This window comes from Lygodium microphyllum, chromosome 10 (assembly GCF_053477565.2).
Source record: "Lygodium microphyllum isolate KBCC chromosome 10, Lygodium_microphyllum_v1.1.10, whole genome shotgun sequence".
NCBI lineage: Eukaryota > Viridiplantae > Streptophyta > Polypodiopsida > Schizaeales > Lygodiaceae > Lygodium > Lygodium microphyllum.
Window position 1 is genome coordinate 115,009,072 of NC_141144.1, and position 144,179 is coordinate 115,153,250.

At 44.7% G+C, this 144,179-nt stretch overlaps 1 protein-coding gene across 5 annotated transcripts; it reads left to right on the top strand.

Annotated features, from left to right (window-relative positions):
- The first annotated feature begins 39,025 nt into the window (after positions 1–39,025).
- Positions 39,026–101,531, top strand: LOC148030464 (uncharacterized). 5 transcript variants are annotated; one of them, XM_087686790.1, is made up of 12 exons: positions 39,026–39,244; positions 55,420–55,484; positions 55,597–55,702; positions 87,668–87,883; positions 87,988–88,053; positions 88,164–88,280; positions 88,499–88,573; positions 88,787–88,857; positions 88,923–89,012; positions 90,688–90,790; positions 91,046–91,093; positions 100,392–100,480. In XM_087686790.1, the coding sequence occupies exons 1-10, from the start codon at positions 39,146–39,148 to the stop codon at positions 90,719–90,721; spliced, it is 939 nt and encodes a 312-aa protein (XP_087542916.1). In that variant the 5' UTR covers positions 39,026–39,145; the 3' UTR covers positions 90,722–90,790; positions 91,046–91,093; positions 100,392–100,480. The 5 variants fall into 5 exon arrangements, with proteins under 5 accessions (XP_087542916.1, XP_087542918.1, XP_087542917.1 ...); XM_087686788.1 differs by lacking the exons at positions 88,787–88,857; positions 88,923–89,012 and adding exons at positions 100,652–100,883; positions 100,988–101,531 and having other exon boundaries at positions 39,040–39,244; positions 100,392–100,513; XM_087686789.1 differs by lacking the exons at positions 88,787–88,857; positions 88,923–89,012 and adding exons at positions 100,652–100,883; positions 100,988–101,529 and having other exon boundaries at positions 39,043–39,244; positions 87,785–87,883; positions 100,392–100,513.
- Positions 101,532–144,179: the final 42,648 nt, after the last annotated feature.

Genomic DNA, 144,179 nt, shown 5'->3' on the forward strand with positions numbered 1-144,179 from the left:
GTATTGAAGACCCCAACGAAAGTTTCATGCACTCTTTATCGACACCCAACTCTGAATTCTTATCCTTTATCATCCTGCAAGCCCGCAAAGAATCATCATGTGTAGAATCCCCAACAAACCAACACTTATGCTGGCCATCAGTGCAATCCCCCACAAAGAACATCCCTACCACCAACTCCAACAACCCTTCCACCAGCCACCTAGGCCACCAACGTGCCCCCAAGGACCTTCCTCCACACCACCACCAACACTCCTCCATAGCAACCACAGGCATCCTTGCCACCCACATCTTCGGTGCATGCTAAAGCCTGCTACCTACAACGCTCAGTGCCATGGGACCGGCACTCATCTAGGGGGGGGGGGGGGGTAATGTTAACCCGCAGACGAACAAGGTGGAAAATCTGGAAAAACTAAAACAGAAGACAAAGGCCAAAGCAAAGTGAAATGGAAGACGAAGGCGCGCCAAGAAAAATCTAGAAACACAAGAAGCGCAGAAAAGTCCTAAATAAGGGAACAAGGCGCACAAGGAAAAGCGCAAGTCAGTACTTTTGTAAAAGAGCGCAAGCGCATCATGGTTTAATTCAAGGAGCTCCAAGCTCTCACCCGTGCAATTTGTAAATGTAGACAGCGGTGGAAAGGAAGCTAGGAAGATGGAAGGACAATGGGAAAAAGGGCTTAAGCCACGGTCGACCATGTAAAAAAGGGGATAAGGGGATGACCGCCCAAAAGGGATTTAGGATTATGTATATAAATTTCAAAAGTGAATGAGAAGCTCATTCTTGTGTGTGGCCAAAAGTGGCTCTCCTCTTCTTCTTCTTCTTCTTCTTCTTCTTGCTTGCTTGAGCTTGTGCTTGAGAGAGGGAGTGTGAGAGTGTGAGGGAGTGAGTGTGTGAGGGTGAGGGACTAGGGAAGAGAAGCTCTCCATCTTCTCCTCTCTTCTTCTCTTCTCTTCTCTTGCTCGCAGCAATGGAGCTTGGAGTGTGGAGCTTGAGAATGGAGCATGCTTGAAGCTTGCACTTGGATCGTGGAGCTATCGGAGTGCGTAGGAGAGAAGGTAACTCGATCGGCATGGAAGTAAGCTCACTACACCGTAGATATGGATGGTGCGTAGGCTATGTGAGAGGTAGCCATTAGTGCTCGGCTTGGAACGCTTGAAACAATAAGCGGTCCGTGAGTCTTGGTGGTTGAGCGAAAGCTCCCACACTTGTCATCTCCTATGCATTCTTTAATAGTCGCGCATAGAGAGGGCAATTCCAGTTCAACAAGGAATACAGCCTCAATGCCATAAACCAGTTGGAAAGGGGTCTGTGTCTTGTAGCAGCCTTGTAGTAGGTTTTGTATGCCTAGAGGGCCTTTGTAAGTGAATCATCCTAATCACAATAATATAGAACAATCATCCTTATCAGGATTGAGCAAAGGATGTGATTAGTAACTTCGACTTGGCCATTGGCTTTGGGTAGTAAGGCATGGATTTGGGATGGTGGATCTTATATAACTCTATCAATTCTTCCATAATTTTGTTGAGAAAGTAAGTGCCTCAAACACTGACTAGATCTAGAGGACATCCAAAATAGGTAATGATGTTCTTTTATAGGAATAGAGCCACGATGTTGCCATCATCCCACTTTAGAGCTTTATCTACTAACTACATTATTGCATCTCCTATTCTTACATCATCTTATTCTTAACCAACCATATCCTCAAGATTGGTTTTACCTTCGCCATGTGCATCCAATCTATACCAAAGGCCTTTGTAGCCCATGTTGCAATAGCTTACTTACACCAACCCACACCCCTGTTAACCCCAAGTCAAGAAGGTGGAAGAATGAATGAAAAAGTAGGAAGAAGATGGAAAAAGAGCAAAGACACGCAGGTGGCCTCTAAAGCTAAGCCGGGGCCAAAAGCGTAATTTTAAATGAAAGGTGCCTCAAAAACTCTAAAAACTCTTGTAAAAGAGCGTCAGGCTCCCTCATGTGCCACTTGTAAAAGAATAGACGGGTATAGGCTCAGGGCATGAAGCAATAAGAGGGAATTAGAAAAAGGGACCTTGCCACAATGGCTGATCATGTAAAAAGGGATGGGCGCCCATGGGGTTTTTAGGGTTTGTATATATAAAGTTCAAAAAGTAAATGGAAGCTCATTCTTTGGTGTGTGGCTAACAAGAGCACTTCTCTCCTTCTCTTCTTCTCCTCTCCTTGCTTGTGTGTGCTCTTGAGAGAGGGAGTGTGAGGGTGTGAGGGAGTGAGTGTGTGAGAGTGAGGGATCAAGAGGGTGAAGCTCTTCACCATGTCCTCTTTTCTTCTCTTCTCTTCTCTTCTCTTCTCTTGCACGTGCAGCTATGGTGGATGGAGCTTGGAGATGGAGGATGCTTGAGCTAGCATTGAGGATCATGGAGCTATCGGTGTGTGTGAGAGAGAAGGTGTTAACCGTCAAACAAACAAGGTGGAAAATCTGAAAAATCTAAAGTAGAGGACAAAGGCCAATGCAAAAGTGAAACGGAAGACGAAGGCGCACCAAGAAAAATATGGAAGCACAAGGAATGAAAAAAAGTCCTAAATAAAGGAAAAATGCGCACAAGGAAAAGTGCAAGTCAATACTTTTGTAAAAGAGCGCAAGCGCATCATGATTTAATTTAAGGAGCGTCGAGCTCTCACCCGTGCAATTTGTAAATGTAGACGGGCGGTGGAAAGGAAGCTAGAAAGATAGAAGGACAATGGGAAAAATGGCCTAGGCCATGGCCGGCCATGTAAAAAAAGGGGATAAGGGGATGACCGCCCAAAAGGGATTTAGGGTTTTGTATATAAAGTTGAAAAGTTAATGAGAAGCTCATTCTTGTGTGTGGCCAAAGCTTCTTCTTCTTCTTCTCTTGTTTCTTGCCTTCTTACTTGTGCTTGAGTGAGGGATTGAGGAAGTGTGAGGGAGTGAGGGATTGAGTGTGTGAGAGTGAGGGATCGTGAAGAAGAAGCTCCCCATCTTCTCTCTTCGTCTTCTCTTCTCTTTTCTTGCGCGGCTATTGAGGATGGAGCCTGATGAAGGTGGCTTGAGGTTGCTTGAGCTGGCCATAAGGATCATGGAGCTACCGGAGTGCAAAAGAGAGGAGGGAACTCAATCGAGCATCAAGGTAAGCTCACTACACCCGCAAGGTAGGCATTGTGCATTGGCTATGTGAGAGGTAGCCATGGCCCCTCGACTTGAAATGCTTGATCAATAAGCGATCCATAGGTCTCGGGATAGAGCTCCGTACCTCCCCTACATTTTGGTTACGTTGCTGAGACCAATGGATTCAAGCCTTGAGCACTTGCACACTTTAAATCGAGCATTGAAGTAGAGTTTTTCCCGAACTGGTGCTTGAGATAGATAGGTAAGAAGCGAGGGAGTTTGAAGAGGTATTCGATCTCCTTGGCAAGTAGGTTTTTGTTGTTTTGGACTTGGGAAAGCATGATGGAGTAGTGTAGGTATTTTTCTTATAATTTTTCTTGCATTTAGGAAGGATAGGAGCAAAACATTGGAGCAAATAGTAGGGTTTTCTGTTGCTATATAACAGGCTGAAACAGGAAAATAGGGGCACAAATTCAGATTTCTGGCTGGAAGAGTATGAGGGACTAACTTCTGAGGTCACAATAGGCTAGGATGGGGCAATAAGAGACCCATGGAACCACGAAAGACCACATTTGACATCCTGCCTTCTGAGAAGAGAGTGAGCTTGAGAGCCAGGGAGAGAGCGAGAGAGAGAGAGAGTTGCGGGGAGATCGTTGAAGTGCTGATCAATTCAAATGCCACATTGATTCCAGGTATGCCTGGCAATTGCTTCTATTGTGTTGCACCTATTTGGAAGGCACGTCTGTGGAGTAGGCGTTGACCTTGAGGCATGGCGCACAACCCGCGGGCCGTCGTCCACACCGTCGAACTAGTCCATCCGATTCCTAGAATCGGACCATTCAATTTTGGGGTCGGCGGACCGTCCGACTGCTAGAATCGGACCACCTGTCTGATCCGATTCCCAGAATCAGACCACTCCGAAAATCAGACCACTTCGTCCGACTACTATACTCGGACCATGAAAATCGGACTTCAAAATCGGACACATGAAAATCAGACGCAAGGAATCGGACGAGTTCAGAATCGGAAGCCTATTAAAATCGGACGTCCGATTCCAAAAATCGGACCTGGTCAAAATCTTGGACCACTGGATCGAGCGGACCAACCCGAAATCGAACGTCCGATTTTGATAATCAGACTCCTGAAAATCGGACATCTGAGAATCGGACAGAAAACTATCAAAATCGGACAGGTATCTAGAACACAAATTTTGACGTATCTAAACCCCGAAATTGACCCCAAAGGCTATGTAGAGCTAAAGGCACATCACAGATCCATCACTGGGCTGAAACTTAGAGCAAGTAGTTCAAAATTTGGCTATAAATAGTCCTCCAAATTGTGCATGGTGTTTACCGTAACGGCCATGCAGGCCGGGGGGACTTCCCCTCCAGGCCCCCACAAAGGGGGCTCTACCCCCTCCGCACCTCCCCCAAGTAGATTGGAGAGAAAACGCGCGCCATGACAGGTTCTCCAAATTAGACCCTAGTGTAGTAATGGCTCTACACGAGCATGGATTCTCACTTGCAAAAGAGCAACCAAAAGCCCATACCCGAACAAAGATAAACAAAGACCCTAGAACCTCAATGGGCCAATCTAGCCAACAAGGGCAACAAGGCCACACTGCAAAAACACATACGTGTTGCATTCAGACTGCATCTAGTCAAAGCAGAAAGCAACAACATCAAGCTACAATAGCAATAATAACTAGATATGATAGTCCTGACGAAAGATGCTCCTTGAATACCACTGCACTAACAATCCAAGACATCAATGGAGAATCCACATCTTGTCATGTAGTTGGGGACTCAAGGGCATTTGTAAGAAGGCTTAAATTTACAAGCCAAGACCTGGAAAACGAAGACATAGTACCACCTGCTTATCTTAGGGTCAAACTCACCGCGAAAAGAGAGCACACTATCGATGCTTTGATTGATTAGATTTTAATATCTTAACCTATGAATCATGGACCCTACTAGGCCAACCAAAGCTCACACCGATTAATGCAACTCTTAGCCCTTACGGGGGACACCCACAAGCGCTCATAGGGAAGTGCAAAATCCTTGCAACAATTGAAACTGAAAGCTTGCCTATCCTATTTCATGTTCCTCCAAATAGTGCTAATTATGGGAAGGAAACCCTCCTAGGAAGACCCTTCAAAAGGGCAACCAAGTGTGAGGCTAACTATGTAGCACAGAGAATACATCTGACACTACGGGTGTGAGGATAGTCACAACCTTTAGCAAGGGCGACCTCATCGAACCTCGAGGGAAAGGCAAGGAGGGTGCTGACATAATAGTCAAGCCTGCTAACGAGAACAAGGACTTGTTGGAAGAGTTGATACAAGCACAGTTCGAACAACGAGAACCAGTGAGTGAGGCCATGCCTGAAACAAGAAGGTCAAGAGACAATGCCAAGGACGGGCTTTGGACTTACAAATATCATAGAAGATCCCAAAAGAAGCCCAAGCCTTATAGATGAAGGCATCGATGGAGCGAAGGCATCGATGGAGGGTCAGCACAATGCCACGATGGATATCTAAAGCATTGCTACATGCTCAAGGGTACTACGCAGGTAACCGATGGATTTGGGTGCCAAAACCCCTTGCTAAACCTCCCTTGTCGACTGAAGGCCAAATCATATCAAGAGCAAAGAAGCGTAGGAGGAGATCTAAACAAAAAACCACAACAATAGTGGAGTAACCAAGCCCCTCATGGTCATAATCAAGAAACCAAACAGGACGAATCAGAGGGTAGACCCTCAGCCTAGCATGCTTGACAAGCAGATATCAGATGTAATCATTGAGGATACGCAAAAGCCACTAGTGCCCAAGGAGCCTTGGATTCCCCAAGAGGATAGCAGGCATCATAGGCTCAACATTGCTCATGGCAAGGTTAAATGCTCAACAAAGCAAATAGCAAAATCATCTAACAGCCACGGGCAAATCTCCCAGCCAGTGTCAAAGCCACTTAGGAGTCCCAAGTCTCCTACACCCTCTTCCCCTAAACGGACACAAGAAGCACAACAGTCATCAAGTGCGGCTACTCAATCCCAATCTCTACCTACATCAGAGCTTCCAAATGTCCAAGAGGTAGGACATGACACCACCCTTAGCTCTCAACCTAAGGATATGCCTGTGCGATCCACCGAAGCTAGCTCAATTGATACTCAATCTATGCAAGTGAATTCTCTAAGAGCAACAAAAGACACGACCACTTTCAATCGACCTAAGGACTTGACACTGCAATCCACCAATAGTAGCAAGTCCACTGAACTAGCTGCTACTACTTCCAATCAGGGATCACAATAGTCACAGCCCTTGACCGTGACAATGCCCCTTACCGAACATGTCCTTAGTAGTTTACCTGTGGAGAAGGTGTCGCAACCAATTAACAACTCCAACACTTCCAAAGTGCCTAAAGTCTAGGCTGGAGGAGTTAAACACAAGGGAAGAGCTAGACTCTCCAAAAAGGGAGGTAGTTGTACCCTCATAACCTAGCGAGGCTATTCAGCAGGCCACGGCTATGTCCCATAAGGACACACTAGAAAAAGAGAATGCTGAGGCCCAATCAAGCACGTTAACGGTTGACCTAATCCAGGGTCTTGAGTCATTGAGAGATGCACCTTCACTGACCTAATCCAAGGTCTTGAGTCATTGACCTAATCCAGGGTCTTAAGTTGTTGAGAGATGCACCTTCACTGACCAAGAAAAAGAGGAGAAAACATCAAAAACAATAGCAGTTACAGGTAGTTGTGAACCCCAAGAACATTGACACCAAGAGTGCTAGAGAGCTGAGGAATAAAGCATCGAGTCTATCCACCAATGACCCTAGTGATGCCTCTCCTAATAGCGGTGAAACCTCAGACACATCCTTGTGATCTGAAAAATCAAAGTAGTCGTTACCATCAACGATTGCTTGCAACACTCAATCCACCGACAATAGAACTCACATTGACCAATCAAGAGTGGATACAATGCCGTCACAATAGGGTGACAAATTTATACCAGTCACATCCAAGGAGAACCATGACGCAATAACAAAGCCTCAGGAGAAACATGGAAACCCCAAGAGAATAAGAAATCCTAGCGTTGACCAATCTTGCTTGTCTAGGCCTGAGCCCCCAACTATGCTAAAGCCTAGGCAAACTCCTAGAACCTTGCATGAGATAATAACCGAGCAAGCCCTCTTTGAACATAGAAGTGTCACAGAATGCTTAACCGAGTTGGACGCTAAGCTCAAAGTGTTCACACGTGTCTATGTCCTGGCAGACATGGGCACATTTCCTAAAGAGCAGCTTGAAGAATACTTGCCATTTCCCTTATCCTAGGAAGAGCAAGAACATCTTGACGAGCACTATAACAGGCTCCTGTATGAATGCATATAGCTCATCTCTGACGAGGAAGCCGACGAACTACGCTTAACTGTCACATTCAATGATGTGATTTGCCAACCAAATCTCTTAGAGATAGAGCAACTAAAGCCACTATCAGAGGGTCGAAGTCAATTTGAACAATGTTGGTGTGAAAACTGTGTTGCAATGGCCGAACTAAGAGCCTAGATCATGACAGTCTCAGAGGAGTGATTAGCCAAATGGCGGTCCAAAGGGACCCAACCTATGTGGCACCAACTTCCTTTCGAGTGCTAACTGCCATTTGGGGTACGGACTTAGCTGAAACTAGCCAAGAGAACTCTCTGTCTGATAAGGTTCTCACTAAGGAGGAGTTACATGTTGCCAGTAGACTCAGACAAGGCTCCATGCTACTCGATGTTGCAAAATATCTATCGGCATTAAGTAAGTTGCCACAAGTACTAGATGCGTGTACCACGCTCCAGTACAATTCAGAGTTCTACAATTGGCTTTTATCCTCGTGAAGTGACATGGATTCATAGATATGTATATAAATAAACAATGAATTTTTTGACCCTGTATAGACAATGTCAACACACACAAGTAATGATAGTCAAGCACAAGGAGAGGAGTTGGGTTCAACAAGCTAAGCTCCTCAGGTCCTCCTCTCACCACACATTTAGAAGTTGTGTGATTATTCCCGCCTCCAGGTGGAGGGCATGCAACCCTCATCACCACCATAAGAAGCTCTGACCAACATCTCTGAGGGTGTGGACAGGGTACTATCCCTTTCTATAAACCTTTCCCCCTTTCCAGTCTATCCTTCCGAGGATGAGCCCTGCCCCACTCCATGACAACCAATCCATGCAGCTTAGCATGAGCCAAGATATGCTAATGGCTAGAGACCAAATGAACATCATCATGGGGGCCATCCCTCTACAACAAACACTACATGCCTCACCTCTCCCCTTCTTGTCATGTGCACTTGATAACCCACTGTATAACCCCTTCCATGCAAATAGTCTTATCCTGTCTCAAGGCCTAATCCTTGGTTCGCATTTTTCAAGTCCCCCTATGATAGCCGACATGGAGCACCCAGTGTAGCTGGCTTGCAAGGATGCTATCCACTGTCGAAGGGAGCATGCAGCATAAGCTCCTCCACCAGGACGCTAGGTACCAAGCCAAGAGGACGAGAGCTCAAGGGAGCACACAGGGTGTGGCAACAGCAATTGTGTGGGCCCCCAACATACACTTAGGCACCAGATGCTCAAAGGAGGAGAGGGTAGCTCGGGACAAGTAGGAATCTGACGCATTGTTTAAAAGCATTCTGGAAATAGTTGCAGCCAAGGATTACACCATCCGAGTCCCAGCCAACATCTTCCCCGACCAGCCTCATAGGAGCCCCTCACCAGTCTACAGCAAAGCCTCAGTCGCTCGACCACCTAGACTAGCCCCACCTCGTACAAATAGAGTAGCCCCACGTTATGTAAAAGGCTTATCAAATGCTACCTGGCCATGAATTTTTGTCTTTAAATGGTTAAAGTGCCGACATGTTCCTCGATTGTACAAACTTTTTATATTTGCGTTTAATATATTTCACATCTTTAGCAAAAGAAAAAGCTAATCAAGCGCAGGCGATAAGTATCTAAAGTCAACACCATGGAATTCAGATAAGTGATGTCTCCCTGCGTTGCACTATTTTATTATAGTTGCGGCATATGTCGTGCATGTACTCGCATGAAGTGACAAGTGGATGTAGGATGACACAGGTCTTTGTGCGAAAGTGTTCAATGCCCAAGTCACCGCAAGACCACACAGGTCTTTATGCAAAAGTGTTCAATGCCCAAGTCACTGCAAGACCACCGACCCCACAAAGAGCTGCGACAAAGCCACGCTGCCGAAAGCAAAAAATCACCTGTACGAGTGCCCACATCGCATGGCCCAAAGCATGATCGTAACCACTTTCCCTTTCTGGGTTACACTCTGCATTGGGCACTCACGGCAGCTGTTACCCCAATTGTACCAACATCGCACATTCCAAAGAAGGTTGCAATATCTCAAGTGTATCTCCCCATCTCAACGATTGCTTCTCTAACAACGAGGCTAGGGCACAATCATCATTGTAATATCCATTTCCTGAGCCTTCGAAGCTTGACATTCCCCAAACCATTGAAAGGCTGATAGCCTCAACATATTGCAATGGTTGTACTCAGGCAAGTCCAAAAAAAAAAGCACAAGAAAAAGAAAATGGAAAAGGAAAAAAGAAAAGAAAAGAAAAGAAAAAAAAAATACGAAGCACCCACGATCACAGCACAGCACCTAGGGGTCCTTAAATTAGACACGTCCAGTGACCTTGGTCGGCTGGCTTCGTCCCTAGTCCCCTAGCCCTTTAGCATCACCCACAATTGTTCAGGGCACATCAAGGGTAGGACATACCTAGGGAGCTTGTCTCGCCTATGATTAGACCTGTCACCCTGACCCATTTGCACGATTTCCCCTTGAACTTTGCCTTAATACCATTGCATTCAATTGTGGTAAGCACCGCATGAATGGCCATGAAAAGTACACCGTCGTCATCAAGTAAGTCCACTAGCTCCCAGCTACTATCGAAAGTGCGGTGTCCCTGTGTCCAATTATGCTACGTCATGCAATCACAATGCAAATGATGTCTCATATACCTTCACGTGTACTTCTTCTCAACATGGACAACTTTGCTTCATCCACACATTGTTACGAGAGACCAGCCCGCGGTCTTCTAACTATGTAATATCTAAGTAAGCACGAGCACTCACATAATATCTGCACCAAAATATATACACAGTTTGGGTCCTCAAGTGCAAGACAATACTCTCAGCTCAACCTGTCTCCCAAACTAATTGAACTATGTCTTGTGCATGATAGAAAAACTAGCAGTACCCCTAGGGAGAGACCACCTACGAGAGGTTTTTCAATTGCAGGTATTGAAGACTCCAACGAAATTGTCGTTCGCTCTTCATCGACACCCAACTCTGAATTTTTATCCTTTATCCTCCTGCAAGCCCACCAAGAATCGTCATGTGCAGAATCCCCAACAAACCGCCACTTGCACTCCATCAGCGCAATCCCCACAAAGAACAACCCTACCACCAACTCCAATAGCCCTACCACCAGCCACCTAGGCCACCAACGTGCCCCCAACGACCTTCCTTCCCACCACTACCAACACTCCTCCATGGCAACCACAAACGTCCTTGCCACCCACGTCTTCGGTGCATGCTAAAGCCTGCTACCTACAACGGTGAGTGCCATGGGATTGGCACTCGTCTAGGAGGAGGGTAATGTTAACCGTCAGACAAACAAGGTGGAAAATCTGGAAAATCTAAAGCAGAGGACAAAGGCCAATGCAAAAGTGAAACGGAAAACGAAGGCGTGCCAAGAAAAGTATGGAAGCACAAGGAATGCACAAAAGTCCTAAATAAAGGAAAAAGGCGCACAAGAAAAAGCGCAAGTCAATACTTTTGTAAAAGAGCACAAGCGCATCATGACTTAATTTAAGGAGCGCCAAGCTCTCACCCGCAGTGCAATTTATAAATGTAGACAAGCGGTGGAAAGGAAGCTAGGAAGATAGAAGGACAATGGGAAAAGGGGCCAGGCCATGGCCGGCCATGTAAAAAAAGGGGATAAGGGGATGACCACCCAAAAGGGATTTAGGGTTTTGTATATAAAGTCGAAAAGTGAATGAGGAGCTCATCCTTGTGTGTGGCCAAAGCTTCTTCATCTTCTTCTCTTGTTTCTTGCCTTCTTGCTTGTGCTTGAGTGAGGGATTGAAGGAGTGTGAGGGAGTGAGGGAGTGAGTGTGTGAGAGTGAGGGATCGTGAAGAAAAAGCTCTCCATCTTCTCTCCTCGTCTTCTCTTCTATTTTCTTGCTTGGCTATGGAGGATGGCTTGACGGAGGGAGCTTGAGGTTGCTTGAGCTGGCCACAAGGATCGTGGAGCTACCGGAGTGCAAAAGAGAGGAGGGAACTCGATCGAGCATCAAGGTAAGCTCACTACACCCGCAAGGTAGGCATTGCATGTCGGCTATGTGAGAGGTAGCCATGGCCGCTCGGCTTGAAATGATTGATCAATAAGCAGTCCGTAGGTCTCGAGGTAGAGCTCCGTAGCTCCCCTACAAAAGGCAACTCATATCAGCATCAAGGTAAGCTCACTACACTCGTAGGATCAACGATGTGTTGGCTAGGTTAAAGATAGCCATTAGAGCTTGCTTGGAACGCTTGAAACAATAAGCGGTCCGTGTGTCTTGGCGGTTGAGCGAAAGCTCCCACATTTTGGTTCCATTGCCGGGACCAACGGATTCAAGCTTGAGTGCTTGCACGCCTCATATCAAGCATCGAAGTAAGGGATTCATCCCCGAAACGGAGCTTGAGATAGGTAGGAAGGTTGGGTATTTTGATCTTTGAAACAAGTAAGTATTTTGGGTTAGTTTGTTTGTTTGATGATTGGAAAACAGGGAGAAATCATTTCAATTTGTTGCTTTCGATTCTTGTTGCATTTAGTGTAGGATAGTATTAGGAAACCAAACCGGGAAAGGGTAGGGTTTATTGTTGCAAAACAAGGCATAAATCATGCAAAAAATGGCAAAAAGCTTGCTTGGGATGCTTAATGTTGAAAAGTGAGTGATTGGGAGCATCAAAGCCTTACTCGGGAGGGGGTTTAAGAGCCAAGAGGCCAAGGGAGAGCTCATTTGCAACCATTGCGGTGAGAGAGAGAGAAAGAGAGAGAGCCCCCGCAAAGATTCGATTTGATCTCGTCATCGGAGAGCCTACCGCTCACCCCAGGTATACCAATCACTTCCCTTGGTGCCTTAGTTGGGATCTGGAAGTTTGTACTCGAAGTCATTGCCTGAATCGTGAGATTTGATCGAAATCGTCATCGTGCGACATTCGTCACACTGCGTTCAGTATGTCCGAGCGGCCGTTGTTAGGCCGAGTCCTAAACTCGGCCCTCGCACCCTGCCATTCGGCCGACTCGACCAAAAAACCCTAATCGGCCCTCGGCCCATAGTCCACTCGGCCCGTTCAAGTGATGGCACTCGGCCCTTGGACCAACTCGACACTTGGCCCGAAGTCCACTCGGCCCCATTTACCAGTTTGACCCTCGGCCCAGGACTCGACTCGGCCCTCAGCCCAACACTTGACTCGACCCATCCGAGTGATGCCACTCGAATCTCAGCCCACGAAAATTTTTTTTGTACTCGGACCAGTGCAATTCGGCCCATCCGAGTCACCCACTCGACCCTTGTAATTCAAACCAATTGGGCCGAGTGCGCATTTGCCTCAACTTTTCAGAAATTTGACCTGACCTAGCTGGAGCTCAGCAGTGCAAACTGTCGCAAGCACTCCTGATGCTCAGAACCTGATTCTGGCGCATGGAATAGACAAAATCGTAAGGAGCAATTGCTTAGCAGTTTGAGTGGGCTATCGCGATACCTAGAAACGTAGAGACCTAGAGGCAACCCGCTGAGCCATAAAACCCCCAAAAACGGGCAAGGCAACATAACCGAAAAGCCCTAAATTCCATCAAGATGGCCAAAGAATTGATCAACAAAGCCTATCAGGCCCAAAATGAAGCAAGGGTGCGTAAGATGCTTAGAGGCTATTTGCTGCACTCACCTTGAATTTCTGCACTTGAAGTGCACTTAAGGAAAACTAAAAGCCTGATTGAGCACAAGTGCACTAGAACAAACACACGCACTGAGTGGAGATAAATTGAGGACTGTATTTAATAAGTCAAGGAACTCACTCAGATAAGCCACTCAAGGAACCCACGAATAGGAAAGAACCCACAGACGGAGACAAACCATCAACCGCAAAGTAGGACCAAGCAAGCGGCGCAAACGAAGTGGATTTGACTAACCTACTCAACATGATCAACAGCTTGGTGGAGCACGAGAACGCGACTATGGTAGAAGAAAGCTCAGACCGCAGGTCTAATAAGGAACTCAACTTAGGCGTCTTCCCAAAGGCTATTCAGCAACAACTGGTCAGCAACTACGATGCGCACGCCCGGTATGAGCACTGTGCTTGGACAGCAGATTCTATCATCACAAACTTAGAAGAAGAAAGAAAGCTAGCCCACAAGGCGTTGCACAGCATAGCCGCATACAATAGAGACCAGCAGGCCAGGAGTCAAAGGCAAAGCACGAAGTTGCGTAAGGTACAACGAGTGCTAAACATAGCCGATAGAAACTGAATGGATCACGAGAGAGGCCTAGAAGGAGACTTAACACTGAGCGAGCTTCTTATGAAGCAATTGCTAGACCACACCGCAGCAAAACAAAGTGCTGCAGCATTAGCGACCTCACTGCTGGCGCGATTAGGAGCGACTCAAGGCTCTAAGAGCCCGTCTAAAACCCCAATAGTCATAAAGCAGCTCGACAAGTACCAACCCCACGACGATCCATACAACTTTGTAGAGCAGTTCGAGCAAGTCTGCGAAGCCAACGGCCTCAATGACCTGACTCAGTGCTCTCAAGAGTTTGGGCTCTGCTTAGGTGACAAGGGCAGGACATGGTATACAAGCTTAGACGCCGCAGAGCAAGAAAATTTCAATAGCCTCAAGAATCTCTTCATCGAGAGATTTGTCAAGCAGAAAGAGAAGGAGGACATTCGAGATTACGTAACCCACGTGAGGAGCCTCTTCAAGAGAATCCCTACAGGTGAACGATCAACTGAAAGATCAGTTTCAACTATGTTCGTCAGCGGAATTCGAAATGAGGAACTGTATAAGGCTTTGGCAGCCAACTCGATCTTGCAACGAGATGCACTAGCTAGGGTTTTTGAGGAAGCCATCAGAGTTGATGATCAGCTAAAAGAGTGGAGCTCCAGGAGCTCCAACTCAGAAGAAGCCAACTCGCGAAGTTCAGAAAGAGCGTCAGCCTCTAGTAAACGACCAGCCCCATCATCCCAAGATAAGGGGAAAGCCACTGAGACAAACCAAGACTTGGCTAATGTTAAGATGGAGATAGCCAAGCTGCAAGACATGTGGAGATGACCAACACGCCCACATGTCCAATGTGTGTACTATGGCGAAAACCATTTGCCGGCCGAGTGTCAAGACCCTCGATCGAGACCTTGCACTAAGTGTGGCAGGTTCAGTCATGACATCGTGTATTGCAAATTACCCAGAAGGCTTTCGTACTCTAAACCATACAGTCAGCCGTACCTAGCGAATAGGCCGCATCCACTCTTCGAAAGGGGAGCCCCATTGGCCCTTCCTGTGCCTAACGACATTAAGTCGGTTGTCCCTAGGGTGGACATAAACCCTACAGGTCTACCTAGACTGCCTAGTCCCTATGTAATTCATCCATCGAGTGACGCTCCAATCCACTACGTGGAAGAGCCAAATGAGGAAGAGACTTACATATACCCTTATGTCTCATGACGATGAGGGCAACGCAATCCTTATGGATTATTGACCAGTACCGGTGATGGCGTTGGGGAGAGGACGAGATAGAGGCCTAGGAGGGTAGATGCAGGATCCAATCATCTGTTGGACTTGTGGTCACCCAGGTCATGTCTCATCACATTGCCCCGAGAGGGAGCAGGAGAACAGAGAGAAAGCTAACCTAAGGTGTGTTGAGTGCGGAATCACCCATCTCTTTATCAATTGCCCAAAGCAAAAATCTTCTGCAAGTTCAACCAACGTACCATCTGTTCCATTGGGGTTGTTTGGTATCAAGAACCTTGATGGGGAGGCCACACCCATCCCGTGTTGCGGGTCATGACCCGTGCCCAGATGAAGCAAGCCGGCATATCACTACCAGGACCTAGCAACCTCGATGCAACCTCGATAGGGAAGAAGAGCCATAGGCAAAGGAAGAATAGGTCGGAGGCTAAGATCGCACTAAAAACTCAGAGTGCTACAACTCTGCCTGTTGGCAAGAAGGTCACGGATGCAGAGGCAAAAACTTCAGTCCCCAAGACGGTCGAAAAGGGAAGTGCCAAGGTAGGGGAATACCTGCATCCAAAGCACCAACTCGAGGCCATAGAGAAAGTGAAGGATTGGGTGAAAGAGGCCCAAGAGCACTTAAGGGATGCTGAGCCCATCTTAGAGGACAAGATCAATGATCTCCCCAGCATAAGCACGGAGATCTCACCCCCTCGACCAAGGTCAGGAGATGCAACCGCACCACGCAGGCAGCACCACTTAGGCCAAGCCTTGATGTTGCAGGCCCACAAATTAGTCATGGCCGTTGTCCATGACAATCCGATTTAGGAGAGAGATGAGCAACCGATAGCCTCCTTACCATGCTAGTGACCACCCCTGTGACATTAAGCCTGGGAGACCTGCTTGAGCAACATCCCACCCTATGGCAAGACCTCAAGCAATGGGTTGAGGGGTCACGAGAACAAGCTGCAGATATGCACGATCATGATGCAGAAACACAAATACCGAGTCTAATGTTGCACTCTGTGCCAAAATCCTTGCATGTTAATGCTTTCTGGGAAGGCACCAAGATGCATGCAATGTTACCAGTCCTAGCCTTAGGCGACACAACGAGAAAGGGGATCGTAGACACAGGAGCCAGGGTTAGTGTGTTGAGCCATGCAGTACTACAGACCTGGGAAAACCCACCTGTCAAGACCGCTCAGTTTAATGCCACATTAGCAAACGGCATGAGAGTGAAGCCGTTCGGGGTACTTAAAAACTGGCCAGTGAAAATCACAAGTGTCCAGTTCTCTGTCCACTTTATAGTCATGAAGGGGGTGTCAAGATTGTGGGAGAGAAGGAAGGAGTCTCACTTGTAGCTTTCTTGCTTGCACAATGGGGGAATACACACAAGGGTGGAGGCTGAAAACAGTTTTTCTCTTCTTAGTTGTGTAAGCCAAAAAAACTCAAGTACATAGAAATAGAAGAACCCTATATATGGATCTCAAACCAAACTCAACTAACTAGGGTGGCATACTAACTGAGCCATGAACTAGAGTAGATAAGGATAGCTGTCATGTAGCTATTATTCATGGGCGGTGTACCAACCGCATCTGCAACTGACAAGTCGGTGACATAAATACACAACGGTCACCCTGGCGTATCACGAGTGGAGCTCGATATCTCAACAGGAGTACATACACAACTTGGCTGATTGCTCCAGCCCCTTGACTACTAATCTTGCCTTGTATCTGTTCACAGAACCATCTGCGTTGTGCTTCACCTTATAAACCAACTTACAGCCAATTGCATTTTTACCTTTAGGCAAAGGTACCAATTCCCATGTAGCATTTGTTTCCAAGGCATCCATTTCTTCATCCATGGCTTTCTCCCATTTTTCTTTTCCCATGGCTTGCTCAAAAGAAGTGGGTTATGGTTCCTGTATCACTTTGACCATATATGCATAGTGAATGGCTGTAAATCCATCATATTTCAGCCTATCCACTGGATACCTAGCTCTGGTAGACCTGTGCAAAGTAGATTCACTCCCAGGTGCTCTCAAAACATCCCTGGTCTTCCTTACTCCAGGTGTAACAATAGAAGGAATACCCAACTCATCATCAATGCTCTGTTCTGAGCCAGTGGATTCACCATCCACATAAGAGTGACCTGCATTCACATCAAACATGGGCTGATCTACCTTCTCTTTTCCTTTTCATGATACCTGAATACCACTATTTGCATTGCTTTGAGAAGATTCTCCTTATCTCAATCTGCCTGTCCATGGCGAAGAATGTGAACCACTGCTAGAGGACGCTCCAGGTCCACTAATATTTTGTGACTGCTGCTGTGAATTCTGTGCAGCATTACCATTTTGTGCATCTACATCATCAATCACATTTATTGGTTTATACCAGCTACTCATCTCATCAAAAACAACATCTCTGCTCACGGTAAACTTACGAGTAGAAGGGTTATAGCATCTATACCCTTTTTGCGGCAGAGAATAACTAATAAAGATGCACTTCTCAGCTTTTGGATCCAACTTGGATCTCAACTCATCTGGCACATGAACATAGGCAATGCAACCAAAAATTTTCAAATGAGAAATATCTGGTTTCCTACCAGTATACCTCTCCTCTGGAGTCATCCCATGTATTGCTGTAGTGGGAGTCCTGTTCATTATGTAGACTGCTGTAGCAACTGCTTCAGCCCAGTAAAAATCTAGCAAGTCTTTTTCGTTGAGCATGGCACGAGATACCTCTCCAATATGCCTGTTTTTCCTTTCTGCAATTCCATTTTGTTGTGAGGTATGACTGCATGAATATTGCTGCTTTACGCCATGCTCCTGCAGGAATCTTGCAAACTCATTTGAGAGGTACTCTCCCCCTCCATCTGACCTTAGGCATTTTATTTGCAAGCCTGTTTCCTTTTCAACCATAGCTTTAAGAGTTTTGAAATGCCCAAAAACTTCACTTTTCTTTTTCATAAAATACACCCAAACTTTTCTGCTATAGTCCTCAATAAAAGTGACAAAATAGTGACAGCCTCCAAGAGATGCAACTTTAGTAGTCCACACATCAGAGTGGATTAATTCCAATGGCTTCTTACTCTCTTGAACATGTCTAGAAAATGGTTTCCTTGCCTGTTTTCCAAATTGGCAGGCTTCACATACCTTATGCATTTCTGCAACCTTGAATTTAGGCAATCCTGCAACAATATTTTGGGCCTGTATTGATTTAAGTGGCTGTACATTAACATGACCAATGTGTTTATGCCAGATATCAATATCTGCAACTACACCGGTCCCATGTGCAAACATTGCTGCACTCAATTCAGACATGTCTGCATCCAACGTAAACATTCTGCCCTTCTTCTTTCCTTTTGCTATCAAGTGACCTTTATTTTTCATATCCTCAACAAAGCATCCATGAGGATTAAATCTGACCTGCAAGCCCTGTTCAACCATTTGACCAACAGAAACTAGATTCTTAGAGATATTCGGGACATGAAATACATCAGACAGGTATTTCTTTTTCCCATCCTGCATAGACAAAGGAATTTTTCCAATCTGCACAATAGGATGTGCAATATCATCACCAGTCTCCACAAATCCTGGTTTTTCCATTTTCCTTGCATCCTCCATCCATTCTGCATGACCTGTCATGTGGTTTGATGCACCTGAGTCAACATACCATACATCGTTGCTTTCTTCTGCACTTGTCACAGAATTGTTCATGTGCTACACCATAAACAAATGCTCATTTCTGTCATCACCCTGTCTACTAGAAGATGCATAATTCCCTTGTTGCAATTTACCATTCATGATGTCATTCTGCTTTTTATAGCAGTCTTTAGCCATATGACCCATTTTACCACAGTAGTAGCATTCAACATTGCTGTTTGCATTTTTGCCTCTTTGCCATCCACCACGACCTCTTTGGCTCCCCCTGCCTCTAGAGTTACCACCTCCTCCTCCATAGGACTGGTTTTCTTGAGTTTGCAGCATATTCTGATTTCTACCACGGCCTCCAAATCAGCCTCCTCTACCTCTTCCAGCATTTGAGTAGAAGACAGCTTCTTTTGAAGTTCCTCCTGAAGAAGATGCACCACCATTTCTTTGCTCCTCAAAAATTAGAAGAGCAATCAACTCCTCAAAATTAGGAAATCTTTCACGGACGGAAATGGATGTTCGGAACTGTGCATAATCCTTTCCTAGACCATTCAAGGTCACAGAAACTAAATCATCATCATCCACTGGCGACCCAATGGAAGCAAGTGCATCTGCAATCTTCTTCACCTTCATGTGGTAGTCATTGATGCTCATATTTTCTCTTTGCACATTATGCAACTCTTGCTTGAGCTACATTTTCCTGGCTTGCGTATTTGTGCTATACATTTTTGACAAAGTATCCCATGCCTCCTTTGGCGTACTTGTATCCTGGATATGCACAATCATAGAGTCTGAAATGCTGATAGACAGCCAATACATAACTTTCTTGGCTCTCTCATGCCATGCTTTAAATGCCTGCATTTGCTGTTGATTGGGAACATTAGGAAGAACTGGTTCTTCTTCATTTCCTGCAACAAATTCCCAATATTCTTTTCCCATAAGGAAATTTGTCATTCTAAACTTCCATGCTTGGAAGTTGTTCTTGTCAAGCTTTTCAGTGACAATCTATGAGAGAGAATCAGACGCCATTACAGAACACTGCAAAAATTCTGTCACTGCAAAGAACACAGCTTCAGCCTCACAAAGGCAAATCTGCAAAACTGACGAAAGTGGTATTTGACCACACAGTCACTTCCTAGTGACGATTTTGCATCAATAGGCAACAAGGATGATTCTGTAACTCCCAATGTCTCTGCGCACAGGCATACGATGCAATTTCTATAGTAACTTTTCACCGGGCTAATGCCCTCTCCCGCAGCATATACTGCCCTCTTGCTTCACCATGAAGGGCATCTCAACCTGAAACGATGCACTCTTGCAATTTCCGGCTGTGCTACCTGCAGAGATCTGCTCCCAAAACAGAAAATGAAAGCAACACTGCTCCTCTTACCAGAACACCGCGAGCTTGGCTTGCTTTCTTGAGCTCCTTACCACGAACAAGGCTCTGATACCATGTCAAGATTGTGGGAGAGAAGGAAGGAGTCTCACTTGTAGCTTTCTTGCTTGCACAATGGGGGAATACACACAAGGGTGGAGGCTGAAAACAGTTTTCCTCTTCTTAGTTGTGTAAGCAAAAAAAACTCAAGTACATAGAAATAGAAGAACCCTATATATGGGTCTCAAACCAAACTCAACTAACTAGGGTGGCATACTAACTGAGCCACGAACTAGAGTAGATAAGGATAGCTGTCATGTAGCTATTATTCATGGGTGGTGTACCAACTGCATCTGCAACTGACAAGTCGGTGACATAAATGCACAACGGTCACCCTGGCATATCATGAATGGAGCTCGATATCTCAACAGGGGGTGGACTATGATATCCTATTAGGTTGACCCTGGATGTGCAATGTTAGAGTTATCAAAGATTGGGGTAACGGCTTGATCTTCTTAGGCAATAGAACAGAAGCTGTGAGGTAGAGATGGACACTTGGAAGACCTCACCAGTCGAGTTGGATGCCATCTCTGCAATGCTCAAGGGTGACGCTCAAGTCAAGAAGTCTTATGGGCCCTTGACCAAGTATATCCCATGCCCAGAGGATGAGCGAGATTGGATGCATGTCCTTGCTACAGTTGACCTGCCATTCTCAGACCAAGAGGCATATGAGCAAGCCATCAAGATGATGGGCATGTCTGACGGCACGCCGTCCGTACCAGTTTGCATGATAAAACGAACCCTTCTTGGGAGACCTAAGCTTGTCACCTTCCAAGTGCCAAGCAACAAAAGAGAACTCCATGAGGCTCTGGAATACTTAACGGACAAGCTAGCTGACAATTCAGTAAACTTCAAACCACTCCAGGATTTCTTAGGCGAATCCAAGTGGCAATGGACCAGGGTGCATGATTTGAACCTTATGTACAACTGGGCCCTAGTCCCTGATCAACGATAAGAGATATACCAAGCCCTAGGAGACGATGAGCAGTCTAACGCAGAGGACTCTGATAATAAGTACGAAGACTGCCAATCCTTCAGTGATGGAAGTGAGTGCGAGATGGACATGGTAGAATATGACACTGAGGAACATGAAATAGAACAAATATGGGCGGACTCCAAGCCACAAAAGAGCAGTGTCTATAGGATAGAGAGAGGAATCATGCGCATGGATTGTGATCGCGCTTGGTTAGAACATGTAGGAGCCATAGACCTTGAGCAAGCAAGCCTAGCTCAACCAAGAGCGACACTGATGCTTAGAATAGAATCACTATCTGAACTGCGACCACTAGGGGACACCCCTTCTTCTAGCAAAGATGGTGAGTTCGACTCTAAGTCAGAGGTAAGCTCGAATAGCAACCCAGAAATACCTAGGCCACCCAAGACCCGACGCATCAATGGGGATCTACCCGTCCACCTGAGGCACAAATGATTGAAGTAGGAGAAACAGCAAACCAACCCAGGGACACACGAACAGATGAACAGTGAAAACCGCGGGACCTCCCTAAACAATTTACGAAATTCAAGAAAGGAGATAGGGTAGTGATCCTGTTGGGTGCCAAATGGCAAGGGCAAACGAGTGAACCAATCGAGGGACCAGCCAAGGTCAATGAGGTGAACTTAGCCTAGGAAGGGGAGACACCCCGACCAGCCTTCATTGCCGATGACTTGACTGAGGAAGAAGAAACGAGTCTTATCACTCTCTTGCGAGAGTACGTAGACGTATTCACTTGGTCCCTGGAAGAGTTTAAAGAGGTAGACCTGAGTGTAGTGACTCATAATATACCCATGACACCATACGCAGCACCGGTGAAGCAGTGACCATACCCAATGAATCCAAAGCACGCTCATGTTGTCAAAGAAGAGATTGATAAGCTTATGAGAGCACGATTCATTTACGAATTTGAGCACACGGACTAGCTATCACCCATAGTCATCATGATGAAGAAAAAAGAAAATATTAGAGTGTGCGTCAATTACAAGAAGGCGAACGCTGCTACTAAAAGGGATAATTATCCATTGCCATACACTCAAGGAGGCCTACAATTTTCTAGATGGCTTCTCAGGATACAATCAAGTGCAAGTGCATCCTGTCGACGGGCATAAAACTGCCTTCGCCACCGAGTGGGGCGACTTTGCTTACGTAGTCATGCCTTTTGGGTTGACTAATGCCCCTACTACCTTCGAACGTCTCATGTGCACCATATTTAAAGACATGCTTCACAAGGAGTTGGAAGTCTTTGTCGATGACCTCTACGTTCACTCAACCTAGATGGAACACTTAAACAAACTCCAAGTAGTCTTTGGGCGGTGTCGCCTATATCGTCTCTCCTTGAACCTCTTGAAATGCTAGTTTTGGGTTAAGCATGGATGCATCCTCGGCCACGTGGTGTCGAAGAACGGCATTGCCACTGACTTCTCGAAAGTCAAGGTTATTTTTGACCTTCCACCTCCAACAACCTACAAGGGAGTTCAAAGCTTCTTAGGCCATACGAGATACTATCGGCAGTTTGTGTTGAATTACGCATTGATAGCCAGACCTTTATACAAGCTGCTGATTGTCTTTGAATGGACTGAAGCATGCCAATGAGCATATGAAGAGTTGAGGAAGGCCCTAACCACAGCACCCATTCTACGAGCCCCAGATTAGACCATTACCTTCCACGTGCATATCGATACTTCTAAATTTGTTGTGGGGGCAGTGTTGTGGCAACCTGGCAAGCACAACCTAGACTATCCAGTGAGCTTTGCTAGCAGACAACTCACTGAGACGGAAATGAACTACTCAACGTCAAAAAGAGAGGGCTTGGCCATGGTGTTTTCTGTAAAGAAGTTCCGACATTATCTATTAGCTACACCATTTACCTTCTTTGTGGACCATCAAGACTTGCTATATCTAGTGAATAAACCTTGCGCTATAGAAGGCATAGCTTGGTGGCTCCTTTTGCTTTTGGAGTTTGACTTCTCCGTTGTTGTACGAAAGGGAAAACAGCACTACATGGCTGATCATATGTCACGCATCCCCATAGGAGAAGCCGTTGGAGAAGGCATTACCAATGAATTGCTAGACGCCCACCTCTTTAACCTCTCCAGCGAGAGAGATTTATTCAAGGCCGATCTAATGCCATATTGGGTAGATGACATTGTCCAAGTGCTTGAGCACGGACTGCCTGAATGATCGATAGAGAAGGCAAGGCTGAGGTGACTTATTCTCAAAATCCAACCCTACCAGTTGGTAGCAGGCTAGCTATATCGCTTAGGGCAAGATGGATTGCTATGCAGATGCGTGTGCAAGCATGAGATGCACGACATAATCTCAGAGGCACATAGCGGAATGACTGGTGTACACTTTAGCGGAGACACGATGGCCCGCAAGGTGTTGCAGTCTCAACTATGGTGGCCAACGTTGTTCCGTGATGCCACACGATTTGTTAAGCATTGTGACGAGTGTCAGCGAGGACGAAGGTCCTGATTCACAAGGATCAAATGGAGTTGACCCCAATCATTACACGGCAACCCTTCGAAAAATGGAGAATCGACTTCATAGGACCCATCAGTCCCACTGCACAGTATTCACATGCCAAATACATCATTATGGCCACAGACTACCTAACGAAGTGGGCAAAGGCAAGAGCAACACAAAAAAACGATGCTTGAACGACTATCAAGTTCTTATGGGAGCAGGTGATCTCACGATTCGGCTGCCCTATCAAACTAGTCAGTGGACTAGGGGACACACTTCATCAATGAAGTGATAGCGCATCTCCTATCCACCTTCCTAATTATCCATTGGAAATCCTCTCCATACTACCCTCAAGCAAACAGCCAGGCAGAATCCACGAATAAGATTCTTGTTAACATCCTAACCAAGGTGGTCTCTGCCTCGCGCAGCAACTGGGATAACAAACTGATGGCAACCTTGTGGGCTTACCACACGGCTTATAAAACGACTATCGGACAGACCCCCTTTAGGTTAACCTACGGAACCGAAGCAATTCTCCGTATAGAATTCTTCATGCCTAGCCTGTGAATCGCACTTCAAGAGCGGTGGGAAGGAAAGGAGGCATGGACGCAATACCTAGTTGAACTCGAACACCTCTCAGAGACTTGCCTTTTAGCCACTCATGCACTCATATGTGAGAAGGCATGACGCAAGAGCTGGTTTGACAAGCATGTCAAGCAACATGACTTTGAACAGGGCGACTTGGTGCTCATATACTCAGTTAAGGGGCATAAGCAAAAAATGAAGTTTAGGGGACTTGGACCTTTCAAAGTCCATGCAATCAGCCGAATGGGCAACGTCGAGCTCGAGACTCTAGATGGCGAGGGAATAGGATTCTTCAATGGCAGTTGTATCAAGAAGTACTATCCCCCCACACATCCTTTGCATGAGCCACCAATGTTGGAATCGCTTGTCAAGGTACGAGTAGCCACCATCACCAAAATCGATGATGAGAATGAGGAAACCGTAGAGCCTACGTACCTGCACATCACAGTCACTGCCAAGCACATGATCATTGGACCCAACTTGGCAAACCACCACTACAATCCACTAACGCCAAATTAAGCCCATATGGGGGCCGCTCATACGCACTTCTCGGCAAGTGCAGGGCCACCGTTTCTATCGAGTCTGAGACTGTACCAATGATCTTCTACGTGTTGTCGAATGCCAAAGACGCAGGCATGGAGACGCTACTAGGGCAAACCTTCAAAAAGCAAACTCATTGTAACGTTGATTATGAGTAGCAGCGCATTTACCTCGCCATAGGTAGCATCCGCATTGTTACAACTTTCAACCAAGGGCTGCGCGATCTCACCCCAATCCGCACTGCCACCGATAGAAACATTAGCAGCCAAATCTAAGGAGAAGGGTAGTGCTCGGCCACCACCCACCACCCCTCAAGGACCACCACCCCTCAAGGACCGGTGCTCTCGCAGAAAAAGCTAAGGCCTAATAGCCTAGTTTTCAACGGAGGCCTAAATAGCCGCAACCACCGCCTAGGAGTCACCGCACACAACCTCATAAGACCCAAAGCTCTAAACCTAGGAAACCAAGGTGTAGTTATAGAAATTGACGCATGATCAAGAAAAGGTGGGTCCCTAAGGCCCTCCTGCATGCGCAACAGTACTATGAGGGGAATGTCTGGATATGGATCCCTAAAGCCCACATGGCCAAGGGCACCACCCGTACGCCGCCTCCAAGCTTGATCACCCCAAGCCCCATCAAACCTCAAAACCATAAACCGCAGTGCTCCCCAGACCCACATCCATCAAGCTCATCCATGCACATGCCCAAGCAAGTCAAACAAGCCTATCGGCCCAAACGACAGACATCGTCGCATGAGCCATCACCCGCTAGAGCCCATTTGACTACAATGATCCATACTGAGGGCAGCAATTCATTAGAAGTAGTTGCTACTTCCCCGGCCCTAAGCCAACCTCAAATCTAGCCAAAGATACGGGGGATGACGTGGTTGATTGCATTAGATGGCTCGATGCCACCTTCAGAGAGCTAGCTCTGAGCTATGACCGCTTGGACTTAGGCTTGTTACCTGAGCCTTTTGCAACCGAAGTTCATACGATGCCTTGTTCTTAGGAGATGTTTGAACTTGCCTTCACAAAGGCAGCTAACTCCGCTGCCGTATTGCTCAATACCGATATCTCTAAAGAGCAAGCCCTCAAACAGCACCTCATCACTTCATATGATCAGCAAACCACTTTTGCCATCACTGACCAAGAAATTACAAAATTATCCAAACTTGTTGAGACTGAATCCCCATAGTTGAGGCACTAGTACACTTTTAGATTGCAATGGAAAGTAGAAGGATGCCGAGTCATGACAAATGCTGAGCAACGCCGCGCAATCAAAACAGTGGAGTACGACCCCACTTATGTCGCGCCAACCTCGTATAGAGTGTTAACCACTCTTCGTGCGACTGCCCCCTGGAAGAGCACATCAAGGGACACCGTTAACTCGATCGCCTAGTGACTGAGGAAGAGCTACATATTCCTAGCCACGTCACCTCCGGTGACTTTCTAATAAATGTTCTCACTTACATTACACACGTGGACACTCGACCTTTTGATCTAGACCGCGAATCTCAATAAGAGTACAACCCCAATTTCTACACATTTCCTATGCCAGTAACTCCTAGGCTCATTGCAGAATGTCCTCACCTCCAAAACCTTCAATCCTAGGAAGGATTCTTCTCAAGCTAGGAGGGGAGAGGAGTGAGATGAATCAAATCAAAACCAAGGAAAATCAAGCAAAACGTATAAACACGTAAACAACGAGCGAGGTAGGAAAATGCCAAGAGAACTTTGAAAGAAAGGGCAAAAAGTTAAAGTCTGAAGGGAAGATTCTACAATGGATGGGATTTTAATGCTTTCATTCAATAAACATATAGAGTCTTTCTTTTTAAACTATGACTTTTCTTGCGAATTGTTAATTTGGAAGCACTAATGGAAACTTGGGATTATGACAGGAACAAAAGATGTCGCAACAAGACCGCGCCCACCGGCTTCTGTTCACAAAAGAGGAAAGAGCACAGTACATCATCACTCTAGAAAGCCATGCCTAGAACCAGCTTAAGTTCCGAACCATTCACAACATAGAGGGTGTGGTGGCCAAGGAGGAAGCGGCCAAGAGAGTCATCGAACAATGCAACTTCACCAAGTACCTCGAAAAATTTACACAAAAACCTGACCACACAAAGTGTGTGGAGTTTCTTAGGACTTACGACCCTGACAATGAGTGCAGCACCGTCATGGTAGGAAGGGGAGAAAACCCCAAGGAATTGGTAGACATGTCTCCCTAAACATCACTTCATAGCACACCTCATCTCTCACTAATTGGGTCCTTAAGTGTGGGACGGACCTAGAAAGCCTTGGCTTCTCTTGTGCAGACCCATTTCCCAATTGCACCATTCACCAACCACATGTCCCTTGTAGGTACTTGAGGAGCAACGAAGACCCATCAACAACCTTCCTCCCTTCATCATCACATGACCTCTTACCCGCCCATCCATCATTCCACATAGGTTCCATGCACTTTGACCAATGCCATGGGACTGGCACATCAATAATGAGGGGGATTATGTTAATTGGTTTGGCAAAATGGAGTGAAAGTAGAGCAAGTGAGAAAAAATGACCAAGTAAGAAAAAGTGGAAAAAAGTGGAGTAGGTAAAAGATTTAAAGAAAGTGCAAGGTGAAATTAAAAGACAAGGATCTTATGATGTAAGAAGTGCCAACATTAAATGTCATGCCACCTAAGGGCAAATTTTGTAATATTATTATTTTTGGAGTGCCATGCTCACTCCCACGCAAATTGTAAAATCAATGCATAATTAATGACCCGTGTGTGTGAGTCAATCTCTTTCAAAAAATAAATAGTCTACTAACGGGTCACATGATCCTAAAGGTAGGTCTCAAGAGAACGGGCGGTGGGCACTGAAAGAAAATTAGGCCCTACCCAAGGTCCAAAAAAAATAAGACTTTATAAATAAGGTGAAAGACGTTATTGTAAAAGCATTCCATGACTAATGCAACTTGAGGTTATATTTGTTTCTACCATTATTTTGGTTCTCTATCTCTGAGTCAATACGTGCATGCAAGCTTTTTGTGAAGTAGGAAGAGGGGGTTCTTGGGAGGGCTTATGAGCTAGTTCTTGGCTTCATGTTGCCTACTCCTCCATCTTTTCTCCTCACCTTCTTGGGATTCCTTTCGAATTTGAGAGGTAGAGGGATAGAGTTGTTACAGAAGAGGCTGAGGACTTGAGGGGGCTTCAGAGAGAGAGAGGGGGGGGGAGGACTAATTTTAACTTGGACAAACAAGCAAAGGGGATTGGCTTCTTGCACAAGAAGGATGGAGGATTGAGAAGTGTGGAGCTCGTGAGTGTGGACATTGGCAAAGTCATCAAAACTTCACAGCTCATACAACGAACATCTAGACTACAACACAATGAATTCCTTTGACCTAACTATTCTCTTGTGCTATTTTTCTTGCTTGGCAAGCAGTGGGTAGCAATTTGCAACTAGTTGAGTGAGCAAGATTAGATGGTAAGAGAGCTTTATAGGGTGAGAGACCATGAGAAAACTTGATTTGAGAGGGTGCATGATCAATATGCATTTCTTATCTAGATATTGACCCTACAATGTTCCCATCATCAAGGCATTAGAAAATGTATATAGAGGTAGAGTAAAAGAATGGCCATGTTCATACACATTATGGGTCGATTCTACTACACATAGTGGACAATAGGGTACATGCCAACTAAATTAATGTATGGGAAAAAAGTGATTATGCTAGTTGAAGAGGTGGTGGCTACTACTTGGAGTGTTTTTCCTTGAGAAGATGGGTTGTCTAGGAAAGAGCTGCTTGCTCTTTAAGTTCATCAATTAGAGAGAAGACCAAATGAATAGAGATAGCAGTTGAAAGATTAATAGCAATAAGGCTTTGCAATAAAGAAAGGTTTGATAAAAAGCACAAACTCAAACCAAGGGCTATACAAGAGGAAGATTGGGTGCTTGTTTATAATACCAACCTAGACAATCAACATAGCACTATCAGGAATGTGTCTAGGAGATGGTTTGGTCTATATGTAGTGAAACATGTTCATGATAACACCAAGTATTTTTTATGTGAGTTAGATGGTACAAAGTTGAGGACACTTATTGCAAGGAAGCAAATTGAATTGTTAAAAAGAAGAGAGTTTAATGTTGATGAGGAAGAAGACTTGGAGATCGGTACGACACAAGATAATGAAGAGGATGACTTTGTGGATGATGTAGAGGACTTTGAACCTACTAAAGACTAAGGGTTTTAGCAAATGCTAGAGGAGGAGCAAGTTTAGAGTGGCTATTGTAAGAGTGCTATAAGTAGGGTACATATAAGTTGCAAAGTAGATTGTTGCAGTTCGTAGTTCTGGACAGCTTTAATTATCTAAAATCTTATGTTGATTGGGGAGCCTTTGATGATGTGCAACATATCTAAAGTATACTTTCATAATCAAGGAAGATCCCTACCAAGTTTGTAAGCCAACCTAGTAAGTAGGTGGAAGATACATGCATTGGAAGGTCGATGTTTGTAGTAGATTACATGCAAGAAAATAGGATAGTAGGTTGTATAGAGTTTTTTGGGCCAGCAACTTACAAAATTTGACTTCAGTATCTTTAAGGAAGTTATAGTTTGGAATTGTGGTAGCAGTTTTCATTAGAAAAGCTCAATGATCTGAGTTACGATTGGAAACTTATGAGTGGATTTATACAATGTTGTCCTAAGTAACAAGTTGTTAAGAGCAAGGAGTGACTAAATATGGTGGGTGAAAAGCATTGACATCAAGATTGAGTAGTGTGGCACATGTTGGAGGACATGTAGATTTAGAGGGGGTGGATATCAGATGACTAGATGTCCAAGAGTTGAAATCATAAGAAGAGCCACTTCTCAAAGAACTCAGTGATATGCATGCAAGATACAATGCACATGGCTTTATGAGGAGTGTTTGGCTTGTCCTGAAGAGGGCTAAGTACTAAGTCATGTTGGAAATCGAGATAAATCATTTGTTTGTGACCTGGAGTAGGAGACTTGAAGAGAGAATAAAGTGGCTTTGGAAAGGCGAAGCAAACATAGGGTTTTATTTGTTTCTTATACACATCATCAATTGAAATCATTCGTGATTGATAGATTTGACATATGCCAAGGGAGTTTTGGGTTGTACCTTACTTTATGAACTCTATATCTGGAATTGGATCTTATGTATAGTAGATGTTTTGATGTTTCTTTATATGAGTCATTGACTCAGATTAGGCTATCATCCCAGTAGATAGAGTTTGAGCTATTGTTTGAAATACAATATGCACATAAGGGTTTCTCTTTGTTGACTAATATCTAATTCAAAGACTTTAATATAGTTGATTTGGGGTGATTCTGGTATCTCAAATATATTTTCTCTTCTTTCTTCTTTAAATTTCTTATCTGTAATCTATATAACTTTTCTCTCTGAATCCTTATGATTAAGGCCTTCAACTTAATCTCCCTAAATAATGTGTTTCAAAGTATATACATATGTGTGTATAATAGCATCTATACACATGTATGTGTGTGTAGAATGTAGGAGAGATAGAGAGGAGGAAAGTTTACTCAAGAAATTTGGTTAAGTAGCCTATTCTTTGTATGTTTGTATATGTAGACACTTGAGAGAGAAAAAAAAAGAGAAAGAGGAAGTGTAGGAGGATGCGTAAGGTAAGGCTTTAAGTCTATGCTTTATGTGTGTGTTAGTCTATCTCAAATGTGGCAACTCCTCATTAGGTCAAGCAATAAAAAGTATGTGTATGTGCATGCGTGTGTATGTGTGAAAACCAAAAGCGGTAGCAATATATAGAAAACACAATCAACAAAATAGATCATAAGATACATCCCATTAATCAAGGTGATCATATTTGTGATATTACTTTGCATAATGCTGAGCAAAAATATTTCAATGAAATTGATTATAGACAAGCTAGGTTACAAAAACCAAACCATAGGATACAAGGAGCTATTATATGAGCATAATATACAACAATATATGAAAGGGTTGTGTTAGGTACATGCAAAACCGGTTAGGTAGATGATTAGTAAGGATCAATGCATGCAAAAATGTGTTCCATGTGTCACGGGCACAACCTGGTTGCAATTCCTATCATCATATCTGACCATAAACCAAGTTTGTGTTGAATGGATAATGTATATTGCCATCCCACAACCATAGAGCCTTGTTTGTAATGTTGGGGGTAAAGGCGCCTTCGCCTAGCCGCCCGTGTATTACTACACTGATAGTAACCACCACTGCACACTACAGGTGGCGGGCGCTCGTCACAGTCACTTATTCTTTATTCTTTTAGTGACAGTTTGAAGGAAGGCCCAGCTACACATAGTGGTTGTTGGAGTTCCCATTTTTTAGTCTCTCTCTCTCTTGGCTCTTGCTCTCCATCCGCCATAACTCTCACCGCCAAGCTTCTTCCTCCTGGGTTCCACTTCCCTTTCAATTGGTATCAGAGCAAAGGCATTGGAGCTTGCCCGGTGTTCTCTTCAGCCTGGATTTGAAGAGCTTCAACCCGAGCTTCAATGGCAGCCATGGCAGCTTCATTTACAGGTATGTTTTGATCTCCCACCTCCTTCCCAAGCTTTCGAGCCTTCATCGGCTTCTTCTCGGGCTGCATTGGAGCCCCCTCGACACTGCTAAGTGCCCGCGAGGACTGTTGAAGACCCCCTAGCCCCCAAGAACAACCAGCTAAAATTTTGGTGCATTTTTAGAGGGCTGGGCTGACATGCTCCTGGCATTTCTCTGCTCTTCCTCAGCTTCCCAACACTCTTAGCAACCTTCCCGATCGTTGTTGGACTCCATGGCATTAGTGCTTGGCTCTCGATGATTGATTCAAGTGCTTCTCCCTTTAGCCCTTGCTGTATACACAGTCCCAAGACTGTCAAAACAGGGCAGCACTTGACATTTACTGTTTGATGCTTCTTGGCATTGCCCGTTTGATGCCTATGATGCTCGGTGATGCCCGAATGTTATGGGATGCTATGTCTATGCTTTGGGACTGATTTGGAGCAAATTTGGGCACCATTTGACCTTCATTTAACAGTAAATATGCTGATATAATATAGTGGGCTGAAGCTCATATACTTGGTGTATGCATTGGTTCATGGATACGGGGTGCTTACTGGAGGATTGAATGATCATACTGATGTATTTGGAGATTGTCAAATGCTTCTTATTGGTTCTGAAATGCTTTTTGAGATTGGATTAGGCCCCGACTTGGTCATTCTTCACTGGCATTTGGCTTCAGTTAGCATGCTTTGGACCAGTCTATGCCTATTGTCACTGCTTTGGACCAGTCTATGCCTATTGTCATTGCTTGACATTTATGCTTCTTGCATTTATGCTTTGGTCAAATATGGATGCACTTGGTTTGCCCATGCTTGATACTTACTTGGAGCTTCATCTTCAGATGTATTTGAGAATTTTGGATCTAATGGGCATTACATTTGGTTGTCACTTACATGCTCTTTGAATGCTTTCATGCTTATGCTTTATGGGTCTGAGATAGCTTGGGATTTATGCTCCAGATGCACCCTACTCGGTTTTGGCATGTTTGATGCTATGTATTCGATGTATTCGAGCATCGCTTGCTCTCTTTGCATCTGACTTTACTTCCTGTGGGAGCCTCTTGGTATATTCGGATGTACACAAAGTCTTATTTACACTTGAGCTTGAGCTTGTGGGATAGTTACATGCATATGCTCTCTTGAGAGCTTTATGTCTGCAATTAGTTTGTAGTGGGTTGATTTGATATGCCTATTGGGGCAGGCACCTATCTCTATCACAGGTTTGTTAGTTTTGTATGCATCTTGGATGGTTATATATTGAGCTTCTTGCTCTATCAGTTGCGCTTGTGCTTGGTCTCTTCTCTTACCCTAAGACCCATTACATGCATGACTTCTAGACCTATGAGATGTCTCTTGCCTGACATGTGATTGGTTTTGACAGTTCTTGGTACCTTCTTGCCCCTAGACACTCACTATTGGATGTATCTTGCTACCTGGCAGTTGCAGTGACATATGTATTAGTGATTGCTTCACTTTGGGATAGTTTTACATACTGCTGTCGTTTATTCCAGCAAGCTGAAATCTGCAGATTTCGAGCACTTCTATGAGGGTAATGCTTACTATTTGATGTTATCTTTGTCATATTTGGTGGACATGTACTTCTCTTGGTGATATCCACTCTTTCAACCAATTTTACCAGTGTTTTTAGTGCATTTTCTACTAATATATAGCAACCTGCAATTTTGCTTTTTTGCATTGATTTGGGACAACATGGCTGGTCATCTGAAAGATACAACTCTCTTTAACATTGCCAAGTTGGATGGTACCAACTATGGGTATTGGAAGTCCCAAATATGGCAGGTTTTTGTGCAGAAATTGTATATTAAACCCTTGCATTTCAAGGGTGTTAAACCCAAGGATATAGATGATGATGATTGGATGGAAGTTGATGAGCTATGCAAGTCTACCATTATCTTGTCACTCTCAGAAGAGGTCCATCATAATGTTGTTGAAGATGAAAATTAGAGTGCATGGGATTTATGGGAGAAGATTCAAGAGCTCTATGTATAGCAGAGTCTTGCGTCACAGATGTATTGGCTGAAGCAGTTAATGGACCTTCGCATGAAGGAGGAGACCTCCCTTTGATCTCATTTTAGTTAGTTTCATGCTATCATGAAGAGTTTCTTGTCACAAGGTATTGAAATCAAAGACAACTTGCACCCATTGTTTTTGCTTGGCACCTTGCCTGAATCATGGGATGTCTTTCATACTGCCATATGCATGAACAAGCTTGATGGGCTGAAAATCAAAGACGTTGAGAGTGCTTAATTGACTGAAGAAATCAACAAGAGAAACAATGATGCTTCTCGCTCTTCACATGCATTGACCATTAGAGGTGGCAGACGTGGTAGGCATAATAATGATCATAAGGGCAGTGACTCTCAGAAGTCCAGGTCCAAGTCACGTGGTCGCAGTAAGTCCCGTGCAGGAAAGTTTGATCTTACCTGTCATTATTGTGGGAAAGTAGGACATATTAGGCCGCAGTGCCATAAAATGCGCGTCAATAAGCTCAATGAAAAGGGAAAAAAAAAAGTGCAGGAAAAGTCTTCTGAGTGCAGTATTGTACCTGCAAAGTCTAGTGTGAAGATAGAAGAGGTTAATGTCATGCATGCCACTGATTCAAACAACGATTACATTCTTGCAGCTTCTTCATGCAATGCCTTACAAGATTTTGAGATACATTCTATGTATGCGCAGTGTTGGCTCTTGGATTCAGGTGCATCCTTTCATGTGACACCCTGTAGAGATTGGTTTCATACATATCCTACCATCTGTGGTTCTGTGCGTCTTGGTGATGACTGGTCTCTTGACATTGTGGGCATTGGAGATGTTAGGCTGTAGTTTCCTTATGGCAGTTCTTTTATTTTGAATGATGTACGCCATGTACCTTCATTGACTCATAGCCTTATGTCAGCTAGAAAGCTTGATGATGCAGTGTATTTTGTGTCTTTTGGAGACTTTGCATGGAAGATTACTCGTGGCAGGCTTGTGCTTGTAGCAGGTGCCAAGTCTAGCAACCTCTATCCCTTACTTGTATTTGGAGCTACATTGGATCATGTTTTGTCAGCGGATTCTATTCCTCATGTATCCCTTTGGCATGCTCGTTTGGGGCATATGTCCCTTAACGGAATGAAAATGCTCCGTGCTTTGCAGTATCTTCCACCTTTTGACTCTTCGCATTTTGATTCTTGTTATCATTGTTTGTATGGCAGACATACTAGAAATACGCATAAAAAGTATGGTAAGAAACACATGCGTGAGCCCTTGGCTCTTGTGCACTCAGATGTATGTGGGCCCATGCCCTGTCAGTCACTTGGTAGGGCAAAGTACTTTGTTACTTTCATAGATGATTACTCACGTAAGGTTTGGGCTTATCCCATAAAGAGGAAATCTGATGTCTTAGACACATTTCAGTGTTGGCTTGCATTGGTAGAGAACCAGTCTAGGAAAAGGCTAAAATGCCTAATGGGGGTGAGTATGTATCATGTGCTTTTGAGCAGTTTTGTGATGAGCGGGGTATTAAGCGTTAGTTGACCAACCCTTACACCTCTCCCTAGAATGGTATGGCTGAACACATGAATAAGACCATTTAGGAAAGGGTCCGTAGAATGCTTAGCTAGGCTGGCTTACCACAGCACTTTTTGGGTAAGGCAGTTACTACTGGAGTGCATCTCATTAATAGGTCGCCTAGCAGTGGCATTGACTTTCAGGTTGCAGAGGAGGTATGGGCAGGCAAGCCCCCCTTTTATGATCATTTGCATGTCTTTGAATGTGAGGCATTCCGCCATGTGCCCAAGGACAAATGCAATAAGCTGGATCCTAAAAGTGTCAAATGCATTTTCATTGGCTATGGAGATGCAAGAGAGATGGGTTACCGTCAATGGGATCTCCAAGCGTGAAAAGTGATCCGCAGCCATGATGTCATCTTTCATGAGGACAAAATGCATATGTAGCCTGAGAAAGTGGTTGAGGTACGCAGAGTTATCTTTCAGGAGGAGCTACTTGATCCCGTTCAGCTTGCTCCACGACCATCTAGACATCGTGCATCGTCACTTGATGCTCATGGCCCAGATGTTAGACATGCTGATATCAGACAGGATGTCGGTCAGGCATCAAAGCCTGAGTTGAGGCGTTCTATTAGAGATAGACGACCTCCTTACCATTTTGCCCCCTCTATGGATTATGTACTGGTTACAGATGCAGGAAAGCCTCTCACTTATGATGAAGCTATGCAGAGGGGTGATTGTCACTCTATACAGTTTGAGCTTGACTCATTGCATAAGAATCAGACTTGGGATTTGGTTTCCTTGCCTAAGGGTAAGAAGGCTTTGCCATGCAAGTGGGTGTACAAGCTGGAAAGTACTCCTGGACAACCCAAGCCGGTATACAAGACTGGATTGGTTGCTAAGGGTTTTAAGTAGGAGCATGGTGTTGACTTCGATGAAGTCTTTTCTCCTGTGGTCAAGATGAACACCCTATACTTAGTCTTGGCCTTGGTTGCACAGCTTGGCCTGGACTTATACTAGATGGATGTCAAGACAGCTTTTTTACATGGGGACTTGTATGATGAGATTTACATGGAGCAGCCTAAGGGCTTTACAGACCCTGGCAGGGAACACTTAGTGTGCAAGCTAAAGAAGAGTCTATATGGCTTGAAATAGGCACCTAGGGAATGGTACCATAAGTTTAATGCCTTCATGTAGTCATAGGGCTACCGCTGTAGTGCGATGGATCTGTGCTTGTTCACGAAGAAAGCTCGTGACAATTCTTTATTGATTTTGGTACTCTATGTGGATGGCATGCTTTTGGCAGGGACATCTCATGAGGAGCTAGATGCTCTTAAGGGTCAGCTTAAGAAAAGCTTTGAGATGAAAGATTTGGGACATGTCTCTCATATACTTGGTATGCACATTACACGCGATAGATGTCAGGGACTCCTCTATCTGTCACCACAGAGGGAGTACATTCATAAAGTCCTTGAGCGCTTTCGCATGCAGGATGTTAAGCCTATTGGTTGTCCATTACCTTCTCATGTGAAGGTTTCATAGGTCGATTGTTCGCGAACAGATGAGCAGAGGGCTGAGATGTCCAAGACTCCCTATGCATCAGCCATGGGCAGTCTTATGTATGCCATGATAGCCACCTGTCCAGATATAGCTTTTGCAGTCGTGGGGTTGTGGCACCTTATATGGCTATACCTGGCAAGAAACGTTGGGATGCCGTGAAGGGTATCATGAGGTGCCTGAAGGGCACAACAGATATGTGTCTTTGTTATGGTAGCCAGGATACAGGAGTCATGGGGTACACTAACTTTGATTATGCAGGACATGCAAATAGTAGAAAATCCACTTATGGCAATGTATTCACTTATGCTAGAGGGGCTATCACTTGGATGTCCAAGGCACAAAAGTGTACGGCTCTTTCTACTACAGAGGCCGAGTATATTGTAGTCACAGAGGCTTGCAAGGAGGCTATCTTGTTAGGTTGTTTGATTGCTGACCTTGGTATGACAGATGCTATACCTACACTGTATTTGGATTCGATGAGTGCCATTGAGTTGGCCAAGAATTCGGTCTTCCATGCGAAGACGAAACATATTGAGGTGAGGTATCACTTCATTCGTGAGGTCATTGAGGACAGGTCTGTTGACCTTGTCAAGATTCCGACTGAGCAGAATCCTACAGACTTGCTCATGAAGAGCCTCACTACCGAGTGCTTTGCCTTCCTCAGGAGATTGATGGGCATTGGATGAGATGATGCCATTTTTCCTCATCCTGTTGTACATGTTTACATGTTGTACTGTCTTTTCTTTTTTCTCTCCCATTGGGGGAGATTCACATTTAAGTGGGAGGTTGTTGGGGGTAAAGGCGCCTCCGCCTAGCCGCCCATGTATTACTACACTGACAGTACCCGCCACTACACACTGTAGGTAGCGGGTGCCTGTCATAGCCACTTATTCTTTATTCTTTTAGTGGTAGTTTGAATAAAGGAAGGCCTGACCACACATTGTGGTTGTTGGAGTTCCCATTTTTGAGTCTCTCTCTCTCTCTCTCTCTCTCTCTCTCTCTCTCTCTCTCTCTCTCTTGGCTCTTGCTCTCTATTCGGCATAGCTCTCACCGCCAAGCTTCTTCCTCCTAGGTTCCACTTCCCTTTCATGTAACAAAATGATGGGCTTATACTAGGTTTGATTATGGGAGTTTCCTCTTATGGTTTAAAACACAACAGCTATGGTACATTGCTTGTTGCAAAGGAGGAGGTGATATACACACTTGTAGATATGTAGAATTACTAAGAAAAGGCAAGGAAAAAAGCATATTGAAGACCTTAGGAGATGTGAGAGTTCATAGCAAAATTATAAAAGCGAATCCCAAGTGTTGCCATCCTTGATAAATCCCAATATTGTAAAATTGAATCCCAAGTGTTGGTAGCCATGATAAATCCATGATTGATTACAAGCATCATGTTTGCCATTGTGAGTATTTTCTTGTAAGAATAGCAAACAGTTAGAAAAAATGGAGTAGAGAGGCACCCAATAGTTGAAACATCCATACTGTATGCATGCCTTATAAGAATACTATTAGTGTAAGTGTGATGACTAGCATATGAGTGGTAATTAGCATACGAAGTGTGGTGTAAGCTAGTGTATACATCATATAGTAGAATGGTGTTTATGCCTTATGCAGTCCATATGAAGCATTAGTTAATAATGATGAGCAACTTCCAAGAATATTGCCCGAGGGAATTACCAAGCCAAATGTAATAACTCTCCCCATGGATGAACCTCAAACTACAACTACTAGCAAATCAATGCCTTCATAAATTAATACACTATTCTTTCTCTTCTCTCTCTCTTTCAACCTTTGAGGGGGACTAATAATGAGTTTGGATTTTCAAAGCTAGGTTGGGAAGGAGACCATTGTCAAAATATTTTGATACTCCATTTCTTTACCCTCTTAGGGTCACATGTTCACTTGAATGTCTATTTGCTAATGTAGTTGCATGACAAGACACATATCTTTTGAGGTGCACTTTTGACACAACCCTACACCCACACACCTTTATAGAAGGTATTCCAAAAAATACTGTACACTTGTTTAATATATCTAGCCAACTTAAATGTTTTCTCTCATATATGTTGAGAGCATTACATGCTTGAAAGCATTAATTGATATCTTTAGGCTTGTTTACCTAAATAATTTATATGATGATAAATTATCTTGCTAACTTTGCAAAAATGTTTTTAAACATGAATTGAGGCATTTGATTTCTCTATACAATGATCCATCTATTTGACAATTTGATAGACTTACCTTAGAAGTACATAAATGGACCTTCAATGTGTGGACATAAGTGAAGTCACTAAAAGCCACTTATATTATTATAATTATTATTATATTATAGTCATAAAGATCATCCTTAGTAATTACCCTAACTTCTTGATATATATGAGGTGTTGATTTATCTAAATCTTGACAAATACATGGCAATTTATATTTTGTACATCAAGGATCCTATGACTTGTAGCTAATGGAATAGATTACTAACTTACTACAAAATTGAAACTCACATCACACCGATATATGAAGAGGGCTTATAAAATGATTGCCTCTTTACAATCTCCCCATTATAGTGCCATGTAAAAGTGATTAACAGTTAAGAGGATGGAGGGCTTTGTTTGCATGGAAAATTTAACAACCATTGACTTGGAAAAGTTTTTTCTAAAATGAATATATAAAAGTATGAAGGTTCGACTCACACAAAACATGCATTTAGTATCTAAGTAAAAATTCAAGTAGCTCTAAAAAATACATCATTTCATGTGGAGCACATCCTTTGTCATATGGGAAGATGTCACAAAAATGCAAAGCAAGTGAATTCACATGATGCTAAGTCAAGAGGGCTTATAGAAGATAATATGTATCGAAGCTGTGACACGCCCTCGTCTTCTGATTAAAGGCGTGACTAGACGCGAACATTGTCAAGTTCGTTGCTCTACTTTATCCACAAATCGGGCGTGTGGCAACTCAAGCTCGCCATGGCGACATTCGCTGCGTCAATGGCGACGTTAGGTGGAGCCTCTCTCCTGCCCGTGTCTGCCAAGCAGCAGCAGCACTCCGCTTCTTCCTTTCCTCAGGTTGGTCTCGTGTCTGCATGGAACAAAAAACATCACATGGAGCCCTCCCAATGTTACCATCAGAACCCTTCAAGCTGTATTCAAGGGTTTTTCTTTCGGTAGCAAGTACGAGAATCTTAAACCATCGGAAGGGATTCTCGTATCAAAATGCAAATACGGGCCAACCTATTAGTGTTGTACGTAAGAAGTTTTTGACAAATTCCCACAAGTTGTGAATTACGACATCATCATGGGTTTGTGAGAGGGAGGAACTGCAATCCTAGCAGGTGCAGCAGGGGACTGCCGGCCGGCAGCCCTTTCCACCCAACCACACCTAACCTACATATGCGGGGTTTCTTGGGCAGAAGCTCCTGACGTTGAATGCCATTTCCCTCAGCTGCCAGCAGCCCCAATTAGTTACTCATAATGCTGAATGCCATTTTCCCTCAGGCGACAGCAGGTCCCTGTATCCAACGGCAGCTAGCTAGTTATGCGGTGGCTTCTGAGTAAAAGCTCATGATGGTTAATGCTATAGGGAAAAACAAGGGAAAAGAGACCCTTCCCCCACATGAGAAAATGCCAAAAACTTCTTGTGTGGTGTAATTTAGGATTTTGAACTTCTTCTTCAAATTGGAACTTTTTATTGGAAAATTTGCAATTCATTTAACACTAAACCTTGGAATTTTGTGAACCCTACCCTCAATACCTACACATTTCTGTATCGACAGCACCCAGCTAGCCATAGCTGCATTCTTACTTTTTGAGGCTACCCTCTGTGGGTTGGGAAAAGTGTATTGAACAGCACATAGCCTGATGTGCCTGCATTGTAATTATTGTGGCGCACATATAATGACTGGATGCCTTTCTCCGCAAATCTATGCGAAGCAGCTCTCTACTAATCCATTCCTGGTTCTTTCCTTATTATTGAAGTTTCAGTTGGTTAGTGTTAAATCATCACACAGTCAGTTAATCATAGTGTAGTGCTAGATGCCATCGTCAATACTAAATAGGGCTAGTAGGTGAAGAGGGAGCACTTGAATAAGAGAACAATCTGAGCATCTAGACGATCTTATAAGGGCTATATCTTATTTACAAGATCCAAACTGATATATACAAAATTGTATTTTGTATTTTATGCTTTGAGTCTCCTTTTTGTACTTCTTTGACTGCTTATGAGGGCCCCTCGTGTGGTGTCATTGCTGTTCCTGCTTCTTAAAAGTGCTTGGCAACTCCAGGCCATGCTCCAAGATGATTGGCTTCTATGCTTCTAGATATGCTAAATGGAGTCAGACAAGCCATCGACAAACGTGGACACAACTTTTGAAGCTACCAGATCTCAGCAGAAGTTAATCTCATAATTACTAGCTAATTTCTTCAGTTCTCATAGAACCATAGAAATCTGAGACAATAATTGAAATGAAAAGATTTGAGAATTTTGGTAGGGAAACTGGCTCAAAAAGATTTATAGAAAGGTATCGTGGGCAGTCCATTCATCCATTCCTATTATCATCACTTTCATTGCCAGTGCCATTGCCATGTTATCTCCATCTGCCTTCAGCTATCATTGCCATGCTTGAAGCATGCATTTTCTCCCTCTATCAGCTCAAGACAGCCAAAGAGATCAGGCAACTGCTGCTGCTCCCATGTGACTGCTGCTACTGTTGTGTTTTGCTTCTCTGCACCCACATGTTGCTGCCCCAAACATTGGCCACCTGTTTGCTGTGACCACATCTAGGACATGATTGTCTGCTGCCACATATTGACAGCCCCAGGAGACATCATGGCTACAGCTTGGCGCTGCATTTTGCTGCCCAGGATCACAATTGGCTGTTATTATCAGCTTTCAAAGCTTGCATCCTCTTTAACAAGCCTGAAACAACTGCATTTGGGTTGTTCCATCCTGCTGCTGCAATTGACTGGGATCATCTCTGTCACCCAACATTGAGTTCTTTGCTGGTTTGCTTACAGGCCTTATGCTCCTTGAGCATCCTTTATGATGCATACCTCTCATAAACTCAGTTTGATCATTGAATCTCACTTTCTGTGTTTTCTTTCCTGAGCTTATTTGTTAGTCATGTATGGTTTATACAGAGCGTTTTCTATTCAAAACCTAGTGTATTCTTACATGGTATCAGAGCCAAATCTCTCCATCTTTAGAGGATGTGAAGGTGTTAGTTTTAAAAGGTACATTTGTCTATCACCTTTGATAACCATGGATCATCGTTGTATTCCTTGTCTTGGGGCATTATCTAACCTCTAGATTATGTCAAGAAGTCAGCCCAAGGACTTTGGAAGGTCCATTTTAGTTGGGGCAATCTCAGCTAGCAAGGATGGCCTCCTCTTTATTGGGGGAGAATAGACCATCAAGGGAATGACTTATGATCCAACATCTTCATCTCACTCAAGCCTAGTGGTGGATTCTCTTGTTTTAAACACCTTCTTGCCTATATGAGCCAAGAGTAGGAATATGTAGCAAAGGAGAGAGTACAATCTAGAGCATGCCTCGCTAGAATTTAAAGATATATAGGTGGAAAGAGTGGGAGTATTGCAATTAGTGTCACAAACATCTAAACCAAGAAAGGGAGGCTTCACGATCTTTTGGATTGGAGGGTCATTTGAAAGGGAAGTGGAACCCAGGAGGAAAAAGCTTGGCGGTGAGAGCTATTGCGGATGGAGAGCAAGAGCAAGGGAGAGAGTGAAACTCAAAGTGAGAACTCCAACAACCACAATGTGTGGCCGGGCCTTCCTTTATTCAAACTGTCACTAAAAGAATAAATAATAAGTGACAGTGATGGGCGCCCACCACTTGCAGTGTGTAGTGGCGGGTACTATCAGTGTAGTAATATATGGACGGCTAGGCGGAGGCGCCTTTACCCCCAACAACCTCCCACTTAAAGGCGAATCTGCCCCAGTGAGAGAGACAGTACAATATGTACACATGTACAACAGGATGAGGAAAAAGAGGTCATCTCATCCAATGCCCATCAATTTCCTGAAGAAGGCAAAGCGCTTGGTAGTGAGGCTTTTCGTGAGCAAGTCTGCAGGATTCTACTCAGTTGGAATCTTGACAAGGTTAATAGACCTGTCCTCAACGACCTCGTGAATGAAGTGATACCTCACCTCAATATGTTTCGTCTTCGCATGGAAGACCGGATTCTTGGCCAATTGAATGGCACTCATAGAATCCGAATGCAGTGTAGGCATAGCATCTGTCATACCAAGGTCTGCAATCAAACGACCTAACTAGATAGTCTCCTTGCAAGCCTCTGTGGCTGCAATATACTCGGCCTCTGTAGTAGAAAGGGCCGTACACTTTTGCGCCTTGGACATCCAAGAGATAGCCCCTTCAGCATAAGTGAACGCATAACCAGAAGTGGATTTCCTACTATTTGCATGTCCTGCATAATCAGAGTTAGTGTACCCCACGACTCATCTATCCTGACTGCCATAGCAAATACACATATTGTCAGAGTGCAGCGGTGCGGAAGCGTAGTACTGAGAGAGAGAGAACGCAGAGAGAAAAGGGAAAGAAAGAGACAGTGTACAATGAAGCTTTGCTGTATAAAGAATGCTAAATACAAAGATATACACGGGCGCAGTGCGCTGGACTGCGTGTCTCCACCTCGACGATGCGACCTGCTGTCCACCTCGAAGTCTGCTGCAGTCTGCACTGTCTGCTGTCTGAAATCTGTGAACAGAGACAGAAATCTGCACGGCACCGGTCTGTAATCTGCGACAGAGAAGAATGGACAGACTGCTGGAAACGTCGACTATAAATAGTCGAAAACAGCCACGAAGCGGGGCGCCAGAAATAGGGCGCAGCCAGGAATAAATCAGCTGTAGGCAGTCGGACTGCCACATGGCAGTCCGACTGTACAGTCCGACTGCTGCTGGTCCGACTGCCCTCCAAGACAGGACAGGCTATGATCTCTGACACCCCCTCTCAGAGCCTGGACAGGGCAGAAGCCTGAGGGATCTGGAATGTTGCCGAAGTAGAGCCTGAGGAAGCGCCTTCGTAAACAAATCCGCAAGATTGTCCTCCGTCTTGCAATACTCCACAGTGATGGTCTCATCCAGAAGCTTTTCTCGGATGAAGTGGTACTGAATCTCAATGTGCTTCGTCCGGGCATGAAAAACAGGATCTTGCCAAGGCAATGCAACTTTCATTGTCACATCGCAGCAATGTAGGACGAGTCTGGGGGCACCCAAGCTCCTCCAACAATCTCCGAAGCCACACAACCTCGCATGTGGTGGAAGACGCGGCCCGATACTCCGCCGCAGTAGACGAAAGGGCTACCGTGGGCTGCTTCTTGCTACTCCAGGAAATAACACCTGCACCCAAAGTAAAGCAGTAACCTGTTGTAGACCGCCTGTGGTCCACGTCACCGGCCCAATCCGAGTCGCTCCAACCTGCAATTACAAGATCTGACCCATCTGTCCCTGCGGGGTAATGAATCCCCAAATCAGACGTCCCCCGGAGATACCGAAGTATCCTCTGAGCAGCCTGCCAATGCACCGTCTTAGGTTCACTCATGAACCCTGCCAAGAGCCCAACAACAAAACATAGATCAACCCTGGTGTTGAGAAGCCAAATCAAAGACCCTATCAACTGTTGATAGTGGGACACATCCGCCAAAGGAGAAGCTGAATGGGAAGTGGCCTTCCAGTTCGGATCCATAGGAGTAGAGAGGGCCCGACAATCTTCCATCTCAAAAGACACTAAGAGCTCCTGTACATATCTCTGTTGGGAGAGAAAGATCCCCCTCTGAGACTGATAAATCTCATGGCCTAAAAAGAAATGGAGTAGCCCCAAATCCGTCATCTCGAACGTCCGATGTAAAGCTGACTTTGTCTCCTGGACCTGCTGTGCATCATCACCTGTGACAATCAAATCATCAACATATAATACAAACAGCACACAACCATCCTCGGAAGTGTGAACATACAGCTGCGGATCGGCCTTGGACCGCCGATATCCCAACTGAGACTGGAGGAACGAATCAATCTTCTCGTTCCAAGCTCGCGGGGCCTGCTTGAGACCATACAGGGCCTTCTTCAATCTGTAGATTTTCCCATCTGAAGAACCAAAGCCAGGAGGCTGCTCAACGTAGATCTCCTCCTTCAAATCACCATTAAGGAAGGCCGACTTCACATCCAACTGATAAACAGGCCATCTCCTATGGCCAGCCAAAGCAAGAACAGCTCTAATGGTTGCCATACGAGCTGTGGGGGCAAAGGTGTCATGACAGTCAATCCCTGGGCGTTGGGCAAAACCCTTAGCAACAAGGCGAGCCTTGTGCTTATCCAAAGTACCATCACTGAGATATTTGGTCTTGAAGACTCACTTGACTCCAATCACCTTCTTCTTCGGGGGGCGTGGCACAAGGGACCAAGTGCCATTCCTCTCAATAGCCTTCAACTCAGCTTCCATAGCTTTCTTCCATGGGGCGGACTGTAAAGCATCCTTCACGGAGGTGGGCTCTCGATCCTGCATAACACGGGACATCAAACAATAATTGGAGCAAACAAGCTCCGAAGAATGCGCCTGGTGCCTCCGTGACCGCCGTGGACCATCCTGCGGTCCCCGCTCCTCAGGAACCCCCTCGATCCTTGAATCACGGAGTGTGTCACGGGCCCAGCGAGGAGGAGGCCGAACCTCCCCTCGTCATTCTCCATCAGTAGAAGACTCAGGAATGTCCACCGGTGGTAACTCCGCAGAAGGATCCGGTGGAACAGTAGACTCTGTGTCAGAAACAGAATCATAATCAGACGGCACAGGCTCTAGTGGAACTGTAGAAGGAGCCAAACTCTTCCCTGGATCTCCAAGAACGGGATGCTCCTCACCCGTTGAAGAAGCCGGAACCTCCACAAACCGCACATCACGGCTAGTATATACATCCCGCTTGACGGGATCATACAGTCGGTAGCCTTGGGACTGGGAGCTGTAGCCAACAAATACCTGTTTTCGGGAAGCCGCTTCAAATTTGTCACGGTGAGCCTTGGGAATGTGAACATAGGCATCACACCCAAAGACCCGAAAGTAAGAAACATCTGGCTTCGTCCCAAAATAAGCCTCAAATGGAGTCATCCCTTCCACGACCGAAGTAGGAGATCGATTAAGGATGTGGACTGCAGTAGCCACAGCCTCGGCCCACAGAACCTGAGGGGTCTGTCGGTGCTCCATCATGGTGCGCGCCATCTCGATCACATTGCGGTTCTTCCGTTCTAGAAGACCATTTTCTTGAGGAGTATTGGTATTGGCAAACTCCTAATGAATTCCTCTATCTGCACAAAATCGAGCAAATTCATTAGACACAAATTCACCTCCCTTGTCGGATCGCAAGGTCTTCAACTTCCGGCCTGATCGGTTCTCCTCAAAGAGAAGCCAATCCTTGAAGTGCGAGAAAGCTTTTGACTTTAGTGCCAAAAAGTAGGCCCATGTCATCCTCCTATAATCATCCACGATCAGCATGAAGTACGAGCTCCCACGCAGGGACTCATTCCGCATAGGGCCACATAGATCCGTAGATACTAACTCCATCGGTGAAGTAGACCGCCGCGAAGCGGTGTGGAGAATGGCATCTCTATGCTGCTTCCCCCGTATGCAGGAGACACATGGCTGCTGGCTCACCACTATATCCGGCAACCCTCGAACAAGCTGTCCATGTGACGCCCTCCGAAGATAGTCATAGTTCAGGTGACCAAACCGAGCATGCCATAACTCAGACTGTGACTGTGAGGTAAGAAGAAGAGAAGAGAGGGCAGTGGAAGACTTCAGTTTGTAAATGCCGTTCTCCTTATATCCAGATGATAGAACCTTCCTCGATTCACAATCAAGGACTCGCACAGTAGAACTGTCAAATTCCACCAAAAGACCAAGGGAGCAAATCTTATGAACTGAAAGGAGATGGTACCCTAATCTTGGTACATGCAAAACCTCTGAGGTATGGGTGCCACCTCGTCCATCCGGAATAAGCTGCATCTTACCCCGACCTGCAATAGAAACTGAAGAGCTGTCTCCAATGAGAACCTGCCCACGTGAAGGTCGCAGCTGGGCAACACCATCTGATGAAGGAATCATGTGCCGTGAGGCACCACTATCAATAATCCACTCTCGAGATTGGGGAGCCGCCATCGCAGCATCAGAAGCATTCGGTGAAGCGTCCTCAATGACAACTAGATGTAGAAATGCAGCTGATGAGGGTGCAGCCACCGCTCCAGAATCCTTGGTTTCCTTCTTCTTGGTGTCCTTCGAGTCTTTGTCAGGGCAATCCTTCTTCCAATGGCCAGTCTTTCCACAAATATGACATGTGGAGTCTTTGTCCTTGTCCTTCTCCTTGTCCTTCTTGGACTTGTTATCCCCCTTCTTCTTCTTTTGGTCCTTCCCCTTCTTCTGAGAGGCTTGACCTGTCAACGCCTCCATCTTGGAAGCATTCTGTCCTTTTAACTGTTCCTCTTGGTCCAAGACCATAGGAACCAACTCTTCCCACCGAAGAGTAGACTCTCGCCCCGAAGCAATAAGGACAGAGTAAAATGTACCGAATCGTGGCGGCAACTGGGACAAGAGTGTGATCGCCATGTCTTCGGAGGAAATCGGCTTCCCTGCATTCTGAACCTGCATCTGTAGCTGTCTTAGCTTGTTAATGTGTTCCCTTAGCGAAGAAGACTTATTGACGGACAAGGTCCGCATCTGTACCTCCAAAGAAACCCTCTTCATCAGGGTCATCCGATTGTACATTTGATCAAGCTCCAGCCATATCTCACGAGCCACCGTCAAGTGCTTGATGTGAGCGATCACGGCTGTAGTGCATGATAGAAAGAGAAAGGATCGAATCCTGGCATTCAGTTTGTCCCAATGAGACTGGGCCCTGGCCAACTCCGCACGAGCATCGGAAGAGAGTTTGGACTCATCTCTTACCGAAGGCCGGTCAATATCTTCCTGGACCAACTCCGCCAAATCATAGGACTCAAGGATGGCCAACATCATAACGCGCCAAATGCGGTAGTTGTCGCCGTCGAGCTTCTGATCTGTAGGAAGAGCCGGTAGGACAGGCACCTTCCGGTCCATAATCGCCTGGAACTCCAAGTCCATCTCTGTAGACATCTTCACCTGCAATGCCTTCTCAAACGCAAAAGCAGCCCCCTCTGACTGGGTAAACTCAGCCTGCTAAGGCTCTTCCGCGTCCCGAAGCTTCTTCACCCGCCGGAGGCAATGAAAAAGCAAAACCTCCACTTTTAGGTTGAAAACTCAAACTTCCTCCGCGTCAAACAGCAGTAAACAGCAGCAAATCCACCACCTGTACTCCTTTCCTGTGCGCCCACACTCGTTTCAGCCTTGTTCCAAGGCGCAGCCCTCCTGTCTGCCCTTAAACGCAAAAAACGCAAATTTGTGTCGCGATGGAAACTCCTCTTCAGGTTGATTCTGTGCTCAGTCAGCCCTCAAACACTGCTCTGATACCATGTCAGAGTGCAGCGGTGCGGAAGCGTAGGACTGAGAGAGAGAGAACGCAGAGAGAAAAGGGAAAGAAAGAGACAGTGTACAATGAAGATCTGCTGTATAAAGAATGCTGAATACAAAGATATACACGGGCGCAGTGCGCTGGACTGCGTGTCTCCACCTCGACGATGCGACCTGCTGTCCACCTCGAAGTCTGCTGCAGTCTGCACTGTCTGCTGTCTGAAATCTGTGAACAGAGACAGAAATCTGCACGGCACCAGTCTGTAATCTGTGACAGAGAAGAATGGACAGACTGCTGGAAACGCCGACTATAAATAGTCGAAAACAGCCACGAAGCGGGGCGCCAGAAATAGGGCGCAGCCAGGAATAAATCAGCTGCAGGCAGTCGGACTGCCACAGTCCGACTGCTGCTGGTCCGACTGCTGCTGCTGGTACTGCCCTCCAAAACAGGACAGGCTATGATCTCTGACACATATTTGCTGTGCCCTTCAGGTACCTCATGATACCCTTTACGGCATCTCAATGTTTCTTGCCAGGTGTAGCCATATAACGTGCCACAACCCCAACTGCAAAAGCAATATTTGGACGGGTGGCTATCATGGCATACATAAGATTGCCCACGTTTGATGCATAGGGAATCTTGGCCATCTCGATCCTCTACTCATCTGTCTGCGGACAATCGGCCTGTGAAACCTTCACATGGGAAGGTAATGGACAGCCAATAGGCTTAACATCCTGTATGCGGAAGCGCTCAAGGACTTTATGAATGTACTCCCTCTGACGGATAGGGTAGTCCTTGAGATCTATCGCGCGTAATGCGCATACCAAGTATATGAGAGGCTTGTCCCAAATCTTTCATCTCAAAGCTATTCTTGAGCTGAGCCTTAAGAGCATCTAGCTCCTCATGAGCTCTCCCTGCTAAAAGTATGTCATCCACATAGAGTATCAAAATCAGTAAAGAACCTTCACGGACTTTCTTCGTGTATAATCACGAATCCATAGCACTGCGACTATAGCCCTGTGATTGCATGAATGCATCAAACTTATGGTACCATTCCCTAGGTGGCTGCTTCAAGGCATATAGACTATTCTTTAGCTTGCACACTAGGTGTTCCTTGCCAGGGTCTGGAAAGCCCTTAGACTGCTCCATGTAAATCTCATCATGCAAGTCCCCATGTAAAAAAGCCGTTTTGACATCTATCTGGTACAAGTCCAGGTCAAGCTGTGCAACCAAGGCCAAGACTAAGCGTAGGGAGGTCATCTTGACCACAGGAGAAAAGACTTCATCAAAATCAACACCATGTTCTTGCTTAAAACCCTTAGTAGCCAATCGAGCCTTGTATGCCAGCTTGGGGTGTCCAGGGGTACTTTTTAGCTTGTACACCCACTTGCATGGCAAAGCCTTCTTACCCTGAGGCAAGGAAACCAAATCCCAAGTCTGATTCTTATGCAATGAGTCAAGCTCAGATTGCATAGCCCTCTCCCAAGAGTGACAATCACCCCTGTGCATAGCCTCATCATAAGTGAGAGGCTCTCCTGCATCTGTAACTAGTACATAATCTATAGAGGGCACAAAACGGTCAGGAGGTCGTCTATCTCTAGTAGAATGCCTCAACCCAGGCTTTGTTGCCTGACCAACATCCTGTCTAATATCAGCATGTCTAACATCTGGGCCATGAGCATTAGGTGATACTGCACACTGTATAGGTGGCCGTGGAGTGGGCTGAACTGGAGTAGGTGGCTCCTTCTGAAAGATAACTCTATGTACCTCAACCACTTTCTCAGGCTGCATATGCATTTTGTCCTCATGAAAGATGATATCATGGCTGCGGATCACTTTCTGCGCTTGCGGATCCCATAGACGGTAATCCATCTCTCTTGTATCTCTATAGCCAATGAAAATGCATTTGATACTTTTAGGATCCAGCTTATTGTGTTTGTCCTTGGGCACATGGTAGAATGTCTCACATCCAAAGACACATAAATGATCATAAGAGGGGAGCTTGCCTGCCCATACCTCCTTTGCAACTTGAAAGTCAATGCTACTGCTAGGCGACTTGTTAATGAGATGCGCTGCAGTAGTAACTGCGTTAGTCCAAAAGTGCTGCGGTACGCCAGCCTGGCTAAGCATGCTACGGACCCTTTCTTGAATGGTCCTATTCATGCATTCAGCCATACCATTTTGGGATGGGGTGTAAGGGGCGGTCAACTAACGCTTAATACCCCGCTCATCACAAAACTGCTCAAAAGCACGCGATACGTACTCACCTCCATTATCTGACCTTAGGCATTTTAGTCTTTTCCCAGATTGGTTCTCTGCTAATGCAAGCCAACGTTGAAACGTGTCTAAGATATCAGATTTTCTCTTTATGGGATAAGCCTAAACCTTACGTGAGTAATCATCTATGAAAGTCACAAAGTACTTTGCCCAACCGAGTGACTGCCAGGGCATAGGCTCACATATATCTGAGTACACAAGAGCCAAGGGCTCACCCATGCGTTTCTTACCAGACTTTTTATGCATATTTCTAGTCTGCTTGCATACAAACAATGATCACAAGAATCAAAATGCGAAGAGTCAAAAGGCGGAAGATAGTGCAAAGCATGGAGCATTTTCATTCCTTTAAGGGACATGTGTCCCAAACGAGCATGCCAAAGGGATACATGGGGGATGGAATCCACAGATAAAACATGATCCAAGGTAGCTCCAGATACAAGTAAGGGATAGAGGCTGCCAGACTTGGCACCTCTTGCAAGCACAAGCTTGCCACGAGTAATCTTCCACACAGAGTCTCCAAAAGACACAAAATACCGTGCATGATCAAGTTGTCCAGCTGACATAAGGTTGCGAGTCAACACAGGATCATGGCGTATATCATGCAAAACAAAAGAACTGCTAGAAGGAAATTGCAGCCGAACATCTCTAATGCCCACAATGTCAAGAGACCTGTCATCACCAAGAGTTATAGAACCAGAGATGGTACGATAGGTATGAAACCAATCTCTACAGGGTGTCACATGAAATGACGCACCCGAATCCAAAAGCTAGCACTGCTCATACATAGAATGTATCTCAGAAGCTTGTAAGGCATCGCATGAAGAAGCTGCAAGTATGTAATCTTCATCTGAATCAGTGGCTTGCATGACATTAACCTCTTCTATCTTCACACTAGACTTTGCAGGTATAATACTACGCTCAGAAGACTTTTCTTGCACTTTCTCTTTTCCCTTTTCCTTGCGCTTATCATCTCGCATCTTATGGCACTGCGGCCTAATATGTCTTGCTTTCCCACAATAATGATAGGTAAGATGAGACTTTCGTACACGGGACTTACTGCGACGACGCGACTTGGACCTGGACTTCTGAGAGTCCCTGCCCTTATGATCATTATCATGCCTACCATGTCTGCTACCTCTAACGGTCAATGCATGTGAAGAGGGGGAAGCATCATTGTTTCTCATGTTGATTTCCTCATTCAATAAAGCACTCTCAACATCTTTGATTTTCAGCCCATCAAGCTTGTTTGTGCATATGGCAGTACGGAAAACATCCGATGGTTCAGGCAAGGTGCCAAGCAGAAACAACGGATGCAAGTTGTCTTTGAACTCAATAGCCTGTGACAACAGATTCTTCATGATAGCATGAAACTGACTGAAATGAGATGATAGGGATGTCTCATTTTTCATGCGAAGGTCCATTAACTGCTTCAGCCAATACATCTGTGACGTAGGACTCTGCTGCGCATAAAGCTCCTGAATCTTCTCCCATAAATTCCATGCACTTTGATTCTCATCTTCAACAACATTATGATGGACCTCTTCTGAGAGTGACAAGATAATGGTAGACTTGCATAGCTCATCAACTTCCATCCAAACATCATCATCCATATTCTCGGGTTTAACACCCTTGAAACGCAAGCGTTTAATCTGCAATTTCTGCACCAAAACTTGCCATATCTGGGACCTCCAATACCCATAGTTGGTACCATCCAACTTGGCAATGCTAAAGAGAGCTGTGTCTTTTAGATGACCAGCCATACTGTCCCAAATCAAAGTAAAAAAACAAAATTGCAGGTTGCTGTAATTAGCAGAAAATGCACTAAAACCATTGCTAAAATTGGCCGAAAGAGTGGATATCACCAAGAGAAGCACTTGCCCACCAAATATGACCAAGATAATATCAAATAGTAAGCATTACCCTTATAGAAGTGCTCGAAATCTGCAGATCTCAGCTTGTTGGAATAAATGACAGCAGTATGTAAAACTGTCCCAAAGTGAAGCAATCACTGATATGTATGTCACTGCAACTACCAGGTAGCAAGATACATCCAACAGTGAGTGTCAAAGGGCAAGAAGGTACCAAGAATTGTCAAACCAATAACCTGTCAGACAAGAGACATCTCATAGGTCTAGAAGTCATGCATGTAATGGGTCTTGGGGTAAGAGAAGAGACCAAGCACAAGCACAACTGATAGAGTAAGAAGCTCAATGAATAATCATCCAAGATGCATATAAAACTGACAAACCTATGACGGAGATAGATGCCTGCCCCAATAGACATATCAAATCAGCCCATTACAGACTAATTGCAAACATAAAGCTCTCAAGAGAGCAAATGCATGTAACTATCCCACAAGCTTAAGCTCCAGTGTAAGTAAGACTCTGTGTACAACCGAATATACCAGGAGGCTCCCACTGGAAGTAAAGTCAGATGCAAATAGAGCAAGCAACGTTCTTATACATGGAGTACATAGCATCAGATATGCCAAATCCCAGTAGGGTACATCCAGAGTATAAATCCCAAGCTATCTCGGACCCGTAAAGCATAAGCCTAAAAGCATTCAAAGAGCATGTAACTGACAACCAAATGTAATGCCTAGTAGGTCCAAAATGCTCAAATACGTCTGAAGATGAAGCTCCAAGTAACTATCAAGCATGGGCAAACCAAGTGGCATCCATATCTGACCAAAGCATAAAGGCAAGAAGCCTAAATGTAAAGCAGTGTTCCAAGCTCAAAAGCATTCCGGAACCTAAAAGAAGCAATTGACAATCTCCAAATACATCGGTATGATCATTCAATCCTCCAGTAAGCACCCCGGATCCAAGAACCAATGCATACACCAAGTAAATGAGCTTCAGCCCACTGTATTACAGCAGCATATTTACTGTTAAATGAAGCTCAAATGGTGCCCAAATTTGCTCCAAATCAGTCCCAAAGCATAGACATAGCATCCCATAACATCTGGGCATTACCGGGCATCAATAGGCATCAAACAGGCAATGCCAAGAAGCATCAAATAGTAAATGCCAAGTGCTGTCCTGTTTTGACACTCCTAGGATTGTGTATACTGCAATGGCTGAAGGGGGAAGCGCTCGAATCGATCATCGGGAGCCAAGAACTAATGCCGGGGAGTCCAACAATGATCTGGAATGTTGCTAAGAGTGCCGGGAAGCCGGGGAATGTTAGAGTGCAGTGACGCGGAAGCGTGGGACCAAGACTGAGAGAGAGAGAACGCAGAGAGAAGAGAGAGAAAGAGACAGTGGAAGATGAAGATCTGTATAAAGTGTGCTGTATACAAAGATATGCAGATATGTACACGGGCGCAGTGCGCGAGACTGTGCGTCTTCACCTCGATGATGCAACCTGCTGTTCACCTCGAAGTCCGCTGCAGTTTGCACGATCTCCAGCCTGAAATCTGCAAACAGAGATGTAATCTGCACAAATCTCCAGCCTGAAACCTGTGATCAGAAGTGTGAGAGATTGTGCTGGACATCAGCTATAAATAGCCAGGAAATATGCGCCAGAAAAGACAGGTCGGCTGCATTAAATGCAGCCGACTGGTGCAGTACAGTCGGACTGCCACGTGGCAGTCCGCCGACTGGTCAGTCCAACCGGTCCTGACTGGTATGGCCAGAATCTGACAGACATCGCTAACACCTCCTCTCAGAGCCTAGACGGGGCAGAAGCCTAAGGGATCTGGCATGTCTCCGAAGTAGAGCCTGGGGAAGGGCCTTCGTAAACAAATCTGTAAGATTGTCCTTCGTCTTGCAGTACTCCACAGCGATGGTCTCATCTAGAAGCTTCGCTCTGATGAAGTGGTATTGGATCTCTATGTGCTTTGTCCGGGCATGGAAAACGAGATTCCGTGCCAAAGCAATGCAACTCTCATTGTCGCATTGCAGCAAAGTAGAACGAGTCTGGGGGCAGCCAAGCTCCTCCAACAATCTCCGAAGCCACACAGCCTCACATGTGAAAGACGCGGCCCGATACTCCGCCTCAGTAGACGAAAGGGCTATGGTGGGCTGCTTCTTGCTACTCCATGAGATAACAACTGCACCCAAGGTAAAACAATAACCTGTAGTAGACCGCCTGTGGTCCACATCACCAGCCCAATCAGAGTCGCTCCAACCTGCAAGTACAAGATCTGAACCACCTGTGCCTGCTGGATAATGAATCCCTAAATCAGATGTCCCCCTCAAATACCGAAGTATCCTCTGTGCAGCCTGCCAATGCACCGTCTGAGGTTCACTCATGAACCCCGCCAAGAGACCAACAGCAAAACAAAGATCAACACGAGTGTTGAGGAGCCAAATCAATGATCCAATCAACTGACAGTAGCGGGAAGCATCCGCCATGGGAGAATCTGAATGTGAAGTGGCCTTCCAGTTCGGATCCATAGGTGTAGAAATGGTCCGACAATCCTCCATCGCAAAAGAAACCAAGAGCTCTTGTACATATCTTTGCTGAGAGATGAAAATCCCCCTCTGAGACTGATAAATCTCATGGCCCAAGAAGAAGTGGAGGAGACCCAAGTCCGTCATCTCGAACGCCTGATGTAAAGCTGCCTTCGTCTTTTTGACCTTCTGTGCATGATCACCTGTGACAATCAAATTGTCAACATACAACACAAAAAGCACACAACCAACCTCGGAAGTGTGCATATAAAGCTGCGGATCGGCCTTGGAGCGTCGATATCCCAATTGTGATTGAAGGAACGAATCAATCTTCTCGTTCCATGTACGCGGAGCCTGCTTGAGGCCATACAAGGCCTTCTTCAACCTGTAGACTTTCCCATCTGAAGATCCAAAGCCAGGAGGTTGCTCGACATAGATCTCCTCCTTCAAATCACATTGAGGAAGGCTACAAGGTTTATCAACTTGAAGTTTAGTCATCAGTACACATACCCTTTGTGCCTCGTTTCTTGGTGTCTTGGCACTAAGATTGGGATACTGCTGCATTTAGAAGATTAAAATATCAAAATGTGGTTGCAGAAGGGGTTGAAAAGATTAAATGTAGGACTATCTTGCCTTAGCAAATGGTAATTCCTGTCTTATATGCAGGCATTACATACAAGACCGCCAAAAGTTTAGCCAGCTTGAGAGAAGAGGGGGCCACTTAAGCCCAAAAGTTGGCTGCCTAGTCCAAACTTATGGCCAGTTATGTTTGGTAGTTAAAGTTTATTTTGTAAAACTTTAGCAATTTCAAATAGAAGACCATACATCATGGCTTCTTGTTGATCTTCTTTTGTTCATTATTTCATGCTCTTTTCATGCGATTACTCCCTCTTCCGTAGGTTAGCAAGCATTTTTGAGGCCCCCTATGACACTTTCATAATGCTAGTTATATATTTTAAATTCAGTTCCATATATGTTATCTATTTCTGTTCTTCAATGATTTTTGAATATGAAGACAAAGATCTGAATGGTTTAACATGTGTTGTCTGGAATTTTTAAACAGCGGGCACAGACATTTAATATTTCTCATCAAACATCTCATCCGTGGTGCTTCAGCCAAAGAAAAAGGTATGTTGTTTTGCTCCATTTTTGTGAGTTTTTACAGAACACTATTTCTTTCCAATGACAGGACATTGTTAGCCTTTCTGAAATGATTTTCTGGTTGCACCAAATTAAAAAGGGATCATCACCTGCATGCTTCAAACTCAAGTGCCGAAAAAGCTTTCCAGAGCACTGTGGAAATGGACAAATTTATTGATGAGTTGCGAGAAGCTGATCACAAGAAGGCAAGTTGCAAATTCATGTTGTTTTGAGGGTGTCCTTGTTTGGATTTAGAGATGGAATATTTTCATAGTTTGGAAACTTAGTAAATCAAAGCTGCAAATATTTGGAAGTTTGCTTTACTTTTCTTCATAGCTTTTCTCCAATAACTTTTGTTGAGCTAAAACGCTTTATAGCTATTTAGCATTTTTAAACAGCCCCAAAACACGCTTAATTAATGAAAAACACAAATTGGGTTGCGGTTCAAGAGAGTTTCAGTGGTCCACCAAAACCCTAATTTTTTGGGGTACCCTTCAACCTCTATAAATAGATGGGCTGCCCACCATTCAGCCTCATCCTTTTGTGCAGGTTTCTCACTCTATTGTGTAGATTTCAGCTATCAGCCACCTACCATATTTTGTCCAGCCATCATTGACTGTAGCCCATCACTATCCAGCACTAGGTGGCATGTTTTCAGCCATTGCCTTGTTGTTTGGAGGTCTCCATCTGCTAAGTCATCATAGCACTTGTAATATCCCGCGTTAATACAAATAAATTAGTTAATGGATTTTTTTTTAAAAATTATTCCCCCCTTATCCCTCCAGCCGACTGACGAGCTGGAGGGGGAGGGGAATAGAAGGAGCTACTAAGCTCCTTGGTGGAGCCTTTGGAGGGAGGGAGGACATGCGTGGCGACACGCAAGAAGAGAAGATCCCCCTCCCCTCCACTATTTAAACGTCAGGGAGGGGGGGGCCGCTGGACAGGAAAAAAGGAGGTGGAGCCATCAGAGAGAAGGTCGAAGGAGACAAGGAGAGCAATGCCATGAAGCTGTATGCTGTCATACTGCCGAGAAGGAGAGAGTGAGTCTCTGAGTGCGTCGTGAGGAGGATTGGAGAGGAGGCGCTGCAGAGGCTGCCGTCATTCGTCTGCCGGCCCAGCAGCCCGATCTTAGCCGCCATCTGTCGATAGCCTCCAACCCCCACGTGCCTTTGTGAGGCTTCCAGAAGGCTTGGAAGCTTCCAAGGGGGCTTCCTAAGCCCCCTTTTCACACCTCTGTCCTTCCCCCCCCCCTCCCGGGTTTTTAATTCCCCCCTAAGCCCTTGTTTCCCCCTCCCGGGTTTTTAATTCTCTCCCCTAAGCCCTTGTTCTTTTTCCCCCCCTCTTAGCTCTTAAGACTATTCAAGTCACACCCATAGGCCTACCTTGTCCTTAGGCTACCTTGCGGACTTCCATTCTCTTGCATTAATTCCTTCACTCACTTTTTAGATCTTTTTGTGCAAGTGCTCTCTTAGTTGAGCTTTGTGTTCTTAGTTTTATCAAACAAGCCGGTGTCCACACACTCCCATGTCCTAAAAATCCAATTCATCATCATGGCCTCGTATGGTATCCCGTAAGGGAGAAATAGCCGTGAGATAAAAGATAGGGAGGGAAGTAGAGGGAGTGAAAAGAGGGAGTGAAGGAGGAAGAGTGGGAAAAAGGTAAAAGAAAAGGAAGGAGAAGACGGTGGAATTCCAAGAAGAAAAAGGAAAAGGCTATCTCACATTCGAACTACGATGCCGCCGAAGAAAGTCCAAGGTGTAGCTGCGGGAGGGTCATCTCCCGGTATCCATGTGGATATCTCACCTCAAAGCCAGGCTTTTTCTTCTTGGTGTTAATTTGGTTTTAAGTCGATCATGCAAAGAAAAATTGTTAAGGATAGGATATATTTGTTCGAGTTATTTTTAAACGAAGAAGTTAGCTTATGAATGACAATATATACAACTTAGCTTTCTTCAAATTGTAGCAAACATTATAAAATTACAAGCAAGATTAACCATTTACTATAGTAATATATTCCTAAAATGTAGAAATTATATCTTGCACCATTAGTCTTATTCCTTTCGCAACGATCCATGGTAAATAGCTAAATTCAAGAAAGGTTTCTTTCGATGCTTAAATTACGAGGGAGTTATCTTTGCTAGTTGCACATCTTAGCCAGGCAATTGTTGTTATTTGGCATGAGTTCATCTTTAAAGAAAACGGAAGTTAAATGTTAGGAATTAACAAGTATAAAAATTAGATATACGAATTCATTTGGAAAGAAAATGTAAAAGGGGACTGCTGGATGACACTCTATTAACACTTTTCCCCTGCTATTTGAGGACTTGGGACTAATAAAGTGTGTATACACCAATTTCACAGCTAGGCCTTTTTGTCCCAAGGAGTATTGTCGCTCTTTGTATCACATTGGCATTAGGCTATATGCCAAATTAAACTGTATTAATTGGGAGAGTAAATTGTCGCAAGGATAGTAAAACTGTAACAAGACGATTAATATTACCTTCCAAAAGATAACTGAACCAATCTAAACATAGAAACATTCATACCCTAAACACTTGACTACTTTCCTTACCGTAGGGACAATAAATTCATAAAAATAAGAAACTAGGGTTTGTCCCTAAGGTTCTTAAATGAAGAAACCCTAGGCCTGACATTCGCCAGCTTAAAGAATCTAAACAGATTATTCCATCGCAGGACTTGCGCAACATGTAGGAAATCATTTTGTGATTGATTCACAAGGAGAAAAGGGAAAAACCCTCATCAAGGACGGGAGATCCTTACGCAAGTTATCTTGCAAAAAGACGTATTTTTGGATATCCTTCTAAATAAGGAAAGTTATAAACCAAAAACTAGCATATCTAAGGTACCTTAGGGTTAACCAAGTTGGGTATGCCCTACACCAGAATGTAAGAGATCTTGCCAAGTTACAAGACACCTTGGGAACGAGTGCTGATACACTCAAAATGAAAGACCACTTCCTTAGCAGTTTGCCATACAACTGGGTTGATTAATGGAAATGTTTGTGCTTGCTAGAGATTTTAGGGCTCTGTTTGAATTACGAATTACAAATTAAATAAGTACCTATACTTCAGGTTAAAGGCCTGAAGGGAGAGGCAGCTTCAGTTACCCCCGACTGCCTGCCTGACCCTAACCAAGGGGGTTGTTGACCGCGCCGGGAACGTGGACCGAACCCGCCGCGAGAGGTCTTTCCGTTAAGTTCTACTTGGAGCAGGAGGACGCTTGGGTGCCAGGGGGGGCTCTGGCCGTAAATCCCTCGCCTTCCGGGTCCTACACAAGAGGCTAACGTGACTCGGGATTGGATCTCGAGGCCCGCATACTAGTTGACGGGCGGAAGCTTGGAATAGTGATCCCTGGAGATTACTGGTTAGCCTTCGGGCAGAGTATGGAAAAGCCTACGGGCGAAACTCCTTGTATTTCAAAGATAAAATGATGAAATGTTAAAAGAACTTGCTTGATGTTGTTTTTCTATGTCACGTAATAAGATTATGTGAAGGAACCAGTGCTTAACAAGGTTAATTAAAGAAGCTGATTGTTATATGTCAAATGAATGTCTTAGATAATTACATAACTAAAACAAACCGAGGAAAGTGCGGAGGATGGGCCATGGGTCCGTCCTACGGTTGGGTGGTCCCGGTTAGCCGGGAACTTTTCTAAAAAATAATCTCGAAGAACAGCGGAATGATCATCATTATCAAAAAGAATAACGAGAACGATGACCTAGAGTTACGTCTTACCCGATTTACGCTGTTTTAGGGGAACGGAATGGGACTATGCCTTATGGCAGAGAGGTTGAGCTTTGCATTCCTCTCGTTTCCCATTCTCCTTGAACCAAGTGCAGCGTGAATCCGCTTCGGACCTGGCGTTTCTGCGTAAAGTAGTTCGCTCGGGTCTGACACTAGTTGCTGTTAGTTGATGACCCATCAGGAAAACCCTAATTCCGGTCGATCCTAAGTGGGAACGGCCAGAATACTTCCGCTACGTGGCAGACGCGGAAAGACCTAGATCGTAAAACCCGTAACATTCCACGGGAGTGCTGGGCGAAGCTTTCTAGACATCATTTTCGATGGACTGCTAAGACGTGTCTTGGATGATACTAGGGGACACGTTACAAGTTGGTATCAGAGCCCACCAACAACGGAATTGTTTTTATGAGATCTCAATAAAATGAAGTAAAGAAATTATTGCTGTCCAAACATTTCCTCATCTTCAATGCTGTCTTGCAGAACTATGAAGCGTGGAACAAGTTTTTGGTGTTTTGGGTCATGTTTATGACTGCAATGCATTCTCCGCTTTATAGACAAAGAATTGGGATGATGAACATCCTGGAGCAGATTTATAATCCATCACCTTTATACATAGAACGAAGATGGATGGGGTCTTCAGGAATCTACTACATAGCTGCCCACCGGTTCGCTTATCTACAGACCAACCTAAAGAGGATCAAGTGGTTGGAAGACTTAAAAGTTGTGAAGCTGTTCATTTTTGTGGAAGCTCACGTAAATTCGACTTTACATATTCAAGGTCGGAGGGTTGAAATGAACTCATATATATATGAGGAAGTAACCCGTATAATCCCAGCCGACAGGATTAAAGTGTTGGGTCGCCATGAGAAGTATGGATTCCAACGAAAAGGGTATCCTGAACTTCCAATGAATTATCGATTCCTAAAGATCCATGACCCAAAACCCTACTATTACACAGTTCCTGTAGACAAATGCAATACAATGTTGTTCTCCCCAAACTGAATGCAATGATTGGATTATCATCACACGAGACGTTGTATAAGGCTACTCCCATGTAAATATAAATAAAGACTTCTTTTATCAATATCTAGCTGTGCATCAGAGTTGTTAAAAAGTTAAGTAGCTTCATAGCTGAACTAAAGATAAGCTAACGCCAATTATCATATAATAACGTTAAGAAAACTTTTATCCAGGCACAACCCCAGGTACAGGTTCCAAATTCGCCCCCTACATCAAGTACTGCTGTGACCTAGGAGAAGAAGTTCCTCCTGAAGCAGATAAAGCCACCCGAGTTTGACAGGAGAGGCAGATTCGTCCAGTCTGATGCTGAAATTTGGATTTAATCTATGGAGGATTACTTTGAAGCAGCGGGTATTGCACCTACCAATCAGGCCATGCTCGCCAAGTTAAAACTCACCGGCGAAGCCAGACTTTGGTGGAAACAATGGTGCAGGGATCAAGGGACTTCAGACGGGTCCGTTACCTGGGAGAAGTTAAAGAAAGCCGTGTAGGGGAGATATTTGCCACCTGCATATCGTACGCAGAAAATGAATGAGTTCTACGAGCTAAAACAGCTAGGACTCACTCTGGACGCATACTACTCTAAATTCGTCTCACTTTTAAAGTATGCGCCACAGATGGACATGACGTAGCAGGTGTCCAAATTTTGTGCGGGCTTAAATCCACCCGTAAATACCCGTCTCGAATCTATGCGTCCATCAGATCTTCAGGATGCACTCATTCGAGCGGTGCCTATAATTTAGGAGGTGCAAGCTAGACCGAGGGGTAACAAAACTTGATCCTATAGTGACCCGAACAGAGGAGCATTCAGACCCCAAGTGAAGAGAGTTCAAGGTCACAATCAGGGACAAAGGAAGAAAGCAAGGACAAATAACGTCAACAACTTTGTTCCTACTCAAAGTAATGGCCGAAACCTCCGATGTTTCCACTGCAACGAACCCGGTCACTTCAAGAGGCAATGTCCCAAGCTCAGCGGAGGACATCGTTAAACGCCTCTCCAAGGTGCAGGCCGCGGTCAAGGATCCGCCACCCGTGGAAGAGGAAGAACCGCTTGCATTGCCAATAGGCAAAGATGCGAAGAAGAAGAAGAGGAAGATCCGACTATGGAAGCAGAATTCGAAAGAGCGACAGTCCATGCCGCTTTACACAAGAAAGGACCAAATCGCCAGTTCTCGGTGATTCAAACACCGTCGGACTATCAAGGTAAAGGTTTCAAAACCTTGATTGATTGTGGCAGTACACATTCCTTTATTTCACCAGCATGTGCAAAAAGATTAGGAATAGCCACAGTAGAAGCACCTACCCTGCTTGTGGAATTGGCAAACGGTCGTGAGGTAACTTGTACCAGGCAAACTGCTAAGGTGGAATTCTTTCTGGGAGGAAAAAAAACCTCAGTCAAATTCAGAGTCATGAATTTAGGTATTCATTTACAACATTCCTTCACTTTAGAGTTTCTTCTCTCTGTGTTTGTCTCTATGTTTAAGTTTTGAGTTTTGTGTTTTGCGTTTTGGGTTTGAGTTTTGCTTGTCTTTGTTTGAGTCTTTGTGCTTCAGTCTTGGTCATACATGTTGTGTTTCCTCAGTGCAAACCCAAGCATATCTTCGCATGGTATCAGAGTCGGTGCTTTTCTAAAGAGTATTGTGTGGTGATTGTGGAGGCTAGCCTTTGTGCGAGATTCGCACACTTTGTGTCTAGTAGGCTGTCTACATTAGCAAACACCTCTCTTGCTGTCGCCTCAGTTTCCTGACACTTTGTTAATCAATGTTTGGTGTTTTCTGCACTCCGATACTCTGACTAGTGGTCACAGCACTTGGGATCCATCTTCGATGGATGTCACTCTTCGACACTCCATTGCTTTGACCTTGGGCATTCTGTACACTCTTACATTCATTTATAGCATTCGTTCACTTTAGAGTTTCTTCTCTTTGTGTTTGAGTTTTGAGTTTTTGCGTTTTGCGTTTTGCATTTAGGGTTTGCTTGTCTCTGTTTGAGTCTTTGTGTTTTAGTCTTGGTCGTACATGCTATGTTTTCTCAGTGCAAACCCTAGCATATCTTCACAACTTTGGCAAAATTTGGTTTTTGAATAGTTATTAGTCCCTTTCCAGCCCCACCTCAACCTTATGTGATTTTCCTTGTCCCTAAGTTTTGACCGTTTCCTATTGCCATCACTATCTCTAGTCCCTCTTCCTGTTATCCCCACCTCATTCTATGTTGACTCTTGAGAGTTCATTTGATCTCCAATCATCAACCATTACATGACAAAACCATTTTATACAAAGAATAAGTACTCTCTTAGTTGGAACAAATGCTTTCGTAGATTGATTGTAAAGAAGTCACACACTGATGTGGTCTATTTGCAATGTTACTAAGATACTAGGCATATAAACTCTTTTGCTACCTAGGACACAGAAAAAGGGATTTGATGCAAGAGAAAATTATAAAGACAAATGCTAGGGTCAAAATGCAAATAGATGATGTGAATTGTTGCCATAATTCTAGGCACAAAATGCAAGTAGGGTGTACTAATTACTATCAGAAGAAGAGACAATTGTATCTTGGACATAGTTGGTGAAGATGAGGATGTGATGTTGCTTGTGTTTGAGTTATATTCCCTTTTATATATGATCATGCCATGGTGTGTAAGAGTATTTGTGTGGGTGTGAACACCCTCTATAGATCATTGCAATAAATGAAGGACAAATGCATAGGTTAGAACCTTGGCCTATGTAGAAATGCCAAGATTATGCTTTGGGAACCCAAACAATGAAGGGAATTAGTATTGGATTTGTGAAGTCTATATTTTACAATGATTTTTCCTTGCTCGGTAGAACAAGTAAGATGTCAAAGGTGAAATCATTGCTGCATTCAAATGAGACATAAGCAAATGTTTTCTATGTATGGTGTCTTAAAGATATTTTGTCTACTACTCAAGCTTATCCTATATAAGCGTGTGCATACGTGCGCACATAGTTTCTTTTTTTCGTAATAGGTAATTGTATTAATCACGAAAGGCACAAGATTACAAGATGTCAGATGGCTCCGGGCCATGGTGCATAAATTCGCTTTAGAGAATGTCAAATAACTAAAAGAGTACAAAAGTCACGGCAAAGAAGTAGCGCGTGAGCGTGCACATACACAGTTTCTCTTATAGGGATAATTATCCTCCATATCTAGTTACTCTCATTCTTCGTGCTCTACAGCAACAACTGGTTTACAGCTGAGAAAGACAAGACACATTAGGTCTAACTTTCACTATTAAAAACTTTCTTGCCCTTGCATTGCTGCAGTATCAATTTGGAAAGTAAGAAGAGGAAGAAGAGGTGGAAGAGGAAGAGATAGTAAGAATAGTCCAAGATGAAGATGAAGTTGAAGTTGAAGTTGGAGTTGGTAAAAATTGAAGAAGTTCTGGTCTATTTGTGAGTTTACTGCCCTCATTGATATGCCGCTCTTATCATGGTAGTGTTTGCAATCATTAGGCCCATTATTTGCCTATTAAACAATTTGAAAGTGCCTTGCTTGATAGGTCGTGCCACAAGAAACTCAGGTCTATCTCTTACTATTACAAACTTTCTATCCTTGACAGTTGAGAATTAATCTGAGAGTGCTCACCATGCATGCAAGAAGTGTGCATAGTGGATCCAAAAGTGGAAATGGATTGATTGGGCAGGGGCATGGTGACCGTATGAGTAGCTCATGGAGGAGAGATACAAACACATGGAGTAGAAGATGGCGTGAGAGTGCGCAACGAAAGAAGGAATTGTAACACGGGGAGAGAGAAAGAAAGAAAGAAGAAAGAAAGTTATATTAATGTCTACAACAGGCCAAGTTGGCCTATGAGACCAAAATGTTGCATACAAATGTCTGGGAGATTTCAAAAGTCCCAGTGAAGCTAACATTTATGCTATGTTGAACTAAATTGAGTAGGTACAAAATGATATCTGGACTAGATACAATCTAGAGGTACTCCTAGTGCGGTGTGGAACTGCTCCTAGGGTATTCAGCCTAAGATGTCCCGCATGGGTCGGTCTAGCATGGAGAGGGTAAAGTGGCGGGGCAGGGCCCTCCGATGGCGGCGTAGTATCCCTTGTATCTTCGACCCGTGTCTTCTGCGGGGATGGGGGCCGGCGGGGTGTGGTCGCCGGGCTTTACCTCTCGGTGTGGCTATTTCTAAGGTGGTCCCCGGGGGCCGGGAGGCCGGTTGGGCTGGTGGGGCCTCGGTGGTGGGGAGGGTAGCTGGTATTTGGTAGAAGTCGTTGAGTGTGCGTTGGTTGGTGGCTCCTTGTCTTTGCTCCGTGGTTCGTAGGAGGTGGTCTCTGTGGCGTCGTATTTCCAGTAGAAAGAGCCCCAGGCATCTCTGGTCTTTGAATTCCATCACCTTGGAGAGTGGTCCGAATCCTTCGCTGAATAGGTAGTGGAAGCGTCCCCGGATTTCGTAGTACACTGGGCATTTACAGATATAGTGTTCCTCGGTCTCTGGCTCGAGATGGCAGAGCTGACAGGTTCGGTCTTCTGGGGGGAGGGGGTTGGCCCCGTATCTACCCGTTTCGACAAGACGTGCGGATCTGTCCGATGGCACTTCTGACCCCGTGAGACAGGTGTGTGTCCATGTAGCTTGGGCGGGTGATGAAGCCGTCCGGGGAGATATGCAGGAAGTGTTCTCGGTAGAAAGCCTTCTTGGTTCCTGGTTCCAATGTGGGGGTCACCCATGTCCTGGCGGTGTCTGTCTGGATGATATCCATTCTGGTGATGCGATTTACCTCCTCTCGGCTGAGCTCCAGGTGTGGGCAGTCTAGGCTGTATTGTAGTGGGGGGAGGTGGTCCATGTGCAGGCCATGGAGCCGTAGCCAGGTCTCTGTTCGAGCATACCAGCACTCAGTCTCCCCTTGTGTTGCTAGCTGTTTGGATGACTTCAGGGCGAATCTGGGGTACCGGTGCCGGGGCAGGTCCCATATTCGGCGCAAGAAGGTCACGGTCTAGAAGAGGGCCTCAGCCACGAGGGGCGGTGCCCCCAGCTCTGCACGGATGATCTCGTGTGGTACGGAGGGCTTACTTCGGATCAGCCGTGAGATCATAAGTATTAGGGGTCTCTCCATCTGGTCCCATCCCTCATAGGTGGCCTTCTCCTTAGGCAGTGGCTGATCCTATGGGGCCCTCCGCGTGTGGTAGAGATTGGACCCCCATATGGGAGCCCCGTACAGGAGGGCTGGTGTGACCAAGGTGTCAAAAAGCCAGAGCTTTGTCCGGGGTGTCAAAAAGCCAGAGCTTTGTCCGGGGTTCCTGAAACTGTATGCGGACACATTGGTTCTCCATTGACCCGAGGGCTGCATAGCCTCGGGTTAGTCTATCTTCCATGGTTTTTCTCAGGGTAAATCTCGGTCCAGAGAATGTAATCCCCAGATAGACGTATCTTTGGACCACGTCCATGGTTTCTCCACCGTATGTGAAGGGGGGTACCGACCGTCGGAGCCATTGGGTTGACGTGTTGAACACCATGACCTTGGTTTTCCCCAGGTTCACAGTTAGGTCTTTGTCTTGGCAGAAGGCTTGTAGTGCGTCCAGTTGGCGTTGCAGCCCTTCGGGTGTGCTGGAGATGAGGACTATGTCGTCCGCATATAGTAAGATAGGTATCAGTGTCCCTCCCAGGCTCGATCCCTCCTCGCCCAATCTATCTATGTACTTTGAGATCTCATCAATGTAGAGGCCAAATAGGGTGGGCGAGAGTGGGCATCCCTGCTTGACTCCGATGGTGCTGGTGATCTCCTTTGACAGCCCTCCCAGTGCCCGAACTCGGCCCATTACCGATTCGTATAGTGCCAGTATCCCCCATCGTATTTCGGTTGGTACCTCTAGTTCCTATAGTCTTTGCGTGAGCCTCGCTCGTGGGACTGCGTCAAAGGCCTTGCGGAAGTCCACAAAGCAGCAGTACACCCATCTTCCATGTGCTTTGCCCTCCTCTATGATGGCTCTCAGTGTGAGGATATGGTCAAGGGTGCAGAACCCCCTCCTAAACCCTGCTTGTCCTGCTGCTCGGTGTTGGTATTGCTCTGCCCACTTGCTCAGCTCGTGGCCCAGTATGGATCCATAGAGCTTGGCTAGTACATGGCCAACCATGACTGTTCGGTAGTTCGTGGGAACCATGGGGTCTCCGGCCTTCAGGATAGGATTATGGTGTTGGCTGACCAACTGGCTGGGAAGCCTTCGCATAGGGCTCTGTTGAACATGTGTGCTAGGAGAGGTGCCAGCGTGTCTCTAGCATGGGTCAAATGCTCTGCTACCAAGCCTTCGTGGTCTTGGGCACGGCCATTTTGGAGTCTGTCAATGGCGTCCCGAACCCGCCCCGTGCTGAAGAATGTGGATGATCCGGGTCTGCTCCCTGGGGGCCCCGGGGTAGCTGGGGCTGCTTGGGTACTTGGTATAGTGAGGTTGCATATGCGTGCCAAGTGTCCGGGGAGGTGATGGGCGTCTGGGCTCGGGGTTCCTGAAACGCCTTCCATGCCTCTTTGCTGTCCTGTCCTAAGAATAGCTGGTAGAATTCGTGCTCCACTTTGGAGAGGTAGGCTCGTTTCTTCCGTCGCACTAGGCGACGGAAGATCAAGCGTGCCTGTTTATGCGTGTGTACTCCCCGTGCTTTGTCCTGTTGAAGACGGAGCCGGGTTTCCCTGCACTCTACGTCGTACCAGCTATTATGTGGGACATTCTTGTTCGGAGGGGTGGGGTGGGGGGAGGGGGATGTATGGGGGAAGTATTCGGTAGCTGAGGTGGGTAGTGTGCCCGCCAACTGTGCTGTGACCTCCTCCAGGGGTGCGTGGGGGTTCATTTCTTGCAGGCTCCAATAGAGGTGGTCGGAGTATGCTCTCGCAGTTAGCCTGGTAAAGTGGTACGTGGGGAATCTTGGGGGGTTGCTTGCTGGGGGGGTTAGGTCATACTTGCAGGTTATGTCAAATTGTAGGTATGCATGGTCGGCAGCCACTACGAGTGGGCGAGGTGATATTTTAAAGGACTGGACGTCGGGGATAAGTGATAGAGGGCCAAGGATATAGTCCACTGTGCTTGCTCCCAGTTTCTGTGTGGGTGCTCCATGCGCCCCCCGTCCGATGCAGTTGGCCGCGTGCTTGTGTGGGAAGCATGTGAGGGCATCCGACCCGGGCCATCTGTCGAGGCCGTTGAGGATGGCCAGTCCGTGTGCCCCCCCTAACGCCAGCAGGTGTTCGCCATATTCGGTGCACTCAGCTGTGTCCCGTGACGCCCGGTTGAGTCCTATCTCCTCCGGTGCAATCTCTTTGTACATGTGGTCTTCGCTCTCGAAGAAGGGGGTCTGCCTTTGTGCTGTGCGTGCGTTGAAGTCTCCAGCCAACATGACATCCCCCAAGCTGGAGTAGTGCATGATATCTTCGTACAGTGGTAGGTATGGTGACTCGCCCTTCTGTGGTGCATATGGGGAGTGTGCTGGTGGGAAATAGCACACCGCCATGTATATGTCTCGGGGGCGATCTGTGTGTATCCGGATCCACATGAACCGAGCTTCCTCATCTTTTCGCATGACTTGCACCATGGGCTGTAGCTCCTCCCTGTACAACACAGCCACCCCTCCGGACCCTCGGGTCCCTCCTTTTGTTCGGGCTCTAGGGCGGCATGCCGTCTCCCATCTATATCCCCTCACTTCGGGTAAGTAGGTGCCTGGGCTTTGGTGGGTTTCTGTGTAGAGGACGATGTCCTTGCCGGTGAAGGTCTCCTGGAATAATCCTGCATCTGTCTTCATAGCTCCGTTGCAGTTCAACACTGCAAAACTCAGGTGGGTCTCATAGGCCGCGCCCTGTCATTGGCGCTTATCTGTGATGATGACCCGACCATCTCTGTATACTGCCCATTTTCCCGCTTTGCGAGCCTCCAGGATCTGTGGCATGCATTCTTTATGGTGTGCCACCTGTGCGGGTGTGAGGTCATCGTCTAGGTAGACTTTTTCCCCTTTTAGAGCTGTCCTTTTAGAGAGGAAGGCTCGTCTGGATTCTAAGTTGGCAAATTTGAGGATAAGAGGCCTTCCCTTGGTGAGGTCTTTCCCTACACGCCATGAATTCTCCACTATTTGAGGGTCCTCTACTCCCAGCTTTCCACATATCTGTTGGGCATCTGCTAGGGGGCTATCCCCTTCCTTCCATCCGACCACCCGGATGTGGAGCGCTCTAAGCTTTCTCATTTTCTCCTCCTCCAGTGTTGCATTCACAAACTCCTCCTTCTTTGTTGGCGACTTCTTGGCTACCTCAATCCATTTGGAGTTCTCGGCCACTTCGGCCTGTGCTTGTTTCACTATATTCGCCCACGTGTTGAGCTCCTTTGTTACTTGTGTCTTCAGCTCGATCATCTCGGATTGCACCTTGGTGGGCGTTGTTTCGGTGATTTCTCCTTCCTCCTTCTTGAGTAGGTCCAGCTGGTTTCTATATTCATCGAGCTCGTGCCTCAGTTCTTCGATCACCCTGTTTCTCTCCTGGAGGGACGTTTCAATGTCCACCTTCTAGGAGGTGAAGTGTGATGTGATCTCGGCGTAGATTTCGTTTTTCCATTCTTGCACTTTCGTGCTTATTTCCTCCTTGATTTGGTGTGCAGTTTCCGCGCACATTGCCGCCATGATTTCCTTGATGTTGCTGATGTCTTGGTCATGCGCCTTGCATACATCTCGGAGGGCCTCCATGCCTTTCCTTGTGTGGTAGTCTGTCGCCTTGTCAATGCTGCTCCAAATCGTTGAGTATTTCTCATTCTTCTCCCCCCTTATGCGGCTGCTTGGTGACGGGGATGCCTTTTTCGAGCCCATCCTTTCCTCACGGTTCCGGGGCTTGCTCAGGGGATGTGGGCATCCAGCCTCATTGTGGTTGTGGATGCATGATGGGCGGTGGTGGGAGGTGGCGGAAAAGTCGGGTATGGGCAGGGCTAGTGGCGGTGGGGTGATATGGGTGCCGAGGCCGGGGTCTACAAGGAGAGGAGAGATGGCGACTGCTCCTGTCGAGGAAGTAGGGAGGGCGATGGCCGGGGCGGGCTGGCGTGCGTGGTCTGGTGACTCGGACGGTATGGGCCGGTCGTCGACTTGGACGAGGTGTGTGGTCACGTGGAGAGGGGGTGTCCGATTGACGAGGGATTGGTGTTCGAGTCGGATGAGGGCGGAGACTCGGACGAGCGTTGTCCGATTGTGGAGACTCGGACAGTTTAGTCCACGTGGCATGAGATTTTCGATTTTCGGTGGACTCGGACGGGGAGTGTTGGGGATTTTGGGGATGCGGAAGAGAGGTTTGGGGACTCGGACGGAGCGTGGCGTGATGTCGGGAGCAGGTGAGTAGAGCGATGGCGGGAGTGAGCTGAGTAGTGGCGGGGGCGAGTCAGTAGCGGGAGGGCCTGAGCACATTGGTGGCGGGAGCAAGTCGGTGGTGGGGGGGGGGGGGGGTTGGGGACTCGGAGCGTGGCATCCGATTGTGAGTGGACTTGGACGAGGAGTGGGTTTTGGGTGTTCGAACAAGCTGTTGGTCCGAGCGGTTGGTCGGGGATTTAGACGAGCGGGGGCTTGGATGAGCGGTTGGGCGAGGAGTGTCGGGGATTCGGACGAGGGGGTTTGGGGGCAGTGGCGGACGGGGCAAGCAGGGGAGTGACAGGTGGACGGGCCAGTGACGACAGAGGGAGGGAGATGACGGGCGATGGTGACGGGCCCGTGACGAGAGAGAGAGGGGGGGATGACGGGCGACGGTGACGGGCCAGTGACGGGCGACGGTGCCGGGTCGGTGACGGCGACGGGTCAGTGACAGGCAAGCGGGGTAGCGACGGGCAGGCGAGGCGGCGACGGGCAACGGGGGTCAGCGACGGGCCAGCGACGGGTCAGCGATGGGCCAGCGACGACGGGGTCAGCGACGACGGGGGAGAGAGAGAGAGAGAGAGAGAGAGAGAGAGAGAGAGAGAGAGAGAGAGAGAGAGAGAGAGAGAGAGAGAGAGAGAGAGAGAGAGAGAGAGAGAGAGAGAGAGAGAGAGAGAGAGAGAGAGAGAGAGAGAGAGAGAGTTATATTAACGTCTACAAAAGGCCAAGTTGGCCTATGAGACCAAAAGGTTACATACAAAATGTGTGGGAATTTTTCCAAGTCCTAGTAAAGCTACTATTTGGTGTTATGGTGAACTAGGTGAGTAGGTACAAAATGGTATACAGACTCAATACAATCTAGATGCACTTCAACTGTAGTGTGGAATCGCTCATGGAGCATGTTCATCTTAAGATGTGCCGCATGGGCTTGTCTAGCATGGAGAGGCTGAAGCGGTGGGGTATGGCTCCCCGGTGGCGCTGTAGTATCTGCTGTATCTGTAGGTGATGTCTCTTGCGGGGGCGTGGGCCTGCTGGGTGTGGGCGCCGAGCTCTGCCCCTCTCTGTAGATGACTCCTCGGGGTGGGGCCATTGGTCGGTTGGCTGCAGTCCTCATTGTAGAGGGGGTGGCTGAGGGTCTGTAGAACTCTTGGAGGGTGTGTTGCTACGTGTTCCCGGTTGTTTGGTCTTAGACCCGTAGAAGGTGGTCCCTATGTTAGCGTAGGTCCAAGAGGAAGAGCCCGAGGCATTTCTGGTCGGGGAAGACTAGTATTTGGGAGAGTAGTCCAAATCCCTCCTTGAAGAGAGAGTGGAAGCGGCCTCTGATCTCGTAGTACACCAGGCATCTACATATGTAATGTTCTTCTGTCTCTGGCTCCAGCTAGCAGTGTTGGCAGATCCTATCCTCTGGTGGGAGAGAGTCCGCTCCCTATTTGCCTGTCTCGATCCGTAGCTGGTGTGATGACGTACGGAGTTGCCCCATGGCACTTCGGACCCCATGCGATAGGTGTACATCCATGTATCTTGGGCGTATAATGAAGCCGTCAGGTGTGAGGCGTAGGAGGTGCTCTCAATAGAAGACCATCTTATTCCCTAGATTCTTGGCCGGTAACACCCTTGTCCTGGCTGTGTATAGCTGAATAATATCTGCCCTGATGACGCGGTTCAGCTCCTCTCGGCTAATCTTTAGGTTTGGGCAGTCCAGACTATATTGTAGGGGCAGGAGGTGGTCCACGTGTAGCCCATGTAGAGAGAGAGAGAGAGAGAGAGAGAGAGAGAGAGAGAGAGAGAGAGAGAGAATTTGCAAGAGAAGAAGCGAAACCTGCACTGATGAACAAGGGATTAATGCTGAATACAAAAAGAGGACTGATCAGTCCTTGCATGCAGCCCACAACGTCAATGAGGGCACTAGATCAGGTTGATGATGATAGCAGCACCAAAGACGGGGAAAGACGACGGAGTCAAAGAGTACACTTGCCAAGGAAGGAGGAAAGATGATCATCTATATGATTGCCAAGTGGGAAATGGCTATAAATAACCAAATATCCCAAAAACTAGCTGATCTGAAATTTGGGGCCAAAAATATGGCTGACCAGCATTTAATGCTGGTAAAAATGCCAGAAATGCTCAGAAAATCCCGAAAAGGGTGGACAATGTCCAGTAGGTGAGGAAGGTTGAAGAATGTAGAAACTATCCAAGAAGTACACAAAATTCCAAATGGAGGAGAAAATACATTGAAATGCAATAAACTGAGTGCTCTAGAATGAGCTACCTTCTCCATCAAAACAAGTGATAGATAGGTCAGAGCTCCTAAACTCCTCATTTGACTCAAACTGAGGCTCACAGGCAGGAGATGACAAAGTGTGACTGCTAATATCTCTTCTCAGATCTTGGATGTGGCAGAAGGCCAAAGGAGAAGCAGATCTTGGGTTAGCAAGAGGAATGCCAATGTCGATGAAGTCAATCAACGAAGACTGTCGATGAAGAAGCTCTTTATGATCCTAGAAAACCCCCTCTAAAATACTAGGGGCTAGGGAATCCATAGCCGCATCACCGAGATCGTCCCCCTCTGAAAGGGATGGGGGTACGAGGGAACCACCAAAGGAGAGGATGGGGATGGGAAGGAACCTATGGAAAAGATGATAACAAGCAGGAATAGGTGTAGCAATAGACAACTTCCTCAGAGGACCCTACATAAGAGAAAGGGAATGGAGCCGATAAAGTCCGCTCTCCTACTAACTTGTTGCGATAATAGCCCTTGTAGTAGAATCCTCAAAACAAACGTCCTGCTCGGAGAAGATAACCTAGGTCCCAAGCCTAGTAAGGCCATAAAGTGAGAGGAGTGAAAAGCCCGAATCCAGAACATAAAGGGCTTGTAAAAGGGAGCTCGATGCGCTGTTGGGAAATAAAGGCAAAGTACCAACACCACAAATAGGAACCAAAACAATGTCACGAACAGTGACTGAACCCTCAGAAGGGCCTAGATCCTGCAACAAATCACCTTGCAGTGTCATAGGACTAGAAGCTCCACTGTCAACCAGCCAAGGCCTCTCAGAAGACGAGGCAACCTTTGAAGAAGGCTCCTCCAAGTCAACAATATGGAGGAACACTGACTCATGGGTAACCGTTGGAGTAGAGGTAGAAGTCTCGGATGTTTTAGCTCCATCCTTTGCTCCCGGTTGAAGGTGAGGATACTTCTTCCAACATTTCTCCTCCCGATGTGTCCCCTTGCCACAATATGGGCATTTAGGCTTCTCCAAGTCGGAGTCAAAACCTGAAAAACTCTCGTGTCTTTTAGCCTTTGACGTCCCTTTCTTCTTCGTCCCCCCTCCTGAACCTGCAACAAAAGCGTTGGTGGAGGTGGATCCATTGGCTACCTCTTTGGCGTGCTCGTCATGCTCCAAAACAAGCGGGGCAAGCTCCTCCCATAGAAGCTTCTCATGGGTCAGCAAAATAAAATGGGTACTTGGCACAAGAAAAGCGGATGCCTCCAAGTAGAAAGCTGTGTTTTCAGCAAAACGCTGATGGGCAAGGCCACCTGGCAGTCTGGGGTGGTCTCCTCCATGAGAAGTCAGCTTTGTGTCTCTCTTAGACAATGATACTATTCTTTGATACCATGTGAGAGTGCACAATGGACAAAGGAATTGTAACACAGAGGAAGAGAGAGAGAGACAATCTACAAGAGAAAAAGAAGAGAAACCTGCATTGAACAAGGAACAAATACTGAATACAAGAGGACTGATCAGTGCTTACACGCAGCCCACAATGTCAATGAGGGCACCGAATTAATTTGATGATGATGGAAGCATTGAAGATGGAGAAAGATGATGGAGTTGGAGAGTGCACTTGCCAAGGAAGGAGGAAAGATGATGATCTATATGACTGCCAAGTGGGAAATGGCTATAAATAGCCAAATATCCCAAAAATTGGCTGGCTTGAAATCAGGGGCCAAAAATATGGCTGACCAGCATTTAATGCTAGTAAAAATGCTAGAAATGCTTGTGGCCTCCCCATCGAGATTCTCAACGCCGAATAGCCCCAATGGGACAGATGGCACATTGGCTGAACTTAAGGATGGACAATGTCTATCAGGTGAGACAGGATGAAGAATGCAGAAATTGCTAGGGAAATGCACATTAATTCCCGACGAGAGGAGAAAATGTACTAAAATGCAATAAATTGAGTGCTCTAGAATGAGCTACCTCCAGTGTCAAACAAGTGATAGATAGGTCAGAGCTCCTAAAGTCCTCGTTTGACTCAGACTGAGGCTCACAGGTAGGAGATGACAAAGCATGTGACAAATATGACTGCTAACACATGGAAATCCCTATGTAAGACTGCGACTACGCACCATAAGCAGAGGATGGAAATCCCGGCGTCTAGAAGGTTGATGAATGGGGAGGTGAGTGGCTAGGGGTAGTGAGGGGGATGCCCATCATAGCTGTCCCAAGTGAAAGAAGTGCTCACTTGTGGGTATGTGTGGTAAGCATAGAGTTAAAGGGTGACATTCCCCCTAACAATATACCATGGTGCAAAGAGGTAGTAAAGTGAGGGTAGGTAGAATACGGTATGGAGAAAGAGAAAGTGTTAGGAGCAGAGATGGAGGATCCAACTCCTAGTGTGCTGGATGAGGAAGTGGAGTACCATGCTTGCTCCTAGTCTTTGTATAGATCCTCCAAAGGGGCCTCCTCCTATATGTGTGGATGCATTCTTATGTGGAAAGCATGTGAGAGTGTCCAATCTTGCCCATCTAGCCAAGCTATTAAGGATGGCTAATCCATGTGCTCCTCCCAAGGCTTGGAGGTGGTCACAACATAGTCACATGGAATGGCCATTTTTGGGTCCCCCGTCCCCATTCGCATTTCTTGTTCTTTTTGTCTGTTTCATGCCTATTGCATGTGACTATATAGTCACATGGAATGGCATCCCTGTACCCATTTTCCATTCCATGTGACTATGGGTCACAATAGTTTGTGCACTTGACTGTCTTGTGATGTCCGACTGAGCCCCATCTCTTGTGGTGCTCTCTCTTTGTACATGTGGTCCTTGCTCTCAAAGACGGAGACCTGTCTCTGTGTTGTGCGAGTGTTGAAGTTCCCAACCAACAGGACATCTCCTATGCAAGAATAATGCATAATATCCTCTTATAGTGGTAAATATGGTGACTCTCCTCCTTGCCTTGCATATGGGGAGTTCGTTGGAATGAAGTAACACACTACAATGTATATGTCATAGGGGCGATTTGTATGTACTCGGATCCACATGAAGTGAGCCTCCTCATCCCTCCACACGACTTGCACAATATACTATAGCTTCTGCCTATACAGTACAACCTCTCCCCTAGACCTTTGGTCCCTGCTCATGATCAGGATCTAGGGTGGCATGCCCTCTCCCATCTATAGTCTCTCACCCTTGGTAAATGCGTGCCCAAGCTTTGATGTGTCTTTGTATACAAGATGATGTCCCTATTAGTGAAGGTCTCTTGGAATAGCCCTGCATCAGCCCTCATGGCTCCATTACGGTTTCACAGTGCGAACCTCAAGTGTGTCTCATAGGCCATGCCCCATCATTGGTGCCTATTTGTGATAATGATGCATCCCGTCTCTATATTGCCCATTTGCGTGCTTTGTGGGCCTCCATAATTTGTGGTATTCATTCTCGGCAGTGGGCTACATCGGCTGGTGTAAGATCATCGTTCAGATAGACTTTTCCCCCATTAAGAGCTTTTGGAGAGGAAGGCTTGTCTTGACTCCAAATCAGCAAATTTGTGGATAAGGGGCTAATCCTTTTCTAGGTCCTTACCTACTCACCATGCATTTTCCACACTAAAGGGGTACTCTACTCCCATTTTTTCCACATATGCTCTTGGCATCTTCTAGAGGGCTGTCTCCCTCTTTCCATCAAACCATCTGGATGTGTAGAGCTCTAATTTTCTTCTCTTCTTCTCTTTGAGTGCTAGGTTCATGAACTCTTCCTTCTTTGTTGGGGTCTTCTTTCTCAGTTTGATTCATTTGGAGTTTTCAGATGGCTCAGCTTGTGCTTGTTTGACTATGGCTGCCCATGTATTGATTTCCTTTGTCATGTGCATTTTCAGCTCATTAATTTCAGTTTGTACTTTGTCAAGCATTACTTTGGTGATTTCCTCTTCTCCTTAAGGAGATCAAGCTGGTTCCGATAGTCAATGATCTCATGCCGAAGCTCTTCGATCACCCTATTTCTTTCTTGAAGAGAAGTCTCAAATGGCTGCCTTCCAAGAGGTGAAGTGTGCTTTAATCTCCTCCTGGTATTTCTCTCTTCCATTCTTGTATCATCTTAACCATCTCCTCCCTGATTTAGTGGATTGTCTTGTCTCACATTGCTGTAATAATTTCTTTAACATTTGTCACATCATGGTCCTGCATTTTATAGACAGCTCAGAGTGCCTCCATGCCCTTCGACACAAGGAAATTCTTCACTTTGTCAATGCTGCTATAAATGGCCGAATATTTCTCACTCTTCTCCCCTCCTGTGCGGCTTTCGGATGGTGGAGATATCTTGCCTTTCTTGGGAGACCCCATCATATCTTTGAAATTTGGTTACTACCTGCCTTTTTGACTGTCCCATAGGATAGTCACGTGGTTGCCATGGTTGGGCAGGGATAGACATGTTGGAAAATGACAGCTAGCTATAGAGGAGAGAAAAGAGAGACAATGAGAGTGTGCTGAAGCAAAAGAGTAGAGTGTACTTGCTGAATTAAAAGAATGAGAATAAAAGGTACAAGATAGGTCTAAGATAGATGTAGCTCTAACTCAACTAGAGTTAACTAACTCAACTCTTAACTCTAAGAGTGGTGATGCAACTTATAACTATTGAGAAACCCTTCACCCGTAGTTTTGTGTTTTGCATTTTGCGTTTTGCGTATAGGGTTTCACAGTGGACAGCCCCAAAAAGGGGCTGGGTATGCACAATGGGGCGCCACCCTAGATAATCGGCACCCTCCCTTTGGGCGCCACCCTAGATAATCTCTTACTGATCCCGAAGGTTGCGTATTTGCTATCCTACGGTGCGAGACTGGTGCACCTAGAAGAGCTCCCTGCACATCGTGTGCCCCTTCTGCGCCCAGAAGGTTGCTGAGTTGCGGAAAGAGAACTCCGAACGCCTGTCCTCAAGGCTAGCAATGGCTGCTCGCGCTTGCACCTCCTGTGCATGGAGGGTGGAATCCCCAAATGTCTCCTGTAATAGTCTCTGCGTGGCTGCAAGGTCCCGTTAGAGTGCTCTCTCCTCCTCCTAGCTCTGTTGCCTAGATTGTATGGCTGCCTCTTGGCAGATTCTGCTTGATTGAGCTAGGACCTCTATAACCTCATCTGCTATCCGGTCCCTCTTGTCCCACTCTCTAGTCCAAATCTGCTCTATCTGTCTTGTCACCTCCTCCCTCCTATAGATCGAGTTAGGTATCCGATAGGATCGTGTGTCTAGGGCGGATGCTGGGGGATTAAGTGTTAGGAGAACTGGGCAATGATCGGACAATGTGGTGCCAACCAACTGCTCAATCTGGCCTCTACGAGAGCCTCCCCACTCTCCCACATAAAACCAGTCCAACCCCTCTAGCAGGACTTCACCTAGCTGCCTGTATCCCTAAGAGAAGTCCAACGACCTCTCCCTCCTGTGGAAGGCAGGGTCTTTCAAGGCATCGCGTGCTCCTACTGCCATTAGAAAGACCTCCCATGCCTCATGCTCCTCTCCAGCCATGCCCTGGTAGTTTCTGCCTTTGCCTTGCTGGTCCTCCAAACTCTCCAGGTTGTTGAGGTCTCCTTCAACGATCCAAGAGTCCACCTCTGGGAGTCCATCCACGATCTCCACCCAGAACTTGCTGCCTGCCCTAACCTCCATAGGGGCATAGACATTGAGGACTTCAATGCAGGAGTCCCCAATATCCAATTTGATCCATAGAACCCTCCTTGCCACTATCGTCCCGTGATCTCGCACACAGGCGGTGAGGCTCGAGCCAATAGAGGTGCATACGCCTCCGCTCCTGCCGTGGGCACCTATGGCATGCTCTCAGTAGGTGTGCGAGCTACCGGAAAGTACCTTCCCTACCTGCTGGGCCTGGGTGGGGGTGAGCTTGTGCTCCTGTAGTAGTAAGATGTCGACCTGTCCGGCAATGGCATGCTGCAGCTCCTGCCTAACAATCAACTTCCTGGAACCACTTGCCCCACTGTAGTGGAGACTATTCACATTCCAGGATGCAAGATGTAGGCTCATGGGGAAACGTGTGGCTGATTGAACAGGCATCTGTTCAGTGTGAAGGCTACTGATGAGGAGAAGAAACTATGAGGCATGCAAGTATGCTTTGCCGCCGGTCTGGACGGCAAGCTCCAGTCCCCCACGGTGGCCCTCGGTTGGACCATAGGGGTGATAGATGCTCTAGGTGGTACTATCAATGCATCTATCAGCCATGCTGAGAGTCGTGACTCTGTACACTGGTAGAATTGGGCCGCCTGTGCCAGGGGCCACTCGATCACATCCCTCGGAGCTCTCCACTGTGGAGGGGCTCAAAAGATGATACTCAAGTGTGGGACCTCGGTACCAGCCCACCAGTTAATGTCCATCATGCAGCCAGGCCACTGCTGTGCAAACAATGCTAGTCCTTCTTCCATCCACTGGGAGATGTGGTCCACCACCCGACTTTTCAACTCCTCTATCTGTGTAGTCGTCCACTTCCCTGAGTGAGAGGACTGAAGAAAAAAGACATAGTTTGGTCCATCTGGTGGTGCTAGTAGATGGACCTTGCCCCTCCTTGACTTATGAACCACGAAGATCCCCACCTCGTGCGGTAGTGGGAACTCTCCACGGTCCGCAACTCTCAAGTAGGACCATGGGCCATTGCGGAAGAACTCCTGTGGCAACAACTGTACTTGTCTCGGGAAAGTGTGATAGGCGGCAGGGGCGGATGAGCTGGTGGTTGTGTGGGAGGGGGGGGATTATTGGTGCGAAGAGGGTGTAGGTGTGTGTGGCTCATCACCTCCTGTGGGAAGAGGGGAGGTGGGTCTGGGGGGGATCGCTTGAATTGGGTGCGGATCAGGGGGGGTGCTCGGTAGGGGAGGTGGTGGGGGGGAAGAGGATTGAGGGATGGTGGGATGGACGGAGGTGCATGACGGGTGTGGGGGGGGGGGACTGGTGGCCCTGTCAAGGGGGGGCTCTGGGCTAGGGTCAGTGGGGGGGAGGTCATGGGATATGGGGAGGGAAGGGTGTAGGGGCTGTGGGATCTCTGGTGAGGTAGTCCGTGGCAAGGGTGGTGGATGTGGGGGGCTGCGGTCCTGCCGGGTGGAATGGGCACGGGGGGGCTATGGAGTGCTCTGCTAAGGGGGTGCCGCTCGCCCCCCCTGCTCCCTACTGACGAGGCTGGGTCTGAGGGGCCGGTTGCGCCCCCTCTGCTGTCTCCCTCTCTGTCGTCTTTGGACTTGTGTTAAGCCGTTAGTGCCCACCTACGGGCTTGTCGCCGGAACCTCCTCGGCTCCAAAACACGTGCACATTGCTGCCTGATGCCCAAAGTCGTGGCAGCGCAGGCATTGGGCTGGTTGCTCAGTCACAATGACCTGCTGCCTAAAGGAGTGGCTGCCCACCTCAATCTCTAGGAGCTGTGGGATATTCTTGACCTCTTTCACTGCAATCTGTACCTTTGGGACTCCTGCAGTTGTCATTGCATCCGCGAAAGACCCGGAAAGGACAATGCCAAAGAGCCGACCAAAGTCTTCCACCAACTGGCGATACTCTATTGCCAGGCCAGGGAAAAGCAGGGTGACCGGGTGCCGTAGAAACCTGTTGTGGAGTGCAAATGCCTCCACAATAAAGCCACTGTACCAAGGGACCATGTATATGACCCCCTTCGTGGACGGATATGGTGAACTGGCAAGTAACTCGCGAGCTACGTCTATCGAACTGAGCCGGACCATGAAGATCCCTTGGCCCATTAGAACCGCCTCCACGATCTGCGCTGTGCCAATGCGCAGCGTGGAGTGAAGCTGGGCCCTATGTGGGAATGTCCTACAACCTGACCATAAATTGCTGCTTCTTTTAGCTCCAGCTCCTTAGCTCGGATGGCTAAGAGCTGCTCAGAGAGGACAATGCGCAAGGTGTTTGACTGGGGGGCACTCGTTGAGTGCGTTGGTGTTTGACCAAAGGTTTCCATTGTGTGTCCCTTCTAAGAGAACTACCAATCACGTCGTGGTGCTACTTGAGGGGGGAAAGTTGCTGCAAATAGAGGGAACAACTGGAGGGTGGTGGAAACAATGGCGGGGGGGGGAGGGGAGAGTTGCTATTTTGGTAGTGGGAGGGGGGGAGGGCGGCCGAATCTATTAGAGCAGGGGGAGAGACAAGGCGGAATCCTTTGGATCGAGACTAGGCGAGATGTTGGGGCGGGACAGGTGAAATGATGGAGTGGGACGAGGCGAAATGTCGGGGCAGAGGCGAAATGTCTTGGTGCAGGGGGCACAATCTTGAACCATCGGGGCAGGACAGGTGAAATGACGGAGCGGGACAGGGCGAAATGTCGGGGCAGAGGCGAACCGTCTTGGCGGAGGGGGCACAATCTCAAACCGTCGGGGCGGAGGGGACTCAGCGTGGGGGGGGCGAGTTGGCAAACCGGGTGCTGACGATGGTGCGGTCGAGCTGTGATGGGTGCGATCAGATGGAACGGGGGGCAGCTTGTGATGTGATGGGTAGAGCTAACTAACTCATCCTGCATGGCTTGCATCCAATGTACATCTTGCTGAGCTTCGTCCAAGGAAGTAGGCTCATCATCATCCAATAGTGAGCTCATAAACACACGCTCATCACAATCATCTACTTCTGTAAAATCAATCAAATGCGCCCCCTTGCATCATTTGCTGCATTTTTGGCAGCCCTTCTAGTGCGCTGAGGTATAGGAGCATCCATTTTACTCTCTTGGAGAGTCTGTAACAGCCATCTTGGGACTGTTTTTGCTGCATTTACAGCAGCCCTTTCATGCTGTACTACTTCTATGCATGTGGCAAACTATCATCGATACCTTGCTGTTCGGGAGCATATGGTGCAGCAATAGCTTGCTGTATTAAGTCTGTCCTGCCATTTACAGCAGACACAGACTCCAAAGTAAGTGGCAAAAGACCCCCAAAGACATCACCAATGTCATGGGTGGCTGGATTTGAAACTGATCATGTGAAAATGCAGCATTTTCAGCAAATAGGACATCCCTACTGACAAAGACTTTCTTTGTGCGTGGGCTATACAAGCGATAGCCCTCGCTCTCCGAATTGTAGCCAATAAATATGCATTTTACAGCCTTGTCATCAAGCTTCTCATGAAGCTCTTTTGGAACATGTGCATAGGCTATACAACCAAACACCCAAAAGTAGTCTACTTTGGGTTTCTTTCCAATCCAAGCTTCGAATGGTGTGATCATCTTCAATGCCTTAGTGGGTGCACGATTCAACACATGATTTGCACACTGAAGGCCTTCTAGCCAAAATTTATGAGGTATCCCCTTGCTTTTTAGCATACAAGGAGTCATCTCCATAAGAGTCCGATTCTTTCTTTCAGCAACACCATTTTATTGAGGAGTCATTCTAATAGTGGCTTGATGTGTAACGCCATGATCAAGCAAATATGTCTCAAAAGCACAAGACATGTACTCCCCCCCTCTATCTATGCAAAGTGTCTGCACTTTTAAGTCAGTTTCAGCTTCAAGCTTTCTAACAAGATGTTTGAAATGCATGAACACATCGGATTTTGCCTTCAGTCCATATACCCATGTATACCGAGAGTAGTCATTAATAAATGTAACAAAGTACTGATGACCTCTAAGTGCACTTGTTCTCATGGGACCACAAACATTAGAGTGAATAAGCTGCATTTTTCAGACAACACGCATTGCACCATCCTTTTTGAAGGCAAATCTATGCATCTTGCCCAAAATACATTCCTCACATACATGAGGAGATGGAGTCTCCACTGGAGGCAATGCATTTACCATACGACACCTTTGAAGTGTCATCAAACTCCCAAAGCTCATGTGTCCATAGCGGGCATGCCCTAGCTTCACATTTTGCATAGCGGGCTAAAGAGTAGTGACTACCAAAGCATCATGAGACTGTCTGTTATATGTATCCAACAAAAATAGACCCTTATGCAGGGTGCCGGACAGCCTAAGTGCATAATCCATCTCTCTGTCTCTAACAATGCATTTGTCATCCTCACAGATGACCTGAAAGCCATGCTTATTAAAAGCAAAGATAGACAACAAGTTCTTTGTAATGCCAGGCACAAACAAGACATCTAGAAGAATGAAATCACAACCATCTGCAGCAGTAATAGTCATTGTTCCAATGCTACATATATCATAACTGTTGCTGTTCACACATGTAACATGCTTCCCAACAGGGGTTGAATGCAAAGAGGTAAACAAACACTTCCTGGAAGTGATGTGCTTTGATACCCCCCTGTCAAAATACCATGTTTGCTGCGTTTCAGCAGCATTAAATGCTGAATCAGCCATTGAAAAATCATAACTGCATGTGAGAAATGCATAGTTCTTCTCTACAAAGTTGACTGAAGTATCATCATCAATAGATTTGCTGACTGATGTTCCTTGGATAGCCAAACTGGAGTTCTTTTTCTTCTCTTTGGCCAATCTCTTTCTGCATTCATCGATATAGTGACCGGGCTTCTTGCAATAATGGCATTTTCCTTTTTTTTTTAGTCTTTTCAGTGTCTTGGACAACCTTATTTGATGGCTGTCCAATATCATCCTTTATCACCCTTTTGCTGATTTTTTACATTTTGCTTGCCTTTTTCTTTGTCTTTGAACTTGGAAAGCATAGCCACATCACCTGAACATGATGCCACATTCTTTCGAGTTTGTTCCTTTGCAGCAAGAGGCCTTCCAACTCCACTAATGTAAGGGGCTATTACCCCTTCCTCAAAGACAACATCAAAGAGGTGTGGAAACCAAGATATGACTTTGGAAGAGAGTTCAGTGTGATGTTTACCAATTCAGCATCTTGAATGACCTCATCAATATTGAGTAGCTGCTCACGCAAATCCTGTATGTGAGTAAGGTGCTCTGTCATGCTATCACCTTCATCCATGGTCACATTGGCCAACTCTCTGCGGAGATAGGATATCCTGGCCTCATTGCGTGCTGCAAACATACGCTCAAGTACAAGACTGAATGTGTGGAGTAATTGCCCTTTTTATTGACAAGGCAATCAAAGAAAGTGCCTGTGCATCGTTTGAGTCCCATTTCCTCTGATCCTCGGTAGGAGGGAGAGGGGCAGCAGTAGTGGCAGCACCAGTACCACTAGTAGCAACACTAGCAACCTGTCCTCGAGCGTTATGCTGAGGTGCAAGACCTCCTGGTCGTTGCAAATCACCTATAACATAGTCCCACAAGTCCTTCGCCTCAAGAAGGTTATGGACCAGAAAACTCCACAGTGGGTAGTTTAAGCCATCAAGTTTGTCCTCGTGAGTGAGGACACCAAGGATGTTGCTTTGATCATTATTCCTCCGATGTGCCATGCTGTCAATGATAGACAAAAATTTGCAGCCAAATACTTCAATGCTGAAGTATAGAGTATACTCCTCAGAGTGTCAAAATCCCCCACAAGATTAAGAAATAAGTACCAAACTGTCACTCAAATGCCAAAGTGTGCAGAATGCCACCCAAATCAGCACTCAACCAGTAAATTACAGCACTATACTGCTATACCACACCCGCCTCGAAATGTGTGTCCACAAAAGTATAAAATATAGTAACTTATTGATTCTTACCAAATTTTACTGAATTTTCCCAAAATTCTCTGCCCAATCTGACTGTAACATCAATTAAACGTTGCTATATTGCTTGTTACTTGCCTTGGAGTGCGTGTCGAGCAAAAGCCTCAAATTTCTTTCTAAAATTTCAAAGAAATTGAAGAAATTTATACCTTAGGCCAACCAACACAAGCATGTGGAGAGTATTGTTGTGCCTTGCTCTCCAAGACTTCTCGTGTCCCCCGCACCCTTGCCCCAGGGAAAAGGCCCAAATTTTTGGTGGGAATGTCCAAGAAATTGAGAAATTTCTTCGAATTGGTTGTCAATTCGAACTCCGGGAGCAAAAATTAGCAAAAGCCCCAAATTTTTGGGCAGCACGAGCTGAGATTCGAGAAGAGATGGCTGAAATAGACTGGAAATTCCAGAAATTTCGAGAAAACCCGAAATCTGAAAATTAGGGTTTTTGCACTTTTTAGGGTTTGCAGAAATTGGCGGGCAGGACTGAGATAATGGCAGGCAGAGCTGAGAAAATGGCGGGCAGAGCTGAAAACAGCAGCAGCTCCTCGGGCTGCGTGCAGGGCTATGTGTGGGACTGCGCGTCAGGGCTGTGCGCAGGCTGAAAACAGCAGATTTGGAGCAGATGACTGAGCTTGACAGATCTGGAGCAGAGCAAATGGACAGATTTGGAGCTGATGGCTGAAGTGGACAGATCTGGAGTAGACAAGAGACGGCTCAGCTACAGCTTCTCCTCCACTTCAAAAGCACCTCACAGCCAGCTGAAAACTCTTCCTTGAGCTGAGAACCAAGCTGGCAGCAGTAGGACCTTGGGCGGGATGGCACCGGCTAATGGTGGCTGAATGGAATCTGCGCGTACGAGCTGCTCTGATACCAAATGTTGGAAAAATGGCAGCCAGCTATGGAGAGAGAGGAGAGACAATGACAGCAAGAGAGTGAGCTGAAGCAAAAAGAGAAGAGTGTACTTGTAAGAATGAAAGATAGAGTGAAAGTACAACTTATGTTTAGGTCAAGGGTTGACCTAGCCAGCCTTCCACCAACTAACTAGAGTTAGGTTTATTTTACTCTAGAGCCTAGTGTCACTACTTTAAGTTTCTAAGACACTAGGTGTACACACCTTACATCGACGCTTTAATAAGTGTCCAAACCACACAAATTACATTGGGCATTGCCCATAGAATCGGCAAATTCTAACAAATGGAGGGTAAGACAATAGAGGCAAGGTATCAACGCTACTAATAGGCACCAAAGAGATGTCACCGGTAGTGACAATATCCTCTGATGGACGGAGATTCTGCAACAAATCACCTCAGGGTGTCGTATGACTCGACGCATCATTGTCAATGAGCCAAGGCTGCTTAGAAGACAAGATAGTCAAGGAAGGCTTCTTCACCCGACAAATGTGTAGAAACATTGACTTGGTGGTAATAGCAGGTAATGAAGTAGAGCTAGTCTAAGGATCCAATGTAGATCCACCCTTTGCTCCCGGACAAAGGTGAGGATATATCTTCCAGCACTTCTCCTCAGGATGCAAGTTCTTCCCACAATGAAAATACATGGAATATCCCCAATGCTTCCCCACAAAATCTATATTAGAGCCGGAAGATGACTCCAACTTCTTCCTCTTGCCTTTCTTTTACTTGGCATATCCTATACCTATAGATAAAACCGCATAAGCACAACCACATGCACGGGCTCCACTAGAATCTATCTCATTGTGACATGCATCCTGCCAAAGCAACAATGGGACTAGCTCCTCCCAAGTGAGTTTCTCGGTTACGAGAAGTGAGAAGATTGGTGTAGAACACATTATATGTCGGTGATGGATGTTGTGAGAGAAGTGTTATAGCTAGGTCCTCCAAAGAAATGTCCATACCAAGGGACGCAAGCTTATCCCAAATCTCCTCCATTGTGTGGATGTGATCCCTCATTGTAGGAAATTTGCGATGACAGAAAGCCGTCGTAGCTTCAACTCAAGAGATAATCAATGCCCAAATGTTTGGATTTGGACGAGAGATGCCAATCTCCTCCAAACCTTTTTGGTGGTGCAGATACATCTAACATGCGCGAGCATAGAATCTATACAACTCAAAAGGAGAAAAGAGCGGGCTCTAGCTTCAACTGATCCCATAAAGTTGCCAAATCCATGGTCACACCATCACGAGGATCCATGGTAGGTTGGGGTAGAGGGAAAGCAACAAAATCCTAAAGGTCACAGTCGTCAAGGAGACACTCCATGTGGCATGACCATAGAGGGTAGTTTGTCCCATCCAGCTTGTTAGATGCGGATAGAGAGGGTAGGACTGGCACCTGCTCAAGAGATACCATCAATGCCAATTGGGGACTAGAAGCCCTAGAAGAATATAATGGGAAAGAGTGATAGGATAGTGGTCAGTCTGAATGATCCCAAACCACACAATCCCCCATATTATACACATAAGCTATAGATGTCCTTTAAGAAAGTTCTTGCAAAAAAACAAAGAAAAATGCTGCAACTGGGATTTCCTTCACTTGTATGGGTCCTTCAGTCTGCTGATCAACAAGGGACTGATGTACAACAATGAAGATGGGGTGTATATGGGACAAGAGGGAAGTTGATGGCAAGAAGGCAGACTGTCCTGCAAACACAGGTGTCTATAGAACTGCTGAATAGAAACGCAACCAAAAAATGGGCTGAAATCTGCCACACCTGTCTGATACACATAAAGAGACTTGTCTTGAGCCAAAATGCAAGTCTGGCCAGGAAGGCCTGCTTCAAAACACAGATGGGGAAGAGTACAATACATCCACCAATGGTCAGCTGTGCAGTCCCCTAGGCCACCAAGAGAGTTCCCAGAAAGAAACACGGCAGAAAAGTGAGGCCATCCGCCTAATAAACAGGCTGTCCAGCCCACAAAAGGGGCTGTCCAGAGTGCTGAGGTGTCATCAAGCTGTAGAAGAAGACCCCGGGACTGAAAAAACCTGAATCTGGCTAGTGGAAAACAGGCCGCCCAGGCTACTATGGTGCCACCTTGGCCAGGGGGAGACTCCCAACAGTTAAACGCAGGGAGGTAAAGTGTGTGTCCACCTAGAAAGGGGCTGCCTGCACCTGGAGAAGAACCGCCTAGTAAGAAAGGGGGCACCGTCCAGCACAGGAGAGCAGAAAATGCAAGGTCTTCAGCCCAAAAAGTTGACACCCAGCTTGTTGGATGCTCGGACAGGTTACTTCTCTCTGTAGACTCCGGCTTCCATGCATGGATTTAATACCATATCAAAGTGCACAACGGAAAGAGGAAAGTGAACACAAAGAGAAGGGAGACAAAGAGAGAACACAAGAGAGAGAAGGAACAATGTGACTGCAATGGTTGAAGGTACAAGACTACAATAGTCAGCCCCAAAACACAACTTTACTCGTCAGTGTAGGCGCCAGATGGTAGCAAGGGGATGAGAGATTGAGGAGGGCTGGCTGATCACGAAGGATCAATGATGGATAATGAGAGTGGGAGGGTAGGCCTCTTGTATATAGATGAAAAGGCGGAAAAACCCTAAATATGCTCAAACCCCTAAAAAATGGCCAAAAGTGCCCAAAAAAAAGAAGCAATAATGTGCCCTCCATCTAAAGTGTCTGAAACATATAAAATGATAGACAAATACAATGTTAGAGCTCCTAATGTCCTTGTCTGACTTAGACTGATGCTCATAGGTAGGAGATGACCACACAAGAGACACATGGCTACTAACAGAAGAAAGGTCAGAGGGTGAAGGAGAGCATACTGTTTATATGGAGTCAAAAACTTCTTTCATAGTCATCTTAGTGCTGTCCTGGACATGTGAATGGTAGTCTCCTCTTCAGCTAGGCATATTCAACTTCTGCCTGATTGATGGGTGGTAAATTGTGAAGAGTGGCTTGTCTTTTAAGGGTTGAGCACAGCCAGAGTTGGATCTTTGAGCTGCTGTGTCTTATCGAGTAGATGAGTTAAAAGTTAAAATACATGAGACAGCAGGTTTGAAACAGATAGCGCAAGCTTGCAACTGGCTACATTTTGCCTTTTACCATGGCTTAAGTGAAGATTAATCATTAGATTGTTTTCAACTATTTTAATAGATTTAGTTTTGGCAGATAGATAATATTCCACCTATGAGAAGTGCTTTGATCTTGTATAGGATTATGTGAAGACCTTAGCTAGAGTTACAAGTTTAGAGAGAGGAAATCAAGAGTGTGTATATATGGACTGTTTTCAAATTTGTGTGTGCTTGAGAGAGCTCCACCCATTTGGTTTTTGGATGGAATCATGCAGGAATGTGTGGCTTTCGTCCTTATGAATTTCAAGCCTTTCTGCAATGCCATTTCTGTTTTACCAGAGGGAAGTGTTCCTTTGTTTAAATATATTTTTCATCTTCAAGCATTTTTTCAGCTCCCTGAACTGGTGGCAAAAAATGTCTTATCATTTGATACAACATTTTGGATGCGATTGGCAGCTAGAGCAGATCTTTGCAGCTCCTCTGATGATAAGGTGAGACTTCTGTTGTTTTTATTTAGACTTCATATGAGCAATGCAGGTTTTCTATACAACGAAATTGTATACTGTCTAAGCCTTAATTTAATTATGAAATACAGAGAGACTTTGAGGAGCTTGCAACCTCAATAATGACACTTGTGGAGCGTGTCGTACGTAAGACAGAGGTAAACTTTGCAAACATCCTTTACATTTGACCAGCTCTGTAGCAGTTGTATGATGCTTAGCCTTCATTGAGTTATATTGGGTCTTTATTTTCATTACAGTTTTGTTCCAGGAAAAAATAGAGTCCTCGACAGATGTTTTGAAGTCAATCTTGAAACCAATCATGATGGCAGATGAGGAAATTGTGTGGCCTCCCCGTGATCCCAAACTAATACCACGCATGAAGCAGGTGCCTTTGCTTGTGCTTTGATGACTAATATTATGCCTGTGAAAGAACGATGTGTCTCCTTTATTGTGAATATCTTTCTTGTCTCAACTTTTTATCGAAAGCTGTACAAGATTAGAGTAGCTTCGAATGTCACAGTTCCTTTTTCTTTACCTCTGCCATTTTGTCCTTGTCATGCAAGAAGGATGTTGCTGATTTGGTTACATGCTGGTTGAGAATAGGAATTACAGAAGAAGGAGCAGCAAGGTTACTTGGATGAGAGCTTCCTTTCTGAGGTTAATGCTCAAATGCGGCAGGTGAGATATAGACTTCAATGAGTCTTAGAAATTGTAATGTATTTGTCAATATACTAAATGCTGTGGTTATATGAATGTGACAACTGAAGCATGCAGGGTCCCTCAAGACATAAAAGCCTGATTTATTATGAAACTTTGAGGCTTTTGTGCATAGCAGTATGAATAGTTGTCAGAAAAGAAAGTAAAACCACAAAATTTTCATGCTTGCTGCAGCATACTGAAATCAACTGGATGAAAATTAACCTGGAAGCGTTTTCTACCCCTTCTGGATACCCATATAAATTGTAAGGCTATATTTGGATTGGGACACTGGATGATTGCGTCAGAAAAGAAAGTAAAACCACAATAGTTTTTCACACTTGCTGCAGCATACTGAAACCAACTGGATGAAAATTAACCTGGAAGCATTTTCTACACCTTCTGGATACCCATATAAATTGTAAGGCTATATTTGGCTTGGGACACTGGATGATTGCCATAGGAAAGGAAAATGTGAAGGTTTGATGTTTCTGTGTTGCTGATTTGTGTGATGTTTGTACAATAAGATGCTTCATGATGTTATTGATTTCTGGAGCTTGCAGTACTGACATCGAGAAAGTTGGACTCGTGAACATAGCGATAAGTTGCGTTGTCATCAATTAATGAAATACACAAGGCTTCCTCTCTAGTAAACCTTCAGAGTTGCTCATAAGTGGGGATGGCAAATTTGCTGCATGAACACGGGTGCCACTTTCTAGGTCTTATAGATGGTGATTATCCATTTTTCTTTCAAATCCTGCATCAGTTTTGCAGTCCTATGTTTGCAGAAAAATCCTTTAAAATTTTCCACTTTTGGCCAAAAAAAATTTGAAACCAAACTTTCATACTTATGAATAACATGAAAAATAGAGAGTTCTCAGCAGCCTCAACAGATTTATGAAGGTGACTGGAGGATAGTATTGCCTGTCTATAATACATTAGTGTTGGAGGTTGGCCACAATTTGGGGCATGTGGACAGTTGGACTTGGCTTACTGTCCCATCAGTTTGACATACTTGTCGACCACCACCCACATATATGATGTATGGTAATCTAACGAATGTTCCAGAGAATATTTCTATACTGTTGGTTGGGGACACCTGCTTCTGACCCCCTGCTAGGGGGGTCCAAGGATGCGAGGCGCCTTCGGTAGATACATCTCTAACATTTAGTAACTTTAGTCACGGTCCAGTCCTAAAAGGCCAGCTGGTTTCAACAAGACTGGACCCCTTCTAGTGTCTAAACAGGGAACCCTACAAATGTGTAGTGCCCATCGTGGCTTCTCATTTGGGGGCCTTACAACATTTGGCAGTTGGAGCAAAGGTGGGTAACTGAGAGGTGGGCAGTTGAGTAACATCCAACAGCTTTGTTTTTGAACTTCCTCAGTATAGTGTGACTTATACTTGTCTCAAGGAAATATTGCTCAATGTGACATGTTGTAAGGTGCCTAATGTGTAAGGAAAAGTAATGAAGTTTACCAAGGGGTGGAATTGAGTCTAGTATGTAGACATGAGAGTTTGGGGTGAAAAGTGAGCCGGAAGTGGTTAGCCACAATGTGTAAGCAAAAGTAACAAAGCTTACTGAGGGGGTGGGATTGAGTCTACTACATAGACATGAGGTAGGGTAAAACATTCGAGTAAGCCTGAAGGGGTTAGTTACAAAATCTCTTGTGGATTTTACTTTGACAAGAAGTAGACTTTCTTTGTTTGTGAGAGTCTGAATGTGGGGAGATCCCCAAGTGATAGCTAGTGTGTTCTTCAACATCTCATTCATCTCAAGTTGATTTCATGGAAGATCTTGAAGAAGGGCTTGGAAGACCATATCCGGAACTAAATTTTCTCTCAGCAAAGCACATATCAGTTATGTACTATAAATGTTATTTGACCTTGAGAGCTTGCTTGCATCTGTACTGCCTTTTGTGTTGTTTTCTAGAGATTTCTGGTGAGTGCTAATAATTATTGTAAGCTTTGCACAGTTTATCTCATCAATGGAAGAAATGTTTCTGTAAAAAAAAAAAGGACAGTACACTTGAATTTGAGATGATTATAGCTATATCTAAAATTCAGCGAGATTGAATTTTCTCTGTGCTTAAATCAGGCTAAGGAGGATGGTGACAAACCTGGGCTTGTAGCCATTCTTCAGAAGGTGTTGCAGGTTTACGCAGCACAAATTTTGGCCAAGAGAAGTTATGCGAAGAAAGGTAAGCTGCACAGTTTCACTTGAATTAAGTACTTCACAGGTTTTTCTTGAACTGTAGCATACATCTAATACCTAATGGGATTTTGCTAAAGATGTTTGGATTCAGTTCAGCCTCAAGTATTGTTGATTAGCAAAATACATGTGCAGTACATGCAGCAATAGGAACTAAAGACTAGCAAATGTACAAGTGGAAAAGGTGAGCAGATAGTATGCTACTTCCTTATACAATGACACACTTGTTCTATGACAATTGTAGGTGGACAACTGGATAAGACTGAGGAGTTTTTAGAATTACTAATGTCAGGTAATGCCAACCTTATGCCTACATTATTGTGTTTAAATGATGATTCCGTGTGACCTTATCTTTCCAAATTTAATGTTTTCCTGTTGGATTTTCTATGTTTCATAATATTATCATTTAGTTTGGATCTTGTGATTTCAATCATCCATTAGTCAGGTACACGGAGAAGCTTACTGACAGGGACACGCTACATGGATTGTGATGCGGAATGGAAAACATTTTTGTAATGACAATTCTTTTGTTCAATAAAATAATGGAGTCACACTACTCTTTGCCCTTCAGGATGTGTAAGGTGCCCTGGAACCCCTTGAATGAGATGTCAATTGCATCTGCTTGTGTAATGGATCTGGAGACGTTTTTCGGTTGGATATCTAAGCCTAATCACCTAGATGGATCCCAGGATAGTGTAGTACCTAATCTCAACCAACTGATTCTGACTGAGTTTCTTAGATGGATCCCCATCCACCAAAAAATGTGGCTGGTTTCATCAACTAAAACTGTTCTGTGAAGAATAACCAAGGCTTGCCTGCAGGATATGTCTTTTCACCATATTATGTTGAGTCTTTCAGAGTCACATTGAAGATGGAATTTGGAGCAATTGATTCTAGGACAAATGCAACCGTGCTCAAAGGATTATCTATGATGATGGTTGGCTTCTGAAAGTGGCTCAAGTCCTGCGTTGGGTGTAATTGCTCTTAGCTTGCTGCAAAATATCTACAGTTTTGATCATTCCACAGCATTGGATATATTGTATGTTCCTCCATAGGATTTGTCGCACTGAGAGTAAAGAGTGGCTTTTCATCTGTTGGATGTTTCCATTCGATTGGACTCAGATGGGTCATTATTGATCATTCCATGTCATTGGATATATTGTGTTCCTTCATAGGATCTTTCACACTGGGTAAAGACTGGCTTTTCATCTGTTCAGAGGTTTCCCAGTTGATTTAGAAACATGCTTTTACACCCATCTAAAAAATTTGTGCACTTGTGCACTGTATGAGCTGGTTTAGATGATCATCTTTCTCTCTCTGGTTTCAACACCAAGACTTGCTGCACTTATTAGTCTGATTTAGTTTTAACTGCTCCAATAGTTGACTTTTTTTTTTGCAAGTAAAATGTGGCTAAACATATTACTTAGAAGGCTGGTTACAACGGGGTGCTCATGCTCAATAGACTAGCTGGAGCTGATGCAAATCACAAATACATCATGTATACAAGCCGCTCAAGGTGGTTTGGGGGGGATGGGGGCAAGAAGCCATGGAGGGGGGATGTATCGCCATCTGGGGCTGCCTGTCTGCATCATGAAGAACATGTTCTGGCCACCCCAGGTGCGTAAAAAGTGAAAACGGAACTCCTGATGAGCTTGAGACTCGCCCTGCATCTGGTCCCACCGGCCGCGGAGGGAGTGGTTGATGGAAGTCCAAAGCTCTGCCAAAGTCGCTTGTACTGAAAGTCATTCCCCGCCAAAAAACTCCTTGTGCCATCTTGTAAGATTTCCTACGATCTTCCATACCTCTGAGCGGTCTGCTGAGGGCTCCATTACTTGGCGGCTGGGTAAAGCCTCGTGGAGAAAGGAAGATCTGGGTGGCGTGATCTAGGCAGTCTTGAAGATCCATCTCAAGGATGGCCTCCAACCACCACCAAGCTTCGGTCTGTACTCCTGGAGACGCTTCTGCAAAAGGGCCTTCCAGGTCTACTCTCTTGGTGTGAGCCCACAGACTACTAGCTTGCCCAAAAGGGCCAGACTTTGGACCTCTGGGTCTATGATCCCAAGCCCTCCCTCAGACCGATGCTGGATGATGGTCAACCACGCCACCTTCACCCGAGAATCCCTGGAACCGTTTGAGCTAGCTTAGAGAAAATTCGACCTAGTTGACTACCAGGACTCGGCCCGCTAAGGAAAGGTGGACAATACTCCAGTAGGTCAGATTCCACTTGATTGAATCGAGAACTGGAAGAAATTGCTGGGTATGAGTGATGCCAAGTCCCACTTGAAACCCTAGGTATCGAACGGTCTATCCCTTGCACACCCATCTGAACCCCAAGTGGACGCCTCACTCCATGCTAGAGTCCGGGTCTATAAGAAAACCAACCGACTTTTGCTAGTTGATTTTTGCTCCAGTTGCAGTGCAAAACACCTCCAAAGCTAGTCTCACTCTCTCCAACATCCGCTCATCATTCTCTATATAAAGAGCGATATTATCGGCATACTCTGAATCTAGCAGCTCCGTCTCCGCTCTCACCGGAAGTCGGAGGCCATGTAGCTTGCTCACACGTGATCGAAGGAAGTAGGACATCGCCTCTGCAAAGAGTAAAAATAGATACGGGGCAAGAGGACAACCTTGTTGGACAAATCTCTCTAGTCGAAACTCTTCCTTCCTCTTGCCACCTATGAGAACCCTACTAGTAGCCGATTTGTAAAGTGCAGAAACCCCACAGATCCATGCCTGGGGGAAGCCCAACCTCACCATGGTGGCGGAAGGGGGACATGATGTGTAGGGAGTTTTTCTAGGTGCACCAGCGTGACACTTCAAGAGAGCAGATACGTAGCCTTCAAGATCAGTATGGAAGGACTCGTTCTAGCCCAGACGAGGTGAGGGAGATTGCCACCAACTACTACAGATGCCTCTTCCAGTAGGAGATAGCCTCAGCTAGAGGACATCGATGTAGATAGTAGGTTTGGGATCACATCTCGTCCCTCGTCTCACTGAGGAGATGGAACGCTCCCTCCTAGCCCCCTTCACAGAGAAGAAACTAGAGGAGGCTTTCCATACATAGGACGGGCAGAAATGCCAGAGAGAGGATGGCCTCTCTAAGGCCTTCTTCACTACCTACTGGGAAGTGGTGAAGGATCCCCTACTGATGGCCTTTGAGGAGGTTTTCACTTCAGGACAGATGCTAGGGAGTCTTTCGGCAGGCCTTATTACCGAAGGGGGAGACCAGTTGGAGATTTCCCAGTGGAGATCGATCACCTTATTGTCAGTGGCCTATAAGGCATTGGCAAAGATGATTGGTAGGCGACTATGCCTTTTGCTTCCAGACATCATCCATGACACATAGACTGGCTTTGTCTAGGATAGGAGCATCCTAGACAATGTATTCACCTTCTTTGAGGCGATAGTGTGGGCTCAGCATAGTGGGCAGAGACTGGCCGTACTACTCTTGGATTTTGAGCAAGCTTATGATAGGTGGACTGGGATTTCATAGAGGGCACCATGGTGAGGTTGGGTTTCTCCCAGGCTTGGATTCGCGGGATCTTTGCACTTTACAGATCGGCCACCAGCAAGTTCTCATAGGTGGTAGGCGAGGGGAGGAGTTTTGGCTGGAGAGATCGGTCCAATAGGGTCTCCCCCTGGCCCTGTACCTATTCCTACTCTTTACAGAGGCAATGTCTCACTTCCTCAGGTCTGGTGTGAGTGGATTATGCGGCCTCCAACTTCTAGTGAGAGAGGAGATTGAGTTGTTAGACTCAGAGTATGCAGATGATACAACACTCTACATAGAGGACGATGAGTTGATGTTGGAGAGAGAAAGGCTGGCTCTTGAGGTATTCTGTTCCGCAGCGGAAGCAAAAATCAACTAGCGAAAGTTGGTTGGTTTCCTCACAGACCCGGACTCTAGCACGGAGTGGGACGTCCACCTGGGATTTAGATGGGTGAGTAGAGGGCAGACCGTCCAGTACCTAGGGTTCCAGGTGGGACTCAACATCACTCTCGCCTGGCAATTTCTTCCAGTCCTCAATTCTATTCGGAGGAAGCTGATCTACTAGAGCATGGCTTGCCTCTCACTAGTGGGTCGAGCCTTGGTGGTTAACCAGGTCCTCCTAGCGACGGCCTAGTACATCACCTCATGTTGGTGCTTCTCCTCATCTTGCGTAGTGCAGCTTCGCCGCCTAGTGTGGAACTTCCTTTCGTCCGGGTCAGAGGCCTCCAGGGATTCCAGGGCCAAGGCGGTGTGGGCGACCATCATATGGTATCGGTCAGAGGGAGGGCTTGGGATCATAGACCCAGAGTATCAGAGTATGGCCCTCTTGGGCAAGCTAGTTGTCCACGGCCTCACACCGGGAGGGCAGACCTGGAAGGCCCTATTGCAGGAGGGTCTTCAAGATTGTAGACCGAGACTTGGTGGTGAGTGGAGGCCGTCCCTGAGATGGATCTTCATGTTAGCCCAAATCACCCCCCCAGATCACCTTTCCTACGCAACTTGCTCCAGGTGTGGCAGGGCCTCCGTAAGGCCCTAATCTAGAGCCCCCCAGGCTACCAGGAGAAGATAGACCGTCAGCCGGTGATCTAGAATCCTCAGGTTAGGGATCGGGAAGGGGCATAGATTGGCAAGCACCCCCACATCCAGTGGGTTGGTTGGGAGGCTGGCTTGGCTCATACCATCAGGACATGCCGGGAGGTGTATAGGATGGTGAACAAGGAGGTGCTGCAGCGAATATTTGGCTGCCAGAGAGGAGTGGAGTTGAGGAGAAGAGAGATAGATGCAGCAATATCTCAGGAGTGGCTTGCTCCCCCGATACGAGAGCCGATAGAGCTCGGGGAGGTATGGGTCGCTAGGTTTTCACTAGCAGGCATTCCCTTATAGGTGGCATGTAGAGTGGGCGGTGCTCCACCTGGAACCTTCTTCACCGTACAGGAGGGGGGGCGTCTAGCTCTTCATAGAGGGCAAGAGAATGAGGGGATAGCTGTCCTTTCATGGAAGAGGATCCGGGTGATTTGCCTTCAGGGGAAGACATGGCGGCTAGACCCTTTTGTCTTTTGGCAGGAGCTCAGGGAGTGGCGCCTCTGGATCTGGGAGGGCAGGCCACTTGATGAGCTTGAGCGGGATCCGAGAGAGTGGCTATGGCCGGCTGCGGTCACCAAGAAGCCACCGAGCTTCTTGGAGTACACCGCCAGGATTGGCAGACACGTACTGATGCAGGAGGATATGGATTGGGCGCCGTCATGTAGCAGGCACTGGGCAGAGCACAATATCATGAAACCTTTTTGACAGACCTTCTAGCACCGCCTATGGGATAGCTGGAGTTTGAGGAGGGTATCGTATTTTTTATGGCTGGTGGCACATGGAGGCTTGGCGGTGGGAAGCTGGCTTGCCCAGATGCAGGGAGGGAGGTTGTAAGCGGTGCACACAGTAGCTTGTGGAAACCCCAAAGCACTGCCTTTGGTCGTGTGAGGCGGCGCAACTCATGTGGAGAGGAGCATGCTGTATCCTTCGCCATATAGCACCCAGCCTTGGATGTATCTCATGGGGAGCTTTTTGTTGGCAGGCGGTCAACTAGGGCCGTCACGTTTTGTATGAGGCCGGGATGCAGGACACGATATTCATTATCGAGGCAGCATCGTGCGCAATGGTCGGTTTAGAGGCTCTACCCATCCGCCAGGTATTGGAGCCCACAGCAGACCGCTTTGAGGTATGGGAGATCATAGGGAGTTCTTACTGGTTGATATATCTGGAAGGTGCTGTGTCAGGAGGCTTTCGGCGGAGAGAGACTTTCAGTATAGGCGACCTTAACAGAGCTCTGGACCTCCATCATCCACTCCCTCTGCGGTCGATGGGATTAGGTGCACGACAAGTCCAGGGCTCCATTAAGAGCTCCGATGTCATTTCATGCGCACTTGGGGCGGCTAGGACCTGTTTTTTGTGATGCAGGTAGGCAGCCCTAGATGGCGATACACCTCCCCTCCATGGCTTCCCACATAAAACCGGTGCATCCGTTCCAAGAGAGCTCCGCCCAGCCCGCTTGTATCCCCAAGAGAAGTCCATTGATCTCTCCCTCTTGTGAAAAGCTAGGTCTCGCCAGGCATCACGTGCTCCTACCGCGAGGAGGAAGACTTCCCATGCCTCCTTCTCCTCCCCTGCCATACCCTGGTAGTCCTTGCCTTTGCCCTGCTGGTCCTCTAGGGCTTCGAGGTTGTTGAAGTCTCCTTCAATAATCCATCAGTTCACCTCTAGAAGTCCTGTTGCAATCTCCATCCAGAACCTGCTGCGTGCCCTAATCTCCGCAGGAGCGTAGACATTGAGGACTCCAAGGCATGAGTCCCCCAGGCGGTAAGCCTCAGGCCAATAGAGGTGCATACGCCTCCACTCCTGACGTGGGCACCGATGGAGTACACCCAGTAGGTGTGTGAGCTGCATGGAAGTACCTTTTCTACGTGATGGGCCTGGGCGGGGGTGAGCTTTTGCTCCTGCAGAAGTAAGATGTCAATCTGTCCGGCAAGGGCAGACTGCAACTCCTACCGAACAATCAACTTCCTAGGACCATGTGTCCCACTGTAGTGGAGGCTATTCATATTCCAGGATGCTAGATGTAAGCTCATAGGGAAGCTTGTGACTGACCAAACATGCATCTATTTAGTGTGGAAGCTGCTGATGAAAAAGAGGAGCCATGGGGCATGCGAATGCGCTTTGCCACAGGCGTGGAAGGTGAACTCCATTCCCCCATGGTGGCTCTCGGGCGGACGATGGGGTTAATAGATGCTCCAAGCGGTACCACTAGGGCATATATTAGCCAGGCTGAGAGGCATGACTTTGTACACTGGCAGAAGCAGACAGCCTGTGCGAGGGGCCACTTGATCACATCCACCGGTGCTCTCCACTGTGGAGGGGCTCGAAAAATAATGCTCAGATGTGGGACCTTGGCTCCAGCCCACCAGTTAATCTCCATCATGCACCCTGGCCACTGCTGAGAAAAGAGTGCTAGTTCTTTTCCCATCCACTGGGAGATGTGGTCTGCAACTTGGCCCTTCACCTTCTCCTCTATCTGTGTCATTGTCCAATCTCGTGAATGAGAGGTTAGAAGGATGAAAGAATAGTTTGGTCCATCCGGTGGTGCTAGTAAATGGACCTTGCCGCTCCTTGACTTGCAAACCACGAAGATCCCCACCTCCAGAGGTAGTGGAAACTCTCCGTGCTGCGTGACTCTCAAGGAGGACCACGGGCCATCGCGGAAAAACTCCTGTAGGAGCAGCTGCGCGTGTCTAGGAAAAATGTGGTGGGCGGCTGGGTCAGATGAGCTAGTGGCTGTGTGGGGAGAGGGGGGGGCCTAGGTTGTTGGTGAGGAGAAGATATAGACGTATGAGGCTTGTCATCCCCTGTGGGAGGGGGGGGGGGTCACATGTACTGGGTGAGGATCAAGGGGAGTTGATCGGTGGGGGAGATGGTAGGGAGAAGGCAGATTGAGGGATGGTGGGGTGATCGAAGATAGGAGGCGGATGTGGGGGGGGGGGGGGGGGGGGGGGGTTACGGCTGGCCCTGGAAGAAGGAGACTGTGGGATATTGTCGAGGGGGATCCATGAGGAGAGGGTGGGTGTGGGGGCTGTGGGATCTCGGGTGGGGTAGCTTGCGATGCCTCCGTGGGTGGTGGAGGTGGAGGTCTGTGATCCTGTTGGGTGGGATGAGATGGGGGGTACCGTGAGGTGCTCTGCTGGGGGTCCGTCGCTCACCCTCCTGCTCTCTGCTGCCGTGGCTTGAGTTTGAGGGGTTGACTAAGGCCCCCCCTGCCATCTCCCTCTCTGTCGTTGTTGGACCCGTGTAGGCCTGTCGGCAGAGCCGCCTTGGCTCTGAAGCGCGTGCAATCTGTTGCCTGATGCCCAAAGTCATGGCATTGCAGGCAGTGCGCCCTTGCTGCTTAGTCACAACAACTTGTTGCCTGAAGGAGTGTCTGCCTGTCTCAATCTCCAAAAACTTTGGTATGTTTTTTTGTATCTTTCACAGCCACCCGTAGGGGGGGTTAGGGAGTTGATTGGCGGGGGAGATGGTAGGGAGGAGGCAGATTGAGGGATGGTGGGGTGATCGGAGATAGGAGGCGGATGGGGGGGGGTGCGGGTGGCCCTGGAAGGGGGAGGCTATGGGATAGGGTGGGGGGGGGGGGATCCATGAGGAGAGGGTGGGTGTGGGGGCTATGGGATCTCGGGTGGGGTAGCTTGCGACGCCTCTGTGGGTGGTGGAGGTGGAGGTCTGTGATCCTGTTGGCTGGGATGAGATGGGGGGTATCGTGAGGTGCTCTGCTGGGGGTCCGTCACTCACCCTCCTGCTCTCTGCTGCCGTGGCTTGAATTTGAGGGGTTGACTAAGGCCCCCTCTGCCATCTCCCTCTTTGTCGTTGTTGGACCCATGTAAGCCTGTCGGCAGAGCCGCCTTGGCTCCGAAGCACGTGCAATCTGTTGCCTGATGCCCAAAGTCATGGCATTGCAGGCACTACCCTCGCTGCTTAGTCACAATAACTTGCTGCCTGAAGGAGTGTCTGCCTGTCTCAATCTCCAAAAACTTTAGTATGTTTTTTGTATCTTTCACAGCCACCCGTACCCTCGGGACTCCTGCGGCTGTCACTGCATCTGCGAAGGAGGCAGGTAGAACTATGCCGAAGAGCCACCCAAAGTCCTCCACTAACTGACGATACTCTACCGCCAATCCAGGGAATAATAGGGTGACCGGGTGTCTAAGAAACATGCTGCGGAGCGCGAATTCCTCCACTATGAAGCCACTATACGAGGGAACCATATAGATGATCCCCTTTGTGGAGGCATAAGGTGAGCTATCCACTAGCTCACGGGCTGCGTCCGCAAAGGCGAGTCGAACCATGAAGATCCCTTGACCCATGAGAACTGCCTATTTGCGCTATGCCAATGTGTAGCGTGGAGTGAAGCCAATCCCGAAGCTGGGCCCTAGATGGGGAGTGTCCTACGACCTGACCAAAGATTGCTGTTTCTTTCAGTTCCAGCTTGGAGATGTTGCTGCAGCTGAAGGGAGCAAGGGGGGGGGGATTGGTTGAGATCGAGGGGCAGCTTGGAGACCAGGAGAGGTCTTGTGGTAGGTGTGGGGGCGATGGCGAGGAGGCCAGATGTGCTGATTTCTGGCGGTGGAGGGGACGCCGAATGCCATGGGATGGCAGGCACAAGACGGGATCAGCGCAGGGCCGCAGGGCAAGGGAGACGGGGGCTGTGCGGGGGCCTGACAGCGGGGGGGGGGGGGATTTCTTGGCGGGAGGGGGAGGCGCAGCTCGCCACGGTGGTGACAGGGCAGAAGGAACAGGGGGGAAAGTGGGGGGTGCGATGGCGGATGCAGCAGCGCGATGGGCAGGGAATGACTTTTCCTCTTGTGTGTATGGTGTTTGTTCGGTGAAATAGCTCAAGCAATTCTCCAATAGTTGACTTTGTAGTGCTAAAGAATCAATATTGACAAGAAGCACGTGTGGAAAAAGCATTTGCTCTGTCATTTTCTTTTTTATAGTCTCAATTAATTATCTTTGTGTGCAAGGTTGGGCATAGTGTTCATACTGTAACAATCAACCTCTTGACCAGATGATCAGGAAAATTGGGAAGCACTATTAAGGACAGGAATGGTTTATGGAGGAGGTCAAATAGAACCAGAAGAGCTCTATAAAGTCATAAACAAACGGATTGAACGTATTACCATGCGAACTGTAAGCTGTGTTTTCAATGCACTAACTCCTGGTTTTTTCTTTTCAAGGCAAGATAATGTCCTTGTTGAGCACTAGAGTGGTATACTGCATGTTCTTTTTTGGGTGATGCCTTTATCTTTCACAATACTTACAATGCAGGAGAGTGGCTCATACCAACAGAGAGTTGTACTGGAATATCTGAATGAAATAGAGGCGCGAGCTAAAGCTCAGTTTCAGGCTTTCCAATCCTCCGCCACATGAAACGACCCTGGGATACAGAAGTACTCATTATTTTTCCAAGTCAAAACTTCTGTGCATGCATATTTACTACAGTCTAAATCAGATAATGAAGTGCATTGAGCAGTGACAATGTTTGCAGTTCATATTTTTGGTAAGCCTTTTGACACGGTCTCTTAGGAAGTATCTCATTTTATTTGGTGCGTAATATTGCTGGAGGACGGTGGTTCTCATTTGAATTGTTGATTGCTTCTGCAGCATCTCAGTTATATTTGCAGCAACTAAAGTTCTCTTCATCTGACATCTATCAGTCAATGTCTTTGCTGATGGGTCATCTCTTGAATCGAATGCTGCGGCAGCTGTCCAAAGAAGATTCCTAATCTAATCTAAGAGGAACCTAAATACCTGATCCAAGCATGACAAGGATTCAAAAGAAGTACCATCGTTGCTTGACTTATCCTAGACATGTTCATATGATCCATGCCAATGGCAACGTTATGATCATTTCCCATGCATTGCTGGAAGGAATCCTGGACTCCCCACACCATATTGGAGCTTTTCCTATCTTGTGCTTGGAATGGTATATTCTGCAACATAGCTTCTGCTATGGCTTGTGTCACAATATTAGGGCCCAAAAGCCACAAGGCTGTTATCATGTATGAATTTATTATCATTAAATGCACTAGATACTAGATATGTACATGACAAAAATTGGTGATTTTTATGGAATTTAATTTCCAATATTCAAACACTATTTTGCAATAAGCTATTCATCCTATACGCCTCATAATTAAGAAAATACATTTAAGGAGGACAGCCATCTCATTCTCATCCAAAGGTTGAAAGTAGAGCATTTGTTTGATGGTGTGCCTATCAATGAGCTGTTTTCTCTTCATGATTCTACGTGCATTGAGTCATGGAAATTATAAATTTTAAGATCCAACCCCAAGCTACCCCATGAAGTGGCAGGTATGTTCAAAAGTCTTACATGAGTTTTCCTCTTTTTCTGATCGTCCAAGGAAGCAAGAATAGTTGTGTACCTTGTCATCTACCTGCCATTATTGATGATAATATACTTGCAATAAACCTTTTCTAAATGTTCCAGTATTCAATATAGAGTGGATTAATGTTCGTTGCAGAGATTGCTTCAATTTGGATTGTTGTAATCATGTTTTTCGATGCAGATCTTTTTCTTTGTAAAAGTCTCCCGGCTTCTTTCTATTGTCCCTTGAAGCAGGTCTGCCACCTGAAGCCTCAGCTAGTCCTTACCAAAAGCAAGATCTCTGTCAATCTGTGGCTGCATTGTAGGCATCTATCTTGCGTGTATGTTAGTGCATAGCACAATTGTTTGACTGCATGTGTGACTACTATGTTACCCCCTTCACAGCTTGGTGTATGTGGTATGGAGCTCACTTGTCAAGGTTCTCTGTTTGAAGACATTGTCTGCAGCTCCTGTAGCTAAGTTACAACTTGTAATTTTTGCTTGGATGCTCACGTTTTGCTGCTGCTGTGTTTGCATGTACCTCAAGGGCCATGAGATCTCCAAGTAGATGAACAGATCCATTGCATGTCCATCTCATGTATTTGTACCTGTAAGATGTGATTATCATTATCTCTCTTATTCTCCTTATATGCTTCTCAAGACTCGCCCCAAAGCAGCCTTGCACTTCCTATTTCCTTTTGAGGTCTTGCTTTACTAAGGCTATGCGGCAACCTTGTGGTGTATGATACTCACTGGACCTGTCCAGAGGGCGTGATTCGATTTGAGTAAGGTCACATGACTATTTCTGCCCTACCTAATCCTTTTATCCATCTTGATCATGGTATCTAAAATTCTATTATGGTTTTCTTAGAAATAAGTGGAATTAGAAGCATGCATGCAACTAATGAAGACCTAGATAAGACTTACATATGCATAATCAAACCAAGATTCTAATACCAAATGTTAAAAGATATAATGCAATAATGTAAACCTAGATAATATTTGAATATACATAACTAAACCAAGGCTCTAATACCAAATGTTAAAGATTAAATGCAACAAAAGAAAATGGAAAAAAAAAAACACACACACACACACACGAGGTGAAACTTGTGTGTGCATGTAAATACTCATGAAATACATGGCCCTAAGGTTGCTTGCACCCTAGGTTGATGATAAAATATTTGTAGTTGTTCAAAAGGGACTAGAATAGAGAACACACCCTCAACATGGTGGTGATTATATATGCCTAAGGCCATACTAGAGGGATTGAGCCAAAGCTCTCTTGTAAGGCTAGTCCCCTTAGCCCTTCCACTTACCCCACTAGCCATTTAGCCACCCAGCTAGCCCCTTTGCCCTCCCATTTGCCCCATGCCAACTGAACCCCCCTTGCCACCCCTTGTTTCCCTACCATACTCTCCTTGCCCTATCCTCTCACCTTGTTGTCCCCCTTGGTCTTGCAATCTCTCTTGGTCTTGCACCCCTGTATTGGTATGGTTGCTCCTCGCCTTGAAGCACCTTGAATTGAGTTTTGAGGCAAGGTATAGGACCACGATGGATTAGTAAGCCAAGCATCTGATTCATGCTAGGGCCTTGGTGGCAATTTCCCTAGCTTACATATTTAATAAAGCCTTGTCCAAAGGCCTCCTAGAGAGATCGAGCACAAATACTATTGTGCCTATCCTCAAGTCAGGTGTTCCTATTGCATCCCTAGTAACTATTGGACTATTATGGTTGGGCATTGTTACAAATCGCGTGGTGGGGAGGCTTGCGTAAGTTGTTGCGTCAAGCACACTATATACATAAGTGGAAGCTCACTCAAGAACACAAGAAGAAATATGGAGTCCAAAATGTTTTTTCTTGTTTATACACAATACAATGTACAAAAGTATAGATAAAATATCACATAAAGAAAAGTGACCTACTAAGTCAAACAATGCATAACTGACTATACTAATCAATTAGACCTATAACTATGCTAGTTGTAGATAGGTTCAACAAACCAAATATAATAAGTGTTAAGTCAATGGCTATGTGAGCATCATAATGACCATCGATGTGCTAAGTGTAGACGTGTGGACTCATCTAACCAGACGGTCCATCATTAATGTCTACAAGTGTTGAGCTTGCTATCTCGATAGGCATACATTGGCTAAGTTATCTTTCTTCACTCTGGAGTAGGAGTTGAGTAAGTGGGTAGAGATGTGGGATCTTAGAGCACAATAATAAGCTAGCTTTAGGATAGGCTTTTCTACATTGGATAAGACAGTAGAAGCCACAAGGCAAAGTACAAGGTCAATGGACAAAAGGCTTTTTGTGAAGCTCCCATTACTAATTTCCTTGTCTACAAATATAAGGATACAATCACTAGATGTGGATAAGGTAAAGACTAGCTATAAACCTCCTACTTCAGAAGCTTGTTGGTTAGGGAGAACTGTCTCTACATCTTCAGACATGGTAGCATAACTGATGCATGAGATGGTGACAAAGTGTGTTCAATGAATGGTTATTGTTCTCTTGCAAAAGAAATTGAACTAGTAGAGCTCCATTCAACAAAGGAGAATGCTCTATCTAAAGATCATCCGCTTGAACTCCATGACACAAGGCTCTACCTAGAGGTAGCTTACAAATTTCTTCATGAGGGGACTCGGGTAACACAATCACATAGCCTCAACCATCTACATATATAGGTGGGATATTGAGTAATCGAGTCATCCAACTTGGCCAATCTAGATGTCTTAGAACTCGACATAGGTGTCGATGGCACTTCCATAGGTGGATGCAAGAGATTATTGCTCGGGGTAGACCCAAGCCCTTTACACCTCCATGAAATTACATCAACAGGAGCTCTTTTTTGTTAGCTAGAATTATCCTTACTTATAACTCTTAGCTTTCTTGTACTATTTATTACATTTTCATTTAGTGTTCTTTTTAGATGGTACATTTTCACTTCTTGTTAATATATATCAGATCATTTAATCTCTCTCTCTCTCTCTCTCTCTCCTCAATCTCTTGAGCTTGAGAGGGAGGCTTTAGGTGATTGTAGGGGTGAGGCTCTTTCCTTGAGTGCTTCCTCTCACATGGATATCCTTCACTCATTGAAATTCATTAAGAAGAAATCAAATGGAGTATAGGTTGAAAGAAGAAAAAGGGAGCTTGATAAATGTATCAAACAAAGATCAAAGCTTTTCTCCATTCCTTCATGATTACAATTGCATAGATGAAGGCAACACAATCATTTCTCCTATTGAGCTTCACCTTAGCTTGCATGCATTCATATAATAAGAGTGGTGTAGGTAATGAGTGAGCAAGAAAGAAGGCCAATAAAGTAGCCTAGGTAAGAGTGTATAGAAGTCCCCTATATTTCTACTGTCATGTTCCCTCCAGTGTGTTAGTTTGATTGCAACAAAGATAAATAAGTAGGATTCCTTTTTCATTTTTTGCTCTTTCAAACTAGTATAGATTGGAGATATTAAGTGCTTGATGCGTGAGAAGTTTTCCCTTACATTAAGGGGGCCAATAAAGAGGCACCCCGCAACACAATTTTGCAACACCCTCGATAAGCCAACATCACAGTTCCACTACAAAGACAAAAATTTGATGTTTTTATTGGAGGAAAGGAATTGGTCTTCAACGTCCTCTAGCCATGTGGCCTACCTTCTTACATGTGCTTGCTTGCAATAGGTTAATGTGCAAGTTTTTCTCCATTGGGGAACCTTAGTGAGCTTCGATCTTGCTATGTGAAAGAGAATAGGGTTTCAAATATTTTTTTCTCACCTTGCCTCATTCATGACAAGGCTAACACTAAAGGATTTCCAAAAATTACTCATGTGTTTAATTTTTTAGAATGAAGCAAAGAGTAAAATGTGTGGTAGAGAAGGTGGGGTTGTACTAGATGATGACTCGGAATTTGATTGCTATAGATAAAGAAACATCAATGTTATTAATACGCAAATTTCATGAAGTTTACAATGAGAATTTATGATCATAAGAATTGAGAATTTGTTAATCATTTATGACAAATGTTGAGCAACGCCGTGCAATCAAAACAGTGGAGTACGACCCCACTTATGTCGCGCCAACCTCGTATAGAGTGTTAACCACTCTTCGTGCTACCGCCTGTCAAGATTGTGGGAGAGAAGGAAGGAGTCTCACTTGTAGCTTTCTTGCTTGCACAATGGGAGAATACACACAAGGGTGGAGGCTGAAAACAATTTTCCTCTTCTTAGTTCTGTAAGCCAAAAGAACTCTCATACAAAGAAATAGAAGAACCCTATATATGGGTCTCAAACCAAAGTCAACTAACTAAGGTGGCATACTAACTGAGCCACGAACTAGAGTAGATAAGGATAGCTATCATGTAGCTATTATTCATGGGCGGTGTACCAACCACATCTACAACTGACAAGTCAGTGACATAAATACACAATGGTCACCCTGGCGTATCACGAGTGGAGCTCGATATCTCAACACTCCCCCTCGAGCTCAATCCCAGTTCCTGCACACCAAGCAGGTCTCTGAACTTGCGCAGCTTCTCTGCGCCCAATGCCTTCGTGAATATGTCAGCTACCTGATCCTCTGTGCTGACATAAACTAGATCAATAAGACCTAGTAAAACCCTCTCTCGCACATAGTGATAATGCACCTCAATGTGCTTTGTTCTAGCATGATAGACTGGGTTATTTGCCAAGTGTATACTACTCATGTTGTCACAATAAATGACAACTGGCCCATCTGTAGACTGATGCATATCATAAAGTAGCTTATACAACCAAGCTACCTCACATGCAGCCATTGCTGCACCCCTGTACTCAGCCTCTGTGCTCGACAAGGCAACTGTAGGCTGTTTCTTGCTGCTCCAAGTGACTGCAGCACTTCCAAAAGAGAACACATATCCACTGGTAGATCGTCTATCAGAAATACTACCAGCCCAATCAGCATCAGTGTATCCATGCAACTGTATCTGAACCCCAGTCTCATAAAATAGTCCATACTGCAATGTGGACTTCACATACCTGAGTATGCGTCTAGCCGCATCCAAATGTGGTTTCCTTGGAGCCTGCATAAACTGACTTACCAATCCAACAGCATAGCTCAAATCTGGCCTGGTAATAGTCATATAAATCAAACTTCCTACTATGCGTCTGTACATAGTAGGGTCTTCTAGAAGCTCACCTGTATCTGTGCTCAGCTTCACATTCTGCTCCAAAGGAACTGAAATAGGTTTACAGCCTGTCATCCCATATTTGGACAGCATGTCCAATCCATACTGCCTCTACAAGAGCTGTATCCCACTTGGTGATCAAATCACCTCAATGCCCAAGAAATAACGCAGCTCTCCCAAATCCTTCATCTTAAACTTCTGCTTCAATAGCATTTTCACATGAAGGATATCTTCATCACTGTCACCTGTCATAATCAAATCATCAACATAAATGACAAGTAGCATAATACATTTCTCTATTTTTTTCACATAAAGTGAGAAATCTGCCTTGGAAATCAGAAAGCCAATAGTGACAAGATACTGTCCTATCTTGTCAGACCATGCTCTAGGTGCTTGCTTCAAGCCATACAAGGCTTTCTTCAACCTGCAAACAAACTCAGGATGAACAGCATGCACATAACCTGGTGGCTGCTCCATATAGATCTCTTTTTGCAAATCACCATGCAAGAAGGCATTCTTTACATCCATCTGATGTAAAGACCATCCCTTTGATGCAGCCATAGCAATGACTACTCTAACGGTTGCCATCCTTGCAACCGGACTGAAAGTTTCTTCATAGTCAATGCCACATGTTTGTGCATACCCCTTGACTACTAATCTTGCCTTGTATCTATTCACCGAACCATCTGCATTGTGCTTCACCTTATAAACCCACTTACAGCCAATTGCATTTTTACCTTTAGGAAAAGGTACCAATTTCCATGTAGCATTTGCTTCCAAGGCATCCATTTCTTCATCCATGGCTTTCTCCCATTTTTCTTTTCCCATGGCTTGCTCAAAAGAAGTGGGTTCTGGTTTCTGTATCACTTTGACCATATATGCATAGTGAATGGTTGTAAATCCATCATATTTCAGCCTATCCACAGGATACCTAGCTCTCGTAGACCTGCGCAAAGTAGGTTCACTCCCAGGTGCTCTCAAAACATCCCTGGTCTTCCTTACTCTAGGTGTAACAATAGAAGGAATACCCAACTCATCATCAATACTCTGTTCTGAGCCACTGGATTCACCATCCACATAAGAGTGACCTGCATTCACATCAAACATGGGCTGATCAACCTTCTCTTTTCCTTTTCGTGATACCTGCATACCACTATCTACATTTCTTTGAGAAGATTCTCCTGATCTCAATCTGCCTGTCCATGAGCGAAGAATGCGAACCACTGCTAGAGGACGCTTCAGGTCCACTAATATTTTGTGACTGCTGTTGTGAACTCTGTGCAGCATTACCATTTTGTGCATCTACATCATCAATCACATTTACTGGTTTATACCAGCTACTCATCTCATAAAAAACAACATCTCTGCTCACTGTAAACTTATGAGTAGAAGGGTTATAGCATCTATACCCTTTTTGCTGCAGAGAGTACCCAATAAAGATGCACTTCTCAGCTTTTGGATCCCACTTGGATCTCAACTCATCTGGCACATGTACATAGGCAATGCAACAAAAAATTTTCAAATGAGAAATATTTGGTTTCCTACCAGTATACCTCTCCTCTGGAGTCATTCCATGTATTGCTGCAGTGGGAGTCATGTTCATTATGTAGACTGCTGTAGCAACTGCTTCAGCCCAATAAAAATCTGGCAAGTCTTTTTCATTGAGCATGGCACAAGATACCTCTCCAGTATGCATGTTTTTCCTTTCTGCAATTCCATTTTGTTGTGGGGTATGACTGCATGAATATTGCTGCTTTATGCCATGCTCCTGCAAGAACTTTGCAAACTCATTTGAGAGGTACTATCCCCCTCCATCTGACCTTAGGCATTTTATATGCAGGCCTGTTTCTTTTTCAACCATAGCTTTAAGAGTTTTGAAATGCCCAAAAACTTCACTTTTCTTTTTCATAAAATACACCCAAACTTTTCTGCTATAGTCATCAATAAAAGTGACAAAGTAATGACAGCCTCCAAGAGATGCAGCTTTAGTAGTCCACACATCAGAGTGGATTAATTCCAATGGCTTCTCACTCTCTTGAACATGTCTAGGAAATGGTTTCCTTGCCTGTTTTCCAAATTGACAAGCTTCACATACCTTATGCATTTGTGCAACCTTGAATTTGGGCAATCCTGCAACAATATTTTGGGCCTGCATTGATTTAAGTCGCTGTACATTAACATGACCAATGCGTTTATGCCAGATATCAATATCTGCAACTACACCGGTCCCATGTGCAAACATTGCTGCACTCAATTCAGACATATCTGCATCCAATGTAAACATTCTGCCCTTCTTCTTTCCTTTTGCTATCAAGCGACCTTTATTTTTCATATCCTCAACAAAGCATCCATGAGGATTAAATCTGACCTGCAAGCCCTGCTCAACCATTTGACCAACAGAAACTAGATTCTTGGTGATATTCGAGACATGAAATACATCGGACAGGTATTTCGTTTTCCCATCCTGCATAGACAAATGAATTTTTCCAATCTGCACAATAGGATGTGCAGTATCATCACCAGTCTCCACAAATCCTGGTTTTTCCATTTTCCTTGCATCCTCCATCCATTCTGCATGACCTGTCATGTGGTTTGATGCACCTGAGTCAACATACCATACATCATTGCCTTCTTCTGCACTTGTCACAGAATTGTTCATGTGCTACACCATAAACAAGTGCTCATTTCTGTCATCACCCTGTCTACTAGAAGATGCATAATTCCCTTGTTGCAATTTCCCATTCATGATGTCATTCTGCTTTTTATAGCAGTCTTTAGCCATATGACCCATTTTACCACAGTAGTAGCATTCAACATTACTGTTTGCATTTTGGCCTCTTTGCCATCCACCACGACCTCTTTGGCTCCCCCTGCCTCTTGAGTTACCACGTCCTCCTCCATAGGACTGGTTTTCTTGAGTTTGCTGCATATTCTGATTTCTACCACGGCCTCCAAATTGGCCTCCTCTACCTCTGCCTCTACCTCTTCCAGCATTTGAGTAGAAGACAGCTTCTTTTGAAGTTCCTCCTGAAGAGGATGCACCACCATTTCTCTGCTCCTCAGAAATTAGAAGAGCAATCAACTCCTCAAAATCAGGAAATCTTTTACGAACTAAAATGGATGTCAGAAACTGTGCATAATCCTTTCCTAGACCATTCAAGGTCACGGAAACTAAATCATCATCTTCCACTGGCGACCCAATGGAAGCAAGTGCATCTGCAATCTTCTTCACCTTCATGTGGTAGTCATTGATGCTCATACTTTCCCTTTGCACATTATGCAACTCTTGCTTGAGCTGCATTTTCCTGGCTTGTGTATTTGTGCTATACATTTTTGACAAAGTATCCCATGCCTCCTTTGGCGTACTTGCATCCTGAATATGCACAATCATAGAGTCTGAAATACTAATAGACAGCCAATACATAACTTTCCTGGCTCTCTCATGCCATGCTTTGAATGCCTGCATTTGCTGTTGACTAGGAACATCAGGAAGAACTGGTTCTTCTTCATTTCCTGCAACAAATTCCCAATATCCTTTTCCCATAAGGAAATTCGTCATTCTAAACTTCCATGCTTGGAAGTTGTTCTTGTCAAGCTTTTCAGTTACAACCTGTGAAAGAGAATCAAACGCCATTATAGAACACTGCAAAAAATTCTGTCACTGCAAAAAACACAGCTTCACCCTCACAAGGGCAAATCTGCAAAACTGGCGAAAGTGGTATATGACCACATAGTCACTTCCTAGTGACGATTTTGCATCAACAGGCAACAGGGATGATTCTGTAACTCCCAATGTCTCTGCGCACAAGCATACGATGCAATTTCTACAGTAACTTTTCACCGACCTGTAGAACAGTGGCTGCACAGCATAAAATTGGGCCTTTTCCTGAGTGCATGCAAAAAACTTCCGCCTCCAAAACAGGCCCCGAAATGGCCTCAAATCAAAACAACAGGGTTGCCAAGGCCTAAATCCCTCTCCCGCGGCATATACTGCCCTCTTGCTTCACCGCGAAGGGCGTCTCAACTTGAGACAATGCACTCTTGCAATTTCTGGCTGTGCTACCTGCAGAGATCTACTCCCAAAACAGAAAATGAAAGCAACACTGCTCCTCTTACTAGAACACCGTGAGCTTGGCTTGCTTTCTTGAGCTCCTTACCACGAACAAGGCTCTGATACCATGTCAAGATTGTGGGAGAGAAGGAAGGAGTCTCACTTGTAGCTTTCTTGCTTGCACAATGGGGGAATACACACAAGGGTGGAGGTTGAAAACAGTTTTCCTCTTCTTAGTTGTGTAAGCCAAAAGAACTCTCATACAAAGAAATAGAAGAACCCTATATATGGGTCTCAAACCAAACTCAACTAACTAAGGTGGCATACTAACTGAGCCACGAACTAGAGTAGATAAGGATAGCTATCATGTAGCTATTATTCATGGGCGATGTACCAACCGCATCTACAACTGACAAGTCGGTGACATAAATACACAACGGTCACCCTGGCGTATCACGAGTGGAGCTCGATATCTCAACACTGCCCCCTGGAAGAGCACATCAAGGGACACCGTTAACTCGATCGCCTAGTGACTGAGGAAGAGCTACATATTCCTAGCCGCGTCACCTCCAGTGACTTTCTAATGAATGTTCTCACTTACATTACACACGTGGACACTCGACCTTTTGATCTAGACCGCGAAGCTCAATAAGAGTACAATCCCAATTTCTACACATTTCCTATGCCAGTAACTCCTAGGCCCATTGCAGAATGTCCTCACCTCCAAAACCTTCAATCCTAGGAAGGATTCTTCTCAAGCTAGGAGGGGAGAGGAGCGAGATGAATCAAATCAAAACCAAGGAAAATCAAGCAAAACGTATAAACACGTAAACAACGAGCAAGGTAGGAAAATGCCAAGAGAACTTTGAAAGAAAGGGCAAAAAGTTAAAGTCGGAAGGGAAGATTCTACAATGGAAGATGATTATAAGTTTAGCTAGAAACACAATACACAATGTAAATTTCTACTTAATCATTAGTCTAAACATCTAAGTCAACATTAATTACCTACATGCATGCATAAAACTTTTCACAATCTAGTTTCTTATTGTCTATTGGTAATACTAACATATACATTTTTTGTGAATGAAATTTTCATTTAATCTTAAAAATAATTGGCGATCTCATATGCATTGAGAGTCATGGAAACATTTTTTAAAATAGAAGTATATGAAGATCCAATAGCATCAACAAAGGTATAAAGCAGCCTTTGTAAAATTTATTAATGTTCACATGATATTAATCTATGCAAATTATTTTCCTATGCAACTAGACTGCATGTAGCCATAAAAGGGTAAAGCCCAGGTGGAAGCACATGCAAAGCAAAAGCAAGAGAGATATGAGCTATGGAGAGAGAGAGAGAGAGAGAGAGAGAGAGAGAGAGAGAGAGAGAGAGAGAGAGAGAGAGAGAATATTAAAACTCCAACATTCACAATGTGTGACCAGCCTCCCCTTGTTCATTAGGCAGTGAAAGAATAAAGAATGAAGTGACGGTGATGGGTACTTGCTACCTATAGTGTATAGGTGTGCATGTACTATAAGTGTAGTGAATACATGGGCAACTTAGGCAAATGTACATTTAGCCCCACCAACCTCCCACTTAAAGGCGAATGTGCCTCTAGTAGGGAGAGAACAAGAAAAAGTGACAAAGTATAAATGTACATAAGATACAATAAGATAAGGAAAGACATCATCTCATCCTATGCCAATCATCTTCCTAAGGAAGGCAAAAGGTTTTGCTGAGAGACTTTTAGTGACCAAATCAACATGATTCTTGTTAGTCAAGAACTTGATAAGTTCAACAAACTTGTCCTCTATCACCTTCCTAATGACGTGATAGTGCACCTCAATGTGCTTTGTCTTTGCATGGAAGACCGGATTCTTGGCCAATTAAATAGCACCCATAGAATCCGAATGCAATGTAGAAGTAACAGAAATACCAAGGTCTGGGCCTAACCATAGGGCCCCCTTACAAGCCTCAATGGTTGCAACATTACCTCAGTAGTAGTAGATAAGGCCGTATATTTCTACACCATGGTTATCCAAGAAATAGCCTCTCTAGCAAAAGTGAAGGCATGTCCAGAGGTGGACTTCCTACTATTTGCATGTCTTGCATAGTCGAAGTCAATGTAACCCATGATTTTAGTATCCTGGCTACCATAGCAAATACACATATATGTAGTGCCTTTCAAAAACCTCATGATACCCTTCATGGTGTCCCAATTTTTCCAACCCAGGTATAGCCATATAGCATGCCATTACTCCCACTGCGAATGGTATGTTGGGGTGAGTTGGCTATCATCGCATACATCAAACTACCCACAAGGATCTTGGAAATCTTGACCTTTTTCTTGTCTAACTAAGGACAATTAGCTTGACTGGCCTTTACATGGGAATGTAAAGGATAGCTAAGAGTCTTAACATCCTGCATATGGAATCACTCTAGCACCTTCTGTATATATGACTACTATGATAGGTACAAGAGCCCTTTAGAGCAATCGTGGATGATGCACATAGCAAGAAGAATATGTGAGCCATGCCCCATGTCCTTCATCTCAGATCTCTTCTTGAGCTAAGTCTTCAAAGCATCCAGCTCATCATCACGAGCTCTCCCAGCATCAACATATAATTAACATAAAGTACCAAGATAATGGATACTATCATAGGCTTTCTTCGTATATAAACACTGATCCATATCATTACGAGTATATTCTTTTGAATGCATGAAAGTGTTGAACTTATGGTACCATTCCCTAGGTTCCTACCTATGGCTATAAAGGCTCTTTCTCAACTTGCACACTAGTTGTTCTTGACTCTTTTCTATAAAGCCCTTAGGTTGTGGCATATAGATATATTCATGTAAGTTTCCATGGAGAAAAGCCATTTTCACATCCATCCTATCAAGGTCTAGATCTAACTATGCAATCAAGGCCAAAACCAATCATAGAGTAGTCATCTTGACTATAGGAGAGAAGACTTCATCCAACTCAATACTATGCTCTTGCATAAAACCCCTAGCAACCAATTTGGCCTTATATGCTAGTTTGGGCATTTAGGGGTACTCTTCAACTTGTACTTCCACTTGCATGGCAATACATGTTTCCCACCAGGAAAATAAATCAAATCCCATGTATGGTTTTTTTGCAATGGATTAAACTCTGACTACATGGCCCTCTCCCAATAGTAACTATCACCTCTATACATAGCCTAGAATTTGTCACCATAACATAGTCCATGGAGGGTGCAAATCAATTAGGCTAACATCTATCTTTGTAGACCATTGCAAAATGGGTTCTAGAAGACTAGTACATCCTATCTATCATTATGGTCATGGGCCATTGGAGCATCTGTTGTGCCTGCGCAGGCTATCTAGCTGGCTATACGATAATATGAGATTCCTCTTAAAAGATCACCTTGCAAACCTAAACTATCTGCTCAGACTGTTTATGCAGCTTCTTCTCATGGAAAACAACTTCATGGCTATGAATGACCTTTTGAGCCTACGGATCCTGTAGGTGATAGCCCATCTCATCTACATCCTGATAACCAAAGAAATATGCATTTCATTGACTTAAGATATAGCTTATTGCATTTGTCCTTTAGGAACATAGCAAAAGGCCTCACATCCAAAGACACACAAATGAGCATATAAGAGACATTCTCCTCCTCTACAACTTGATATAACCAATACTAGTGCATGAGGATCTATTTATCAAGTGTATGGTAGTAGTAATTGCCTTAGCCCAAAAATACTGCGATAAGCCTGCTTGGGTAAATATACCACGAACTCTCTCCTAAATTTTTTTGTTCATGTGCTCTGCAACACCATTCTAGGGTGGAGTATAGGGGGCAGTCAACTGATACGTGATACCCTTTCCATTGCAAAATTGGTCAAATGCCCTAGAGACATATTTACCCCCATTGTCAACCTATACCCAAACTGATTCTCAACAAGAGCAAGCCAACGCTGAAAGGTAGATAAGACTTTCAATTTCTAGGATATGCTTAGAGCTCATACAAATACTCATCAATGAAAGTCACGAAATACTTTGTGCCACCTAGTGATTAACAAGGCATGGGACCACATACATCATAATGAACAAGAGCCAAAGGCTCACCCATGCACATAGTGTCAGACTTCTTATAAGAACTGCATGTCTACCTACCATAAAGAAATCAAAACACTTGTCACCAAGAGGTGAAAGATACTATAAATGAGTAAACATTTTTATTCCCTTCACAGACATGTGCCCAAGGCAACGATACCATAAAGATACATGTGGTATGCTAGTCATAGCCAAAACGTAGTCTATAGACTTAGATACAAGCAAGGGATAGACATTGCCAGCCTTGGCACCTTGAGCAAAGACAAGATTCCCATAGGTAACCTTCCACAGAGAATTGCTAAAGGATACATGATATGCATCATCCAATTGTCTAGCAAAGAATAGGCTTTTGGTGAAAGCCAGAACATGGGCTATATCATGCAAAACAAAAATGATGCCTGAAGTAAACTATAGCTATACATCCCTAATGCTAATAATATCCAATGCCATCGTTTTGCAGTCTAACAAACTTATCTTGCTACGATCGGAATGAAACCAATCCCTATATGGGGTAATATGGGAAGAATTGCTGAAAGACTCAAGCTCGTCACCAGTATTCTATCCTCGACATGACATCTATCTAGCCTAGCTATCTCTAGTAGTGATGTGTGTGTGTGGACTAATAAGTTGGGCTAGTAAGCTAATTTTTGTTAGTTAATCATGGTTGTATAACCTAGGTTGTCTCATTAGTGTTGTGTGAGACTATGAAGATTGAAAATAGTTGAAGAAAAATGAAAGAGGAGGAGAGCATGTAGCTCCACCTTTGCTTGCTCCATCTATGTCCCTTCTCTTATAGTTTATTCATGTTATTAGAGTGTGATACACTCTATGGCATTGGTCAAGTGCAAATGTTGTAGAAGTATTGTTGAGGTAGCATGTAGCATGTGTAGCAGATGAAGGCCTTCAATAGAGTTCAATAGGTGAACTGATTGATCAGCATTAATGGAAGGCCAACAACACATATTCCACAAATTAGTGTGGATGGCAGCATGAGCAGGTTGGCGTGAATAGTAGGGTGCATTCTGCAAAGGAAGACAACATGGAGACTTGCAAAAATGGTGCATGGCTTAAGTGTGATTGCCAAAAATGATCCATCACTTCAGCTCACTATTTGACGTTGTGGCTTACTTTCCAAGTCTGAGATCATTGTCAATATGAAAGAAAAACAAAATCACAACAATATGTGCAAATTAGGCCAACTAGTGTGAATATGTGTCAGTCCGCTTCCTACTCACCTATTGAGACATACCACTTTGTGTAATGATTGCATTTGAGCCACATGAGAAAGCCATGCCTCTTTCAATTAGACATAGATGTTGAAATACTATTGGTGAAGTTGTGAAGTGAGTTCGAGAACTCAATGTTGAAATGCAAGGTCGTCTTCATGTATGATGATCTCTTATGAAACCAGCCATGGTTATGGTAATGATGTGTTTTAGGAAAAAGGGATGCGTTGCCTAAGAAAATAAGTCAAACAAAAAGGAAAGCTTTGAATATGAGTCTTGTCTTTTTTGCTTGTCAAAATTGTATTTGCACTACAGTCTTTTGATGAGCAGGTGTATGCATGGGAAATCAACATTTTGGAGTAAAGCACTCATGGTCATGTTGGTAAATTTGTGACAAAATATCATTGTCTCTTAGCGAGCAATTGAAGGATTTCTGAGGGTCTATTTCTTGCATGTATTGGATTTTGCAAGGTCATATAAGCTAGAATCTTTACAATTCTGAGATTGAATGTCTTTGTGGAGCTCAAGTTGCTAATTACTGATATTGGTATGGTTCTAAATGGTCTCTAACAACTGTTCTAGTAGTTCATTCTCGAGTATGTGGACTGTGTCATCTGCCTAATATGGTGTGAGGTTAGCTCTAAACAATTCTCATTCACTGGAAATTTTAAAAAGGTGTGCATCTTGTAGGTCGTCCACTGATTCCTCGTCTAGCAACCTCTCCTATGGGTATGTTGGACACATGATCTGCCATATAATGTTGTTTTCCCTTATGTACAACCACAAAGAAGCCAAATTCCAAGAGTAAAAGTAACCATCAAGCAATGCATCCCGTTGTACAAGTTTTATTCACAAGATAAAGTAATGCTTGATGGTCCACAAAGAAGGTGAAGGGTATTACTAGAAGATAGTGGTTGAAATTCTTTACAATGAACACAATGGCTAAGCCTTCTCTCTCCGTCGTGGAGTAGTTGATTTCTGCTTCAATGACTTGTCTGCTAGCAAAACTTGTTAAATAGTCTAGGTTATGTTCACCAAGCTAGTGCAACACTGCCCCTATTGCAAATTTTCATACGTCAATATGTATGTGAAAGGTAATGGAGCAATCTGGGGCTCGCAAGATAGGAGCTGAAGTTAGAGTTTTCTTAAGTCTTTCATAGGCATGTTGACATTCTTTAGTCCACTTGGAGACTATTAGTAGCTTGTACAAGGGTCTAGCAATTAATGCATAGTTTAGTACAAACCAATAGTAGTATCCTGTGTGACCTAAGAAACATGGAACTCCCTAAAAGTTGGTTGGATGGGGAAGATTTATAATCACCTTGACTTTGGAAAAGTTTATGGCTATCCCATTCCTCGACACAATGTGCCCTAAGATGCACCCATGAGTTACCCAAAACTGGCACTTTAAGGAGTTCAATAAGAGACTGTATTGTCAACACCGATCAAAGACTATTCACAGATTTTCCAAGTGCTCTTCTCAGTTGGTGTGGATATATAGGTCATCGACAAAGACTTTCAATCAGTGCTTGAGCATGTCCTTGAAAATGGTACATATGAGGCACTGGAAGGTAGCGGGGGCATTAGTCCAAACGGCATCACTATGTAGGCAAACATCCCCCATTCGGTGGCGAATGCCATTTTGTGCCTATCCTTTGGATGGACCTGCACTTGGTAATAGCTTAAGGTGACCGCATTGACCTTCTTATAGTTTACACATACTTATATCTTCCCATTCTTTTTCATGACTATGACTATGGGTGACACACAGTCTGTATGCTCTATCTCCTAAATGAATCTGGCCTTTAAGAGCTTATCAATCTTTTCCTTTACATTGTGTGAATGCTTAGGATTCATTGCATATGGTCATTGCTTGATTGGTACTACATAAAAAATCATGGGGATGTTGTGAGTCACAATACTAGGATCTATTCCCTTTAGCTCATTCAAGGACCATGCAAATACATCGTCAAACTCCCTTAAGAGATTTATGAGATCATGCTCCTCCTCCTCAATAATGTCATCTGTTATGTACATGAGTCGAGGCTTGTCCTTATCCCCTCTCATGTTGGCCTCGTTGACCTTGGCTTGTCCTTGGATGGGTTCACTTGCTTACCCTTTTCGTTTGGCCCCTACTAACACCACTATTCTATCGCCCTTTTTGTACTTTGTGAAATGCTTGGGCAGGTCCTCACGTTTCTTCCGCCTTCCATCTTCTAAAGGCATTGACCATTTTCTATTCTCAAGGCAAGGAATGTACCTCGTTAGAGGCCCATAATTGCTTCTAGATTTTGAGTCACCCTTCAACAGCAAGGTAGAGATGAGTGTCCATCTCTATTTGGACTGCTTTTGATCTATTGTCCAAGAATATCATGCCATTACCCTAGTTCTCTATTACTCTGGCATTTCTCATCCAAGGCCTACCTAGTAGGGTATCATAATACACTCCCTTCATAACTATGAAGTTCACGGAGAATTGATTCTTGTTATCTTTAGAGGCTAGTCCTTTAGGACTCTCTAAAGGGTCTAAACTTCATTCCATTTGCTAAGAAGACATTGAATCTTGTGGTGTCCAGTGGGTTTCCCCAAGTTTTCAAAACTGAGTGACTAAGTACACTAACCCTTGCTCTCATGTCCACTATCCCCTACTGTGTAGTGCCTCCTAAGGCAATGACAGGTAAGACTATGTGCGTCATCTCAGTGCCCTCCCAAAAGGCATTTACATGTGGGGACTTAGACATTGGATTCAACATTAGTCTTGGTATGTGTGTCACCACATCATGGTTTGGTAAGTTTTATGGCTTATGGTCATTACTGTGCTCTACCCATTGCTTCAATTCTTGCCAATGTTGAGAGTCTTGTCTAAGCAGTTCTCACAATGACAATGTCACAGGAGTTGTTATGAGTGTGGTTAGCAAGTTTCCATCCCTCTTTTCCTCCTCAATTTCATGGGCTCCTTACAAATTTTCTTGAATTGTTTGGGTATTCTTGGCCCTCTCATTCTGTCCATGCAATTGTTCACGTGGTGGCATTGTCTCTCTTGCCCTTAGATATGTGGGAGAGACTGGTGGGCTCATGCTTGAGAGTTCGTCTATCTCTTGCTCAGCTATAGCATCTTAAAGGTGAGCATGTGCTCCTTTTATCCACTCCTTGACCATATCTGCAACCTTCAGCTACTTATTGGGGTAAGCGTACTCTCCAACCTTAGCACTCCCCTTCTCTCTCGCCTTAAGAGCATATGTTTTTGCTTTAGCATCTGTGACTTGATTTCCCTTGGTTAATGTGGTCTCACTCTTGGTCTTGAGCATTACTTTTACCTCAGTTCTCTTTTTCCTCCATCTGTGACTCTTCTTTCCTATTGACGATGCATCCAGGTTGCTAGGCCTAGGTAGTAAGATATCGGCCTACTGCTCATGTCATGACATTTATGGGAATCAGTGTAGAATCGTTGTCGTGAAACTTGATACAAAAGAGTCTGAGCGGCACAAACGGTACGATTGCTGAGCTTGTGAAGGGCTTCCACCTTGGGAAATCGGCAAATAGATGTTGATTCTGCACACTCAAGGCACCTTAAGTTGCCTTCTCTCTATTTTCTTACTGCTTTTCATGGTAGCAAGATGGGCTATACCCAAGGTGGCCACATGTCCAACATGCTATGGTTTCCTGGGTCTGAACTCCTCCTAGGCCTCTACCTCTTCCTCTGCCTAAGGCCATGAGACTGGCACAGGTCTATAGTCCATCAATATAGGGTTTCCTTCTTTATCATAAGAGACATAAGGATTCGAGTAAAAATCTTCCTCTAGTGGTTCCTCCACAAAGTGTACTGGAGCCTCGCTTGGCGGGCTGGGTCATAATAGGTGCTAGAGGTCTAGGAATTCCTGTAGGGTTGATATCTTGGGGAGGATGGCTTTAAATAGTTGGGTACATGGAGAGTCAATAGGGCTCCCCTTTTGAAATATGGTTGTCTAACTCCTGGATAGTATGGTTGAGTGTAAGGGTGCTAGTAAGGTAGCCATCTTGGCAACTGGCAATACAGTGCATGGTGTGATGCCCAAATCGTCCACAATTGGCACAAGGCCTTGAACTTGGCTCGAGGCATTCAGAGGGCAAGTGATTCCCTCCACAGTGCACACACTACACGTGGGATTACATTGGTCTTTGTATTGACTCTTGTAGTCTAGCCAACTTCGTGTTTAGGTTGGCTATAGCTTGGGTTAGGTCAATACTCTTTCCTTTTTCATGTTCACTAGAGAGTACTCATTCACTAGTTGCTGCAACTCTCTTGGTATTCCTAATCGCATTACTACTCTCCTGCACCATCCGAGTGCTTCTCTCCTTAAGCAAGTCATCTACTCATATGGCTTCCTCAAAGACTCTCGCAAGCACATCCCTTTGTATGTTCAAGTTGCTTGCAAGGGCCTTATACAGTTTCTCCTTTGCAAATCCCATTAATGAATACGGTAGAGACCGCTCTCTCATTGGACTGCTCAATTGCAACATGTATCATCTTATAGAGACTCCTCACATGTCCTCTTTGTCTTTCTGGCTAACATTCATTAACTTAATAATGAAGTTATTAGAGTATCCTGCCTTTGAGAGTCTCTTAATGAAGAGGTCCTTCAATTGGGTGAAGCCATTGCATTCATCAGTGTTGTCTACACTAGTGAACCACATCCATCCCTTATCTCCCAAGTAAAGACCAAATGCTTGTGCTTGTTGAGTGGGGTGAGTGAGGTTATTAGCCTCACATACTTGCCCAAACTACTTGATGAAGCTATAGGGGTCATTGCCTACGTGGTATTTATCTAGTTGCTTTGCAACCATGGGTATTTTCATTTGGCCCGTAGCATTTGGGGAACTCCTAGCTGGGCTACTAACGATGCTGCCAAGGTTGCCCCACTTTTCTCAACAGTAGAATTGTCCAACAATGTTATGGTGAGTAGCTTTCTTAGTGTGAGATCAGCTTTTGCTCCTAACTATAACTTTCCATGTACTACAAATCCATCCTTGCCAATGTCCTCTCTTTCTCAAGGCTGGCTATGACATCTGCTCGGCCGCTAATCTTACATGGTGCTCTCTACTCGTCTGTTGGTTGTATTGTGTGACAAGTCGTAAGATGTTGTTGGGGTGCTTAACCATGCTAAGGTCAAGGTTGAGGTCTGGGCTATTCTCATTTAAGATGGTGCCTCCCGTAGTAGTTGCCTCTCGTGAACCACTAGTGCATCTATGAGGTAAACTAAGTTGGCTAGAGACATATCCCTAATCTGGGCAAGCCTTTCCTTTGCTTGGAAATGTGATGGTTCAGTCCCCTCTATGTGTTTGTTCTTGATTTTTTGGGTCCCTTGTCCAATTCTTTGGAGTTATACTCCTATCGGTGGGTTTATTTCTAAGTTAACTCCCCTTAGTGCATTCCTTGTTAATCCTTGTTAATCCAATAGTTTATGAATGTGTAACACTTATATACCAGCTATGTATCTTGATGTGTGTTGTGCAAAATCAAGCTTTCCAGTTTTCATACGTGCTTAAATGCCTACACTGTCAAGTGTGACATTTGATGGAGTCAACTGCTTCAATAATCAATTCTTGATCTTGATGCTTTTACAAGGGGTTTTAATTACTCCCAACCACTTGAAACTAGGTTCTCTACGGGTCATGATGGGTGGTCTATTGAGCATCCAGCTCAGTGAGTCAATTTGGGTCTCTAATCAGTTAGCGACCAGATATCAAATATTTTAGTCCCCCATGGATTGCTAGGTTGAGGTTCCTTCTTTCTCTAGCTACAAACAATCCTACAGTTTCATTTACAAGTTCGGACTCTACCTTAGTCATTGGTTAGTTGGAAGCAGGCCCTAGCAAGCCCCTGAAGGGTTAAAAACCCAATCAAATAGGGTTCTAGATAACTGGTCCAAGTCCTAGACTCAGACATCCAAGTGGTCAGGCTTTGATTCAGAGGAGGGGCACTTTTCCAAGTGTCTAAGGTTGCTATCCGAGTCTGGGTGTCCAAGGTTGGCCATATTACACGTGTGCAAGACCCAAACTTGCCGTTTGAGGCCCAGTGTCCGAGGTTGGCCCTTAGAGGCCCATACTTGGCCGTCCAAGGCTAAGTGGTTTCTGTCTGAGAGTCAAATGTCTAAGAGGGTCACTCAAGTGAATTGGACGTCCAAGCCACTGTTATGACTTGGCCATTCAAGGCCCGTGGTTGCTGTCCGAGTGGCACCCAAAAATTTGTTGAATGGCAAAAATGTTCTATCAATTATTTAATGCTATTATTTAATTCATCGAGGTGTCTAGATCAATACAACAATCAACAACCAAGATTCAAAACATAGCTAGAAGAGTTGGAAGCATCGAGGAGAAGGATTGTTGGTGCAGCAGCATGTGGATCAATCACTCCCTGTCTCTCACTCACTATATCTCTCTTAGTCTCACTGAATGCAAATGAGCTCTCTCTCCCTAGATTCACTTTTTGTGTTCTCTCTTCCTCCCTCTACCTTCTGTTTTCCTTCCTTGACATGAAAAATCTAATTCCTTTCTTTCATTGTTTCCTTGTATCCTGGTTATCCAAAGAGTTATCTGTTCCTTATGTTTTCGTATTTCCCAAATCTTAGTGTCTTAAATCTGATAAAAACACACAACTCCTAGTCTAACCAATGCATAGAAAGATTCCTACATCTAAACTAATCTGCAAAAGAAATCGAGTAGCCTCTGACTCCCTTGCTTCCTACCTAAGATCAAGTGTTGGTTTGGAGTTGAACTCCTACTTCGTCGTTCAATTTAAAGCATGCAAGCATTCAAGGCTTAAATCCATTGGTCTTAGAAATGAAACTAAAATGTGGGAGCTCTTGCTCAACTACTAAGGGTTACGGACTGCTTATTGCTTCAAGTGTTTCAATCCAAGTGCAATGGCTACCTCTTACATAATGCACTCACACAAGTGTAGTGAGCTTACCTTCATGCTCAGTCTAGTTGCCTCCTCCCCCAAGCTCTCCGGTAGTTCCATGATCCAAGGTGCAATCAAGCTCGACCCTCATAGTCCAAGCTCCATTCTCTTTTGTCATGTGCGCGATACAAGAGAAGAGAAGAGAGAAGAGAGAAGAAGAGAGGAGAAGATTGAGAGCTTCTCCACCATGTTCCCTCACCCTTAGACACACAATCTCTCACTCCCTCACACTCCCTCTCTCAAGCACAAGCTCAAGCAAGTAAGAAAAACAAGAAGAAGAGAAGAAGAGAGCTAGTTTTGGCCACACACAAGAGGGCTTGGTTCCTACACTTCTTCTTCTTCTTGATAATCTAGTTGGAAATCATGCCCTTCTTCCTTCACCAACTCTAGTGACTCCTATTGAGGTGGATGCACTTGCTGCTCTAGCTCCCCAAGCCTGTAAAGATGTCGGATCTAGAGCATGGCTATGGAGGTTGAAAGAGGAAGAGTGAACTCATGAGGTAATAGACATCAAGACCAAATGTCACACAAGTGAATTAGGTTCCAAGATGGAAGCTTGGGCTCATAAACACAATCTTGTGTAGTGGACTAACAATGACACAGACACTTTGCTGGGGGTACAAAAGTACTATGACATTGCTTTAAAAAAGAGAGAAAGTAAAATGCTTTATAGAAATAGATTAGATTGCACTTTCCACCACTATGCATATGGGATTTTGTATCCTGAACCCACACTACTCCAGACAAAGAGGCTAAGTTGGGTGTGATTGCCAATATCTCAACACCCCTCCTCAATCACAACTAGAGAAGTACAAAGTGTGTAGAGGCTTTAGTGAGCAACCACCTGCAAAGTGTGGGCACACCATAAACATGGTAAACTCTAGAGGCTGTCACAAAAAAGGCTAAGTGTGGGTACCAAAGACATGGTGGACATCTAGAGGCTGTAACGGGGGCCTCACAAAGACATGGTGGGCATCCAGAGGCTGTAACATGGGCCTCACAAAGTGTACAAAGGTTGTAATACAAGGTTTACATGAGGAATTTACAAGCTTATGTTAGAAGCATTAGGGCTAGGCAATACAAGGCTAAAAAAGTCTATCGAAATAGAAGACTGATGAGGCTTGTCCTTCTCCTAGTCTTCTTCTTCTTCTTTTGCTCCATGGTCTTCTTCTTCTTTAACAACAACTAGATAGGCATTTTGGGACTCTTCCTAGCATGACAGAATTTCTCCATGTACCCAATCCTTTTGCAAAATTCACATACCAGTTGATCTTTCTTACCCTTCTAGCTAGTACCTACATATAAAATTTGTTCATCTTTAGAGGTGCTTGGTTCTTCTTTGGATTTTACTTTCTTTTCTTCTCCTAGTAGGGAGGCCTTAATGTCAACTAGTTTAGGACTAGGCATGTTAATCAATGTAGTTGACACATTATTATAGTCAAGAGTTAGACTTTTTAACAACACACCAATAGAAATATATTCATCCATCTTGAGATCAATTCCTGCAAGTTGAGTTAAGAGAATTTCCATGTATTTTAAGTGACTTGAAAGATATGTATTTGATTTCATATCTAGCCTAAAAAATTCAATTAGTAATCCATACTTAGAGGACTTTGATTGTGCACCAAACAAAGTATCTAATCTCTTCCATGTATCATTAGAGGTTTCACAAGTATCCACATGGTGGATGTAGCTGTCATTCAATTCCAGCTTAAAGATGGCCTGTCATTTGTCATCATTCTTTTGCCAAGTAACTGCAAGGTCTGCATCCCGAGGCTTCTCCTCCTTGCCCATTGGTAATGGTCCAAAGATCCTTCTTCATCAGGACTGCGGGTTTTCCAAGTGTGGAACTCGACCCCACCAAATATTTGAAGAGTCTTCACCCATGCTAGAGCAGCAAATCAACACCAAAACTCTCAAATTTGAGTAGCAAACTATTTAATTGTGTCAAGAGACACAAGGAATGTAGTGTCAAATAACACTTTATAAGTATCAATAGATACTATGCTTTCAAGCACTTGAGTTTGATGCTTTGATGCTTGGATTTCTCCCCTCCTTGTTACTAATTTGATGGGAAATGGTATTTGGGAACTTCAAATTAGGGTGGCCTTGGCTTGGTTTAAGTCGCAAGAGAGAGAAAATGAAGGAAAAAATGAGCTTGAAGGTAAGTGGCTATGGTTGCCAGTTACGGTTTCAGGACAGTAGCCTAATATTTTGGCTATAGCAACTCACCCAGTGGACCATTTGAGTTGAAATTTTGTTAATTTGTCAGGAGATAGCCTGTATGATAAACTTCAAAAGCCCTATAGTAGCCCTCAACATTGTGAGGCATGATGATGGCGCCATCAGTTGAACAAAAGCAAGGTGTTGGCTATGGCTTCTTGTAGTACTACCTCTAAGTAATCTTCTAATATCTCTCTACTAGAGTGGAATTTTCTCAAGCCCTCTTATTTGAAGTAAGTCGCCTATATGACCAACAAATTGCCTATGATAACTTGTGGGATAATGCTCATAGGAGAGAGAGAGAGAGAGAGAGAGAGAGAGAGAGAGAATAGGTCCAATTTATAGCATCAAAATTTACCACAAATCTATGTTTTTCAACAATGTCGAGCTATATGTTGCACAATTTTAGGAAATTTTGAGCTAGAAAGATACGATTTGACCTAAGGAACAACTCTTAGGAAGAAATCTTGAAGAGATATGGCCTGATTGAAGAGATATAGCTGCTCCAACAAAGGTAGATAGGTGATGTCTATGGTAGCCAAGAGAGAAAGAGTGAAGATGGAGGTGGAAGATGAAGGAAGTTCAATATTGTGCTTAAGAACACAATTTATTACTCTAGCATTCTCGTCTCGACAGCGTGGCTTTGCTTTTTGCTAGGAGGTTCTCACTCTTAGAATGGACCAACTTGTATGCTAAGTTTTTGATTCACTCTTCCTTCGTGGATGCCCATTCTTCCTCTTTTTTCTTCATCTGCTCTAATCCTTGGTTTTGGTACCAGGCTAGGATTGCAATCACATGCTCTTTCTCTTGCCACAGTGTATGCATTTGCTCTTACTCATGGTTTTTTTGTTCCATCTATCTTTTCAGTATATTTTGTTCATGGAGAGTTGATTGTAGTTGGTTGTGCAGTTCCATTAGTTTATTTGTGTTCTTCTCATCCCTTTGGTTCCCTAGCTCCTACAGCTCTTTCCTAGCCTCTTCTCTTTGCCTCTTCAACTCCTTTATCTCCAGTTGTAGCCATTTATTTCTCATGAGTTGAAGGCACATATATTTTCTAGGGAGATGCAGCTCCCCCTCTCTTCATTATACAACTCTTTTAGGCCCTCTTCTCCCTCTCTTGCCTTCAGGGCCTCTTTTAATGTGATCACCTCCCGATTTAAAATGGTCATTATTCTTACTTGCTCCATCCTGTAGTTTATGAAGGTAGCTTTTTTTTTCAAGCTCGGCAAGAGTGGCCTTTTTATGTTCTGTTGCCTCGTGGAACTGACTTTGAAACTCCTTTATCAGTTTGTCTTAGTCTTCATTGTGGCGCATGGCCAAAGGCACTGATGTGGTTGATATTTCTAAGTGGGGTACCTTTGGCCCTTGGCACGACTCTGCATTGGTGACTACTACTACTAGCCTCTTTGTTCCTCCAAGGGGGCTCCTTTGCTAGGTGCAAGTACAATTTCGTGTACTCTACTAACGAGATACTACACCTAGGCTATGATTTTGCTTTTGTTGATTGCCCCTTCTGCAGTACCCTATGTTGGGGTGATTGTTGGTGGGCTCAAGACTATTGGGATTGGTTGAGTGGGGCTTTACCCTTGCCTTTTTCCATCGGGCTTGGTCTCGGCTTTTCAGTTGCTGCACTAGTGCTTGGCACATCCTCTCTTGTCGGGCTCATCATTGCCAATTCTTGAGATTGGGACGGTTGCTCCATGGATCTTTGAATGGCCAGTGCAATCTCCTCTTCCTCTTGTTGCCTTAGTTGTTTTTTCTCCTCTTTTGGCCTCTTTCTTCACTCTTCTTCTAACCTCTTTGACTCCTCCTCTACCCGTTGCAACTCTCTGTTTTCCTCTGTGGTGGAGCAAGTTTTTCGTATGGGGATTTTGAGATTGATCTTTTTTCTCCCCCCTTGGCTTAAAAACTCTGAGCCTTCTTGCTCACTAACTACCCTCTTGCTCGAGATTTCTCTTGCGATTAAGATGGTTGCATGTTCTCCTCTTCATTAATGATTCTTTCTACCTTGTCCTACTACTGTTTATGGGTTTCTTCTTCCCCCTTATTTTCTAATGAAAGAGAGATTGTTAGGCTTGTTGATCTGGGAGAGAGATGCTCCTCGCGGATTGGTGATGGCTCTGGGGTCTCCTCTACAATTTCTCTTTCTGCCTCCTCTAGAGCGTCCTAGATTATAGTTATTAACACTCCTCCAAAGTCTATGGTTGAAGCCCTGGAGGTAGGTTTTTTTCTCTTGGACTCTATAGTGGTAGCTAAGTATTCTCCTCCTACCACCCTTGGTTCTATGGCTAGTACCTTTGCTGAGGCTTGTATTATTTTTTGGACATAGGCATTCCAATTCACCTCATCCAGAGTGTTGCCTGCAAAGCTTTCCAGCTAGGATACATCGATTATATTCATAAGGGCATTGTATCTCTGGCTTGAAAAAAGTGTGCAGACCATCTTAGCCTACAGCCAATAGCCTATAGCCAAATGGTGGGTTCCAGAATATCAGCTAGGCTGATTCCATCTTCTCTGACTTCTTTGCTAGCCCCAGTGCCTTCTCTATGGTCTCTGGACTAAGGGAAGCCTCCACACTTCTAGATGTCTTGCCTTGCTAGATAGTCACCGTGCCACTATTCCTTTGGACCTCAAAAGTCCTCAAGGATTCTATACATTTACTATGATCTATGTCTTGTCCCACCCTTTCCAGGTACTTGATAAGGTTACATCATTCTATCATATGTGCCACCGTCTCTTCTGATGTCACCACTCCTTCCAGATTGTGGATGCTACGATATTTTAATTGGTTGAATGCCCATATCTCCATAGCTAATCCATATCTTCTATGTTTCTCCTTCGAGAATAGGAGCCTATTGGCTTTATCCTATTGTCCTGCCATTTAGGTTCCTGTCAACACAATATCCCACAGTTAGTTTCTTTAAAGGGCGTCTCTTGCACAAAAGGTAAGATGACTAGAAAGATCGGTGTTTAAATTCTCATACAATGAGGAATGTAACCCACAAAATAAGAATCCTCATACCAAGAAATCCACATATTCATTCTTTTCTTTTAGAATTCAATTCCTATTTTGAGTTTTCATCCATTACTCCCCTTTCCCCTAGAAAGGATGAAAATCTTCCCTTGGATTGTGGAAATCAAGGTGTATGGGTATTCAGTGTATTCATGGTGTGCCTTACTTTCTCAAGAACTAGTCATAAAACTTGGGGTTATATTCAAGAGTCACATAATAGTCCAAATCCTGTGGGTGCATGCCTACTTGCATGATATAAGTCAATACATTAGTTAAAAGGTCACTTGAGTTAAGCCGACTTGCAATGTGGAGTTCCTTTTCTATTAGAATCTTGTCCAAGTATGGGTGAAGCATGACATTGTCTTCTAATGGTCAATTCTGGCCAACACTCTAAATGAGGTGGGGGCCATATAGGTCAGGTTGTACTCATAAGTCTTGATAGCACATCATTGCTCTGTATGGGTTATAATTTGGTATCCCTCTTGGGCCCATGAAAGGCACAAATTATACCACTTGCGTAAGAAATTGGACTCAGATTCAACGAGTTGGTTGGAGTTCAAAAAGTTCTTGTGGTGGCATGAAAATTTTACTTTTTTGATAAGATGCAATCAAGCATTGGCTTGCAACCTTTTCTCATGAGATCTTATTGCCAATCATCTCGTTTGTAATAGTGGAAGTCTTAATAAAGATGAATTCGTATTCTTCCCAAGAACACATTAAGGAACAAACCTTGTTTGCTACAGGTTTGTCAAGTAGGCCTGGGTCTAAACGTTCATAACTTCTAGCAAACGATGTGAAAGTTGAAACCAACCAATGGATGCATGTAGCCAAGTCATCCCTTGTGTCCGTGGCCATATTGGATGCCACTTCAAGAATGGATGGTCGTAGTTGTAGTGGCTTAAGGTGTGTTGGTGGCTTGAGATAAGTTGAACACGACAAGTTGATGCATGGTGCTTCCACTTGGAGATTCTCAGTGGGTGTGGCAAGCTTGGATTGTGAGTTTTGAAGTTTCATTGACACTTTGCTATCAAGTTTTGTGGTGGAAATCATCTTAGAGTCCTTATACGAGGGCTTGCTAATGAGTGGCTACTCATGAACTCTTGGTTGAGCTTTGGGTCGATAGACTATTTGAGCACTCAAGGATTGAGCAATCTCCCTTTTAGTTCTTCTCCTCCCTTATTTTAGTTGACATTGCTGAAGCTTAGTTTTTGGGACTTGAGATTGAGGATTAGACATAGCATTCATGAGTTTAGGCAATCACAGTGAGGTATTACCCTCATAGTATCATATGGAATCCAAGGTTGCGTCGTCTTCAAGATTAGTCTTTTTAATATGGCTTTCTCTATTGGCCATTCTAGTAGTTCATTCAAGTATGTGGACTATGTGATCTGTCCAATATGGTGCAAGGTCGGCTCTAAACAATTCTCATTCACTTAAAATTTTAAAAAGGTGCACATCTTGTAGGCCATCCACCATTGATTCCTTGTCCAATAGCCTCTCTTGTGGGTATGTGGGACATATGATTTGCCATGTAATATTGTTTTCCCTTGCATACAACCATAGAGAAGTTAAATTCCAAGAGTAGAAGTAACCATCAAGCAATGCGTCCCGTTGCGTAAGATTTATTCACAAGATAAAGCAATGCTTGATGGTCCACAAAGAAGGTGAAGGTGTTGCTAAAAGATAGTGTCTGAACTTCTTTATTATGAACACCATGGCTAATCCTTCTCTCTCCATTGTGGAGTAATTGATTTCTTTTTCAGTGATTTGTTTGCTAGCAAAACTCACTCGATAGTCTAGGTTATGTTTACCAAGCTATCAACACTAATTCTATAATAAATTTTGATGTATTAATGTGCACGTGAAAGGTAGTGGACCAATCTGGGGCTCACAAGATAGGAGCTAAAGTTAGAGCCTGCTTAAGTCTTTCATAGGCTTGTTGACATTCTTCAGTCCACTTGAAGACTATTAGTAGCTTGTACAAGGGTCTAGCAATCAACTCATAGTTTAGTACAAACTATCGGTAGTATCCTGTGTGACCTAGGAAACATTGAACTCCCCGAAAGTTGGTCAGGCCTGAGTATTGTTGAGATTTAAGCTCATGATCACTAACATCGACTCTACTTTGATAGTCATAGTCTTAGTTGTCCTTCTCATATGTCATGTGTGTCCAATAAATGAGTTGGAGACTCAACCATAGTTAGTGACATAGTCAAATATAGTAGACTAGACTGTTAAGTGTGTGTGACTACACTTTAGTCTATGAGTTATGAATAATGAAGAGACAAACATGAAAGTACTCTACTCTCTATGTGGATTCCCAATGTCTACGTCTTTCTCTCTTCCTCTAAAACTTTGATATGGTATTAGAGAAAGGTTAGCTTGGCTTTCTAGTACACAATGTTGAGAAATGTGCAATCACATCCACCATAGCCTCTTTGTATGGAACAAACAAGGCAAAGAAACTCATTGCAAATAAAGCCTTAGACTAGGTCATGTATGCATGGTTTATTAAAACCATAGTTGGTGAATGCCATGGTCACTTTCCACCTTTCTCCACCTACCAATACCACCTACTGTAAGCCTATAAAAGGCACTCATCCCCACACTCATTCAATTAGTCATTCTCATCAATTGTACTTGCATTATGCTTGGATAATATCAATTGTTCTTCTTTGTCAATGCTTATGTCTCATTATGATTGTCTATTTGCTCATCAGTGATCCTCCTTAGCATGCATCCTCGATATTTTAACATGGTATCAGAGCGGGTTTCAAGGTAATGAGTCATTAGGCTAGTGATTGGGTCACTTCAATTTGAAATTTTGGCTCCCTCCACTTTCCCATGGGTCTCACACCTACCTCCATAGCAACCCACCTTCAGTGGAGGACTTGAATCTCTCTTCCCATCCCATTTCAACTCGTGCTGCCTTCTAGGAAAATCTTCCTTGACTCTAGGCACTCCTCCCTATCACTTCAAAGCTCAACATTATTGACTCTATGCTCCAACATTGTGCCGTTTCTCAGTCATTGCCCAGTTTGTGTCAGTTGTGATTTATACCATCCATTCTACCTGCACCGCAAAGATTTTTCCACTACCATAGGGCAATTGAAGATATAAAACTAAGCTATCTCTAGCTCAGAGGGTTTGTCAAATGGTTGTGTCTATGTGCTGCAATCAGCAAAAAACCAATCGCCTATCAAAACCCTAAAGAGGGCAGCCATAGCCATTAATCTCAAAGCTCAAATTTTACTTCATGTTCCTACTTCCTTTGGCTCAGTAATGTCACTAACTCTCTAATCTACTACAACACTAAGTTCTCAACTAAGCTACCACTTCAAATAGGCAAGAAGAAGATTCAACATCAAGTGCTTCAACTACATAGTATCTCTTGATACTAGTGTTGATTAACACTAATCCTCTTGTGTCCTTTGACACATTCAAATTCAGCTCTTCTACTGGACTATTCTTAGTTTTGTTTTTGCAACTCCAACATCAAATCAAGGAGGGGAAGACTCGGACCACGGACTTGCAAGAACTTGAAGATCCCAAGTTCAAAGGGCATACTAGTCACCTAGTCACCTAGTATCTCTTGATACTAATCACCTAGTGCCTCTTGGCACTTGTGCTCAATTCTTCTGTTGTTGAAATCTAAAATTTTTGGAGCTTATTTTTTGCTAATCTTGTAACCTCAACATAGGGATAATAAAAACTTTACTTTATGGAAGTTCAGGATGCAAAATTTCTTGATTGGCAAAGTCTACTGAAATTTATGCATGACAGATGAAGTAGAACCTGAATTACCTAAACGAAATCTAACTCATGATCAACGAAGAGCTCACTGATAGTGGTTGGAAAGAGCAAGCAATGTGTTTCACCAGTTCTCTTTATGCATTTTTTATGCAATGGCTATGTAAATTACAAGCTGTTAGTCCCCAAAGGATGCTTAGGGTATTCTCATGAAGAATTATGGCAATGTTACTAATGCAAGGAAGATACAGTTGAAGCAACAGTTTAATAATATGTCTAGAAATGGTAGGAGCATCCAATCTTATACGATAAAGATAAAAACCATAGTAGACCAGCTTGCTACTATTGGCTCTAAAGTATCGAAGGATGACATGATTGCAGTTACATTGAATGGATTAGGCAAGGAGTATAAGGCATTTGACACATCGATATTTGTGAGAGCAAAATCTCCTAACTTGGATTGAACACTAGTTGCTTGCTCTATTCTTGCATGAGGAAGTTAAACTTGGATTGAACACTAGTTCTAGTACCTCTTTGGGAAGAGATATTTTACTTTACTTTAATCATCAGTGTCCTAGAGGTGGCAGAGGATGTGAATCTTTTTTAGGTCAAGGGGACACTCGAAATGCACATGGACAACAATAGCAAAATGCATAGCAGAGTTCTAATACACAAGGTCAACACAGATATGGAGCCTTTTGAGGTAGGGAGAGATCACCTAGAGGTAGAGGTGGCTCTTGGCAGTCAGATGATCAATCTAACAATGATAAAGACTATCATTATTATGGTAGATACAAACATATTGTGAAGGACTATCATAAAAAGTAAGCAGATAGGAAGGCAAAAGGAAAACAACATGGAAATTATGCATCTTCTAGTGGTACATAGGATGATCAGGGAGATAGACTATTTGCTATGTAGTATGTTTCTAAGAATATGCCTAAGCCAGATAAGGATGAAAAGTGGTATATAGACTCGGGAGCATCTAAGCACATGACTCGGCACTGTGAATGATTTGATGAGTTAGTAGTAGGATCTCATGGATATGCTTGCACTGGTGATGACACACAACATGATATTCAAAATACAGGTGTGGTTCCCCTGATTATGCATGATGGCAGGAAAAAGAGTTTACATAATGTATTACATGTACCTTTAATCGTTGAGAACCTTACCTTTAATCACTGGTGATTAGATGGCAAAATAGAGTTTACATGTAAGGTTCAACAAGGATGGTTGCTTTATTGAAGAGTACGGAAATGGCTATAAATTGATTGCTAGAGGCAAAAGAGATAGCAAGATGTTCACACTTGATACATCTATTCCTAAGTTGAAAGCATCCATGTTTGCCCATGATAGTGGAGCAATTTGGGATGTAGAAATCTGGCACAAATGCATTGGTCATATAAATCTACAGTCATGGCCCTTCAGGTAGTGGTTCATCTACTATTAGTCATTGGACATGACAATTTCCCAATTATGAAATTAGATCCACTAACACGGTTATGTTAGTGAGGGGGAGATTGGATAAAGGCAAGGAAAAATCAATTGATAATGTTACTAGCTTGTTTATGTCTGAATAAGAGTCACTTGGCAGTGACAGCCTTGACAGTGAATTGGACATGCCATCGATTATGACACATGATGTAAGGCACAGCAGGTATGTGCCATCTCATGAGAGGCAATCGTATGGTGAACCGTAGTTGAGAATATCTAAAAGGGTTAGGAAATCAATTGATAGGCTGATATATAGTGGGTATTTAGCCAAATAATATGCATATATGACCAAAGTTTCATGCTACAGAGAGCCTACGAAATTTAGTGAGACAATAAGAGATAAAAATGGTGTGTTACCATGGATGAAGAATATGCAACATTGACTAAAAATAACACATGGGAATTGGCACAAATGCATTTGGGATGTAGATGAACCACTATTTGAAGGGCCATGTAAAAATATGTAGTAGAAGCAGGTTGTACTCGCTTGCCAAAGTTCAAGTACAATGATTTAGGACATGAATGTTTTCCCTGTCAGTTTGGAAAGCAAGCAAGGTTTCTATTTATGCAGTATGTCATAAACAATTCTCAACCTTTGTAATTGATACATATGGATGTATGGGTCCATCCCATAATGCTTATTTTGGTGGTGTCATGTATTATATATCGTTCATTAATTATTTCATCTGGTACACATGTTTGTACATTCCGAAACATAAGGATGAGGTACATGATGTATTCAAGGTTTTTAAGAAACATGCTGAAAATGATAGATGCTACATTTCATGTCTGAGGTCTGATGGAGGTGGAGAATATGTCTCTAAATATTTTTATAGGTACTTAACTAAATATGGCATAAAAAGGTAGCTCACATGCAATTACACACCTCAGTAGAATGGCATGGCTGAACAAAAAATTCATGTCATTATGAAAGCCACCAGGGCAATACTCGATGAAAAGAATATGCTAAATGGATATTGGGCTGAAATAGTGGTTATTGTAGTCTATGTATTGAATCAAACACCTACAACTATAATTCATGTTTTGACTTCGTATGAGAAATTATATAGGCACAAACCTAGCATCAACCACCTTAAAGTGTTTGTTTGCATTGACAAAAAGGCCAACAAGTGCTATAATCTATCTACTCGAGAGAGTTTGATTAGCAGATATGTATGAGCTGGCCTCTTAGTATGGTGCTTCAAATGCAGTGGTTTCTGATGCATCAACCAACTCTATTCATGCTAAAAATTACCCTTTAGTTAGCACTACAATCAATGGCCCTTCAAGTAGTGGTTATCTATCGTTAGTCCTTGGACAGGATGGCTACATAGTTATGACATTGGATCCACTAACACGGATATGTGAGTGAGGGGGAGATCAGATAAAGGCAATGAGAAATTGCTTGATGATGTTACTGGCCTGCTTACGTCTAGATATGAGTCACCTAGTAGTGATAGCCTTGACAATGAATTGGGCATACCATCAGTTATGACGCTTGGTGTAAGGTAGAGCAGGTACGTCCCACCTCATGAGAGGCAATCGTATAGTGAACTACAGTTGAGAAGATCTGAAAGGGTCAGGAAAACAGTTGATAGGTTGACATATAGTGGGTATTCAACCATACATTATGCATACATGACCAAAGTGTCACACTACAGAGAGCCTACGAAATTCAATGAGGCAATTAGAGATAAAAAATGGTGTGCTACCATGGATGAAGAATATGCAACATTGGCTGAAATTAATACATGGGAATTGGTGAGTTTGCCTAAGGGTAAAGTACCCACTAACTATAACTGGGTTTACAAAGTGAAGTGTGAGGTAGATGGTACAGTGGAAAGGTATAAAGCCCAGTTGGTTGCAAAGGGATATGCACATCAATATTAATTGGACTATGAGAAAACTTTTAGCCCAGTTGCCAAGATGGCAATAATGAGAACAATAATTGCATTAGTAGCTTCAAAGGGATGGAAGCTTTGGAAAATGGACGTGAAATTTGCCTTTTTGAATAGTGACTTGGTTGAGGAGGTTTATATGGATTAGCCTGAGGGGTATATACACCCTAACTATCCCAAACATGTGTGTAGGCTGAAAAAGGCCTTGTATGGGTTGAAATAAGCATTGAGAGTATGGAATGCTCACATTAGCAAGTATTTGCAGTAGCTTGGTTTTCAAATGGGTCATGTAGACTATAGCTTGTTTACGAAGAAGACAAAAAATGCTTTTTTTTTTTGTGATTTATGTGGATGATCTTATCATCACTGGAGATGATGATCATGTTATTGTTGAAATAAAGCAATGTTAGAGGTTGAGTTCAAGGTGAAAGATCTTGGAGAATTGAAGTAATTTCTTGGGATTGAGGTTGTGTCTACACCTCATGGTATATGGCTACTCCAAAAATAGTATGCTCATGATATGTTGCAGAAATATGGGATCATGGAATGTAAACCCATGGAAACATCATTGGATCAGAATGTCAAACTTGTAGTTGATGATGGGAATGAAATAGAGAACTATGTATAGACAGATGGTGGGCAGCCTAATATACCTCACTATCACACATCCTGACTTGAGCTATGCAATGGGACTGATTAGCCAATTCATGCAAAAACCTCATAAGCCACATTTAGATATTGTCAAGAGAATGATGTGGTATGTCAAAGGTACTACTAACTATGGATTATTTTATGAGCATGGGAAATCACTTGACTTGATAGGTTATACAGATGCGGATTGGGCTAGTTGTGTCTATGATATAAGGTCAAACAGTGGTTATGATTTTAGCTTGGGCAGCCGTATGATCAAGTGGAATAATAAGAAATAGCCAATCGTTGCATTGTCTAGCATAGAGGCAGAATGCAGGGGTGCAACCTTAGTAGCTTGCAAAGCAGTTTGGCTTGTGAAACTACTACATGACTTGGGTATTCAGTTGGACAATAAAGTCGCATTGCCTTGTGACAATCTTAGAAGCACGATGTTGGCTAGCAGCCCTGTCTATGCAAGATCTAAACACATAAAGGAACGGTAGAGATAAGTTTGTTCAGTTCAGAGAGCTACTTGGAGCACAAAAATTAGTTTGAGGGGAGTGTTGAGATTCAGGGTCATGGTCACTGACACTGACTCTACCTTAACAGTCATAGTCTTAACTATCATCTTTTGTCATGTGTGTCCAAAAAATGAGTCAGAGACTCAACCGTACTTGGTGACAGAGTCAATTTAGTAGACTAGATTGTTAAGTGTGTGTGACTAGACTTTAGTCTATATGTTATGAATAATGAAGAGAAGAACATGAGAGTACTCTACTCTCTATGTGCTTCTCCTCTCCTAGTTAGGTCATCCGCTATGTACATGAGTCGAGGCTCCTCCTTCTCCCATGCTGGAGCCCCAAGAGGAACACCAAGGAAAAGGGAATTCTCTTGCAAGAAAATCTATCTTGTAACATCAACAAGCTTTTTTATTAGGGTTTATATGATCACAATGAAGAAAAGAACACCAGGCACAACAAATCTTCATGCAGCATCATGTAGATCTCCCACGGATTTGATAGAATCAACCATATTCTTCAATATCTTCACAAAATCCATCAATAGAACAAAGAAAGCAAAGGAATACACCATCTTTGAATGGAAATACATCACATAGTATTCATCTTCAATATCTTCATAGTCTTCTCTCTCAATCTCTCATATACAATTGCACTATTTTGATAGAATTGGCTATCTCTAACTCTCTCTCTCTCTCTCCATCAATAGTACATCATATCCTCACTACAATCACTCAATAATCACCCTCGATAATCCTTCTTAGGTCGTGGATACACCTCCCAAGAGGTATGTCTAATATGAAGAGGCACCAGAGCCACTACAGTGTCTTTTCATAGCTCACCACTATCACTTCACTCCAGTCTTTACTCGAGTCTTCAGCAGCTACTTCTTTGACTTCTTTTAACTCTTTTGCACTTGTATTCACCTCTTTCCAAGGCTAGAAAACTTTCCCAAGCTACACTTTCATCCATCAGAACACATACAGAAGCATGCAGAAGGTCTACAGGGGCTCATCAGAAGCTCATCAGAGAGTTACAAAAGGTCAATAGAAAGCATCAGAACCTCATAACTCATACCAAAACCATTCCAAACCATCAAAAATCACTCAATAAGCTTTCAAAAAATCTCAAACCCTATCAATCAATACTCCATCCCTCCTTACAGAGAGAAAGCAGAACAAAACAGAAGCTCAACAGAACCAAACAGAACATATCAAAACATCATCAGAACTTCACATCTCTACTAATAAACATCATGAGCTTAATAAAACCATTCCAACCTATCCAAAACACTCTCAAAACACTTCCAAACCAATCAATCATCTCATAAAATCAACCATTCAGCTCCCAAAAAACAACAAAAATCAACCAAAAAATAGGTCATTTCAACACTCAACAAATCCCCACACTTAATAAGGAAGCATCCTTGCGACCCAGGAAAAAGGAAATACAAGTTCATTCAAAAGCTCAACTTTGATCTTCAATAAATCTTCAAAAACAGTCCATCCAACCACCACCCCAACTTATAACCTGTATCTGATATAAAAAATACAACGAAAGGAGAACCCTTTATACATTAACACTTCTTATCAAACTGGAAATCACAACAAAGTTATAAAGGATATAAGAGGTTTCTTCTTCTGCTGCATCAACATCTTCAACTATCCAACCAGCAACATCATCACCACAATTCTCCAAAAATGTAGCTCGCACGAAAGCAAATCGAATAGGCAACCACCACGATCTTATCACATAAATTAACCCACAACACAAACACTACACACAACTCAACCATCTGAATGACTCCTCCAAAAAGAGAGATTTATCATTAAAAATCATCCACCATACATGGCAAAGGTATCAATGAAGATGATCCCTCTTGAAAGATTGGTGATTTCGAAAACGATCCATGGATAAGGATTCATCTACAAATGTCTTGGGAGGATTCTGAAAAAATTGAAGGCAACACATCCTTTCCAACAAGATAAGGTATCTGCTAGGCAAACAGAGGGCATGAAAGTACAATACATCCAGTTGCTGGGAATCAATGCTCACATTGACATTCATGCACAACTTTGGAATAGGCTTGGAATCATTATGAGAATGCCTATGTATATACGCCAGATACCAAGTAAAATGAGCAGTTAAGCGCATAGAAGGATCTACAGACTGAGAATACTACTGAGCAAAATGCAGATAATTCTGATAAGCCTGACTAGCACTTATCCATTCTCGTGGGATCAATGGCCAATTGATTTGAGGTCCAGTAAGGGAATCATTTGAACTCCAACCTCTTCTTCGAAGAATCTTCTGATCAAAACCTGGATACCCACTAACCAATTGAGAAGGATTAGGAATAGAAGTGTTAGGAGACGGAAGAGGGACTAATGAAAGAGGATGAAGCAATGGATAGGAAAAATCATAAAATGAAGAATGGATTAAAGATGGATTTGCTGAAAATTGAGGAGATTCTATTAAGAAAGGCGTTAAAAGATAAGCAGGAAAAGTTGATAGAATGTCAGGGGATGGGGAAGGACAAGGATCAGGAGGTAGAAAAACTCGATCTTCAATAAAAGAACAATGAGTAAAAATAGGAATTTGAGGAGATCCTTGAGGTTGAAAAAGAAGGGGTAAAATGAATTTTGGGTTAGATTAAAAAAGGGAAATATAAGCATCATACCTATGAGCCATTTGTTGATAATGAGTTAGGCATGGTAAGGAGGACCTAAAGCGGATCTACGATGATAGGCTTCAAAGAAAGAAGTATCAAATGGGGGTTGATTGGAGATATAGGCTAAAAGATCCACCCTCAGTTGGTTAGTGTTCTTGGCATGAGCTGAAGCTTTGACTTGTCGGTGATTCAAAATGACAGCATCAACCATAGTGTGCCATGACAACTCAGGACACTCAGCCACCTTTGAAGAATATCCCTGGAATATCTCATCAATCCTCAACTCCAAATGTCGGACATACAAAGAAGCTTGCAATACCACATCTCCGATATACCAAGCCAGATCTTCATCATCTGGAATCAGTAAATCACCCCGCAAATACATGTAGGACAGAAGCATCGTATCTAGAGTGACAGAGTCTTCAAAAACCATCCTCACGACTTTGATCAGCAACTCTGATGTGACCAGGCCCCACTCCATCCATCCTCTGGAATAGGTAAATCCATCGTGGAAAGCTTTATATAGAAGGCCAACTTCTGTTGTTGATAATGGACAAAAAAGGAATGATCTGGTGGAACATATTCCTGATACTGCTCAAAAGAAGACCATAACAAATCCATGCGAGATTGCATTCTTTCCACCTTGGCCTAAAATAAGGGACATAAGGTAGCCTATCTTTGAAGAGCTGCCAAGTCTGCAGGGGATAAAAGAGAAACTGGTTGCACAGGACTCTGTGTATTGGACCGAGACTGAGCCAACTGATCTTTGAGTTACTGGATTTGAGCATTGCTCTGGTCTAAAATAGCTATGGTGGATTTAAACTTCTCTGCTTGGGCAGCTATCACCTCCTTCATCTCTTGACTCTCCTTCTGTAACTGATCTCTCTCCTCTGTTACAGCAACCACTTGAGACCTAGCTTCTGCCAACTCAGCTTTCAACTTAGAGATTTCAGCTTTCTGAGTATCCACTAGCTTAGTCTGCTGCTCCATTTGCGTACAAAGGTCAAAGAATTTCTCCTGAGCAGAGGCTAACTCAATATTGGTCTTATTCAGTTCCTCCTTAGACTGCTGAACTTCATCATAAAATGAAGAATATAATTGCTGGATATAGGCAGTCATCGAAAGTTCAATAGAACTCTAGATATCCTTGTACAGGAACAGAATAGCATCTCCTGTTACCAGGCGGTGAACAGAAGGAATAGTAATTTCGAGCATCCCATCTCTATGGGCTCTGAAAAGATTTGGCGTCTGAAGGAATGCACGCAAGCTGCTGCAAGACTGGGCAGGAATTGTCACTGGAACTGGAGGAATAGGCACTGAATCAGCCACCCTCTTGAGGTGTTTTCTCTGAATAACCAGGGGAGGAGGAGAACCATCATCCTCAATTATCACATCATCATCTTCATTATGAGGCGGAGGAGGAACTGTTGGAGGATCAATTGGAGGTAAAGGAACTTCCTTTGCAGGGGCAGCATGTAGCAAGAAGACATAGAGGAAGGACCCAAATGTAACATTAGTCACATTTCCTCGAGTTGCTCAAATAAAGTGGTGATCCATCTTGGAGAGGAGGTAGGTACTCCAATCAATAGTTATGCCTTTCAAAATCATTCGTGAAGCTGTAAACAACTCATTGGAAAGATAATGAGATGGGGATTTTGCAGGCAGGAACCTGTCCTGAACGAATTGGCATAATTGTTTCCATAAGGGATTGGAAATCATGGAGACACCCACTCCTGATGTGGTAATGACCTTCTTCGGATCAAGAACATCTTGAGTCTGTTTTTGCAACAGCTTCAAAATATCATCAAATTGGTGAACAACTGTCTGGCAGCAGGGACAGACTCCCCACGATATGGTAGACCAAGAGCCTTGCCTAGACTCTTCGGTGTCAGAAGAACAGTAGTGCCACGGACTGGACCAGACCTCTTGCTGTAAGAGGTTAAAAACTCGTCACAAAGGAAAGGATCATCTGGAATTAGTGGGAAAGACAGGCTCACGAACTTGAACAAGCCCGCTTTAGCGACAACGTCTGAATCCAGTAACAAAGAATAATCATGGACATCCAAAGGAACATACTGAATCGGGGAAGGAGTACGAGAGGGCACCATTCAAATGGTTACACACACACACCACAAACACAGACAAGCAAAGAGAATGCCTGCAAAGCAACAGACAAAAACCAAGGATAAGATATCAACCAAGGTGGTAAAACGTGACTCGACCAACTATCCCCAAGCAAACCACAGCCTAGAAAAAATTCGACATGACCTCTACACATATGCAACCGAAAGCTTCATGCTATGCAACATACAAACACCCAAATCCCCGTATCAGGCAATAAAGAGAAAAAAAAACTACACACCGTACCCTTAACCGTAACAAAGAAACTGAGCCAAAATATAACAACAACCCACACATATCATGACCACAACTTTGATAATCAGGTTTGACCATGGAGACAACTCCGAAGACTTCACGTACCCATCCCACGAAACGAGTTCATTAAAAAGGGGAAATAAGTGCAATGAGGGAGAATTAAGTTAATGAAGGGTTTATTTTAATAAATTATTAAGAAATGGGTGAATTTTTATTAAGTGATAAACCTTAACAAGAAAACGGCGGTTCCTTCTTAAAAATTTAATTACAAATTATTAGGTTGGAGCAGTACATTAATCAAAATCACGGACTTCGATATCTAGATTGGGTCTCTAAATGCAAATTCATTTATTAAAAATTAAGGTGATGTGGAGCATTTTTTTGCCAGCGTGTGCTCTTGTGACGACTGGTTCATTTTAATTAAAAATATTAAAGTGCCTCTTAAGCGCACTTAGCACATGCTAAGTGAACGGCGGGTTGATTTTAATTATAAAAAGGTGTATTTGGCACGAATGCCCGTGCCATGGTGGTGTTTAGGATTCATGTTAAAAATTAAGCGTGAATTTTGGGGTAGCGGAAAAAAATAAAAAATAAAAGAGAAAATACATGGTAATGGATGTATATGTATGCAATGAATGAGCACTTCTCAATCCCAAAATGTAGGTTAGCAATCCAAAAAGAACCAAGGTATTTAGATTTTTCTAGAATTTTCAGTTTGTGTTTGGAATTAAAGAGGATTTTCCATGAATGTAGCATTTAATGAAGTATTTTTACCATGAAATAATAATAGAATAAAATGACACATCATTTTCAGCTTAGAAAATATTCCAAAAATAAGTAAAAAAGTTGATGGAAATTTTAATAATTTTTTGCAATTAAATTGGAATCTTTACCAATTTTAATGACTTTTTTCTCATTTTTTGGGTATTTTTAAAAGAATTTTTAATTTTAAAATGTTCTAAATTTTTTTTCCTGAAATTTTCAGTTTAGAAAAATATTGCAATTTACTACAGAAAGATTGGAAAATTTTCAATTTTTTTTTTATTTTAATTATTTTTTAATGATTTTTGTTTAAGTTTTCAATGTATTTTTGGGGTTTTCAGGTTTTGGAATTAAAAATCTGGGAATATACCCAGGAATGGGCTGCGTGTGAATAGCCGGCTAGTGCACACCACCTCACGGACCAGCTAACGCGCGTCCCCACGCGTGAACAGCCACTAACAGACTCCCGCACACAAACACGAACAACCACACGAACCGCCACGCGCAGGTGTGTCAAGGGGCTGAGAAGAGGTGCCTGCGGATTTCTGTGTGGTTCGGTTGGTTACTGTTGGGTGTCGTCCGATGGTTTCTGTGGGTGGGACTGGGGGCTTATGGGGGGGTTGCTGCGGGTCGGACGGGGGTCTTGTGGGGGGGTTTCTGCGGTTGTCTGCAAGGGGGAACAGGGGCTTAAGAAGGGGTAAGGTGGGTTGTGGGGTTGGTGGGGTGGGATTGGGGCTTGGGTGGGGGGGAATGGGGGCTTGGAGGGGGGTTGGCGGTTTTGGTGTGCCTTGGGAGGAAGGGGGGCTAGCAGGGGAGTGGTGAGGGATTGTGTGACTGTGGGGGAAGGGGGGCTTGCAGGGGGGTGGTGTGGTGGGGGTGGTGGATAGGGCACGCGGCAGGTGACAGGGCGTACAGTGGTAGAGGCGGGGCAGGGCGGGCGGCAAGACGTGACGTCGGCAGCGAGCGTCCACGACAGGGCGACAGGGGCGAGCATCAGGCGGCAGGGCGTGACGTCAGCGGCGAGCGTCACGGCATCCAAGGCGGGGCGGATGGCGTGAAGAGGGGCGGGCACTCAGCAGCCATAGGGGGGCAGGGGCGCAAGGGGTAGAAGCGTGAGGGAGGCGTGGCAGCGGGCGGGCGTGCCAGGCGGGGGTGAAAGGGCAGGAGGCGGCAGGAGCATGAGGGAGGCGAAGAGGGAGAGGGAGGTGGAGATAAGGAGGAGGGAGCATGAAAGAGAGGGAGATGGAGGTGGAGATAGGGAGCGTGAAGGAGAGGGAGATGGAGGTGGAGATGAGGGAGCGTGAAGGAGAGGGAGATGGAGGGAGGTGGTTGGGGGAAGGGGTCGGGGAGAGAGAAAGGTGGGGGTTGGGGGGATAGGGGAGGGGTGCCTAGGGGAGAAGGGGTGCCTAGGGATGTGGGTAGGGGTAGTGTGACCATGGGGTGCCCATGGGAGGGAATGGGCGGGGTGCCCATGGGGGAAGGGTAGGGGTAGGGGGACCATGGGGTGCCCATGGGAGGGAATGGACGGGGTGCCCATGGGGGAAGGATACCCCGCCATAAAAGAAAGGCATGCCCCCGTCCCGCGCGCGTGCGCGGGGCGGGGTTAAAAAAATTTATCGTGACGGGATCGAAATAGCACCAAGATG

What these genes read in the sequence shown, in the direction of transcription:
- LOC148030464 (XM_087686788.1), top strand. Translation starts at nt 39,146, where the DNA reads ATGGCGACATTCGCTGCGTCAATGGCGACGTTAGGTGGAGCCTCTCTC. An exon ending in GAGAAGCTGATCACAAGAAG is followed by an intron (nt 55,703 to 87,667) that starts GCAAGTTGCAAA and finishes GGAATCATGCAG; the next exon opens with GAATGTGTGGCTTTCGTCCT. An exon ending in GTGTCGTACGTAAGACAGAG is followed by an intron (nt 88,054 to 88,163) that starts GTAAACTTTGCA and finishes GTTTTGTTCCAG; the next exon opens with GAAAAAATAGAGTCCTCGAC.